Source organism: Echiichthys vipera (assembly GCF_963691815.1).
Source record: "Echiichthys vipera genome assembly, chromosome: 22".
In the NCBI taxonomy this organism is placed as follows: domain Eukaryota; kingdom Metazoa; phylum Chordata; class Actinopteri; order Perciformes; family Trachinidae; genus Echiichthys; species Echiichthys vipera.
In genome coordinates, this window is record NC_139847.1 from 13,000,392 (window position 1) to 13,144,570 (window position 144,179).

Below are 144,179 nucleotides of genomic sequence, written 5' to 3' on the forward strand. Positions count from 1 at the left end.
GCATGAAAAACTGTTCTTACCTCAGGATCAATTCCATATAATTTCCAGATCAGCTCAAACTAATGGGTTTTCTATTGGCTTCACTTTAGAGAGAGACTAATCTCTCCGCCAACATTTTGTGGTTCTGTGTATGTTCCCAAGCAAAAGGCCATCCACTTAAAAACTTGTCTCCCAACAGTCCAAAAATATTAAAGTGCACATGCTAATTTCCTGACTTAGCATATTACACAATCTGCAGGCTTAATTTAAAACTCCCTTAGCAGGTCTCATATCTCTGCCTGCCTACTTCCAGACACTACAGAGATTGTGAAAAATGCTTACTGGTTCATTTCTTCCTCTGTCCTCAGGTCAATGTTATGTATATTCCCTTACAATTGATGTAAAGTCAAGATACCGAGCAGAGGGAGGCGAGGTTATGCTATCATAAAGGCAGCGTGAACAAAAGGAAATCTGGATTAGGAGCAGTTAAAGAAATTGCCGTATAAAAGGTGATGCAAGAACTTTATGGAAACAAATTGGGGTCTGGATTTGCATTTGTCATGTACAAGGTAACGCTGAAACTTAGCTGATAAAAAACAACTATTACTTTTTTGTGCTTTCAACTATGCCGAACAGAATAGTCTATCCACCTGTCAAAAGTAACAATTCGTTGATTAATCAATACAAAATTAATCAACAACTATTTTGATAAAAGATTAATCCTTGCTTTTTTTTAAAGCACAGACAAACATTTGCCAAATGCAGCTTATCAAATTGTGAAGAAATGCTGTTTTTCTCTGCCGTACATTGTAAACCGATTACCTTTGGGTTCAAGACGTTTGAATGTGTCACTTCCTGCTCTGTGAAATTTGCATTTTTCCCTATTAAGTCACATCTCAATAAGAACGTTACACAAAATGCAATAGACAGCTGCAAACAACAGTTTGAGGCAAAACTGCCTTTAAAATAAAATGTCTTTAAAGTTTAAAAGCCTCGTAAGTGAAGTGACCAGTGAAGTTGCAGTTTACATTCAAACTGTCCGGACTCACATATTTATTAAAACAATACATTTTAGGGATGGACCCGAGTAGTTAATTCCAAGATCGAGGGATCACATTCCAAGATCGAGGGATCGCATCAATTCCCAGAGAGCCGGGGTACTCGTTCTTACAAATCTAATTTTAGAACGCAACACTTCTTCCTGCAGCAATACCAAATGCTTATTCTCAATCAAAACAGTCAGAGTTACCCTTTAAGGATTTATTTTTTCACAACCACAACTTCAAAACAATGTTTACTTACACAAACTATATCATTCCAGCTGTGGAGAACAGGTGCTCCACTGGCACAGAGGTGGAAGGTATCAGCGGGTGCTGCTTTGACAGAACGCTCAGCTTTGTACCGTCACCTGTTGGACTTCCGCCACTCCAGTGTGTTTTTCTGAGGACGAATGCATGGCTCAGTGAAACATGCTTCTAGCTTGTTGACACCCATATTTTCTAAGTAGTTCTCCCCAATGAGGGTGTCCAGTGCCTTGACGTTGCGGCCCCGAGCGTCACTGCTTTCCCCCTCCATATCGTCTGGGCCTTTCACAGTAACCGTCATGTAGGTCACACAACTTCTCTCAAAAGGTGAGTGGACGAGCCGGTTCCAAAAATTGAAGGGCTTAATGTTTCGGGTCAAGTGCCGAAGCAAGAGGGGCGCGCATAAAAAAAAAAATTGAGTGGAGGACTACTCCAGCAATCACTCACTCCCGCCCGTCCCCAATATATTTAATATTCACAGTGAAATTGACCTTTGAACTTTTGGATATAAACTGTCATCACTTTATCCTTTTATCTTATTAGACATTTGTGTGAAATATTCTCATAATTAGCGTTAAGTTATGGCCAAAAAATGCATCTGGTCCAATCCAAGTGGACATTTGTGCAAAATTTTAAGACATTCACTCAAGGGGTTCTGAGATATCACGTTCACAACAATGGGAAGGACGGAGAGACTGACGGACAAAAGTGCCGAGGCATAATAATGAATGCAGCTAAATCCATATTTTACCATTTTTTTAAAAAGTGAGATCCTCCCTGCTTCATAAACGTCCACGTTTATGAATCACCAAGCCCCCAAATTGGGAAAGAGGCTTTTTTCTTAAAATGTGTACCAAGTCTCCAAGTCTGAGCTAAAATAACTGGGTGACAAGTTCATCACATGACACTTATCCAGTGTCACAGACCAAAGTGGATTGGTTATAGAGGTTAAAAAAACACAGCAAAAGACTAAACATGCTATAAACAATCCCCAAAGAAATTTAAGTCAAAAGCAACTGGACTTGGTTGTTTGTCTTGGAAACAACCAAAATTTATTTGGGGATAAGGATGACCTGGACAAATGAGAACATTCACAGGCATGCTATTCACTAGTAGTAGCTAGAGCCAGTCCTTAGTCCCTGCGCTACATCTTCCCAGGCCTCTTGAGTCCGCTTAATCGACTCTTTGTGGAATTCATGCTCCACCACTCACAGGCAGCTTTTCTCATCTAAGTTGTTGTACCATAGAATGAGAGAGGAAAGTCTTCCAAGAAAGTTTCTCAGAGCCCATCCAACTTTCCCTGTTGCTAAGTAATTCTAAATTTACCCTGACAGCCATAGTTAGACTAAAGCAAACCTAAATAAACATTCAAGTTTTGTCACTGATCATTACTCTGGTTATTTTCTAGAAGAAGAACAACCCAACTGCTTTACCTTCCACATTAGAGAGGCGCTGACACAAAGCAGTACAGCCGGAACGGGCTCCAGAACAGCAGGGATTTCACACTGATCTTCTGAAACATTTGTAATTAACATCCCCCTCACTCCAACTGTTTCTCAAGCTATCAATACCCCACTAAGAAGATTTAACTTCCCTGAAGAGCCAGGAAACGAGCTGGATCCGACAGGTCAAGACGCAACTGCTTACTTCGTGCGTGTATGTGATGGTTAAGTGAAAAGTTTATGCACAGATTATCCTGGTATTTTAATGCTGACACTGGGAAATATGTTTTATTACAAAGTCATTTTTATTAAGTTGAATAGCGACAGGAAATTTGCCCCTCTCAGTATCTTCATGATGAGAACAAAACATTATGCCTGCATCAAAATACAGTATAAATTATATTTGATCAAAAGCTTCCATGGCCGTTTCACCAGTACAAGTGAGACAACAGCCAATGATCCCGAGCTGTGACTTATGACAGATGTCTTCAAGAGGAATGTTGAATTGTACAGGAAATGTTTTAAACAGAAATGGTTAATGACTACATCCCTGACCCTCAAAGCACGCAATCCATCAATCATCATGAAAACACAGACACAAAGTGAGACAAAAATAGAATTCAAAATTAGGTAGAAGGAAGACTGCTCAAATAAGTTCAGCTTTTACTTTGTACACACACTGAGGAGGCCAATGCAGCACAAGCAAACCTTCTCAGTACTGAGTGTATTCCTTGGATGAGACTTTTGCAATGATACGCTCCAACTGTCTCTTTGCTTCACACTGGGGGAAGTTACTCATCTCATAGTACTGCGGGGCAATTTTCACCAGCCTAGGAAAGAAAGAGAGTCAACATTAGTCACAAAAATTGTCTTCCGTGTTTACTTGTGGGAGAACGCCGTTCTTCCATATTCACATGGCGACTGTCAGCACAAGCTAAACAAATCTAATACTTAATTGTAAAAGGTCACAGAGAGGGAAGAGAAACACAGCCTTACTGCGGTACAAGTGTGTGCAAACAGCCTGCATTTGATTAAAACAATAAAATAAAATGATGAGCGTCTCTTTTTGTTTATGTCTGCGTCTACTGTGTTGTTACAACAAACACAAGGGCAAAATGCTAACTCTTAGCTTTAGCTTAAGCCATCAAGAGAAAAAGGAGTTAGGCTAGAAGGACCTTAGTTGTATGTTTCTTTCCCCAAGTTCCCTGCCTCTTTCTATACTGTAAAATAAAGGAAAAGCCAAACTTTTTTTTTTTAAGTAGTCAGGGTACAATAGCCAATTTGTGCAGATCCAGGGAGCAAATGTAATAAAACAGCTGCTTTTCTGAAGCAATGATGCATGTTGACACTAACGGCATGTTTAGATAGGAGACTATTTGGCCACGTTTTTCAGTCATCCCTCTCACGTGCATCTGACAGAACAGATATGCTTCTATTTTAACCAACTTGCATAATACGTACATGAAAATGTATAGTCTATTTTTGTGCCTTATGTCGGTTTTCTTCAGTTTCACATGCATAAGTACTAGGGGAGCAACGGTTCAACAAGCCTACTGTTCAGTTTGTATTGCCGTTTTTGGGTCACAGTTCTGCTTTGTTTTGTAGGTAGAGTGAAGAAAAAACTGAATTTCGAAAGTTCTCTCTGTATCTTCTACGCAAAGATTTGATTATTATAATGATAATTATAATAATAATAATAATATGAAATCAACAAAAAAAATGTTTTACTCAGTGTTACCTATTTAAATTAGGGCTGAGACGTTAACGCGTTCATTACGATTAAATAATTACAGAATAATTAGTGCAAATTAATCACAATTTATTTTTGCACTCAGTACAGAACATTGCTCCCATCCGGCCCCCAATACTGACGCAACACGAGAGAAATGAAACCGGTGAGAAGTGAGATGAGCTGTTGCTGGGTTCAGTGGGCGACATTTGAGTTCTAAGAAACGACCGAGTGGAAACATGGACAAGGGCACGGCTGCGAAAAAATTGTGCCTCAATGCTGAACATGTTGCGGCTAACGTTAGCACAGACAACGCTCCTAGGAGCTAACTGTGATTAGTTGATGGATCATTTTTGTTTCTGTGTTTTTGAAGAAAAAGCATTCTATGCTTAACTGCTTTTTTTATGCCAAGGATATTATTCTAAATATTTTTACAATGTTAGGTTTCCACTTTTCTTGAATATACCGTACTAAGAACTGTTTTCTAAACTCTTTTTTAATAATATATTAAGTCATATATCAAAATCCATTTAAACTGAAAAATGTTGCTACTTGTGTCAAATATTGATATGGGATTAATTGCGATTAATTAATTACAAAGCCTCTAATTCATTAGATTTTTTTTTTTTTTGATCGTGTCCCACCACTTATTTAAACCCGACATAAAAGATAACGGTGCATCTTCAAACGTTACATGTTGGCCTCCACATGACACTTCCACCCATCTCCACACTGTATTCTTGCCTTGAAGTGGCCAATCCACAGAGAATGTTTTTGACATCCGTCACTCGTGCATCTCACAGATATGCTTCCAAATTATTAAAGGTGTCAATCCAAACCAACCCCCCACCCCTGCGTTATTTAGCTAGCAGATTGGTCTGGTTCCCAGGCTACCTTTCACTCACATTTAAAGGGTAAAAGAATATGTTTGAGTATGTAAGTGAGTGCTTCTTGGAAAACTAAAGCAAATACTTCAATTATTTCATTTATTAAAAATGCAGCTCCATACAACTGAAACTTACCACTCTGGTTTGATGTCAGTACATGTGCGGATGTAATTCTTGGTGGTGAGCACAAACTCATTGTAGAGCACCCACTCCGGCTTGTGGTCCAGCACAGTGGAGGGGTGCAGCTGCACGACTTGGTTGTCCTTCGCTGTCAGGTAATGGCCGGTGCGCTCCAGGTGAGCGACCTGTTTGCACCACAGAAAAGGAAGAAGAGGGCCAGTGTCAGTAACCAACACCCTGCAAATCCAGTTTATAGAGAAAGACATACCCAGTATGCCCCTTATTGGTGCTTCATTAGATTTGTGTCAGTAATTTAACTATAGAGACCCATCAAAAAGGAGTGATACTTTGATATTCCTTATTTGGATCCCCATTAGCTTCCACAAAGTGGTCGCTTGGCTTCCTCGAGTCCACACAAAGTGACAGCAATTAAAACAAACAATAATAAAATCACACTATCAATAAACCAAAAACAAGGCAGTTATATCAATACAACAAAAACAAACGACAAAAAGGACAAGCTCAGCCTAACAGAATTACAGTGAATAAGAAACAGTAACCCAAAGTAATCAACAAGCACACTTTACTGTAGATCGAATGGGATTCATGAATTTGTGTTCAAGTAACTTTTGAATGGAAGTCTGCTTTTTGTGTGTCTGATGCTGATTGGGAGCTTATTCCAAACAGAAGAGACCCTATAAATACAGTTTTCATCATTTATTTGTGGACTTGGCATTTATTGGTGGACTTGGCACCACAAGATGAAAACAATAATAAAAGCAGCTTAACGCCGAAGACAAACTTGTTTGGAACTGGGCAGCGTGATTTTTCCAGACTTTGGAAGGGCTCGAAGTAAAAGTTGCCAGGTTGTTAACCAGTTCTTAGTCTTTGTATCATATAAAAATAGGGAAAAAACAAACAGCAAAATGTGCACCCCAAAATATAATAATTAAATATTGATATCTAAATTTTATTCTAGTTTTTTATGTTTACATTCTCCGTCGATGTTTTAGTTGATGTGTTTTTATAAATGTGTGCTTTTAGGTCTGCACCATAGAGTAACATTTTTAATTTGGCTGTATGTACTTACAATGACCAAGTCAATTCCGATTCTGAATCTGATAACTGCATAGTATCTCAATTACTCAAAATATAAGGCAACTATATTTTATGTTCGGCAGCCAAGAGCTGAGGCCTGGCGAGTTAGTGTTGACCCATGTTTGGTATAAGCTGCAGTGGCTGTTTTGATTAAACAAAGTAATCAGTCTCAATAAAGCCCTTTCCCCACAAAGACATGATCTTACAAATGCTGTGAAAGCTCCTACATGAGCTGCAAATTTGTCTCCAAGATAAAGGTTAATGTTGACAAATATTTAAATATTAACACCATAATTCAACTTGTCAGGTTGCTTGTTACAGGTAGCCCTGAAAATGGCTTCTTGCTAAATGCCATTTGTTTCCTTGAGCGAGGAGCAAATTGACTTGATTTCTTTTTATGTGGTTAAAACAAAGCAGCTCTGTGTGTGGGTGTGTGTGTGTCTACTTTAAAGCGGGTTATCCATTACAATTAACATCTCAGCTGCATTTTCAGCCAGGGTTTTGCTCAAAAACACTCAAATTCAACAAGGGTAAACTTCAATGAGCGTCAGATGAGCAGTGGAGCTGGATATAAAGACTGCATTTGCACAAAGGAAAACAGAACAGAAATGGACGTTTAATGATGTATTGATAAAAATGTTGGTGGCCGTGTGTGTGTGTGTATGTGTGTGTGTGCGCGTCAGTATGCTGTCAGTACATTTTTTTTTTGTCATCCAAAAAAATATGTTGAGTGGTCAACGGTCACAGAAAAATAACTTTTTCATCTCGCATGATGATTGATTGATTGATTGCTTGGTTGGTTGGTTGATTGATCACATGATGTTTTGTACTACCATTTAGTTTTGGGCAAAACCCCTCAGTAAACTACATCTCACATTGCTGGCCAACCAGCTAGCTTAGCTGTGTTCCACGCACAAATGTTACACCACCTTACCTGATCCGGCATCTTTTATCATCTGGGAATTGAAAGAAGGAGCAAGATCTACTGCTTGTGTAAATAACATTACATCCCGGAAAGAAACATCAGTCATGGGTGTGTGGTCTTTCTAATTACATATTTCCGCAGTCATTCAATTTTGAGTTGACATCATATGTGTAATTCATGGCACAATTCAAACGGGACATTTTGTCTCTCGTTGTTCACTCCCGTACTTTTATTACCAAAATAGGGTCCAAAGGAAAGAGGAGAACTTTACCGCTCTTCTATGAGCAAAGAACTTCACCAAGGGACCCTGATGTGACTGACCTGCATGAAGAAGCCAGTGACCAGTGCTCGGCGGATGTTGGTGTAGTAGTCTCTGCTGCTGAACTCAGTGCTCCGCCGCGGCAGGCTGAAGCGGTCCATTATCCTGGACAACTGCTGGCGTACGTTGTCAGCTGACATCAGCGAGCGGTAGTTGACAAAATTTTCATAACACCACTGATTGGAGTCGTGGTCTGTGTGAAACAATGGCACATTTATAGTTAAGGATAAATAAAGACAACTACTGAGTGAAGCCTGTGTGTATGAAAGGGCCACTCACTTTGTTTAAAGGCGTGGTAGACGTTGAGCAGCGTCATGTGGTCTCCGTCGATGTGGGCAAAGCGCATCTTGGACTCATCGGACAACTTTTTGGCCTCCGTGGGTCGGACGAAGCACTGTGGGACTAAACAAGGTTGGTATAGGCCCCAACACAGCCGCCCATAGGGATAAGTTAAGCAAATCCCACAGAGAGGAACAAGTCCTGAGCTCAAGAGAGGCACAGAGCACTTCACAGGGTACACTGGATCGTGAAGTGTTTATGGTGGAAAAGGAGAGGAGGGTCAAAGAGAAGGGGAGAAGGATGTGTTTTTCCGTCCTGATGCACTACAGTATGGCTTTATACAAGACAGAAAATCTGAGGCCCATTTTAGATATGCGATACTGAAGCAAGTTAAATCAGTGGCAAAGAGTTCATCCAGAGGGCTCTGGTGCTGCCGTTTCCGCTCTGTGAACTTGCTCTGGATTGTTTAATGTCAAACCTGCTTAATTGTGGCTCTAATGGGTAAAAGCTATGTTTATTGAGCCTCATGGTTGGTTGCTGTGGCGGCACCATTCTAAGGTGTGCTTTCGCTGCTTACTCTAATGAACTCAGCAAAAACCTCCTGTCCTGAAACACCTGCTTTAAGTGCACACCACATCCAAACAGCTAGTTAAATCCATTTCCCCACTCTCAAAGACCCTCACGCTCCCTTCAAAAGGCGTCAAGATTCATCTCAATGAGCAGCATTCTGCTTTGGCGAGCCTAAAGTGCAATTACTGCTGTAGCATGCTGGTGCTGTTCCAGCTACACCTATACATTTTGTACAGACATGTACAGTATTTTCCCCCTTTCTCACAAATAATAGCTGACACCACTGACTGTATCCCCTACTTTCCTTGTAGTTAAGTTCTGTAGCAGGACTTATTCTCAGGAGTTTTCAAATTCTGGGGTTGTTAACATTAAGGCAGTAAAATGTTATAATGAGTGCAAAACTAAAATAAAAAGAAGGGACAAAGAATGCAGATACATACAAAGAAGCTGCTCTATACATTTCCTTTAAGCTCATTGATCATTTTTCTAAAGCACGGTCCATGAGTGCAGGAAATGGAAAGAGTAGCAGCTCAGACCCACACAGTAGGCCAGCCCATGAGCATTACCTGACAACATGGCAGTGATGGAGAGGATCTCGTTCGAACAGTTGAATTCACAGCTGGCGATGACCATCTTGGCCAGCTGGGGGTCCAGGGGGAACTCTGCCATCATGGAGCCCAGCTCCGTCAGGTCACCGTCGTCATTGAGCGCCGCCAGGTAGTTCAGCAACTCCAGAGCTCGCATCAGGGTCTCTGGGGCTGGTGAAGACAGAACAGGAGAGATGGGCCATTAACAATGTTCCAGGCCCACGGGCAAATAACACACACAGATGATAGCGACAGAACAATTTCCAGAATGTCACTTTTTAGATCAAAGCAAAACTTGAGAGGAACAATTTGGAACATACACACGCACACAAGCATGCACGCAAGCATGCACGCACACACACACACAGGTTGATTAATACTCATGATTGTTAACTGAATATCCTTGAGTATAAGATTGTTGTCTCATGAAACATTTGAAGAAGTCACCTTGGGCTTGGGGTTATTATAATGGAAATTTGTCTGGTATTAAATATTAAATCAAACTAAACTATTTCTGTCTGATATGTGAACAAAAACTATCAAATATGAGTACTCCATAAAGACAGCATATAAGAATATTACTTAAAATCTTTACATTAAAACATAGTTTTTTGACATTCACAGCAAAAACAAACATGTAATAATTACAATTGATTTCTATTTAGCAAAGGAATATAATTCCGATTCTATCCCAGGTTGTTCAGCTGTTATTGAACTTTCTTGTTGGCTCAGTAAAGGGGGAGAGGTAAAATCTGAGCAACCACATTTGAAAGAAAGATGAAGCAGAGAAAAAAAGCTGATAAAACAATAGAGTTTCAGCACCTGCTGTACGCAGACCTTTAATAGAAGACAGATGCGAGTTAAGAAAAGACACAGATGCCCAAACAACGTGAGAAGGCTCTTTGTGTGTGTGTGATGACCAGAGTTATGCTAGACAGCAACTTAGCGGAGAAGTAATCATGGCAGAGCTCATTTTTCATCCTCCGCTCAGGCAATCCTGAGCAACTAATGCAATTAAAGGGGAACTTTCTACTTAATGCTTCAACACAAAAGGCTTCCACCGTTTGGTTAAAAGATTTTTCCTCCAGATGCAATTATTGACCTTTGGCTCCCGAGAGCTGAAGCCTAATGACCAGTTGCATGTTAACTGAAAATTAGCTTCAAGCGGTGCTCGTTCACTTTCATTTCTCTCAAGTGCTCCCCCAAAAAAAATTCAATTTCAAACAGCAGGGAGGCATTTTTTTTATGATTAACAAATATTGATTTGGGGCATCAAAGCTACTTTTTTTACACAAAGTGAGTGCCGGCCACATTACTTACCACCCCAAATGGCTCGTCTAGGGCTAAACAAAAGGTGAAAATCTGATTTCCAAGTACTGCTAGCATGATGAACCAGTGTGGAAATTCAATATACACACACAACGCAGCTCATCAGAAAGTAAGTATTGACCGCCTCAACACACAAGAATCCGATATATTAACCAAGGGCCAAATCAATGAGACGAAAGGCTAAAGGTACATTAAACCACATTGGCTTCAAAGGGTACCTCTTTGGAAATGTCACAAGGCAAATGAATCCCACCCAACCAAGTCCTTCTGTAAATCTCTAATGATTTCTTTTGGATTTTCCATTTGGTTGGCTGGCTCGTTCTGTTGTCCTGTGTTTAGTGAGCGAGGTGGGCATTCCACAGTAAAAGGAAAAATTAAGGTTCCCATTGAGCTCGTGGACAAGCTGAACTGGATAAAGACACTAGCTTTTGGGGCTGATCATCAGGGAGACAGTAGCTAAACTCAAATTCAATTGAACTTTAAACATCATCGAACAACAATATAAAGTGTATTTACAGCCTGACATTAGCATAAAAGTTGCAGCCTCATCCAATTTTTGTATTTGTGTTGGCCTATCCACCCGTTTAGGATTTGAAACATGACAAAACCTGATTAAAAGCAGATCAACCAGTGAAAGAAATATCTCAAAACTGAAGTAATACTTTTTAGAGTTTCATCCTGTACTTCTTGACTCTAAAAAGACACTCCTCTGATCTATCCATTTACTCTGAGGTGGGCCTTTGACATAGCGTATCAAAATTGATCCACTGTAACTAGATGCGGTAAAGCTCCTGTCCAAGAACTCTTACAGACTTGTACAGAAACTCGCTCCAGCTTCCAGCGTGCTCAGGAGCTAGTTAGGGGAAACCTTCTGCCATGAGTGGATCAAATAAATAAAAGATAATCCTCCCCTTTCCCTTCACCCCACTGTTCCCAGTTAGACTCGCAGACAAGGCCAATCCCATATGTTGACGCTTACCCTTGCGTTTTGTGAGAAATGTGGGGGTGGTGGTGGAGGTCAGTCACGTTTCACTGGAGGAATATAAAGGGAAGGCAATAGCCAAGGTGATAGCGCTGCTATTGATGTAACCAATTTCATTCTCAAAATGGCGTTTGCCACGGTAGACGGGGAGAGATGGGTTTAATCTCAGAGGTGAGATGAAAACTATATTATGGTGAGAAAAGGGGGGGAGGGAGAGGGAGGTTAAGGATGGGGAAAGGAGGGGTGGTCTCCGCAGGAACACACACTCTCCTGGAGAATGCCATAACTTGGTGCCTCATTGTGACTAGGTCTGTTTTTTGGCCTAGATCCAGCATGATTCAGATGTACAAGAAACTCAAACACAGACAGAAACCGAAATGACTGATCAGCCAGAATACTAAATCCACACATCACTTTTTTTCTCTCGCTCTGAACAGCAGTAATCTAAACTTAAAGCAGACTGCTCATAAAAACTGCATAACACTACTGTGTAATCCATGTCTGTCAGAGCGCTTTCACTCAAATCTCCAAACATTCACTATGCAGTATTTGTTATCTGCCTAGATCATTTTATCTTTGCTTTGTCCTTCTCCCCAGCTCCCAAGTGACACAGCCAACCCAGATTTGATATTGTACATGAAAGTTTAACAGTGAAACAGTTTAACTAAATGTAGACTTTATAGCAGAGATTCATATGTATTTATGAGACTGAACACACCGCAAAATAACATGAAGAACACTGAACACACAGTGTTGACATTGGTCTTTATAAGCGACAAGTGTTTGTTTTTTTCATACTAACCTGGTGGATCCATGAAGTCAAAATGCACCAGGTCATCGATACCCAGTTTCTTCAGCTGCAGCACCACAGAGCCCAGGTTAGACCTCAGAATCTCTGGATATGTGTTGTCCTGCGCCAGTTAAGTGGTACCAGACAAACCCAAGAAACAATTCAAAATTAATTATTCAGGGAGCTTATTATCTCCTCATGCGTTGCTCATACGTCAACTTGAACAGAAAGCAGGAGTCTAGGGCATTTGAAGGGCTATTTAACTTTTTAAAAAAATTCCCTTTGTCACTCAGCGTGACATGAAAGAATTAGCCTGTTAAAGTGGAGAACTGGGCCTCCGCAGGTTCATTTGTCAAAAGGTAGCTGTTCCGTTAGCACAGGTTATGAGGAAGGGTGGGGGCGGGGTGTTTTAAGAATTATAATTCACCTAAACTGGGAATCATGGATTCTAAGAGCAAATATTGCATAATAGAGAGCTTTTCCAGCTCGAGGGCTGCTTTGGGGGAATACAAAGTGCTTGTGCTATCGAAGAATGTGAGAATCAAAAATCTCATAGAATGTATAACCATTTTCACACCGCCTTGTTTCTTACCTGCATTTCTGTCTTGTAAGCTTTCTCCGTGTAAAGGCGGAAACACTTTCCTGGACGTGTCCGTCCAGCACGACCTGCCCTCTGCTGGGCTGAAGCCTTGCTGATGGCGGTAACTAAAAGGGATTCCACTCTGATACGTGGGTTATATACCTGATAGAAAAATTGAATTTCAGGTAAATAAAAAAGTTTTGACTTTAGTTTTAGAGAAAAACAAGTAGGTAAGCACATACCACCATGACAAATATACTATTTATACAAACGGCTTCCAAAAATGTACAATAACACCAACACACAATCCATCATAATGTCTATATAATCTCTTTTTGCGCCATGTGCTGTATGACTTGGCTCCAGGCTGGTGAAATGTCAGAGGAATAAATAACTAGCGTTTCCATATTTGCAACTGTCAGGTGTGCACTGCTGTGTTTATCTGGAGATTCTCAGGCAACAGATTCAGATGATCGCAGCAGATAAAGAGTGGTGGGAGAAGATGCGGGGGCTGGTGGGTAGAAGGGGGAATCTAACCTTTTGCTTAGCAAATCCGGGATCAATTACAAACACCACACCGTCGATGGTCAGGGACGTCTCGGCAATGTTTGTTGACACGACAACCTGTGGAAATGGGAACGGATGGATTAAAAAATGATCCAGCCAGGATGGAGGGACTGACAAGATCTCAAACTCAAATAGGTTATATATGGCCATCAGTTATTGAGGAAAAACATTCAAACACGCAAGCATTCAAATACAGACAAATCAACAACTTGGAGATTTCAGGGTTTAAAAGTCCTAAATTATGATAAGTGACATTTCAACATCTGTTTTGAACATAAAGCAGGTTGAGGTGCTATATAAACACTGGCAATGTATCAAAGCACTTAATCCACAGAAGAATGCACACAGCCTGCATTAAAAAGCAGTGCTGTTAAACGGGGCGTCAGGACTTCTGTACACGTTACTGGACTGCAATGATGTACAGAGACGCCGAGAACGCACATGCAAATACAGGTATATTCAGACGGACAAGAAAATATGTTTCTAGAACATTCAAGCATGTAAAAATGTTCTAATAGAAGCCCAGTATGGAGCTGAAAATTAGCAGAAAATTAGCCCTTTAAGAAGTTTATCTTATAAAAATATGAGAAAACAAACTGCAGAACTGAATTTGACATTCAAGTATTCAAAAGTGCCTCATCATAGTCCCTCTTAAGCACAAGTAAAAAGATCAAGACAAGTGCAGAGATCAGCTTTACTTTAACTTGAAAACTATTCCCTGATGTGAGCCAGTTGACTGAAGAAGCTTGAAGAGATGCCACTACAGTGCACTGCAGACACGCTGCCTAATGCAACCCAACAGGGGAGAACCACAATAGTTCTGCAGTCAAGTTCAACGTATTTGTGAAGAAAGCTGGCTTGGTGTCCCATCCAAATGAATCACTTCTGGCCGTGTGTGTGTGTGTGTGTGTATGTGTGTATGTGTGTATGTGTGTGTGTGTGTGTGTGTGTGTGTGTGTGTGTGTGTGTGTGTGTGTGTGTGTGTGTGTGTGTATGTGTGTATGTGTGTATGTGTGTATGTGTGTGTGTGTGTGTGTGTGTGTGTGTGTGGGGGGGGGGGGGTTATGTCCGACTGTCCTCAGCATGATGCTGGGTTTGTTGAGATGTCAGCTTCCCTCTCTTGGAGAGTTCACCACACAATTTTTCAAAATCACAGAAAATCGTTGATGTAATGGTCCCTCAGTGGTGGCCTGTTTTTTTGCTCTACAATGGATACTGCTCCTCCTATAAGTGGGCTGCTGTATATCTTTCATGTGAACCCAGCATGTCTGCAGACAACTATGCACACTGATTGGCTGTTGCTGTGTGCTACGCAGTAATGGCTCCTCCAAAGCTGTGCTTCAACACGACCAGGCACAAACGGCACTGCAAATGTTTGGATTTATACTGATGCAAAGGGTAATGGGAGTCCCTCCATCACCTACGGTGGAAGTTTTGATTAATAATTTATCATTGATGTCCGCTGTTGATTCCCCTACATGTTGGATGTGCTGCGTGTGATCAGGCCCAAGTGTGCTCTGCTGCACAGTTAGTGTGAGGAATATTACATTATTTTATTCACTTTATGATAGAGCAACTGTGAACTACGCATTTAGTTGTAAAGCTGGAGTTACATCCATGTAACTTTTATTGCAGTTCGTCCAATTACTAAATAAAAGAATATTACACTAGATAGAGAGCAGCAATTGTGGTGAGCAGAAAGTTTGCAGTGGCGACAGCGTTGCTAAACGTGTTGTTACTAAAAAAAAAAAAAAGGAATGCAGTCCTTCACACCAACATGTGCTCAAAAGCAACCCTGAAAGTGGTATTATATCATTAGGGGGTAAGTCCTAATAATAGGGGTGTGACGAGAACCTCAGCTAACGAGTCGATACACGCTCTTGTGTACACAAGAATGAGACGATATTTTAACATGATTTTTTAAATTTGCGCTCTTGATTTTAGCAGAGAGCTGTGGTGGTGCTGCAGGTGCCTTTGAACAGTGCTCACGTTAGCCACGGTGTAGCCTACGGTACTCACAGCGGTAAAGCCTATAACTTGTAGCCTGATGTTAAAGGAGCTGCGGGGCTCATGTGTTACGTGTTGTTACAGTGCACTACTTCTCAAAGTGCTCACTGCTTACTTATTATTTCTGTCTTATCTGTTACTCTGTTGCTGTTTATTCCCTTACATACTGATATAGCGAGACAACTTTTACGTTGCTGAGAAATATCGTCACATTTTAATACCGTGAGATCTAGTGGGAGGATATCTCGTCGGCCCCTACCTAATAACGTTGGTCCATCCAAGTTTCAAAAGGGATCCAACATTTCTATTGTATGTTGACTGTTCTGGGTATAAGGAAGGGTTTAAAATGTTAAAAAAAAAAATGACTTCATATATTTTAAAGCCAGCTACTGCTGCAACTGCAGTTATGATCATCTGATAATTTATAAGGAGGAGGTTTATGGGACCACTTTTATACCACGGTGGTATGGGAGTTCATTTAAGAATCAGGGAATATGTCACTGCTAACTGTCTTTGCACAGAGAAATAGTGCAAGAAAAGGAGACAAGAAGAGGAAGAACAAGTAGAATAAAAAGCTGCTTGGCAAGAGGGGACACTGATCCTCCACCATCTCCCAGTCTCAGATCTTTTTCTATTACAATTATCCCCTATAGCAAGGTTGTCAATGCGAAATGACAGCTGAATCGGAGCAAAAGCAAAATCAAAAATCAAATGAGTCACATCACCCTATGGGTCTCTTGCTGTCAGCATATACACAAACAGCGGGAGGAGGGAAGAGGGGCGGGGAGGAGAGGAGAGGAGAGGGAGACAGATTTGCAGCTGCTCTCACGCGAACCTTGACCGCCGCTAGGGTGAGTTCCATTTATATAACAGAAACAGACAGGACAGAGAAACCTTTTAGATTCATCATAGCACTTGAGACTGAGGTGGCCAGATCATAGCCCACACTACTGGCAACTGCTACTCCACTGTCATAGCTTAATATGAAGGTGGGCGTTTGGAAAAATGCCTCTCCACACTTCAATATCTTTCCCTTGCTCACCATCTACCAAGGCAGGAACAAGCTGTAGGCTGACCTAAGCAAGTCATTTGGTGGTAGCTGTCTGCTTTCTTGGTAGTCCTCATGGGGAAATGCCAAGCACAAAACCAAACAGTTCTCTGTAGTCTTTGCTGATACAGGTCCACAGAACCAATTCTGCACCCACTTGACACCCTTCCTTTGTAGCTCTGCCTCTTCAGCTGTCTTCAAGCTGCGAGCCTTACAGACATTTTAAATCCCACCTTTTAAGCGAGGATTTCTCTCGAGCCTGAGAATGCCTGACTGTTTAGTTATTAATGCGAGGGAAGTCCCCCCCTCCCTCGTTCAGCCCTTGACCTCGGGTAATTCACCCGGAAGACACATTCCCCTTAGTATTCAAGCTGAGGAATGAAGAGATGGCAATAAACGCCTGTAGGAAACTGATCAGACAGCAGTATCTGCCAAATGGTTGGGTTGCTGCTTGTGTATTTCTTGGATGAATGGCTGTCTGGATCAAATTGACATGCGCCCTCCATGGCAAATGTGAGTTGCTTAATTTTGATAGGCAACAAAAAATAATATTGAAAATAATATAACAACCATCTTAGTGGAAAAGCACCAAGACCAAGTGCTTGGTTCAAAGGTATAAGTCCACATATAACCTATTTCCACAGTAGGAACATAACGAAATGTCACATGCGTGCAGCCATTATCTGTGTTTATTTCCTTTTAAAGTGGCATATATATGAAATAGGAAAAGTCAGGGATAAACCTAGTACCAATGACTCACAAAATTCCTCAAAATGTAGATAATGTGAAGCCCCCAGGTAACAGGTTAAGTCCCTGCAGTGGAAAAAAGCCATCAGTGGCCTAAAGATACAGAGGAATTACATCTTTATGAAACCTATTAGCCAAACTGAAATTGGCACTGACACTGGCAGTCGGAAATTAAATTGGCTGCCCCCAAAAAATAAAAAAAATGACCCGGCTATCAGACCGTGTCTCATGACAGACACGATATGCCAGCGACCAAGTCCCAGCGAGGAACGAACGGCGTGCAATTCTTCAAAGTCCGGTTAACAAATAGACTAGGTGAGGTTGCCGCTGTCCCGTGTGTTGGGACACAGTGAGTGCCCTAGCAGATGCCACACATGACACCCTCTCACATTTCATGATCATATGGGTGGCCTCATTGACTGCATTGATTCTGAAGGATTATCCGGGATAGGTCCATTACACTGAACGCAGGCTGGCTCCTTTCAGTCTGTTGCTGCACTGGATAATCCTGGCTTCTTCATCAGTAATATCATTAGAGCATCATCTCTGCATGTTATTTCTGGGTTATTACCTGCAGGAGAGCAAGTACTATGGCTAACAGGGGCCATCTTTCACATTCCCTGCAGGGAAACGCAGCCGTGTTGACAAATAAAGCCTTCCCCTGACTGGGGAAAAGGAGAACGTGCCTTGAGCAGCATCAACACACCCGCATTCAAAGCTCATTGAAATAGATACGTGGCAGAATTACGAGTGACATTTGAGGGAATATTCCAAACGTGACAAAGCTAAAAACAAACTTAACACTCATCACAGCACATTTGCTAGAGACAATCTTTGAGACGCTGCAAAGCAAAGTGAGATTATAGTCTTTGTTTGTAATTAGTCAATTGTCGCCTTGGTTCTAAATGATTAAACTGTTCAAAAATAGAAGATCAGTGGCTTTTCTGCAGAAATAGAGCAATGACGAGCAACTGCTTTATGATAATTGAGGGGTGCCTAATGCAGTCGTTAGCATGCGTAGCGGCATACGTTGCAAAGCTTAATTCTTTTTCACTACTTCCTCATGGGCTGGCTTGGATGACATCTCTGCATTTTTCAATTGATGAGCAACTCAGTCAGTCTTGGAGAAGCACATTTACTTCAAGCACGGCAACTTTAGATGCCACCTCCAGCAATTCAACAAGCACCTGACATACTGGTCTCAAGGGGGGAAAAAAAGAGTCATAAACGGTGCTGTTCTGAAGCTAAAAAAGGAGTTTCTGGGTTGACAGTTCAGAGGTCACACTGTCATTACATTCACTCTATATTTTTTGTATTAACTAACTCCTGCTGCTGCAGGATGTTCACCAAGAGGAGGAACCGCTGTTGCTCCAGACTAACATTTTACATTGGTTGCACTGACGCACCTTTAAGCGCTGAGTTATTAGATCATACAATATTTCTGGTTGCCATACATGTACATAATGCTACCAGGTTAGATGCTTATTTTATAACTATCACTTTAACTTCAACTGAAAGTGTGTGTCAATTGTGTGCAGTGATAGATAAATAGTTCAGATCTTCAGTGGCATCTTCTTTTGTTTAAGCGGACACGTTACAATAGTATAACCACCTTTAAGAGATAGTGGTGATCTCCTTAAGCCACTATAGCAGTTTTAATGTAAACTTCCACAGAAAAATAAAGAAAAAGATCATGAGAAAAATAAAATGGAAAACAATAAATAACAATGCATATACCATAGTTAAGGCAGTATGCTTATTGAATCATATAATATTATTCAGGACTGAATAATAACTTAACTACTTAAACTAGTTATTGGATTCCACTGGACACTGCTGATCGTGGCCACTCCAGACAAAGCTTGTGATTCCACCAGCATATCAGATGATGGTGTGGATGAAAATGTTTAGCAGCACTTGACAGATTTTTGGAGCCTATTATGTCACACACACACACAGACAGAGAGAGAGAGAGAGAGAAAGAGAGAGAGAGAAGAGATGAAACTATAAAACAGTGGTGTGCTGGTGTCTTGTTGGGGCAACTCTCAGCCCTGTAAAAGTTGTGTCCATTTTAAATCAATTTGCCTGTAATCCTCAGATCCCCAAATCCAGGTTGAATTAAGCGTTTTTAAAGTATCGCGATGTGTTTAACTTTGACAGCCCATAAATATTTTCACTGCTCATATGTCAGCCTGATCTGCCTCAATTAGAGGGGTTGTAGCAATGAGTCATTCATCAACACCGTCCCCTATCAGATGCTGGGGGCGAATGTTTGCTCATTCACTGGCAGTGATGATATTCTGTCAGATCCCTAGCCAACAGTGTGGCAGCGCAGGTGGTGCTGTTACTCTGGTGATGAGCCCATCTGAATGGAAACTGTCACACAAAAGAGAGGAATTGTCTCGTGTCTGTATCAATAAGAAGATCATCCACTCCTCTGAGATTAAGTGACTGAGGAAGTAGAAGATGGCGCGCGGCAAGAAAAAACTTTTTTTATCAGCTCATATAACGTGCACCTTTCACATGGCTTCAGACGGCAGAGGTCTTTGGCCTCCTCTCTGAGCAGCAGCGGGGTATGTGCAAATGTAGTGGAAAGATAAAAAATGACTGAGAATGCAGTGCTTTCCTCAGGCTCAGAGGGCGTGAGTAATACCCCAGTTATAATTTAGAGCAGAGAATCGCATGCTGACAAAAGCAGCATATGTTGTGTGAGTCAGTTCTGCGCTAAAGCTGAGAAAGGGAAAAGAAAAAGTTTCAGACCCTACCTTCCAGCACTCTTCCTTTACACACCTTATTCCCCATCTGGCCTTTCTACATTAGCCCCACTCATTTTCTCTTTCCCTCGCCCTCAAACTCCTCATTTAAACCTCCCCCTCTGAGTGTTTTTATAGCAACAAAGCAGTTATACCTTTCTTCCGATGGCACCATTTGGCTTATTGGGTGGGGGTGGCTCAAAGATCCTCTGCTGCTGCTGCGGAGGCAGTGTGGAGTACAGTGGGATGATCTTGATATCACCTACTTCAGGCCCCAGGTCGTCGACCTCCCTCTTGATTCGCTTGCAGGCTTCATCAATTTCCTGAAAGATGGAAGTGTAACAATTAATCCTAGGTGTCACCTGTCTATGTAAACAGCAATATCAAACAGGTTCTGAACGACACCTGGGTGAACAATTGTGGTGAAGCTGGATGATACGGGAAGGTGCGGGGAGGCGGCCAGGGGAAACCGTGCTTCCCTGCTACAGTACATTTGTTCTAACTATCGCTCCATCTGACGGAGGAAATTAAACCTGGACTGCAGTATGCTTTGCTGAGCTCCCTGTGGCTCTGTTGTCAAATGCAGCAATCATGGAAAACATGGACGCGCACGCTCCAAAGGCGCGCACACACACACACACACAGAGCCAGACAGACTCAAACAGGGTTCATTATTCCACAGTGCAGTATTGTAGAGGGGAATGTGAGATGAGACTGCAGCACTGATGCATAACCAGCGGCAAATCATGGCAGATCAGTTTAGTGAAGCTGAACGTTCTAGAGCCGGTGGGCTGGCAGACAGACAGAGGACCTGAGTAGCGCCAGGAATAAGAAAGCATGATAGTAAGCGCAGGGCTAAGGCGCTTTCTCTGAAGGCCTACTGGAATACACTAGTAAATGTACCAAATATGCTTACATATTCCACAGACACGCCCTGCTTATAATTCATTAACATAGAAAAACTTGTTTTATTTAACCTACCCCTAATACACACATTAATCATCGTACTTCACAACAGTTTCTGGTATGCCTAAAACAACATGTAACAGATTTCAGTTTCTAAAAAACTCCCGCTGTTAAGAACCATTTTCTTTGTTTTGCTAACAACAATCATTTAATCCTCATGTAGCAGCAGTTACTATATGTGTCACGTTACAGCCTATACTGTTGCACCACCTGCAGGCCCATGGGAGCAATGCAGCAACTTCTCAAAGAGCAGTCATAAAGCAATGATGAACAGGAACCACAATTATTTTCCTGATGCTTAAAGACAGACAATGGGCTATAACAGAGCTGTCCATGCATGCTTATTATCTGTAGACTAACAAATTAATGAAGAAAACTTCTTAGATATTGTTGTTTCCTTTTCTGAAAGCATACTGTGTTGAAATTAGTTGAAGCATGACTGAAGCGGACTTAATTTGTATCAGTGTGTGAAGTCTGAACACTTGCCTTGACATGAGAAAGCACCAACGTGATGTTTCCTGTTTTCCTTCTGGACTGCAAGTGTGTTATTAGCCCTGTTGTCCCCTTGTTCATCGCATTAAGCCAAACCCTGCTGATAGCCATGTGCCTCTTAATCAACACACTGTCAAGTGGAAAATGGTAAATCTGAATGGATTGGTAAAATTAGCCTGGGTATTAATAGCCTATCAGGCCTCTGGATGCAGCAGCTGCCATCCAGAAAAAAAATGGACCTCTTTGCCAAAGCGCTGTAAGCAAGCTGGCTGTCTGTCCCTTAGGGACATCAAGACAGAGTGTGTGTGTGTGTGTGTGTGTGTGTGTGTGTGTGTGTGTGTGTGTGTGTGTGTGTGTGTGTGTGTGTGTGTGTGTGTGTGTGTGTGTGTGTGTGTGTGTGTGTGTGTGTGTGTGTGTGTGCGCGCGCGCGCGCACACACATATAGGGGCAGTTGGCCAGTGTTGGGAACCTGTCCACCAGCTCTCGCTGCGACCCCAGAAGCAACAATCTACAGCCAAGCTAATAACCGACACATTTAGGCACTCCTCTTGAATAGCAAACACCCCCCCTCCCGCCAATCCCCATGTTTTGATGTTAGCTGCTGAGGGGGAAGCTTAAATATTAGGACTTATCTTTGCTCAACAGCTGTGATAAGTTTCTACTTTCTTGCTTGGAGTTGATGCTTCAGTTCTATTTGTTTGTGGAAGCGAGTATCTCACACACAAACTGTGAAGGAGAGCGGAAGAGAGTCCTGTGCATTTTGCTCTCGTCTGTTCTAAATTTAACCGTCAGATAAAAAGAGTCTATGGCTTTGCAACGGGTCTGCCTCCCAATCATTAGTCTACATCAAAGTTGCTGGGAGACTGAAGAGGTTAAGAAGCGCTCGAGGGGCGTGCTGTAGCACCCTTTGAACACCCATCTCTGCCAGACCTACCACACATTAACTTCTTTAACTCAATTAGGAGGGGGTGATAATGAACTCACCGTGGGAGTGCTCTCAGTAATGCCTTAGCTTGACACAGTGCGGGCCGGGGAGGGGGGGTTGGGGTGGAATATAAATCAACAAATTACATCTAACTGCATGAGAAATGTTCAACACATTGCCTGCATATATCCCAGACTTTTCTACACATCCACAGGAGTGACGATCAGGGTTTCTAGCCAGCCGAGCAGCTGGGATACCACTAAATCTAAAATCAATTACAAACCCTCAAAGGGGAGCACTTCAAACACCATGCCCTCCAATGACTTCATCGGAACAAGCCACATATTGATCCTACTTTGGCAAATGAAAACTGACGTAGGTGTGCTGCCACAGTCAGGCCGATGTTGAGTGACAAATAATTACTGCTAATAATCAACCCGTCCAAAATGTTAAATCTCAAGCGCAATGTGTGATATATGCACACCAGTTACATTCTCTTTTATGACCACAAGTAACCACATGGTCTCCAGCACCATTTTGTGAGTGCTGAGTGAAAAATCATACCAGCACAGGCAGTGTGAGTGTTGACTCTGACAGCTCCTCCTGTCCAATGATCAGGACATTGAAACATTTGTTGGTGCTTCCCTGTGTGTGTGTGTGTGTGTGTGTGTGTGTGTGTGTGTGTGTGTGTGTGTGTGTGTGTGTGTGTGTGTGTGTGTGTGTGTGTGTGTGTGTGTGTGTGTGTGTGTTCACCCTACTGTGACCAAATTCATCATTTTGGGCATGAACCCTGCCCTCCATTACACATCAGTGGACAACATTTGCAGGGAGGGAAAAACATAATAAATGACTTAATTTCAGAGATTTGTGGGAAGGGCAGAATCTGGGTCACTCCGAGGTTTTTTTTTTGTTTTTTTTTCTCCCTTCGCTGTGAAATTCATGGTGGTTCCCAAACAGGCACACTCACGTGCATTAACATCTACCAAACTGAGGATTAATAATTTCCTGTGAAGAGGGCGCACGAGTGTGTGCTCATGACACCGTATATGTGAGTAACTCATCTATGTAATTAGATTAATAGGCACACTCTTAACTTGGAGATGTAGAAAGTCTTTGCAGAAGTTTATGACCTTGGCTGTTTGGACAAATATAATATATATTTTTTTATACTTGTATCTAGTGCTGAAATAATTCGTCAATTAATTTATCGATTAGTTGAATGAAATACTTTATCGGCAGGCAGGATGATAAGGGCAGCAGCGAAATGTATTTTAGCATCCTAAAATAGGCCCATTTAAAAGAAAGAAAATCTATATCAATATTGAGGCAGTGGCAGACCAACGACCCCTGTGTTCTGCAAGGTAAAATTATGTTTTTTTTGTCAATTGGAGTCTGGTGGCTTTGCAGAAAGCATAGAATGGCTTTATTCCCCCCTCAAAAACTTAAAAAGGGCTGTCTGATGGCAAGGTAAAGTGGTGATAATATTCTAAATATACTGTCGACTTAAATTGATTTTGTTTTAGGCTGACCTTGTTTAGGTGGCTATTATACGTTTAGCGGCTGCCCCCATCCCCAGCAGTACATTTCTTAGCTTCCTTGAGTGTGCCGACTGCCATCTACTGTAGGTAATAGACTGACTATGGAGAAGTACCTCATACAACCCCCCTTCAAAATAGCCGAGCCATCCCTTTGAAGTCTCAGTGATTGACAGAAAAATACAACCAACTGATTAATCAATAATGAACATAATCAGAAGCTCCAATCCTACATGTACTGGATCAAAGTGTCTCTAAAGATAATAACCGGCTTTTGTAAAACACAGGGAATCCGTCTAAAAAAAACCATATGAAATTGTACCTCTTGTCCAGTGAGAAAGAGCAGGAGGTCCCCTTCGTCCACCTCACACATGTGGATCTGGATCACAGTGCGGATGGCCGCCTCCAGGTAGTCGCGCTCAGGTTCCGGCGTGTAGAAAATCTCTACAGGGTGCGTGCGTCCAGGGATGGTCAGCAGTGGGCAGTTGTCAAAGTACACCTGGAACTTGCCGGCATCGAGCGTGGCACTCATGACGATGACCTGGGCGGAGAAGGGCACAGGAACAGAGGGAGAGAAGTTTGTGAGGGACACTGTATTCGTAAAAGAGGTGAAAGGAAAGATAAAAAGGAAAGACAGCAGAGAGTAAATGACTTCAGTGATGATGGGAGTGAGCACTCAAGTGTAGAATGAGTTAACATTTTATATGGCTCGATGTTAATTGAGGATAAGGACACATGCTAAGTGGATAAGGGCGCAACCGAATACAGAATTGATGAAGAGTGCAAAAAGCTATACAGGATGGATAATGCTTTGAATCAGAATTTAGGATGAGGGCGCTGGCACGAACCCAAGATGGTGTCCGTAGTGTAGAACTTGGCATTACACTCCAAGTCACTGACCTAAACAGGGCTTTGACAGTCCTTGTTCCTGATGTTGGGTACACAATGTTCTCTCCAGAGCCATTAGATAGAGCGCATTAGGATTCTGATGGGAAACGCGTCTCCCATTTTCAATCTCAAACATTTTCAGGGGCCAGTGTCTCTGCATTTCGCTCTACGCTCTGCGAGACATCATAATTGCTCTTAATCAAGGCAAATTAAACTTTCAAATTCGGTAGGGGATAGGGGGTGAAGAAGATAGAGGGGGTGCGGGTGTATGATCATTCCCAATAACCTAGACCTCATTTAACAGTCCACGAACAACAATCTAACCTTTGATTCCACACTGACAAACAACTAGTCATTATCCATCTGCTTTATGAGAATGATGTCTGGCACAGTCTGCCTATAAAATTTCTGCCTGCCTGTGCGCTCCCAGCCACACCGACACATTGCTGTGCCCCCCCTGGTTGATTGGCTTAAAATGGGGCTGACTCTAGGAGCAATCTCCACATGTGCTGCGGTGCAGAATAGATGTGCATTTCTGAGCCCAACAGCAACATTTCTCTTTCCTCAACAGATACACAGCTGTCATACATGGGAACACTGTCAGGAGGAATGTGACAAAAGGGAGGAGTGACAGAAGAGGGACATAAAGACTGGCTGTCACTGAATTTATCCCGCAGGAAGTCATTTTTAGGACTTTAACGGTGTTTTGAAGTCGTTAAGTGGGACATGTTTGTGGAAAGAAATCAGACCACCGTCAAGAGTACTTTTAACACCAAGTCCAGGGACAAGCGAGACTTAACAATGAATGCATGTGCTGAATAAAAGGTCACATTGCATTTATGGAACTTAGACTACCTTTAAAAATGAATCCACCTACTGTCAAAGAGTTACAGTACTTCATCCTGAAACTAAAGTCATAAAAGAAAGATGCTTGTTATTAGAAATATAAACTATATTATTAAGCATATTCAAGTTACCCCAAACTTCAATTAAGTTCAATTTAAGACTTATTAAGAACTTTTTAAATTCCCCTCAGGGTCAGCTGGGATCGGCTCCAGCCCCCCGCGACCCCGAACCCGGGATAAGCGGTTGAAGATGAATGAATGAATGAATGTATTGAATGTCAACTTATTACCATATTGGCAGAAGTATGAAGGCTATAATGAAAAAACAGTATGGGTTTTAATTTCTGGAAAACAATAATTTACCATGTGCTTTAATTTTATCTTTTTCTTTTATCTCCGGCTTCCTCCCACAGTCCAAAGACATGCAAGGGTTAATTGATGACTCTAAATTGCCCGTAGGTGTGAATGTGAGTGTGGATGGTTGTCTGTCTCTATTTGTCTCTATGTGCCCTGTGATCCAGGGTGTACCCCGCCTCACGCCCAATGTCAGCTGGGATCGCCTCCAGCCCCCCGTGACCCCATTAGGGACAAGAGGTTGAAGATGAGGGATGGATGTTTTTATTATAATATCCATTTTCATATTAAATAAACAATAGCTTTGTGAGTAGTGTGTGTACCTGTAATGTCAAGAAGAGTGGCGAACTCAGTATCTTCCTTTAAATTTCTTTTTGAGACTCACTTTTATCTTGTGACTTTTTCTTAACAGTTGGTGTTTGTTGTAACTATTTAAATTATTTTAAAAAGATAAGGAGATTGGCTCTGGTTTGCGTGCCCTCCGCCCCGTCCACATTTCGCCTTTCTTAACTGACGGAATCACTCAGGCCGGACCCTGCGTACACTCCACTGTCAAGAGCATAAAGCACTGACGTAAACAGAACCTGTACTTTTGTATAAAATCCAAGTTACACCAAACAGTCAATTATACATATATTATATTATATTGCATTACTCACAAAAAATGAATGACTTTACAGTATATTAATCCTACCAAAGCACAAGCAAACAATTTAAGACCTTTGTGAACAAAATTCTATACTTTTAAGGCCTTATTTTTGAAAATATTAAATTCAATACTTTTTAGCCTTGACAGGTACCCTGTATATTGTTTTTACCTTGAGGTCAGCCCTCTGGCGGACCACCTCCTTGAGGACCCCCATGAGGATATCCGTGGCCAATGTGCGTTCGTGCGCCTCATCCAAGATGATGACCCCGTAGCGCTCCAGCAGAGGATCATTCATAGCCTCCCGCAGCAACATTCCATCTGTCATGTACCTGGTCGAATGGAAGACATGCAGGCTTTATCAGCATATACGAATACAATCCTGCTTACAATGAGTGTAATGAGCAGAGAATCCCCCCTCAGAGAAATCCTTTCATAGTGCTGTGGGGAGAACATAAACAAAGGGGGAGGAAGTAAAAAATCCTAAAAGCATTAGACAATTCAGATCATCTACATCTATGATATCCCTGATCACTTGTACACCTGTTAAAATAATGTGACCTTACTCTACAGCTGTAGGTTTGACATTGGTTGTTTTTTAAAACGTAAAAAGAGAGCCCACAGGAACATTTTTAACGAGCCTTCTTACTTGAGTAGCGTCTTGGCAGAGCTGCAGTCCTCAAACCTGATGGAGTAGCCCACCTCTTGGCCCAACATGACATCCATCTCATCAGCGACCCTCTGAGCAACGCTCATGGCCGCTACCCTCCTAGGCTGGGTGCAGGCCACTGCTCTCTTTGGCCCCTGCACTGACCGCACCATGTCCACACACCACTGAGGGATCTGGAAGACGGCAGACAGGTCAGGTTGTGTTTGAGCAGAAGAGTATTAAACACATCTAAAACATTATGAAATGAAAGTGAGATAAATGCTAGGCGGATAATACAGGAGGATGAACCTAATTAGTGGGTGCACTACTATTTGGAAGTGCATTACTACAGTTTGCTATGTCCTGCAGAGAAAGGTATACCGGTCAGCATTTTCACTGATGGCATGCTCTGAGCTTTAAAACAGCCGCAGATTGCTCGGAGAGGCTTGAACTAAGAAAGTCTTATTTCCACTCTCTTAAGCTTGAGGTTAAGATGACTGCCCTTTAGAGATGATTCAAATCCTATTAGTCTTTGAAATGTCACCAAATCAGAAGAAGAAAAATGCAGATGACAGGTTTGGAAGAGATAAATATTTCATTGACAGTATTACAATATGTTATTAGTACTTTGGGAAACACTGACCGTCATTTTTCACCATTTTTGACATTTTATAGACCAAACAACGAATTGATTGGGAAAATAATCTTTATTTACAGCGCTAGTCACTGTGAAAGAGAAGTTAGAGCGACTTTCGCTTCTTTACTGTGATGTATTGTCTTTGTTGCATGTCATATCCCCACTTCTCCCATTTCTGTGCCATCCATTGTCAAATAGGGGTGAAAATGACCCCTGAAAGTATTTTTTAGAAAGTGGGTGGGCTTTGATGTTAATATGATACGGAGCTATAGATTGTTGCCTCCACACACACACAACGTCCCCACCTGTGGGTAGTACGCAAATGAGCAGCGCCCGGACATATATTTGACATATATCAAGAGATAAAAAAGCAATTAATACAGAGGCACAGGATAAAAAACTTAGAGTATGTATTTTTCATTTCACTGGGACTTGCATTTGCATTGAGACAATGTAAATGAGTGTATTGTTTGTTTTAGAAAAACATGTAATTGTGAGAAAGAGGTTTTGCCCAAATACAATAAAATCTATTATTAAATGAATTATTGATTATTTTTCCTTTCATTTTAAGAGCAATAACTACAGATGACTTTTCATACAGGTCCATTAATATAGCCCCTACCTTGGTGAGTATGCATTATGTTTAGGTGGCTGCAAACTACGCATTATTTGAAATTGTGTTAGAAAAATCATGATGAATGCGTAGAATACAAATGTTTAATAGCATCGTCAAGGCAGAGTGCACTGACAAGATTACACCACTTCACTTAAGAAGTGTTTAGAAGATAGTTTGTATTCCCCTCAGGAGGGGGCTAAGGCTCAACCAGTGATTTACTCTAATCTGGTCTCTTTCAAATTTTAAAAACAGACCACCCAGCTCTTTAAAGAACTTTAAACAAACTTAACAACCACACACACTGTGAATCCGCTCCACAGAGAAGCTGCTTAAAATGCATCATCTGTTCATTGCACATGGATTTATGTTATTATTATATCAATTATATTACTGAATATCAATTTTTACACATTTAACAAAAGGGCATATTGATGTGCTGGTCTTGCAAAAAACACTCTGCCTTTTACCTGTGTGGTTTTTCCAGAGCCCGTCTCTCCCACCAGCACGAAAGACTGGTTACACATCAGGATCTCAGTGAAGCTCTCTCTGTAGTCCCAGACAGGCAGTTGCAGCCGCTTCTTCATGATCTCATGGTAGCGTGGTGTGTGGGGCAGGTTTGTGAAGGGGTTGATCTGCTGCTGAATGAGGGTTTGCTTAAGGAAGCCCCCACTGACTGCAGCGAGGCTGTTGGGCGGCCCGGATGACTTCACATCTCTGTCCCTGTCACGGTCTCGATCCCGGTCACGGTCCCTCGACCGTTCATCGCGTTCCCTGTCCCTGTCCCTGTCGCGGTCACGCCTGTGAGAGGAAGATGCATGAAGTTAAGATTTGATTGCTACACAAACTAACCAGTTTGACTTACCACAGAAACACGACATAGCCTCCAAAATGCATACACAAACACCCACATACACATGAAATGACCAGATCTCACAAATTTGCCCTAGAAATGGCAAAGATTAAAGCAAACATTAAAGGCACAGCATAAAACAGAGTGCACAATTGTTAGCCCATGTCACATTCGGTTATCAAAAACTGAATGAAAAGGTTACTGCACATTCTCATTCACTGTGACAAAAAGCACTGCCAAATCAAGTGTAGCGTGCAAAGGACAATCTACAAGTTTGTTCTCCTAGAGCAGAAAGATGGTTTTCATGGGTTCAGAACAGAATTTGAATCATTGATATTCTCACATTATTTGGACAAAAGACGGTGTGCGTTTCATGTTATTAGTACCAATAATATGATAAATTTAGGATCAATGAGGGTAAAAAATTGTGACGTTATTACCTTGATCTTACACTGCAAATTCATCAGTAATTTCCCTTGAAAAACCACAAACTCTTGACTTTGAAAATGATCCCTTACATCTAGCAGACAACTCCCAAGACCCATTTATCGATCTGTTGATATAATCCATAGTCAGTTTGTTTTCCAATATGCCCCAATATTTAGACTTTTTTTTTTTACAGAACATGTAATGCAGAAATGATGGCTGATTTAGAAATGGTGTCATAGTTTTTATTGTATTTAAATAGTCAGCAATTCCCTGATACTGAACATGTTTATTTAGCCATTTATTTTATTATAATTATTATTGAATTTCTCAGTGTTCATTTCTTGAATTGGTTGGCAATGTAATGTATAACAATGTTAAATATTCTATAATTAGTTATGTGTTTAAGAAAGAGCAGCCTCCTATATAATTTGATATTACTGTTTTCCAAATATATAGAATATTGTATGCATATATATTTGTTGTTAATATGTTGTTTTTATAACTGGGATTATTAAAGTATTTCTTAAATTCTGAATAAGTTTGGGATCATTTCACACTTAAAAAAGAAGTCAAAAAGGTGCAATGTGACCACTGCAAACTACTGTTCTACCACAACAGCACGCCATCGATGATTCAGCGTCGGAGCTGAAAGCAGCCCGTTGTTAACGCCACTTCACCGAGCTCCGCTGTTCCGGTTTAGGGAGTGCGGTTGCCATAGTGACTTTAGATGTTAAAAACAGGAAGAGAATGGGTAACGTTAGCTGTCCTTGCCTCTCTGTTTTCATGAATGTTAAACATGACGTTACCTACCTGATCCGTCTTTATAGTTTTGCCTGAGTAAATGTGTTAGTGGTGTTTTGTACGTTGCTCATTACGGTAAACAGAAGGAGAGTCAGTCGCTCTTCCGGATAATATAATAATATATATATTAATATAATATATAATCTATTTGTCTTCTAAACATGTGCATCACCTAGAATTGTATGCACTACTTTGAATTGTCTAAGTAGTACGCTTATTCATGGTAAGTGTCTTGCCTTTAACACACATCTCGTCTCTCTCTCTCTTCCCCTAACGCACAAGTGCATCCACCAACACAGACAAAGACACACACACACACACACACACACCCATCCGTTAGGTTACCACACCAAAAAGGCCTACCCCAGACATAATATATTTTTTAGCAAAACAACGGAAATTATAATACATTTTCCTGCAAAATGATAATGTTTTTTTTATCAGACTACTTGATTAGTAGATGGAATAATTGGTAGAATACTGGATTATAAAAATATTTGATATCTGCGGGCCTGTAATAGTTGTTCTGTTTTGATGCAGTGGCGATGAACGCTGGTTCGAGGGGCCCCCCTGTGAATGTTTTGACTGGGGCCCCTACAGACTCTAGAATCGCCGCTGTCTGCACTTATCGTTCACATAATACATGCAGTATTAATGTATGACTAAGTTTATTCGTAATTTTTTTTTTGTCGACCCCGAAAGGTTTAAGCTATGTCAAACCCAGGACAGTGACCCTTCACAGAAAAGGTCCACTGACACTACACTGACCTGGGACTGTTACACGAGACATGACAGTGGATGACAGGGCATCTCATTTCCGCTATCATTAGCTTGGCTAACAGGGTCCAGTATGCAGCTTTTCTTCTTCATTTTGTAAAAGCCACATGCCATAAAGAGCAAAAATCCACCATAACATTTGGACTTTGTCTCATAAAATGTGTCCTTTCTATGACAGACACGCGCTAACCTACTGTAGCGGTGGCTAGCATGTTACGTTAGCCACGTGCAGACAAGAACGGACTGGCTGCTCGCTAAGGTAGCTAACGCCACGCTAGTCACTTTGCCGGACAATTTGCACGACTTTAACAGCAGCCCCGTGCAGCTGGCTATTTAACATAGCATTAGAACATGTACGTATATGCACCCCCACCCCCCGCCGTTGCCGACGTACTAGCTAAGCTTAGGAAGAGTTAACGTTAGCACTGCTAGTTAGCAACACAACAACAAAACAGCCTGCAGCAGTCTCTCACACACACACTGAAGCAGCTTTTAGATATCGCTAAAGTTACATACCCATCAGAGGGTCTCTTTTTACCCGACTGATAATCATCACCCAAACTTAAACGATGTCGCTTAGACATCCTGTCACCGGTATCCGTCCACACATCGGCTTTAGCAGCCTATTATAATTCCATGCAGATTTTCATCCAAACACCAGCAAAATGGCGACCGGAAGCTCTTACCTCATCACTGTTATCCTTGACAAGATGATTCGAAAGCAGCGGTTTTTACTGTGAGACCCGTAGAGCACGTTGCACAGAGAAGGTCTCGGCTTTACTGAACCATGCACATGGTGCAAAGCCTACCGCTGTGCCTGCAGATACGATGCAGTGGTTTGGGGGGATGCGGGGGAAGATGCGGGAAGTCAGCTGCCTTGTCGGGTCGGGATGACGATGTGCCCGCCAAACAAAACACACGCACGCGCACGCACACGCAAACACACGCAAACACAAACACACACACACACACACACACACACACACACACACACACACACACACACACACACACTCTTTTGAATGCGTGCTGTCTTATTTGGTCTTGTTTTTATTGTGTTGCATGCATTCTGTATTTGTGCTTCTGCTTTGCATGCTGTGGTGTGATGTGTCTTGCGTCTTGAATGAAGTTGATGATGATTTTCTAAATTGATGTTATATATGCTATTTTGTCATGTTTGTTAACTGCTGTGCATGTTTTGGAGATTGCCCTGGCTAGTCATTCTGTAATTTGAATCTAATTTTTTCTATATTCTATATTCTGTTCTGTTTTTAGGGTGACTTTAACATCTGTCTAGGGCCTACAGATGAAAAATAGTCTCTTGGCTAATTCTGGCGCATTTACAGTAATGTTATTAATGTGCACTGTCCCTGTTTTCAAATAAACTAAATTTCACACACACACACACACACAAACACACACACACACACACACAGGCACTACTGTTGCCTCGCCCCCCTCAGTCCAAAGCTCTAGTCTCACTGCAGTACAGGTCTGTGTTTGACTCAGCCAACAAGTAACCTCTCTGAAAATATCACACATATTGCATGAATGATCAGAATAATGCGCTCAGATATAAAGTCCCAGCTGCTTTGTCCTTTGATGTTCCAAAAAGTAAAAATCGCAGGGGAACCTCAAGGACCCCACAAGGAAGCTGACACCATAATGTAGGCTTTTCTGCAGCATGATGATGAAACGGCAGATGTTCAACTTACTTTTTTTCTTTCCTGACTGATGTCCCGGTTTTTGGCAATAGCTTAGATAGATAGATAGATAGATAGATAGATAGATAGATAGATAGATAGATAGATAGATAGATAGATAGATAGATAGATAGATAGATAGATAGATAGATAGATAGATAGATAGATAGATAGATAGATAGATAGATAGATAGATAGATAGATAGATAGATAGATAGATAGATAGATAGATAACTTTATTTATCCCCAAGGGGAAATTATAGCAGCGGCACAAAAACAATCAGAAATACAAAAAACACTATTTTATAATAAACTATGTGGATTTTAAGGTGCAAGAGAGAGAAAGGTGCATTTTTAATTACAGCAAAAGAACACTGCAATGTCTGTGGCTATCAGCTTTCTGGGATATCCAGGAAATGAAAAAGCTTTACCTGCACTACATGCATTTCCTGGTGCTGACAGTAGGGAAGGCAGCAATTCAGTGGTGATGAAGCTGATGAAGGAGATCGTACGTTTACAGACAATCCCTAAAAAATGTCATAAAATGAACATATAATGTCCTACCATAAAGTGTTTCATTTTGCACATACACGTATACCAGACCATAACGAATAACTCTGGTAAACAGTGAGAAGTGCCTTCTTTCCTATCAAAAGTTACAGGGACACATATTCTTACAGGCAGTATTTGGTCTGCGTCAAAATGTATCCCCTCTCTAAATCAAACAGATGATGTCCTACCATCAAGTATTTCATTTTGCACATATTTCAGATCATATGTAGTAAAGTTTGTAAATATTGAGAAGTGTCTTCTTTCCTAGCAAAAGTTTTGCATAAGATTTTCTCAGACTGCACGGCAGGTGCGAGGGCCTGTTGAACGTTGCTTGCAGCTTTAATTACATTTTTTATTGATGGTTGAATTTGTATGTATAACTGGTGTGGTTGTAATAGATATCTATTTATATTGTTCAAGTGATTTTTAGTTTGTGACTTTCTGAAAAAAAAAATTTTTTATTGTTACTGAAGAGCCTTATCAATATCATCACTCATCATATACAGTATATCCATATAGCTTATATGGGCAAATAGTCCTAAACTACTTATAACTAAACCACCTACTACGTTCAAGAGGTGTTGGAATTGCAATCTCGTCCCTGTCTGTATCATTCATGTCTCATCAATGCATGTCACTAATTCAACTTCTTCCCCTGAGTTGTTTGTGCTTTGTCGTCTCGCAGGTCTCTGCTGATCGTGGTGGTGCCTGCTGCCGTGGTCCTGCATGACGCTTCCTGCTGCTATTATAATCTATTATAACCTGTTTCTACTATTCTGCTGTATTAACCGACATAACATATAAGTCATATTCACATTACTACAGATATTATTATAGTAAATTGAAATGTGTCTGTCTCTGTCTTTGTGTCTGTCTTTGTCTTTCTCTGTCCATCTGTCCCTCTTTTCTCTCTTTCTCTCTTCTTTTCTTCCTCCCCAACCAGTGCAGACAGATGGCCGTCCTCCATAGTTCTGGGTCTGTCTGACGTTCCTGCCTGTAATAGGGAAGGTTTCCGTTGCCACCGTACTCTACGGGGGAATTGTTGGGTCTATGTAAATCATCAATAAGTCATAGAGTGTGGTCTTTACCTAGTTTGTAAAGTGTCCTGAGATAACTTTTGTTTTGGCACTATAAATAAAATTGAATTGAATTGAATTGAATTGGGCAGAAAATGACAGAAATACTTCTAAGAACTGAAACTTCTTCTACTTGCCCTCAACAAACAGTCAGCTTTGTATCAATTTTTAGTCAAAATGCCAAAGAGTGATGAGCATGAACCTTTTTACTTCTCAGCTCTGTTCGAAGAGCTTAAAATCCTTCTTTCAACCTCTATAATTATAAAATGATGAATAATCTGTCACTGAAGACCATCATTTCGGTTGACACAGGTAATTACACAGCCTGGACATTGCTAACAAGCTGCATAATGGCAAATGGCTCATTGCATAGCTGGAGGATTGATGGTGATGGTTAAGGAGTCAACGTTACAACAGTCATAATTCTCTAATATGCAAGGATCATTTAAAAATACAGTTTTTTCCCCACCTGTCTGTCTGTCTCGCTTTCACAGGCTATTAAATAGCAGTCCAACTGTGTATGAAATAGCTCTGGCAAATAGCTGCAGGGCTGGTGGAGAGAGCATGGACAATAATGGGGACTAATCATTTAGAGTATTGCCACATGAACTCAAATTGCAGTCCCCAGCTTTAAAGAACTGGACACAAAATAGGTTAAGCCTATTCAGTTTCATATAAAACGGGAGCATGAATTACAGTATGAACTACGCAGGCCCCTTGGCCCACACCTCTGTCTGAAGTAACTGTTGACATGTATTGTCGGAAAGTCAAAGAGCTTAGTTAAAAGTTTTTTTCTTTTTTAATTATCAATTTTGAGGAGTGGCCAAAAAATGGTAATCAAGTATTTGTTTTTGTTGTTTTTTTCGTTAATATATAACATCTGCACATCACACAGAATGGCCACATAGATGCATAACAGACTTGAAACAAGTACAAAGAGGAGCAAACCAACCAGAATGAGACTCAAAATGACAACGAGATGCAATCAGCCATAAAGACAAACAAAACCAGCTGAACAACAGAGTCTCCAAACAAACACAAAGAGACACAAAACTATTACAAAGAATTGCAAATGACAAGAACAGAGATGCAAATGGATGAAAGAGATGTCAAACTAAAAGAAAGAGACACACAACAACCCCAAAAAGATGCAAAATGACTACAAAGTGATGCAAAAAGCCATTTGCAGTTTTTTACGCTATGTTTTACCTGTCCAGAGGAATATTTTTATATAGAACCTTCAAAAGTCAAAATATTGCCATATTAATTGCTTTACGTTTCTTAATCATGTGACATTTGAAACAAGATAATTGAAGACGACCTCATTATACCAATGCCAAGAATAAGTTTGGCCCAACTCTTATTGTCCTGCCGGATGGAAAAAAGCATCTGGAGCTATTGCTCCATCACTGATATCACACCACCAGGTCCTGTCAGCTCTTATCACACTGGCCCACCATCTCCTATCTTAATAGAGATCTGACTGTATGCCGTGGCTACGTGCTGACCCCCGGCGTGGCCTTTCTGCTTATCGGCCATCCACAAGCTAACGCTTCTCCAGCATCCTTTGCTGGCCTTGCTTGCCAGCAGGGCCTTACGAGCCCTGTTGTTGTTGTTGTTGTTGGAGTCAGTTTCAGTTCTCCCTACAGGAAGTCTGGAAACTACTGATGTAGGTCACAGGCAGGGCAGCCAGTATTCTGTGATCAAGGGAACTTAATATGAGGGCTGATGTGTGTTTCCTGTGTGTTTACAATATTTCTGTGATTTGAATAAAGACATGCCAATTTGATGTTGTTTTAGAGAAATACTACAGACCGTCCACACTAAAAAAAAAAAATCAGCCGTATGGATCGATTGTGCTTGCCTCATTTGTGTTGCCTGACGCATTGCATCTGTTCACGTCTTTGCATTGACTTCATACTGTATGTTATCATGCCACTGCTACGCATTTGTGAAGGTGAGTATGTAAAAAAGACTGCTGTGATAAATATTTGGTTTGACATGGCTTTCCAACAAAAAAAACTAAAAGGAAACTGAAAAGGGCTGGAAGCACATCTACTCTTCTACCTCACTTTAAAATTCTGGCTGTGGCCTTAAGCTCCACCCACCATCACTGCCACAGTTAGGGATTGGTTCCTCAGGTGTGAGAAGTATAAGACCCTGGCTGTTTGAATCCAGAAGTTAGAGACTGCCATTGTGACACTGCAGTTTCAAGGCAAAAAGACTCAGTTGACTGCTCATTTCGCTCTTGATATGTCTAGTAGCATAAAAAAGGCACCATTTGTTGATTTGTTGTGGACTCACTGCAACAAAACTTCCCTTCCACAATAATGTCTGTTAGCTTCAGCCACACTCAGGCTAGCTGCTTCCTCCTGAGTCCAGGGTTTATGCTAAGATAACCGGCTGTAGTTTCATATTTAGCATATATATATATATATATATATATATATATATATGAGTAATAGGGGTGGCACCGTGGTGTGGTGGTTACCACTGTCACCTCACAGCAAGAGGGTTCGAATCCGGGCTGGGGCCCTTCTGTGTGGAGTTTGCATGTTCTCCCTGGGTCTGTGTGGGTTTTCTCCGGCTTCTCCAGTTTCCTCCCACGATCCAAAGACATGCAGGTGTTAGGTTCATTGATGACTCTAAATTAACCGTTGGTGTCTCTGTCTGTCTCTATGTGCCCTGCGATAGACTAGCGTCCTGTCCAGGGTGTACCCCGCCTTATGCCCGATGTGAGCTGGGATTGGCTCCAGCCCCCCGTGGGTAATATATCAATGTTCTTATCTGAAGAAGCAGGAAAAATTAATATTTAAAAATGTGTCAATGAGACATAAAAATCAATAAACAACCTACATGTTACAAGGGATGCTCAGCTTGCATGGGAGGATATCACTATTTGTACCTCAGAACTACAAAGCCTTTATGAAGTGGAGTAGAGATTTAGACTGGCACAATCTACCAATCTCCAATTATGTTTATATTTGACAACTGAAGTGATGAGAAAATACACAGTGATTGCAGAGAGGCTGGATCCATATGAAAGTGCAAACCGAGCAAATGATGCAGTAATGCGTATCGTATCTCTGATACATTAGAATTATTAACTCCACATGAAACAAGCAGGAAAAATATGACTGACATATTTTGCCGTTTTTTCCCCCCTTTCCTCTATTATCTCAGATAATAACAGCCTTGTCAGCAACAGAGCAGAAAGTAACACTCCTCACATCGCAGCACCCGGGGAGCAAACCTGCAGGGCTCTGCGAACTCCACTGTCTCAGAGGCACCACATGATAAAACTCAGGTAAGCGTAAAAAAGCAAGGTGAGCGAATGAAGCACGGATCATGAGGGCACTGACCATCACTGGAAGGTGCATCAGGTTGGTATAGTAATTAACCCTGCTGAGTGGTTGGCCTGGAAACTGCTGGCTCCACATGCCCCTGTCCACCCCCATCCCTCAAACCTTTGGAGGACCCAGAGATGATGGGGTGTCAAACCCTCCCTGGTCACACTTATTAGAGCATAGTGAGCATTGCTCTGACCCGGCTCGTCTCTCCCACTATCCAGGCTCCGGGGTAAGATAACAGGGGGGCTAGGGATCAGAACAAATCAAGTTGATGCTGTGATACAATTAGGGGTATATATGATATGTACTCAACATCTAAAACATAAAAGGGTAGCAGCATAGTACAGAGCTACAGAAATCAGAGGACATGTGTGCACATATACAAATGATTCCTCCCTTGATCTTTCTTTGAAGCAGACACCTGAGTGATCTAAGCAGTGCAGGGCACTTCACAATGCACAATTCTTTACTTGCCCTCAAACGGGGGATGTCGCTGACACAGATAAGGGGCTGAGATTAGTTTTTGGCATGGGCTGGTTGGTACTGTAGCCTAATTTCATCCGTAGTGGTGATGATTGCTTTCAATAGCTCTCAACAATCCTCTTTTGCTCTCTGGGGTCTGGGGAGGCAGCCTGAATCTTTCAGCTGTGTGACAAGACTAAATAATGGCCAATGAAATCCTGATGGGTGATGGTCAAAGGGGTAACGTCCCTGATGAATCTTTAGCAGGTAAAAGCTTATGTAGTATGGTCATGGTGGTTGTTTGTGGTTAATTCAAGTCATTACATCATAAAGAAATCCACTAATACACTTCCAGAACCTTTTCTGCAGTCTTCCTGTTATTCTAATGCTAATCTACCTGGCGATGCGCTAATTGGAGCTGTGTAGCAAAAATGTCCAATATCATTTAACAACAAATTGTTTTATTTTTTTGTACAACCTACCTGATATTGGTTGTGATGTCACAAATATATTTTATAAATAGGTGACCAATCAGAGCAGACTGGGCTTTTTCAGGAGGAGGGCTTAAAGAGACAGATGCTAAAATGGAGCGTTTCAGACAGAGGGTGAATATAGGTATATTTAGACAGACAGTACAGGAAAAATAATGTGGTTTTTTTCTCTCTACATGTTCCAGTAGAGGGCACAAAATAAGCAAGCCTGAAGCTGAAAATGAGAATGAGAATATGGCCCCTTGGTGTTTTTTAAATTCTGGGGTGCATCCCGCCCCGACAAAATGAAAAAATACTGTATGTTTGTTTAAACTGAAACAGTTCTGCATACATATCTGCTGATTGAGTTACACATCTGACACACCCACCAAATGTTAGAAAACATTCCCCAAAGCCAAAGTCAAAGTCAACATGAGGTTCAACCTGGAAACTAGTGTTGTCACGATACCAAAATTATGACTTCGGTACGATACCTGCCTAAAATATCTCGATACCGATACTGAAACGATACCACGGCAGAAAACTAAAACATCAGCAAAAGTAATGGAATAAAATATTAGATGACAAAATGTGGAACTTAAAATTATTTATTTTTATTCATTACAACACTTAAACTTAAAAAGTCAAAATAAATATAGAGATTTTTGTCAAAGCTGCAGAACTTTATGCTTCAATACTACTAATATTATCATCATTATTTCAGGCTGATAGTTAACTTAGCTGCCAATGTGGTTACAAGCATCTCTGTGTCCAAAAAGACAAGTGTCTTGTGTTGTTTATTTGTCTTGTTTGCTCTCACAGATTATTTAATGACCTGATTTTCCATTTAAAGCTCAGTGTTTGTAGTAGAAAAAAATTAACAGCACATTAACTACAATTCTATTCAGCATAAAAATAATTGTAAATCTGGCAATTCATAAAATAAAATACTTTATTCGTCCCACAAAAGGGAAATTTGCAATTTGTATTTTAAGTTGATAAAATTCAAACCTTGTATTATCGCCTGCAAACTACATTAGTGCAGTAAAGTATAACACAAATGACCCAGACCCGGTGGAGGTCTGTGCTCTTACCATACCATTTTCTAATAATGTAAATTACAATATATCTTGTAAATTTTTGACAATAATGTACATGCTATGATTATATTACTAGCACCGGTTGACTTAAAATGAGTGTTGTTGATTATCATACTTGTGAACACCAGCGCATGTTATGGTAAAGTTCATGTCACCAGAGTGAACGTTGCGTTAGCAGACAGTTAAACAGCTTCTCCCCTGACTGCCTCCTGCAATTCTGATGGGAAAACAGTTCGCTTGACTTCATCCGGGGGATATTTAACGTTATCTGTTGCTAACCTGCAGCTCTTTGAACTCTCGGTGCAAATCGGGGTGTCTGTCCGCGAGATGCTTCGCCAGGTTGGACGTGTTGCCTTCCTTGGTCATCACCGACTTATAGCATCTCTTACATACGGGCCTTGTGGTGTCCGCAAGGCCCGTATGTAAGAGATGTGTTTCACACATGCACTACATTGCAGACAGCCCTCGCTGTCTGCAATGTAAGCGAAATATTTCCATATTTCGCTCCGTGCGTCTGCTTTTACAACAAGCCTCGGACGGTCGGCAGGAGCACTCGTGAGACTTTCGGCCATGTCTGTCTCGCTCTGCTCTGTGACTGTCTGTCACCGTAAAGCCACGCCCACTCCGTCTGCAGGCAGCGAGGAAGCAGAGAGAAGCTGCACAGACACGCTGTCGCAGAAAATTCAGAAAGTACCGATACTAATAAAACGTGAAAAAGTATCGTTCTTAACGGCTGGGTACCGCGGTACCTTTCTAGTATCGGTATACCGTGCAACACTACTGGAAACCGTAGCAAGACGGTCCACACCCTTTTCAGATCGAACGTGCCTCTGCTGATATGTTTCAACAGCGTTCTTTCATGCCACAGTGAGAAAGCCTGGCAGGGAACAGCTAATGCCTAATGGTTAAAGATTGTAGGACAGATTTTAAAAAAAAATTGTCAACTTTAATCCATGTCGCATGTCTAACCGGCCCATCACCATGGCTCCTTCTTCCGCTGTCACATCTTCCCTGCATAATGCATTACTGTGTTCTTTCTCTTCTTACATAAGTAAGTTCAGTAACTTCTTTCAAGCTTACATAGGCATACAAAAAAAAAAAGCAACGACTTGATGAGGAACCCAACCCAAGCTGGTATCATCTTGCAATTTCATTAGTTCAGACTCCATCTGGTTTATAAACTTAAACTCCTTGGGAAGAAAGGCTTGCTGCATGTGCCAAATCAGCTGCCTGGCACAGGGCCAACACTGGGTACACACCATGGCTCCCGAGCTCAAATTCTTTCTCTCTCCTCGCCTCTATTTTGTGTCAGAGATTAAAAATAGCAAGTGGCCTTCTGCAGAATAAGCAGTTCATGGATTCTGGCTTTGACACTGTGTTTGCCTGGAGAGGCCAGCTGTCACCTGCATGCAGGAAGAGTAGGCCAGACCACTGATTCTCAATACGCAGAGGGCTCTGGACTTTTGGCTGTGAGACAAAATGGGTGTGTCTGTGCATCCGTTTTACAGTGTCGGAAAACTTTTGGTGACTATAACTTTGTTTTTTTAAGTTATACCGTCACACTGAGATGCCTTGTGCACGCATTTAAAAAAAGGATAAGTTAATTCAATTAAAATCAGATTTTGAACATTTCTCTGGTTTTAGACAACTCTGTGTAGATTTGTAGTGCCGGAACAATTCTCTCCCAAGGCGGGAAGGAAGAGAATCAAGTTAAGCTGCTCTAATCTGTAAAACAATCAAAAGACTGAGACTGCTGCATTTAGAATTAATGAAAGGCCAACCTTGTGAACACTTCGAAATTAGTCGAAGCGATTTTCTGCGGATATGGGCTCATTTTCTGGTTCAGGACATTACTATCAAACAAACCTCATCTGTGTGTGAAAGCTCAAACAAATATTACACAGAGTTCACAAAGCCAACCTATGTGTCAGAGTGGAAGTTTTGATCAGATGAAATTCCACCTTGTGTGGTTTCTAGCTTAAGCAGGGGGCTGATACAAATAGCAGTCAAAAACTTTCAATGTCACTGGATCAGCTGTTCCCATTATACCCCGAGCCCCCTCAGGTGAACTCAAGTTCCTCTTCATTGACAAGAATTATAGTTAAGTGAATTTCGTCACAATCACGTTCTCATACTATTCAATGCAGCAACATTTTTTCTCATCTTGGTAAGAGAACTCTCAACCACTCATACCTTTAAAGCCATTATTTTTTTAACCATTTTATCCTGTTATTTATATTGTATTCATATTCATTAATTATGTTAAGCTAACCATCTTTGTCAGTAATCCATTACTTTTACGGTTTAGAGTTTTTGTTGGCTATCACTGAACTAGACAAATCAGATTTCTTTTAATGTATGTGCGTGGGTTGAAAAGAAACTAAATTCAAGTCAGGTCATATTGCAGGTTTATACATTTATATTAATAAATATTTCCACATATAAGGCACGTGTAGTCTCATCCAAACATCGACTTTGAAAAATAAAAACTGACCGATTAGTACGATCCACCCATACAGATGAATAGAATAGCATTAATATTATTCATTTTCACATATGTACAGCACATTCATTAAAAGTATTGGTAAGCCAATTTGGACCCCCTATGAGAGTAACAACAAAACGCAGAACTCCATTTATTGGCATCCCTTAGGAGGAAGAGAAAAGCAAACAACTGGGATTATTTTATCGCAGGGGAAAGGAAGAAGGAAATTTGGGGTACAGGAGTTAAAGCTGCCATATTTGTTATTTTTAGAGCTGCATATTTCCTCTAGGGCATGAAGTTTGCAACTCCACTGATTTCCAGATTGTTTTTTCCTGTGCAGCAACAAGCCTGTCTAGATACAGAATGCACCTCTGGCTGCGTCGACGGCAGCTAAAAAGTGTTTTCTCTGTTTTATTGACTAAAACTGAGCTGCTAGGTGGAACTACCATCAGTAGTTGCATTCATGCAATTACAAATAAAAAAATAACCATTGAAATAAGTCTTACAGTGACGTCAGATCATGCCGAGCTGTTACTATAACAGGTGTCACTGCGCAGATCCACAATGTCCCACTCCCCTGTGCTCGACACCTCTGTGGGCTGGTTCTCTGAGGCTTCTACATGCTCAGGTACATGAGCTGACCCATCGTCCTGGGATTCACAGGGCTGATTACCCACCTCTGAATGATCGACAGAGGCTTGTTTAATTGGAAGCCATGGAAGGTCTGATTCAGTGGACGTGACACCCAGTGCCAGAGCTGCCTCTTCTCCTTCCTCCACCGTGGAACCCAGTTCTTCATCCTCAACTCCCTCTACCTCATGCCCCGCCTCTTCCACTGGACTCCGCCCCTCCTCCAGCTCTAAGGCAGCTCCATCTTCCGTCAGGGTCACGATTTCTCCCCCTCTCCTGTCAATCCCATTCGTCTCCACCCCCACTAGAGGATCCAGGCTGTTGAGCAGGGCAGGTGCGTCTTCCCTGCCGATGCCATCTGTGCCAAGGTCGCTGCCAGCGGTGTGGCATTCCCACGAGGATTCATGTCTGTCGTCTGGCACAAGTGGGAGAAGGAAGATGAGACAATTGGTCATTTTAATTATTCACTTAAACTGAGGCCATAGTTACAACAGAAAACAAGTACTTTTGCCCTATTCTGTTTCTCCGTCAGGTGGCTGTAAAAATGTGTTTGTTGGCAACATCAGCATGATTAACTGCCACAAAACACAGCTGCTAATAAAAACAACAGCAACAACAATAATACCTACTACTACAAATACTTCAACTTCTCCTTTGGGGTGAAACAATTAAATCCATTCTTTATGAATCAGCCACTAATTATTTTTCAATTAATTGATTAACCATTTAGCTAATGAAGACCCAACTTTTTTTTTTACTTTCTAAAATTCAAGATTATGGAAAAAGCAAATATCTGGTATTTCTGCTTAAATAATAGCTTGACAAATATGAATCGATTATCATTTCGAGTCAATCCTCTCAGCTCTATTATGTGATTCAAAAACCACTAACTAGAAGGACACAAGGAGAGCACAGGCCTCAGTGAAGGCCATCCCTTATCTTGCAATGTTAACAAAAGTGAAAAATAATTTTTATTGATGATCAGGAAAAATGAAAAATGGAATGTGTTCATCCTTGGCCCATGCCACACCCATCTACCAAGTTTCATGAAAATCAGGCCAGTAGATTTTCCGTGATTCTGCTGATAAACAGACAAACAAACAATCTGAAAAAGATGAGTTCAAGGTTTTAGTCAGAGTTTACAATGCCTTTTAAGGAGGAAAATAAACATTAATAGTCAGTAACAAATTAGTTATTTTTTAGTGCGAAGTATTAATTGAACAATATAGACTAAGGATAGACCATGGCTTACTGAAAAATCTCATGCTGGTCTATTCCTTTATTATTTCTATTATATCTCTTTAATGATGATGAAAAAAAAGAGATGAAAAAACACTTTCAAAAGAAAATATCAGGGAAACTTTCCGCTTTTGACCCAATGTATCAATGTAGAAAGTTATTTGAATTACTTATGCGACTGAAGTGTTTCCATGGCAACAGGCTAAATATAGCAGCAGTGCCCAGACAAGGGGACGCAAGACAAGTGTGACGCCCCGCATCTTGGCAATAGCAACAGCTTAGTTCTGCTTCTTAACCGAAATATGCTCTCACTTTGGGGATTACTGACCCATATTTGTGGATATGCAGGCTAAAAGGTTAAAGACTGCACATAGAGTCCCTGCCACCTTTCCTACACACACATACACATGCAAAAACATGCAGGAAGAAAGCAACATTACTTGAACTGGCATCCATATTTATGGCCCCCCCTCCCTCATCCCCTTTCAAAGAGAACACGGCAGAAGTTTCTGAATGTCAGCGGGCGAGAATTTGCTTCACATTTCTAAAATGCCATGGCATTTGGGCAGCTTGCACCAATGAGAAGCAGAGAGGAGTGGGGACGGGAAGGAAAAGGACTTGGGTTAAACATGGAAGATAGCGAGGAGTGTTTAGCACGGGGTTGCTAATTACAGTGTTTTTACACACTCACCTTTAGGTGGCTGCGTCGTGGCACGTGTTGGATGAAGCTCCGGTTGAAGGTTTTCATTCAGTGCGATATTGTCTCGTGTCCCTGTAAGACCACACCCTGTTACTTTCGCCACCAAATCAACAAAATGACAAAGTAAGTGGTATGAAGAGCTTATCAAAGCACATACTGCTGTTGTGTGTTGTGTGTACAAACATACACGCATGCAAGCATTGCAGTGTTCACAGGAAGTGGCTTCAGTTCCATGTCATCTGTCTTCATTAGTGATAGCTGCACGCTTTTTAGGCTGACACCATATGCTACTCATACGAGACTGTGCACTATAAACCAGACATCACAAATACACACACAAAAATGTATTCACATAGACACATGTATACACAAGCCTTAATGTGTGCACATCAGCCTTTGCCTTCGCAGAAACCCAGTGAATAGGCTTGTTTCTCTGACCATTCAAGTGTGAGGCACAAAAACAATCAGAAGAATGAGAAAATGGATGACTGGGTGGCACAAAGCGTGAGAATCGTGAATGGTGAACGGAGACCATATTGTTATGAATGCGGCCCATATTGTTATAGATGCTCAGAGTTGACACTGACGTGGGAACAGTGAGTGATCACGGCGGGTGGGAGCTGTCTGGGTCCTTAGGCTTCCACACACCAACTGTGGGCGTCAAGATAAGCAACAAAATTGCTAGTTGTCTAAAGAGTTCCTTCTTTTACAGAGACAGTGGTTTTAATCACTATGCTAGGTTGTTTTGATTGAAATGTCTCAACGATTATTGGATATACTGCCACGAAATCTGGTACAAACATCTACCCCGTCAGGACAAACGCATGATTCAAAGTCAACATTTCAAAGTGTCTATGACTTTGGTTTACAACTTGTAATACTTGCAAAGCTAATTACTTACTGTCTGTAGATTGAATGACAGAAATGGTTGCTTTTGGCTAATCCAAAGATTTAAATATCCGAAAAAATCAAGGCGTGACATGACATTAATGACCTGATCTTGTGAATCACATATTGCCGTGAAGAAATCATGCTCACTGACTTGCAACAATGCCCACGACCCATAACACAATAAAGTTTTGAGAGAGAAAGAAGAGTTTTTAAAACCAAGCCTTAAAACCAATAATACGGTGGTGTTGGTTTCTTGTATGAAGAGCAGGGCCTTTCTTTAACACCTTCCTGGCAGCTGCATGTCCAGCCATCTAACCATCCTTTCTCCACCTTGACCCACACACTGTATAAGCACCCATCCTGCAAAGATTACCAGCTCTTCTGCATTATGCGATACTCCAACATACCAGATCATATACTCTATTATCACGAATAGGGAGGCAAAAAAAAGAGATGCCACACACTTGGATGCAGTGCTATCAAGTTCTAGAGTGACAAGAAAATGCCCTCCTCTTAACTGGAAACAACTGTCACTGGACCAAAACACAGCTACACTGTATGGGTGCATTTTGTATCCACCTCTGTCTTAACAATAGCTGATGCGCACTGACAGGCTTTCACTTGCTGTGTTACATTTCAGCTTGCACCAATTCGATGTGGGGGGTAGGGAGGACTGGAGTACTGTTGGGGATCCATCAATCACAACTTTATCTGACTCACTGCATCGATGTCATTGTTATTGTTTTTGGCTCTCTCTCATCCGGAGACAACGTAGTCACCTCTAGTGTTCTCTGGGCCTCGGATAGGCAGCCAAGGCCCTCCATCCTATTCTGTTTGCCTTTAATATCCATCAGCCCAACTTCATATCACATCAAGGCCACAGACGCTCACATCTCTATATTTCTGTCTCCCTAACTGTGGTGGACAGCGTGGTCGTCAGGCACTCTGGGCCCTCGCCTACAAATTCCCTAATAACGGCACATTCCCCTAAATGTGTTTGTAATGTGGGCAATCATTTTCAGTAATGGATGCTTGTCAGTTTTATGGCGGTGAGAATGACGGTCTCATGACAGGGCACCTCCATCCAGCCGCAGCCCCTCCACCTCTCAGAATGGTTCATATACGGCACAACATCTCCCTCCAGTGGGAAAAGCGGGGAACTATTTTCTAGGTGGGCCATCTTGTCTCCTGGTTGACTATGGAAATTATTTTCAGGCTGCAAATTTCTCTTGGGATACTATTTTACTTAAACGTTTAACAGCAGTTTACATTTGGTAGATTGTTCAATTTTTACATTTCTGCTGAGGATGACACATTCTGAATCATATATCACTTTATGATATGACAGTCGTCAGTCCTGGTCTCACATGATTTTTGATTCAAATTATTTCGAGGGAGAATATCAACGCATTTGAAAATGAACCAAGAAAACAGTAGCTCTCTTTAAAAAGGTCTCTCCTGCTCTTAAAACATGCCCAACCCCAACACTAAAAAATTTATTCAGGCAGTTAATGGTATCACAAACAGACACATGAGCGGGTGGTCAATGGAGTCACCACATTGTAAACGGTGGGCATGAGGTGACATGCTTTCTGGGCTTCTGCCCAGATTTGTCCTGGCATGACATAGTGGAGGGCATGGATGGCTAAGTGGGGCAGAAGGAATACATACTCCCAATTCCCACAGATACGCGGTAGGTCAAGCCTGAGACGCAGCCACAGAAGAGAGAAAGACACACTGTTATCAACAGAAACCTTATTATTAAGTCAAATCTAGCAAGTTTTGCTAGCTACAACAATGTTGCAACGTATGAGAAGATTAATGGTAGGGAAAAACATTTTCTTCTCACTTTTAGCTAGCAAATGATTAATTATAAAGTGACAAAAATGCCACGGTTTATGATGTCAACTGGTTGTTACTAGTTAACCTAATCGTTTTACTTTATGTAAACACACACACATGTACGCGCATGTGGTCTACGGACACATTGACACAACATCATGTTTGCTGATGGTGTGGTGTAGTGTAGTTACAGGTTCTTTTTTGCGTTCAATACCAACCTAGTCAAAGCATATGCAGAAATCCCACATTGTCTTTGCAACTGTGTATACATGCACAGGTGATCATATACAACTGCTTTATAGTCTTCTAACTACACATGGCGCAGCAGCTATCATTTTTTACCCACCTTTTTCATAGAAATAATGCTGGATTACTCAGAAACATGTATATACACCTTATATCCATGACAAATGACTGTCATTGAAATACTTTACAATGATAGAGAATATATTGGAATGTATTTTTATATTCTATAAATTACTGTTATTGCTATGTATCCGATAACTGGATTGTGTTTGGTGTTAGATTAAAATATGGAGGAGTCGTTTCAGGACTTCAGCTAGGAGACTTCAAGTACCACAATGTTTTTTGTGTGTGGTAGCTTTAAAGGAGACATATTCTAATTTTACAGTTCATACATGTATTTTGGGTTTCTACTAGAACCTATTGGAAATATATTTTCTCAATATGTCTGTCTGAATATACCTGCATTCAATCTGTCTGAAATGTTTTGTTTTAGCACCTGTCTCTCTGTCTCAAGCCCCCTCCCTAAAAGTGCTCTGAATGGCTTGGGAGAAAAATATGGTGCACCTTTGCAAAGGTAATTATCAAGTCGTGGGTGGAGATACTCAGATGGGGGAACGTATATTCTAAAGAGCCTGCATGTGACATAGGAAGAGAATCCAAATCTGAATGCCTTGTTGAATCCCATTTTCTGTTTGGGCAGCACACAAAAAAACTGACTGGGTTGTCTTATTTCAGTTTGTGAGTTTAACACTTGGTCCTGAGACCCACCTGGAAGACTCCACAGTCCTGAAACCTCCAATGTCTTCAGCTTCCTTTCCAAATCTGCTACTCTGTTTCCAAGGATCCTGCAGACCAAGTATTGTGGGTCAGGTTATTTGGGACTGATGAACAGTATTGGTGTGTGTGTGTGTGTGTGTGTGTGTGTGTGTGTGTGTGTGTGTGTGTGTGTGTGTGTGTGTGTGTGTGTGTGTGTGTGTGTGTGTGTGTGTGTATTCATGTGTCACAGTCCAGTGTTTGCCTTAGAGGTGGAGGAGGATTCTGAGAACAGGTATGCAAACATAAGTGTGCCAGGAGGATGAAGCTTAAAGGTGAGCCACATGAAAGAGTCCTAGCAGAGGAGCAGGTGAGGGTTCCTCTGACATCATTACCTGTTGGTGTGCCTCTGGTGCTGGATGACCAGGTTCTTCTCATGAATGGTCTCCAGCAGAGCCGTAGCCAGGGACTTAAGGTCAGCGATGGACTGAGGCGTTGCTGGCAGGCTGCAGCCCTGCTCTTCCAAGAGCATCTCCTGGACTAAAAAGGAGAGGGGGGTGGGGGGTGTGGGTTGAGGGGTTATGGGTGAAGCAGATGAAAAACAGGCAGAAAGAAAAGGAATAGAAGGAGAGAATAAAAAGGAGGGAGAAAACAATTTTATTCAAAGCCATATGTGCCAAGGACGGCATCAACGAAAACATGGGGTATTAAACTACAACCTGCCAATAACACACCAATACAACTTTCACTAAGCTTAAAAATATACAAGAGAGAGTGCGCTTTTACATGAGACATGGGAAAACACCATGACAAGAGAAAGACAGAGATGGAGAGTTGGAAACAGCTGTCTACTAGAGACACTCTCCTAACTTTAACTCTGGGAGCCCACTGTGCTGCTTCTGCCAGCGACTGTCAGTCATCTTGGCAGGCTCATTTCCCTGCCAGTGGTGCTCTCCACCACTCAGAATACAATTAGTAGCCCAGCTGGTGTCCACGCAGTGGCTTGAAGGATGATCAAAAAAGGAGTTAAATAATGGAATGGGATACGGCAAGAAAAAAAGGTTTTTGAAGAAAGAATCAGTTGCAGGGTTTATCTGACTAAAATCTACTTCACATGCCATACAAGAGGGGACGGACAACACATTACTGGCCTTCAACACTTTCCAGATCAGCTGCTATGGTGTCAATTTATGCGTTCAAAGAGAATTCAAACCGAGCTGAACAGTTTTTTTTCTCACCTTGTTTTGCTGAGAGGACTCCAGTGAGGGGACTACTGTTTGATTTCCCACATGTGCTGGAGTTTTTCCTCCTCTCAAGAGCTGTCTGTGCGGGGGGGAAAAAAACAAAATAAAGCTTGCCCTGCATGTTTGATGAATACTGAAAACAAATGATTACTTTTACTGCACATGCGTAACAATACAAATGACTCCTTCAGGATTCATAAGCCTCAAAATCAGACACATTCCATCTTTACCTTGTACTTCATGATGTTGGATTTCAGCAGGTTCACCTCTTCTTGTAGTTGGCTGAAACGCTCATGCAAATACCTGTCGTAACAATGATCAAAAGCACATCGCAAGAGACAAAGCACATGCAACAAGATTGATGAGGTGCAGATTGCATGCATATCATAACTGACATAAAAAATTTGGAGCTAAATTCAATTCAATTCAATTTTATTTATAGTGCCAAATCATAACAAAAGTTATCTCAGGACACTTTACAGACTAGGTATAGACCACACTCTATGACTTATTTGTGATTTACATAGACCCAACAATTCCCCCGTAGAGTACGGTGGCAACGAAAACCTTCCCTATAACAGGCAGGAACGTCAGACAGACCCAGCTCTGTGGAGGACGGACATCTGTCTTGTCTTGTCTGCTAAAGCTCAGACAATCATGAATATTCTGATAACAAAGCTTTTAAAATATGTTCAGATGTGCGTTATGCACACGTTTTAATATTATTGTTGCAGCATGTAAGGAAAAAATGCAATAGAAGATAACTTTACTGAATATCCCAATAATGATAACACTTGTGATAACTGAACAAATATTAAATTGTACTTATTTCTGCCTTCATGCTGATTACAGTATACTGCTCAAAAAACAACAACAACTATTATTTTTTTTAACATATTGAACTTTTCTACTGATACTCTCTTTCAACTAACTAAAAAAAATATTGCAGTCTGTCACAATGTGTTTAGCTCACATCACGATGGTGATTACAAAAAAGTTTTTTGTCCAGCCCTTCCCATGATAATTTTAACTGATAGTCAATCTATGTTTACTGGATTAATCCGAGTAAAGCTAAACAAATTTACTTAACTTCATCAAAAAGTTGTATATGTATTTACAGTAGGTGATGTTGCTTTGTCCAACTCATATAACTTAACAAGTAGTAAAGTATCCAGAAAGTGTTTTCATGTTTACTGATTACTAGGTGCATCTACTCCACAAAAGTGCCAAATATACTGTACTAAACAGGTCTTTAGTCTACTCTGTTCACATATTTTTTTTTTTATCATAAAGCATGTGCATTTAAAAAAAATGCATTTGTTGTTCATTTATTATAAAACTCACTTATGGGTGTAAAATAGCCACCAGGAAAAAGACATTTTTGTATTAATCACAGCTCAGTGACATTATGGGAATGAAAACAACACATAACTTGAAGGTGATCTAAGCTTACCCACTTTTTTACAAACCTGAAGGAGCTTAATTATCCACAAAAACAAAAATATAGATCCAGAAAACCCAACACTACGATCAATCAAAGAATCACAACAACGTGGCTGTTAAATGTCTTTGCTGTTTTGTAATATGCTTATTTCCTATACTTTGTTTTTCTGCTTTCACCAGATGTTAAGGTTGTTTTGCTTATATTTGCCCAACAGTATGCATTTTCAAGATTTGTTTACATCCTGTTAATCAAGAAAGAGAAAGAGGGAAAGAGAGGGAGAGATATCTACACAGGCAGCTGCTACTAAGATTTAAAGCAAGTTTCCTCGGAAAACTGCAGCTTATAGCAAACACTTCTCTAGAAGCACAATTAGAGATTTACAAAACTAGAAGTGGTAGAGAAGATCAGGGTTAAAACAATGTGAGAGATGTTCTTCCAGGCATGTTCAGCTTACCTGTTCTCCATGCAGAGGGCATCCACATCAATGATGCGTGCGTCGCGGTTGCCCAAGACGTGGTTGAGCTCCACATTGAGTCGGTAGGCCTTGTCCCTGAACACACTGCGCTCTGCCTTCACGTCGTGCAGCTCGTCTGTCAGAGCCTTCATGTTGTGCTCCATCTCCTCAATCTAGCAAAAGGCAACCATGCAAAAAAAGGTAAGAAAAGTCACCGAAAGATCGCTTAAAGCTTTGTTTACTAAAGTAGAGTTTGCTGAGAGTGCATACACTGTTTTCAGCAATCAGGAACTAACTGAGTGAGTGGCTCCACTACAGCAGATAGAAGTGCCTTATTCAAAAGCACCTCGACAGCAGCTTTAAAGAAGGGGGGAGTATTATGTCATCAAAATAATAAAATCCAATACAACACTACCACATAGTTAGCCTTATAATGGCAGTATTTACTCCACTGTGTGCATGTAGCTGCGCGGAGTGACAGTAGTCGTAGGGCGAGAATATTTTCAGGCAACAAAAAGAGAGGCATGCCACTGATGCACAATGCAAAATATGAATTAATTGTTCCAGGAACTTTTGGAGCAATAAGAACTAAACTTAGGAACCAATATAACAAATAAAAGTTTTGTTGCACACACATGTTTGAGTTTTCACAGTATCTGAAGAACTGTAAAGATAAGGCAAGATAAAAAAACATTTTTCATCGCATCAGGCTGTTACTGCTTTTAAGATCAACATTACAAGAAATGTTTGCATCTTGTCCATACTGCTGAGGAACTAAAGTCAGTCCCCAGTCCTCCTGGGAAGTTAAGGATCCATAGTAACTAAAATGGTTTTTCGACACCTGAAAAACAGGCTAATTGTTGGATCTAGAACAAAGTAGCAGTTCAGAAAAAGCATTGATTTTTTGTTTTTGACAGGCTGAAACCAAAATATTAACTGTCTCTATCTTTTGTTGTTTAATGTGACATGAAATCAGATTTTTTTGGGTGAAAAAAAAAGGAAATGTATCAACCTGTAGCCCTGCTCTCTCAAGCTGGTGAACTAGATCCTCACGTTCATGGGCAGGGAAATGGCGTGCCCCTACCTCCTCATCCCCCAGCCTCTGTCGAGTAATAGTCATCCTCAGGAGCTGCAGAAGAAACATGTTAAATTCACTGCTTCTCTCACTGAACTGTGAGTGAGGGGGTCACGTTATATGCGCACCATTTAAACTTCATTTCACTTTGTATGTGCGCTTCTCCTGGTTACCTCACCTTGTTATCCCCCTGGGCCTCCGTAAGTCTCTGAGTCAGCTCCTTCACCTCCTCAGTGAGCTGTTTCGCTCGTTCTCTCGAGTCTCTCAACAGCTGAGCCAGGTTCACCTGGAGAGAAGGTGGAGAAGAGTGAACAGTCTGAAAAGCTGGTGACAGGCCACTTGATCCATCATGGAGAGGGTCCAAATCCACCAACAAAACCAATTCAATAAGGGTACCACATCTTTCATAAACAGCTGAAGGAAATATTGACACAGGAATAAAACCAACACAGAGACTTTTTAATTAACAGCTTTTGAATGGCTCATGCTTCATTAAACTCATTAGACTAAATAGATTCTCAGGATCAAAAGAAGGAAAAAAATGGTCAAAACTCTGATTACAGTTAGTTATTAGTTATTAACCATTATTATTACTTGTCTTGTTATCACCAAAAGGTATGCTAAAATAAAGCAGAATTCTAAATAATCACTTTCAGAACAAAACACTGATTTTTACTTGTTCAGTTTACTTGTTGATTGTCGCCTAAATAGCAAGACACCTTTCTATAATGCAATTTAACAGCCAAATCTTAAATTCTGGTTGTCTCAATGTTCTTGAACTCACCACCAAACAGAATCCTACAGGACTCCTATAAAACCATCTACCTTATCCTAGCCAGAATTCTCTGGTATATGGAGCATTAGATATATAAAGCTCTAGAAAATGAATGAATTTTCTTTCCTGAAAGCAGCATCTCTACATGTATGACAGCCAGTGTCATTCCAGTCATAAGTGTTCAATTCCAACATAAGTACACCTCATTCTACTTAATGAGGTACTGATTAGGTGATCACCTGAACCGAATACAAGAATTATACCAAAATGAATGAGGAGAAGTAGTGATAAGTCCAATTTTTAGCTTGGCCCAACACCTGGTCGTCTAATGGTTAGACGGACACCTGTGAAATTTGGTGAAGGATCGTATATAATCTGGGGTGCTTCAGCAAGGCTGAAATCGGGCGGATTTGTCTTTGCGAAGGATGCACGAATCACGCCACGTACATGGGTATCCTGGAAGAAAACTTGCTTCCTACTGAGTTGTTCCCCAACTCTAAGGATTGTTTTTTTTCGGCAGGACAACGCTCTATTCTACACAGCTAAGGAAGGAGGACCACTAAATCAAGACCCTATCATGGCCAGACTAATCTCCAGACCTGAACCCCATTGAATACCTATGGAATGTTATCAAGAGGAAGATGGGTGGTCATATGCCATTAAACAAGCTGAGCTGCTTGAATTTTTGCACCAGGAGTGGCATAAAGTCACTCAACAGCAATGTGAAAGACTGGTGGAGAGCAGGCCAAGACACATGAAAGCTGTGATCCACAATCAGGGTTTTCAACCAAATAGTCATTTCTGAACTCTTCCTCAGTTAAAACTTTAGTATTGTGTTGTTTTTAAATTAAAATGAACTTGTTTACAACAACAATATTATACAGATAACATATATTTGTAAAAAAAAGAAATAGAAAAACAGTATATACAGTATATATATTTGGAATTTGGGAGAAATGTCATCAGTAGCTGAAATGTCGTCAGTAGCTGAATAAAACAAACCTGATCATTTCACTCAAACACATACCTATAAATAGTAACAACAGAGAATCTGCTAATTTTGCAGTGGTCTCTTAATTTATTCCAGAGCTGTATATAAGAAACTGTATGAGCATGTGATCTGTATTTGTTTGATATTATGAGGTTGTTTGTCCATCAAGATTCTGTATTTGATGTTAACTCATGTCCCAGAGGTTATTCTCACCCAACTAAATCAACATAACAAAGGGAGAAAGCACCTTGATTTTACCATGCCATCCAATTTGCACTGCAACATAATGAAGGCAAATACATTTAGCGTTAGTGTGGCATTAATGAAGTCAACCACAACAACTTACTTGATTGCGTTTTTCTGGTGGCAAGGAGGGGTCACCATCCTAAAATACAAAAAGAGTTAGATAATCATTATATGCTTTGTCATGAAATGCAATTAGCAAATAATACGTTATGCAATACAGTTAAATATTCCTAGTGAACCGACTGACTTCATCAAAGACAGTACTAATAAACAAAAAACTTGCATAGACAATACTGTGCACACGGAAATTGAACATCACCTTGAAGGTTTGAACCACTCACAATGAGCTCCCGGTACTTTTTCTTGAGTCCCTGATGGCGCTCCCTCAGCTGGTTGGCCATGAGCTTGTACTGGTCTCTTTCCTGCTGACAGGTATCCAGCTCCTTGGACAGTATGAGAAGGGCATCTTTCTTACTTTCCAGCTTCCGTTTACACACTAGGAACTACAAGAAAAACAGCAAACAAGGAAAGAACAAAGAGCAGTGGGATTATAAGATGCAATACAGTTATTGTAGGTCACCTAGCTCTATGAGTTAATTCCACAAATACAAGAGTATGCTTATAACATCCATTGAGTAACACCTATTATATCATCCAGCTTATTTCCCTACCCTGGGATGGCAATGGTCAAATGACTTGACTGTGTGATATCAACCTCGGCCAGTACTCAACAGGTGGAAAAACACACACTGGCGTGAGGTGTTTAAAGTGTAGATAAGACACAGCAGAAGGAACAGAGTAAACCGTGATAGCTGTCAGACCAGCTCGTAACCAACTTAAAGAGCAGCTGCTACCATGGAGCTGAATGTTAAGTAGTAGTGTGTAGTAAAGGTTGTAGTATGGATTGTAGCTCATCTCAACTATGCTAACCCCTAATGTAAAACTGCAACTAATGAAGCTGACAATTATTTATTTCTTTTATAAATGGGTTGCTCAATTGTCAACTCAGGGTGGGGATTTAACAATGCTCGCTTTGTCTACTAGCACTCCAAAACCTGAATATATAACATTTTATATCACATAAGACAAAGAACATGTTTGGGGTGTATGGGCCACTGCATTAAAGAGATATTGATAGGACTCATTCCATGACTTCTGGGTATAACTGTTGAGTAATACATGAAAAATCTGCTTTTTAAGCTGTGTAGGGCGAATTACAGTCTGTTATACACTTCCATTTACGTTTGCAAATATATTCACATCGACTGACTACCATACAGGTATAATCTTCGTTGTGTTTTAATGAATGCATCTTTAATGCAGTCCCACAGGTGGCTTGCACCTGGTTTACCCATCCATACGATGGAGGTGGGCTGGGCAGGAGTAATGCTGCATTTCCAAACAAGAAGCTCGAGCGTGTTGCTGTCGGCCAGACAGAATAGCATGCTAGCTTATTCCTTCTATCAGTATTTAGCTTGCCCAGCAAAAGACGAAAACGTAGCATTTTCTATGTAGTGTCACACAGCTTCTTTCTCTATTAGCACACCGAAGCTCGTCCCATATGGACAAGGGAGCTCTGTGAAAATCAGCCCGTGTCTGCAACAGCTGTTGACGGTCTTCGCCACTCACTTACCTCGCTGACTAGCCCCTGCCAGTCACTCTCGCTCCTCTTGGAAGACTGCATTATGAGGAATATAATATGAATGTAATATTTTACAAAATGTCAGCATACACGCTGCTTCTTCTCCGCCTCCGCCCGGACTCTCCGCTCTCCTCTCCTCCGTTTGTTTATCCTGCAACGTCACTTTTTTTTTGGGCTCTTCCATCAAGTCGCCCGGCATTAGAATGGGAAAAATGACTTCCGGTACAACGTCGAAAATAAAAGACTCGTTGAAGAAATTGAGTTTTGAGCAAGGACTGTATAAAAGGCTCTGAGCTATAATTCTCATTTTCAGCGGCTTGAGATTATGTAGATCATGTTATTATAATATTTCACCAGGTATGTTACTTAATTTGTCTGTTTTGTGAAAAAGAAACTTAGAGCAAAGGTTACTCCTGTCGTTTAACTGCCGAAAAGAAAACGGAAAGTGAAAGAATCCCTTCTCAATAAAAGCACAAAGCGAAGCCTGCCATTTAAATGTCAGAATCAGCTTTATTTAATGTCATATATTATATACTGGTATTCAGTTGCGTTTCAATTCCAATTTAGAAACAGGCCTACAGCTGAAAACAAGGACAACAAAGTATGTAGGCTACATACAAATGGTGGAATAAAAGCTGTGTAGGCACTATAGAAAAATATAAAATACATGTTCAAAAAAATTACATTGAAAAAAAAACCCTTCTTGCTTATGGCTTTAAAATTGAATAAGTGTATTTGATACAACCCAGCAACAAAACAGTAAAATGAGCAAGAAAAAACAAACAAAACTAAACCATAGAACTAAAAATGAAAAAGTTGTGAAAACACAAAATGACAAACTTAAGACAAAAGCCAGTTTAAACATGTGAGTCTACAGTATTTTCTTAAAAGCATCAACAGAGACCACATAACACAATAGGAAGGGCGTTCCTCCACACGGTTGGAGCCACCGCTTCAAAGGCACTGTCCCCTTTAATCCCCGATCAGAAGACCTGAGTGACCGATCCGTAGGCTAATGCAAGGATGGAGCAGGTCCCAGTTTTGCGAAGATGGGACGTTTTGTTAAATCTAGATCATCCACCATATCATTCTCATCAACAAGTCTAAAGTGAAATGGTATATATATTTTTAAAAGTTATTCTGTAAGTAAGTGAAGTAAGTTAAAGTGGAACACTCTGAAACTGTTTTAGTTAGGGTTGAAACTGTGGTAGAATTTTCTTCTTTCTTTATTTATTAATTTCTGGGGCATTATACCATATTTGGAAAGATAGCAGGAATATGTCCGTAATATCCAGAGGTTTGCAAATGTGTCTTTTTGCTATACAATGTACTTTATGTTCGCACATCAATGACCAAATAAGCAAGTGTACAATTTGCGGTACTGATTTACAATCAGCCAGCATCAGGCCTTATCATCAGGCCTTGTAATTAGCTACAGTTCATTCGAATCAAAGTATTTCCTAAATAAATTAAAGTTGTCAAAGATATCAATACTTTGATACTTTTTCAATACCATGTATCAAAATTATACAATGTCCACATCCAATAGTATCAAAAGTACCAAAGCCATTAAAAAAGCAGATCTACAATATTTTCTTTTCAATCCAAGGCTGCACAGACAAAAGGGAGGAATTAATGCTGTGTTGGTACGTATGTGCCTTTACTTTTTCACCAGCACTGTCTGGAGGTTGTTTATAAAAACAAGTAAAAGATTACCCTATTTTTTGTGCCTTTCTGTCATTGTGATGTTTTTCTTCTTTTTCCCATGGTATCAAAAGAGGTATCAAAATCTTTGGTAAAAATCTTTTTCTACACTAGCACTGTAACTCAAGTATAGCAAAAAGTTTAGATATTTGGTATTGTGACAACCTTAAATCCCTTGCTTAAGTGAAATGCTCTGATGAGCCTAGTTGCAATTTGCAAATGGCTGAGTCGAAACTTGTCCAGAATCTTGAACTGGGAAGCTGAGAGGTTCATCCATTGTAGGTACTCCGGGAGGCACTGTTTCAAACATTTCCTCCAGGGGTGATGTTGAATTCCATCCTTTGCTTTTGGCAAATATATAAACGGATCCAAAGAGATCAGGAAACATTAACATCTCGTCACATCTGGCTGCATCCTCAGCACTGCAAACAGAACATGAAATTGCGTTACAAAGACAAAAAAAGTGAAGGAGCTGACTTTGACAATAATTGTTGGGCCTAAGTGTGATAGGCCAGTGTTAAGGAAGGGGAGAGTGGGGTTAAACTCAGATCAAGAAATCAATTAAACAGCGTGGGAAAGCATAAATAAATTACATGTCAAGGCCCTTCTTTGTTTTTAATTCAGTTTAACTTACTGGTGCTCATGGAGGTTTCGTATGAAGCGCAGTAATGCAAATACGTTGTCAGGGTAAGCTTTGTTCTTGGGATCCATCTTCTGAACCACATCTGTTGGATACTATAATACCAAATGCTAGTTATAATTGTACTTAGTGACGAACTAGAGAGGTCCCAATACAAACAATACAATTACTATATTGCATTCACCTTATTTTTCCATTGTTTGAAAGATCCATCCGGAGCACATTTTTCCAGTGAAGAAATGAATTCCTTATCAGCAATGTTATATTTTTTCACATCCACCCTGTTTCCAATATTTCTCAAGTATTCCCTCCTGAGAAATAACACATCATACAATGATAGAGAGATGCTATGGAAAAATATATACAGGGAAATAACAGTAATTTAAGAAAGATATCTACAAAACACAAGACACTCCAGGTGCAGCCATTCAAGCTGATGGCAAAGGCTGTCTACCTCTTTGATTCAGACTGAATAACCATTTGAAAGATTGCCATGGCATTTTATACAAGGATTCATGGTACCCAAATTATGAATCTAATGACCCTAAAGACCCTATTTCATCTTACACCATCATCAGGTCAAATATTAATTTGCCTAAAACTTTGGGTGATGACCAAAAACCTGCAAAGCTAAGGACATTCCCCTGATCCTAACTATATTGTGTTAAACAAATATTAGCATGCTATAACATGCTTAACTGAAATGGTAAACGTGGGAAACATGGCTGCTTCAGCATCAGGTTAGCATGTTGATGTTAGCATTAAGCTGAATGTTCCCAGTATAACGGCCTCACTTACCAGTGTTTTGTTAATGTTTGCTACTAAACATATAAATAATAGCACATCAGTTGAATTAATTGGCCATAATAAAATTGATTCTACCTTTTACCAGTGGTCCAAAAGTAGGGATGACTCAAGCATTTTTCCGCTGTAGGTCTGCTCTGTGGTTCTTCACTGATCATAGATTCAATCAGATCCTTTGCCACCACATCTTGAACACGGTCCAAAGTGTACATCCCTTTATGAATGTTGTTCTCACATTCATAGGATTTGTCGCCAAATGGATGGTGTCCTCCAGATAGAATGTAATAAATCAGCATCCCTGCCACCTAAAAGGTTAGCATAGCAGTTAAATTACTGAATGATGTTTCAACCACCCTTCAAGAGAATTTGTGTAGCAAAAAAAAACTTAGCCTGTATGTCAGTGCTCCACTTGTATGGTGTGTCAGCTCCTCCTTCTAAAGTCTCCTTGGCCATCCAGCATTTTGTTCCTGCACTGCCAGTGCGATGAGTTGTTTGGTTGTCGAGCAACCGTCTACTGATGCCAAAATCTGCCAATCTTGCCCTCCTGTTAATATCTGCAAGATAAATGGTGTAGAATGAAAAATTAAACAATATATGAAGAGCTCTTTTCCAAAACGAGATAAAAGCCAAATTTAAAAAAAATGAGTTTGTCATGACACTTTGCTGTATACAGAACCTTTTCACTGCTTCATCAATGTTTCATGCCAAATCTCTATATTTCCTTGTTTAAAATGGTCCTCAAGATGCAGTTCCTTTCCAAACCGCGACCAGCGTCAAACCTATTTTTAGCCTAAATGCGATACGTCCTCTCGACCAATCAGAATTCAGAGAGCGTTCTATGCGATCCAACATGGCGGCGCTCTGAAGCGGGAGAGTTTTTTGTTTTGTCCGTGCGTTCAACATGTTCAGACTGAGCCATCTTAATCATTTCGACAAGATAATTGAATATTAACCAATTGTGTGGGTCTAGGTAAAAAATGTAATTTTCCTGAAAACTATTAAAATGGATTTATAGCGTTTTGGAGAAGAGCTCCTCATATTGAATTGAATTAAATTTCGGATATTGGATTTATTTGTCTTACCAATCAACACATTCTGTGGTTTGAGATCCCGGTGGAGAATTGGAGGTTTTAGACAGTGAAGAATATTTAAACTTTGGAGGACCTCATAGACAAGTTTCTTTGCAACCAGGGGGTCCAACGGGAGTAATCTTTCCATGTATTCTTTCAAGGTGTATTCACAGAGTTGAAGACCAAGATATCCAAAGTTCTCATCCTCTTCACAGTCAACATATCGTACAATAAATGCGTCATGAAGCTCTGAAAGTCGTAGAATTTTTTCCTCATTCTGCAGCACTCGATAGTTGCGTTTCAACATTTTCTTTATAGCAACTTCAGTGCCATCTTTCCTCAGGCCCAAGAAGACTTCAGTACCTTCACTTCCCTGCGCTATGCGGAATTCTTCTTTATTCACATACATCAGGCTTCCAATCCGGGTTACTTCACTTTCAGCAGTCTTAGAAAGCTTCTCTAACTTTACGCTCCACTTTTTGCTGTTTGGAAGCCATTTCTGACCTTGTTTTAATGTATTTGGTGGGCTTTGTATGACATTTGAAGTTTCAGTTGATTCTACAACAGGAGTTGCTGCTGAGTCATTTGGACTTTCTTGCTCATCAGTCTTGTTCTCACATCTGGTTGAGACTTCGACATTTTCACATACCAAGGTCAGTTTGCTGTAATAAATTATCAACTGTCTGAGCATTCCCTTCGTCATATCTAAGTTGTTAACAGCATGCTCATCTGAAACGGTTTTGCATAACTCCTCAATAAAGTTGTGATCCCAGCCATTTGTGCCTTTGGTTTTCTGTATTATCACATGCAGTGTTTGCAGAACACTTTGACAAATATCCGATCTCTCTTCTAAGCAAAGCTTGCTCAGTAGTTGGGGGATTATAGCCAAATCTTGCTCATTTGGTATCTCTTCCATTTTCCAGAAAACCTCACGTAAAGTAATAATTGCCGAGTGAACATGCTCCCTGGGAATCATTGGAAAGCGACTGACTGCACCTGTCATGTAGGACTTCCGATTTCCAGTGTCCTTCAGCCATTTGATACTTTCCTGGCGGTATTTGTCTGCATCTTGCCCAGTAACAGTACAAAACCTTTCAATCATGGTCAGATGGGTCTGAGGATTCTCCAACAGCATGTGATTCTTAAAGACTCTGAACACTTTTTCAGGTGGCCCCCCCTCTCCTTTCAATGCAAGGCTATGAATCATCTGAAATATTTTTTTATTGTGTGTAATATGTTCAGGATCAGTCACAGGTAAAATTGTTACCAGTGCACCAGCAGATATAAGCTCCTTTAAGACATCCTCCCTGTCTCGGATGGCAGCAGTTTGCAGAGGTGTTAAGGCCTTTTGTTGGTTGAAATCACATCCATTTGCATTGGCCTTTTTTTCCAGCAGTTTTGTCACAAAAAAAAGTGGTGCTTTGGACAGTGAAATATAATGCAAAGGTGTCAAGCCTTTTTGTGATGTCTTGTTTGGGTCCGCACCCTCTTCTAGTAAGAGAGTACAAATATCCTCCTTGTGATATACAACAGCAGCGATCAGTGGGGTTATATAGTCATTCCACTCTTCGCTTGGGTAGACATCGTTAATGTGGTTGTCCTTTAGTAAATTCCTGAGCTCTTGCAAGTTGTTGTTATTTATGCATTTTACCATAGAGCATTTTGTTTCTTCTGCGGTGACTTCCATTTGTAACTGTGGGATGGTATTAATTTTTTTTTGCTTCAGAGTATCTGCGGAAAGGCAAACATATGAGGTTACAGTTGTACTTGTACTATGATCATTAGAAAACATATTTCAAGTAATTCAATTAGCAGGAAATGGAAAAGTCTGAAGAGGACAAAACTGCACCAACTCTTGCTATAAATACCATCTTTATTGTCAGACCAATGTGTTTTGGCTTGTGGCCTTCATCAGGGCCCTCATAAAACACATTACAAAGCATATTTAAATAAGACAGGCATGAAGCAAAGAAATATAGGGTATAAGAATATATAAAAGGCACAAGTCATTTACACATGCATACCTTTCACCCAATGGGGCAAAGACACGTGGGCTGGGTGTATCCTTGTGACTTCAGGCCAATCACAAACTGGCAGAGAGACAAAGGGCTTGCCAAGTCACAGAGATGATGTAACCAGTCCTGTTGCAAGACACATCACATCTCTCTCTTTATAATCTTTTATAAACATGGAAGTGATAAGGTCAAGCCAAAGAGGTGGTTAATTCAAGTTTACCAGAAAAAAAATTGAAAATTGACATTTTGATTATTCATTTTAAAAGTTCATCATGGTGAGAAACAATGTTTCGGTGTAACTTCCTGCTTGGATCAGTGCCAGGGTGGCCGTTCTTTAACAGCATGCTGATTCAAACATTTAACATATCCAAAATACTTAGCAGAGGTATAATATTATTCTTGAATACAAAGAAACATACTAAGATGATGACGTTGACCAATCAAATCTTAACCTGATAAAGTAAAAAAATGTCCACATCCTCCACAGACACCTGGCGCCATCTTGTCTTTCCCGCCCTCTTCAGGTTATGGCCACATACACACACAAGCATATAAATCCTTTTACACAATAAAAACTACTGGAATAAGTCCAAAAAAGTGTGAATTATGGACTTATTTGGGCGAATGTTTGAGTACATCCTGTCATGGTTCCTACTTCCTTATTGAGAAACTATTACAAACTATTGCTTAACTTTTTTTAGTTTAGAGCTCGACTTAGAGTTGGAGGAAAAGAAAAACAAATAACAACTTACAGGTTTGAAGTAAAACTGCTAAAGCTGCTGGCCCCGCGACCCGACCCCGGATAAGCAGTTGAAGATGAGATGAGATGAGTTTTGAAGTATGATGAATTCTTTGAATGATCTTTCCAAACTCAACTCTTCATTCAATCCCTATCGCTGACACACGATCAAGCACTGAGCACAGTGATCTCTCTGGCTGTGTTCTTCCTCATTCTTGCTCCTCCCATTTAAAGTGAATTAAAATGCTGTGCTGGGCATGTTTTATCTGGTTGTTGTTGCTATACCTGCCATCCATCATCAAAGTTCATATAACACCAGGCAGTTACATTAGAACGCTCCAGTAACATTTTATTGTACAAACATCCGTTCAGACTTTTGTGTGACAGACACTGCAATCAATGTTTTGTGTACATCTTGGAGCTAGTAAGCCAACATTCAGAATTTTAAAGCACAGAAAAATGTCAGATGTCTTTATTTCTCTCAAAATCTTTCTGAAATGGTACGATTGGGAGGCTATAACAACAGGGAATTGGACAAGTTGAACAGTCAAGAACAGCTCAACTAAAGTTTCTCTAAACACACCAGTTATTTGTGAAAACAACAACACAGGATTCAATATTATACTTAAATTCATCATATCTCACACTTATAATATAGCGATGTCATGGGGAAAAAGCAAGGATAAAAAATAATTAAAAATTGTACTATAATGAAAATATCACTATCAGTAAAAATACATCATCAATGTGTGTATAAACCTTAACTTAACGACTGCCATCAGATAAAGGTATAACAGTTCCTTATAAGCATAAAATTGGCCAAGAAAAAGTATAAAATTTTGCAAATAAAAAAAATACTAAAGTGAAGTCCCTTAAAATGACAGTGCAGTTTCTTATAATCTACTTGCTGTTACTGTCAACCTTTGAAAAAGAGTTACTATTCATAATACACAGAAACCTGCACACTTACATTTGACATGTCACATTAGGAAAAGCACAGGTGTTAATAATAACATGAATAATGGTTGAATTCCATGTTGCAGCTTCAGTTTTAGGATCCTGGTATTGTGCATGCTGGCTCTCTGTCATGTTATGTGACTTGGACACTTGAATAGAAGATAGCCTTATATCAGTAGAATCACATGTGCATCCCCTCCTCTAATAAGTCTAACTCGGACTTCATTTGTTTGCACTCTTGTTGCCTCATGTTTTAATGGGGCATGGATAAAACACTATAACTATTAAAATGACTTAGAATTATTATCATTACTGTATTACATCATAATTGTTTGTGATTTTCTGAAGTCTTGAAGTCTTTTATCTTTTTTGAATTCCACCTCACTTCAGGTCACTGGGTTGAGACTCTTGAACTGGGACACCCAGATCCTCTTCAGGGATTATGGACAGCCCTGTAAAGCTGGTGGAGGGGTCTTCTATTTGGAACATTTGCTTCAAGAGGGTCACTGAATTCCACCCTTGGGTCTTGGCAAACTTGAAAGCACATCCAAAGAGATCAGGAAATGTCTTCATCACATCAGTTTGGGCTGCCTCCTCCTCACTGCAAATGAAAAGAAACAATTTATTACAAAATATTGAACACCCAGTCTATAAATCTTTGACATTAAGTTCATTGTCATCTACGTAGTCTATGACACTTATGACCAAATGATTCCATTGTTTGCTGCCTTAGAGTAGACTTAATGACTGATGCTGATCAATACATTGAAGGTGTAATTAATTTTGTTTAGGGGAAGAAAAGTTACAATTGAACAATTCAATATCGATGTCTCTTTTCAGGAGGGGTTTTGTCTTTTTGTCTATCACACTTTTCACTCCTTCTACCAAAAGAATAGTGAGAGGAATAAGTGAGTTTATTCTTGACATATCAAGGGCCTTTATCATTTTAAATTCTATTCAACTTACTAGTGCTCGCGGAGGATTCGTATGAAGCGCAGTAATCCCAACACATTTTCAGGGTACGGTTTCTTGCCGTCCATCTTCTTGACCAGCTCTGTTGGAAACTACAATAACAAATATAGTTAAAATTACTATACCTCATGATAAAGTGGACTACTAACTAGTGGGGTTCCAAATAAAGAATATATTTTTTATGTTGCAGTCACCTTATCTTTCCACTCTTTGTAGGATCCATACATATCATCATTTTCCAGGGAAGAAATGAATTCCTCATCAGCACTGCGACATTTTACCACCAGCTCCTTGTTTCCAATCTTTCTCAAGTATTCTACTTTCCTGAAACATAAAATGTACAAAAAACTACCAAAACAACTCAAACCTTGTTGTCATATCATATTGATAAGAAATGATGATTTAGAGACGCGATGCAAATATGCTGAGAAGAAAAAAACAGCAATTGAAGAAACAGAACACAAGACAGGCATGACTTTAGATATATCATTTAATTGACATGTGTTGATTTATCACTTGATTTTCACTAGCCGCTAGCCACATGAGTCTATAGATTGGCCGGTCCACCACATTGGTTCTGACTGAAATATCTCAACAACTATTTGATGGATTGCCATGAAAATTTTCCCAGGCCTTACTCAAGGATGAGGCTAATTACTGTAATGCTATCTAGTGCCATCAACACACCAAATATCTGCAAAACTAATGACATTCCCATCATCTGAGCTGTAGGAACCTATCTATTTCCCCAGGGTCCCACAGAATGTTTCCCAGCTCAATATCATTTTGACACATTAAGGGGACCTTTCAAATGTTTTTTATGTTGTCAGCAATGTTATTTCCTGGGTAAATATGTTGAAATCCCCGACCTACAGCTTAAAGCCTATTGATTTGACTGATGAAACCTATGCCCTGAAATTTGCAGGCCATACAGTTTTCTTGACTTAGACATTGGTATCTCCACAGTGGCTGAATTAGTTTTACTGTTCAAACTATATTTAAATCATCTTTTTATCTTTGTTAAATTATCTCTTTATGCAATACCAGAGGTCAATATTAGTCCAATATATACATATATATATATATACTGGAGATCAATATTAGAGAACAATCCATCCTTCTTGTGCACTTGTTTTACATGGATGACCGGCCTATTGAGGGACTTAAATGAATCTGTATCCTTGTAAAGTTTCAACATTCTTGAAATCACAGACTGTGAACTCCCACCCTCTCTCTGATGGGTTTCAGTCCCCTCAGAGCAGCTTGCCAACTAAAGTAACCAGGAGAGCTGCCAGATAATTAAGGTGTCCTACAATTAAGTAAATTGTCACCAGGTGAAACACCTGAAAGTTTTTTTTTTAATTTTGCTCACTGCTTTTTTCACAAAATAAAGGTTTTTGTTGAAGTGCCTTGGTTAGTTAAACTATCATGCTAGTACAGCAGCGGTGTACTCACAGCTGATATTCCACCAAATTCTGAACTGTAAAAAAATAACAGTATTTCAGAAAAAAAACAAGAATTAATATTTTGTTGTCTAATTTTGATCTCCACTGTATATATACTATATAGTGCATCTGGAAAGTATTCACAGCGTTTCACTTTTTCCACATTTATTACGTTACAGCCTTATTCCAAATTGTATTAAATTAATCTGTCCTCAAAATTCTACATATAATGCCCCATTATGACCATGTGAAAAAAGTTTTCTTGAGAGTTTTGAAAATTTCTATTTTCTATTATTTACAGCCTTTACCATGAAGCTCAAAATTGAGCTCAAGTGCATCCTGTTTCCACTGATCATCCTTGAGATGTTTCTACAGCTTAAATGGAGTCCACCTGTGGTAAATCACGTTGATTGGACATGATTTGGAAAGGCACACACCTGTCTATATAAGGTCCCACAGTTGACTGCATGTCAGAGCGCAAACAAGCATGAAGTCAAAGGAATTGTCTGTAGACCTCAGAGACAAAATTGTCTCAAGGTACAAATCTGGGGAAGGATACAGTAAATTATCTGCTGCTTTGAATGTCCCAATGAGCACAGTGGCCTCCATCATTTGTAAATGGAAGAAGTTTGGAACCACCAGGACTCTTCCTAGAGCTGGCCGGCCTTCTAAATTGAGCAATCAGGGGAGAAGGGCGTTGGTCAGGGAAGTGACCAAGAACCCGATGGTCACTCTTTCAGAGCTCCAGCGTTCCTCCGTGGAGAGAGAAGAACCTTGCAGAAGGACAACCATCTCTGCAGCAATCCACCAACCAGGCCTGTATGGCAGAGAGGCCTTTTAGTAAAAGGCACAAGGCAGCCCGTCTGGAATTTGCCAAAAGGCACCTGAAAGACTCTCAGACCATGAGAAACGAGGAGTTGCTTCAGGACCACTCTGTGAATGTCCTGGAGTGGCCCAGCCAGAGCCCAGACTTGAATCCGATTGAACATCTCTGGAGAGATCTGAAAATGGCTGTGCACAGACGTCTCCCATCCAACCTGATAGAGCTTGAGAGGTACTGCAAAGAAGAATGGGCAAAACTGCCTAAAGAGAGGTGTGCCAAGCTTGTGGCATCATATTCAAAAAGACTTGAGGCTGTAGAGGCTGCCAAAGGTGGTTCTACAAAGTATTAAGCAAAGGCTGTGAATACTTATGTAAATGTGATTTCTGTTTTTTAATTTTAATACATTTTCAAAACTCTCAAACTTTTTTCACGTGGTCATAATGGAGCATTATGTGTAGAATTTTTAGGACAGATTAATTTAATACAATTTGGAATAAGGCTGTAATGTAATAAAATGTGGAAAAAGTGAATCACTGAATACTTTTCAGATGCACTGTATATAGTTGTGAAATCCCAACCGTACATACGTCCTGACAGCTTGTTTAAAGGCAACTTTATCATCATGGAAATCTCACTTTTTATTTTTAAGGACCTTCTAACATGACTGTAGACTTTGAGCTCTGCCATTGCTACGCTAGATACAAAACATTCAGTATAAATAATAGGAAATCAATTGAATGCACCTCAATGAATTGACCATGATAAAGATGATTCTACCTTTCATTGGTCCAGAAGAAGGGATGACTCAAGCATTCTTCCACTTTAGGTCTTTTCTTTGGTTCTTCACTGATCATAGATTCAATCAGATCCTTTGTCACCACATCTTGAACATGGTCCAAAGTGTACTTCCCTTTATGAATGTTGTACTCACATTCATAGGATTTGTCGCCAAAAGGATGGTGTCCTCCAGATAGAATGTAATAAATCAGCATCCCTGCCACCTAAAAGGTTAGCATAGCCGTTTTATTAATGAATGATATTTCACCTAACCGCCACAAAAATGTATACAGCAGAAAAAAAAACTAGCCTGTATGTCAGTGCTTTTCTTGCATTGTATGTTGGTATCAGCGTCTTCTGTTAAAGTCTCCTTGGCCATCCAGCATTTTGTTCCTGCACTGCTTGTGCGATAAGTTGTTTGGCCTTTGGGCAATCGTCTACTGATGCCAAAATCTGCTAATCTTGCCCTCCCGTTAACATCTGTAGGAAAATGAAGATTGATACAGAAGAAAAAAAGAATCAATCATTAATTTAACAAAATTCATTTAAAAAAATGTGTATACCTGCCATGAATTTGAACTAGTAAATTCCATCATTTCAGTATATTTTAACTTGTCTTACCGATCAAAACATTCTGTGGTTTGAGATCCCGATGGAGAATTGGAGGATTTTGACAATGAAGCACTGTTAAACTCTCAAGAACCTGTTTGACAAGATTATTTTTCAGCAGACTCCCATCTTTATCTCTAATGCATTCTTCCAGGGTGTATTCACACAGTTGGAGACCAAGATAACCAAAGTGCTCATCCTCTGCAAAGTCAATGTATCGGACAATAGATTGATGATCAAGCTCTGGAAGCCGAAGAATTCCTTCCTCATTCTTCAGCACTTGATAGTTGCATTTCAACATTTTCTTAATAGCAACTTCAGTTCCATCATCTCTCAGCCCCAAGAAGACTTCAGTACCATTACTTCCCTGTGCTATGAGGAATTCATCTTTATCCACATAAATCATGCTCCTAATTCTGGTTACTTCACTTTCACCAGTGCTCACAAGCCTCTCTAATTGGTCTCTCCATCTCCTGCTGATTTGTAGCCATTTGTGTGTCATTGGTGACTTGGTGGTGCTGAGGTGGAATGGCTGCACATTTGAAGTTGACTCCATAACAGGAGCTGCTTTTAGATCAGTTGCATCAGAGCAAACTTCATCACCAGGGTATTCTTGCTCTACTGACTTTTCCTTCTTTTTTTTCCTCTTCTTCTTCTTCTTTTTCCTGGATCCAAGTGAGACTGTACAGTCCTCACATTCCCCGTTTGGTTTGCTGAAATGGTTCTTGAGTCGTCTGAGCGCTTCTTTCAGCTTGTCATCCCTTTGCATGTCTGCAGATGTCAGTATGTCCTCAGGCACTGAAGTTATCCCCACTGATGGAAAGATTGTAGCTGCATGTTCAAATGAATGCAAGTTTCCAAATACACCATATGTGAAGACTCTTATGTTAGTTAAGAACTCTTCTTTCACAAAGGGAACAATTGTCTCGCATAACTTCTCCACAAAGTTAGGATCCCAGCCACCTTTGCCTTTTGTTTTCTGTGTTATTGAATACAATGCTTGCAGAATAACTGCATACATATCTGGTCTCTTCCTTAAACGAAGCTGATTCAGAAGTTGGGGGATCAGGGCACATGCCTGCTTATTTGGTATATCTTCCACAGTGCACAAAACTAGACATAAACTTAGAACTATTTTATGTACATGTTCTTGGGCAATGTTTGGAAAGCGATTAACTGTGCCTGCAATATAGCTATGTAGACTTCCAGTGTCCTTCAGCCATTTGATACAACCCTGGCGGTATTTTTCTTCATCTGCCCCTTTTACATTAAAAAGTACTTCAACCATGGTCAGATGGGTCCGAGGATCCTCCAACAGCATGTAACTATCAAAGGTTTTGAACACTGTTTCAGATGGCAGCCTTGTCACAGCAATTTCCATATCCAGGAAATATTTGATTTTGGAGCAGTATCCATCCCCCGTCGATGCAAGTTTATGAATCATTTGAGATATTTTCTCATTGGGAATATAATGTGTAGGGTCAGTGAAAGGTAACAATGTCACCTGTGCACCAGCAGAAATGAGCACTTTAAAGACATCATCCCTGTCATTGATGGCAGCAGTTTGCAGCGATGTCAATTGCTGTATGGGAGTCCATACATTTGGTTCAGCTTTTGCTTTAAGCAGTTTCTCCACAAAAACAAGTGGAGCTTTGTATAGTGAGACATAATGCAGAGGTGTCCAGAAATTTTGGGAAACCTTGTTTGGATCTGCACCCTCATGCAGAAGGTAATCACATATATCCCTATTGTGATTTACAACAGCAGCAATCAGTGGGGTTATACAGTCATTACACATGCTGCATGGGTACACGTTATTAATGTCGTTGTCCTTTAGTAATTTCTTGAGCTTCTTAAGGTTGTTGACAATGATACACTGTATCATAGGATGTGTTTCTTGGATTGTCCATAGTGACAGTCCTTGTGTAAAGCAATTCATTTCTTTACTACAGTGTACCTGTGAAAAAAGACAAAATGATAATGTTACCGTGACAGTAAAATGTTTGGGAGTCAAGCTCATGCAGGTGTTTGTCAACTGTACATTCTACTATAGTGCAATTTGTTTCTTTTGCGGATGACTTCCATTTGTAACTGCAGGATGGTATTTATTTTTATGCTTCAAAGTAAATGGAAAAGCAAGAGCATGATGTTACATGTGTCCTTTCTTTCAAAAATATAAAACATTTCCTTTGCTTTTTAAGCCTTTATCTGACAGGAAAACTGATAAACATATTTCATGTTATTCAATTTGCAGGAAATGGAAGAGTCTAAAAAACTGCAGAAAACAACGTGTTTTGGCTTGAGGCCTTCATCAGGATCACCATAAGACACATTACAAAAAATATTTAAAAAGACAGGCACGGAGCAAAGAAATATAAGGTATAAGAATACATAAAAGGCACCAGTCATTTACACGTGCATACCTTTCACCCAATGGGGCACAGACACATGGGCTGGGTGTATCCTCGTGACTTCAGCCCAATCACAAACTGGCAGAGAGACAAAGGGCTTGCCCAGTCATGGAGATGATGTAACCAGTCCTGTTGCAAGACACATCACATCTCTCTCTTTATAATCTTTTATAAACATGGAAGTGATAAGGTCAAGCCAAAGAAGTGGTAAATTCAGGTTTACCAGAAACAAATTGAAAATTGACATTTTGATTATTCATTTTAAAAGTTCATCCTGGTGAGAAACAATGTCTCGGTGTAACTTCCTGCTTGGATCAGTGCCAGGGTGGCCGTTCTTTAACAGCATGCTGAGGCAAACATTTAACATATCCAAAATACTTAGCAGAGGTATAATATTATTCTTGAATACAAAGAAACATACTAAGATGATGACGCTGACCAATCAAATCTTAACCTGATAAAGTAAAAAAATGTCACACACACAAGCATACAATTCCTTTTACACAATAAAAACTACTGGAGTAAGTCCAAAAAAGTGTGAATTATGGACTTATTTTGGCGAATGTTTGAGTACATCCTGTCCTGGTTCCTACTTCCTTATTGAGAAACTATTACAAACTATTGCTTAACTTTTTTTTAGTTTAGAGCTCGACTTAGTGTTTGAGAAAAAGAAAAAGAAATAACAACTTACAGGTTTGAAGTAAAACTGCTAAAGCTGCTGGCCCCGCGACCCGACCCCGGATAAGCGGTTGAAGATGAGATGAGATGAGTTTTGAAGTATGATGAATTCTTTGAATGATCTTTCCAAACTCAACTCTTCATTCAATCCCTGTCGCTGACACACGATCAAGCACTGAGCACAGTGATCTCTCTGGCTGTGTTCTTCCTTATTCTTGCTCCTCCCATTTAAAGTGAATTAAAATTCCATGCTGGGCATGTTTTATCTGGTTGTTGTTGTTGCAATACCTGTTATCCATCATCAAAGTTCATATAACACCAGGCAGTTACATTAGAACGCTCCAGTAACATTTTATTGTACAAACATCCGTTCAGACTTTTGTGTGACAGACACTGCAATCAATGTTTTGTGTACATCTTGGAGCTAGTAAGCCAACATTCAGAATTTTAAAGAACAGAAAAATGTCAGATGTCTTTATTCCTCTCACAATCTTTCTGAAATGGTACGATTGGGAGGCCATAACAACAGGGAATTGGACAAGTTGAACAGTCAAGAACAGCTCAACTAAAGTTTCTCTAAACACACCAGTTATTTGTGAAAAACAACAACACAGGATTCAATATTTTACTTAAATTCATCATATTTCACACTTATATTATAGCGATGTCATGGGGAAAAAACAAGGATAAAAAATAATTAAAAATTGTACTATAATGAAAATATTACTATCAGTAAAAATACATCATCAATGTGTGTATAAACCTTAACTTAACGACTGCCATCAGATAAAGGTATAACAGTTCCTTATAAGTTTTTCTTGGCCAAGAAAAAGTATAAAATTTTGCAAATAAAAAAAATACTAAAGTGAAGTCCCTTAAAATGACAGTGCAGTGTCTTATAATCTACTTGCTGTTACTGTCAACCTTTGAAAAACAGTTACTATTCATAATACACAGAAACCTGCGGACTTACGTTTGACATGTCACAGAAGGAAAAGCACAGGTGTTAAATAATAACATGAATAATGGTTGAATTCCATGTTGCAGCTTCAGTTTTAGGATCCTGGTATTGTGCATGCTGGCTCTCTGTCATGTAATGTACCTGAGACACTTGAATAGAAGATAGCCTTATATCAGTAGAATCACATGTGCATCCCCTCCTCTAATAAGTCTAACTCGGACTTCATTTGTTTGCACTCTTGTTGCCTCATGTTTTAATGGGGCATGGATAAAACACTATAACTATTAAAATGACTTAGAATTATTATCATTACTGTATTACATCATAATTGTTTGTGATTTTCTGAAGTCTTGAAGTCTTTTATCTTTTTTGAATTCCACCTCACTTCAGGTCACTTGGTTGAGACTCTTGAACTGGGACTGCCAGATCCTCTTCAGGGATTATGGACAGCCCTGTAAAGCTGGTGGAGGGGTCTTCTATTTGGAACATTTGCTTCAAGAGGGTCACTGAATTCCACCCTTGGGTCTTGGCAAACTTGAAAGCACATCCAAAGAGATCAGGAAATGTCTTCATCACATCAGTTTGGGCTGCCTCCTCCTCACTGCAAATGAAAAGAAACAATTTATTACAAAATATTGAACACCCAGTCTATAAATCTTTGACATTAAGTTCATTGTCATCTACGTAGTCTATGACATTTATGACCAAATGATTCCATTGTTTGCTGCCTTAGAGTAGACTTAATGACTGATGCTGATCAATACATTGAAGGTGTAATTAATTTTGTTTAGGGGAAGAAAAGTTACAATTGAACAATTCAATATCGATGTCTCTTTTCAGGAGGGGTTTTGTCTTTTTGTCTATCACACTTTTCACTCCTTCTACCAAAAGAATAGTGAGAGGAATAAGTGAGTTTATTCTTGACATATCAAGGGCCTTTATCATTTTAAATTCTATTCAACTTACTAGTGCTCGCGGAGGATTCGTATGAAGCGCAGTAATCCCAACACATTATCAGGGTACGGTTTCTTGCCGTCCATCTTCTTGACCAGCTCTGTTGGAAACTACAATAACAAATATAGTTAAAATTACTATACCTCATGATAAAGTGGACTACTAACTAGTGGGGTTCCAAATAAAGAATACATTTGTTATGTTGCAGTCACCTTATTTTTCCACTCTTTGTAGGATCCATACATATCATCATTTTCCAGGGAAGAAATGAATTCCTCATCAGCACTGCGACATTTTACCACCAGCTCCTTGTTTCCAATCTTTCTCAAGTATTCTACTTTCCTGAAACATAAAATGTACAAAAAACTACCAAAACAACTCAAACCTTGTTGTCATATCATATTGATAAGAAATGATGATTTAGAGACGCGATGCAAATATGCTGAGAAGAAAAAAACAGCAATTGAAGAAACCGAACACAAGACAGGCATGACTTTAGATATATCATTTAATTGACATGTGTTGATTTATCACTTGATTTTCATAAGCCGCTAGCCACATGAGTCTATAGATTGGCCGGTCCACCACATTGGTTCTGACTGAAATATCTCAACAATTATTTGATGGATTGCCATGAAAATTTTCCCAGGCCTTACTCAAGGATGAGGCTAATTACTGTAATGCTATCTAGTGCCATCATCACACACATTTTTTCAGTTTGTCCAACATATGACCAAATATCTGCAAAACTAATGACATTCCCATCATCTGAGCTGTAGGAACCTATCTATTTCCCCAGGGTCCCACAGAATGTTTCCCAGCTCAATATCATTTTGACACATTAAGGGGACCTTTCAAATGTTTTTTATGTTGTCAGCAATGTTATTTCCTGGGTCAATATGTTGAAATCCCGACCTACAGCTTAAAGCCTATTGATTTGACTGATGAAACCTATGCCCTGAAATTTGCAGGCCATACAGTTTTCTTGACTCAGACATTGGTATCTCCACAGTGGCTGAATTAGTTTTACTGTTCAAACTATATTTAAATCATCTTTTTATCTTTGTTAAATTATCTCTTTATGCAATACCAGAGGTCAATATTAGTCCAATATATACATATATATATATATACTGGAGATCAATATTAGAGAACAATCCATCCTTCTTGTGCACTTGTTTTACATGGATGACCGGCCTATTGAGGGACTTAAATGAATCTGTATCCTTGTAAAGTTTCAACATTCTTGAAATCACAGACTGTGAACTCCCACCCTCTCTCTGATGGGTTTCAGTCCCCTCAGAGCAGCTTGCCAACTAAAGTAACCAGGAGAGCTGCCAGATAATTAAGGTGTCCTACAATTAAGTAAATTGTCACCAGGTGAAACACCTGAAAGTTTTTTCTTTAATTTTGCTCACTGCTTTTTTCACAAAATAAAGGTTTTTGTTGAAGTGCCTTGGTTATTTAAACTATCATGCTAGTACAGCAGCGGTGTACTCACAGCTGATATTCCACCAAATTCTGAACTGTAAAAAAATAACAGTATTTCAGAAAAAAAACAAGAATTAATATTTTGTTGTCTAATTTTGAACTCCACTGTATATATACTATATAGTGCATCTGGAAAGTATTCACAGCGTTTCACTTTTTCCACATTTATTACGTTACAGCCTTATTCCAAATTGTATTAAATTAATCTGTCCTCAAAATTCTACACATAATGCCCCATTATGACCATGTGAAAAAAGTTTTCTTGAGAGTTTTGAAAATTTCTATTTTCTATTATTTACAGCCTTTACCATGAAGCTCAAAATTGAGCTCAGGTGCATCCTGTTTCCACTGATCATCCTTGAGATGTTTCTACAGCTTAAATGGAGTCCACCTGTGGTAAATCACGTTGATTGGACATGATTTGGAAAGGCACACACCTGTCTATATAAGGTCCCACAGTTGACTGCATGTCAGAGCGCAAACAAGCATGAAGTCAAAGGAATTGTCTGTAGACCTCAGAGACAAAATTGTCTCAAGGTACAAATCTGGGGAAGGATACAGTAAATTATCTGCTGCTTTGAATGTCCCAATGAGCACAGTGGCCTCCATCATTTGTAAATGGAAGAAGTTTGGAACCACCAGGACTCTTCCTAGAGCTGGCCGGCCTTCTAAATTGAGCAATCAGGGGAGAAGGGCATTGGTCAGGGAAGTGACCAAGAACCCGATGGTCACTCTGTCAGAGCTCCAGCGTTCCTCCGTGGAGAGAGAAGAAGCTTGCAGAAGGACAACCATCTCTGCAGCAATCCACCAACCAGGCCTGTATGGCAGAGAGGCCTTTTAGTAAAAGGCACAAGGCAGCCCGTCTGGAATTTGCCAAAAGGCACCTCAAAGACTCTCAGACCAAGAGAAACAAGGAGTTGCTTCAGGACCACTCTGTGAATGTCCTGGAGTGTCCCAGCCAGAGCCCAGACTTGAATCCGATTGAACATCTCTGGAGAGATCTGAAAATGGCTGTGCACAGACGTCTCCCATCCAACCTGATAGAGCTTGAGAGATACTGCAAAGAAGAATGGGCAAAACTGCCTAAAGAGAGATGTGCCAAGCTTGTGGCATCATATTCAAAAAGACTTGAGGCTGTAGAGGCTGCCAAAGGTGGTTCTACAAAGTATTAAGCAAAGGCTGTGAATACTTATGTAAATGTGATTTCTGTTTTTTAATTTTAATACATTTTCAAAACTCTCAAACTTTTTTCACGTGGTCATAATGGAGCATTATGTGTAGAATTTTTAGGACAGATTAATTTAATACAATTTGGAATAAGGCTGTAATGTAATAAAATGTGGAAAAAGTGAATCACTGTGAATACTTTTCAGATGCACTGTATATAGTTGTGAAATCCCAACCGTACATAAGTCCTGACAGCTTGTTTAAAGGCAACTTTATCATCATGGAAATCTCACTTTTTATTTTTAAGGACCTTCTAACATGACTGTAGACTTTGAGCTCTGCCATTGCTACGCTAGATACAAAACATTCAGTATAAATAATAAGATCAATTGAATGCACCTCAATGAATTGACCATGATAAAGATGATTCTACCTTTCATTGGTCCAGAAGAAGGGATGACTCAAGCATTCTTCCACTTTAGGTCTTTTCTTTGGTTCTTCACTGATCATAGATTCAATCAGATCCTTTGTCACCACATCTTGAACATGGTCCAAAGTGTACTTCCCTTTATGAATGTTGTACTCACATTCATAGGATTTGTCACCAAAAGGATGGTGTCCTCCAGATAGAATGTAATAAATCAGCATCCCTGCCACCTAAAAGGTTAGCATAGCCGTTTTATTAATGAATGATATTTCACCTAACTGCCACAAAAATGTATACAGCAGAAAAAAAAACTAGCCTGTATGTCAGTGCTTTTCTTGCATTGTATGTTGGTATCAGCGTCTTCTGTTAAAGTCTCCTTGGCCATCCAGCATTTTGTTCCTGCACTGCTTGTGCGATAAGTTGTTTGGCCTTTGGGCAATCGTCTACTGATGCCAAAATCTGCTAATCTTGCCCTCCCGTTAACATCTGTAGGAAAATGAAGATTGATAAAGAAGAAAAAAATAATCAATCATTAATTTAACAAAATTCATTTTAAAAAATGTGTATACCTGCCATGAATTTGAACTAGTAAATTCCATAATTTCAGTATATTTTAACTTGTCTTACCGATCAAAACATTCTGTGGTTTGAGATCCCGATGGAGAATTGGAGGATTTTGACAATGAAGCACTGTTAAACTCTCAAGAACCTGTTTGACAAGATTATTTTTCAGCAGACTCCCATCTTTATCTCTAATGCATTCTTCCAGGGTGTATTCACACAGTTGGAGACCAAGATAACCAAAGTGCTCATCCTCTGCAAAGTCAATGTATCGGACAATAGATTGATGATCAAGCTCTGGAAGCCGAAGAATTCCTTCCTCATTCTTCAGCACTTGATAGTTGCATTTCAACATTTTCTTGATAGCAACTTCAGTTCCATCATCTCTCAGCCCCAAGAAGACTTCAGTACCGTTACTTCCCTGTGCTATGCGGAATTCGTCTTTATTCGCATAAATCATGCTCCTAATTCTGGTTACTTCACTTTCACCAGTGCTCACAAGCCTCTCTAATTTGTCTCTCCATCTCCTGCTGATTTGTAGCCATTTGTGTGTCATTGGTGACTTGGTGGTGCTGAGGTGGAATGGCTGCACATTTGAAGTTGACTCCATAACAGGAGCTGCTTTTAGATCAGTTGCATCAGAGCAAACTTCATCACCAGGGTATTCTTGCTCTACTGACTGTTCCTTCTTTTTTTTCCTCTTCTTCTTCTTCTTTTTCCTGGATCCAAGTGAGACTGTACAGTCCTCACATTCCCCGTTTGGTTTGCTGAAATGGTTCTTGAGTCGTCTGAGCGCTTCTTTCAACTTGTCATCCCTTTGCATGTCTGCAGATGTCAGTATGTCCTCAGGCACTGAAGTTATCCCCACTGATGGAAAGATTGTAGCTGCATGTTCAAATGAATGCAAGTTTCCAAATACACCATATGTGAAGACTCTTATGTTAGTTAAGAACTCTTCTTTCACAAAGGGAACAATTGTCTCGCATAACTTCTCCACAAAGTTAGGATCCCAGCCACCTTTGCCTTTTGTTTTCTGTGTTATTGAATACAATGCTTGCAGAATAACTGCATCTGGTCTCTTCCTTAAACGAAGCTGATTCAGAAGTTGGGGGATCAGGGCACATGCTTGCTTATTTGGTATATCTTCCACAGTGCACAAAACTAGACATAAACTTAGAACTATGTCATGAACATGTTCTTGGGCAATGTTTGGAAAGCGATTAACTGTGCCTGCAATATAGCTATGTAGACTTCCAGTGTCCTTCAGCCATTTGATACAACCCTGGCGGTATTTTTCTTCATCTGCCCCTTTTACATTAAAAAGTACTTCAACCATGGTCAGATGGGTCCGAGGATCCTCCAACAGCATGTAACTATCAAAGGTTTTGAACACTGTTTCAGGTGGCCCCCTTGCCACAGCAATTTCCATATCCAGGAAATATTTGATTTTGGAGCAGAATCCATCCCCCGTCGATGCAAGTTTATGAATCATTTGAGATATTTTCTCATTGGGAATATTTTTTTCACGGTCAGTGAAAGGTAACAATGTCACCTGTGCACCAGCAGAAATGAGCACTTTAAAGACATCATCCCTGTCACTGATGGCAGCAGTTTGCAGCGATGTCAATTGCTCTATGGGATTCCATACATTTGGTTCAGCTTTTGCTTTAAGCAGTTCCTCCACAAAAACAAGTGGAGCTTTGTATAGTGAGACATAATCCAGAGGTGTCCAGAAATTTTGGGAAACCATGTTTGGATCTGCACCCTCATGCAGAAGGTAATCACATATATTCCTATTGTGATTTACAACAGCAGCAATCAGTGGGGTAATACAGTCATTACACATGCTGCATGGGTACAAGTCATTGATGTTGTTGTCCTTTAGTAATTTCTTGAGCTTCTTAAGGTTGTTGTCAATGATACACTGTATCATAGGATGTGTTTCTTGGATTGTCCATAGTGACAGTCCTTGTGTAAAGCAATTCATTTCTTTACTACAGTGTACCTGTGAAAAAAGACAAAATGATAATGTTACCGTGACAGTAAAATGTTTGGGAGTCAAGCTCATGCAGGTGTTTGTCAACTGTGCATTCTACTATAGTGCAATTTGTTTCTTTTGCGGATGACTACCATTTGTAACTGCGGGATGGTATTTATTTTTATGCTTCAAAGTAAATGGAAAAGCAAGAGCATGATGTTACATGTGTCCTTTCTTTCAAAAATATAAAATATTTCCTTTGCTTTTTAAGCCTTTATCTGACAGGAAAACTGATAAACATATTTCATGTTATTCAATTTGCAGGAAATGGAAGAGTCTAAAAAACTGCAGCAAACAACGTGTTTTGGCTTGAGGCCTTCATCAGGATCACCATAAAACACATTACAAAAAATATTTTAAAAGACAGGCACGGAGCAAAGAAATATAAGGTATAAGAATACATAAAAGGCACAAGTCATTTACACATGCATACCTTTCACCCAATGGGGTACAGACAAATGGGCTGGATGTATTCTCGTGACTTCAGGCCAATCACAAACTGGCAGAGAGACAAAGGGCTTGCCCAGTCATGGAGATGATGTAACCAGTCCTGTTGCAAGACACATCACATCTCTCTCTTTATAATCTTTTATAAACATGGAAGTGATATGGTCAAGCCAAAGAGGTGGTTAATTCAAGTTTACCAGAAAAAAATTGAAAATTGACATTTTGATTATTCATTTTAAAAGTTAATCATGGTGAGAAACAATGTTTCGGTGTAACTTCCTGCTTGGATCAGTGCCAGGGTGGCCGTTCTTTAACAGCATGCTGAGGCAAACGTTTAACATATTCAAAATACTTACTACTTACTACAGAGGTATAATATTATTCTTGAATACAAAGAAACATACTAAGATGATGAAGCTGACCAATCAAATCTTAACCTGATAAAGTAAAAAAATGTCCACATCAGCCAACACATAGACTTATAAAGAGTAGACGCCTCATCGAACGTTGGGCCTATTGGCGCTGACGAGCGGTGGGGCCGCCATCTTGGACCGGTCGCCCGCTCCACTCAGTGTAAGGACAGGACACGGTTCGGCGTATTTTAATATTCATAGTGGGATTAACAGTAATAGAATATTCTGATATATGATATATGTGATGTATGATAGGTGTTTTACAAACACTATAAATATAAACACAACAATAGAAATCATTTATAGAGTATTAATAGGCTGTATTTCATACATGAATACATAAATCTCTCTCTCACTCACTCTCTCTCACACACACACACACACACACACACACACACACACACACACACACACACACACACACACACACACACACACACACACACACACACACACACACACACACACACACACACACACACACACACACACACACACACACACACACACACACACACACACACACACACACACACACACACACACACACACTTAAAATACATATAAATCAAGAGTATCAATACAATTAGGTCAGAGAGAGAGATGACATTTTGGACACATCTAAAGACAAGTCAAACAGACACACTTCCTATAGAGCCGAACCCTATATGTTAATGGATATTCAGAAATGATCCATGCTCTGCCAGTCGCATAGTCGTGGTAGTGGAGAGGAGAGGGAGGGTCCACATTTGAGCGAGTGTGTGTGGTATAAAAATATATATAACATTTTGTTAAATCGATCATTTTCACACTGTTTTGTTCTTGCACAGTTACCAATGAGAGTGTAGCTCTAATTGGTAAAGACAGTGATGTTGTAGGAGTACTTTGTATAGTATCTAAAATGACTGTGTCCTTGTTTTTAGGCAAGGTCTAATTATGTGAATGTCTTCTTTATTACATATTTTAATTATGTAGTAATTGTATTTTATGTGCAAACCAAAACACGGGGCATAGCTCAGTAATATCCATTTTAAATTATACAAACGATTTAAGATTAAATAAATGTATGATTTTTTCTTTTCAGACTGTTTCAGCTCCTGTGGTGAACTGAACTAAAAAAGCCTGGACTCAATAGTTCTGGTTTACAAACATGTGACGTTCGTCCTGCTTTAAGTGGAGATGTGGAGAACCAAGTAAAAATGTATGGGACATTTAGTTCAGCTGTGAGAATATCGGGCACAGAGTGGAAACACATGTTAAATCTCTAATTCATTCTTTATAATAAACCCCACATCATGTTGCTCCTGTTTGATGAAACAGTTTAACAGCAAAGGATAGTGATCAGATTCTGCCACTTCTCCTTTGATAGTCTAAACTTTAAAAAAAAAAGTGACATGACATGAAAAATGATCTCATAATTCATGTCAATGTCATGTTCAATATTTAAAAAAACAAAACTGAGAATATCTGAGGTGACCTGAGATTAACTGTCTCTGAAGTGTCTTCCTCTCATGAAACCACAGCACATCCTCCGCTGACCTACTGCTGGAAATGTGCAATCCATTTACACTAGGCCACATGTACGACAACCCCTCTCCTCCCTGCTTCTCCTTTCATATCTACGCACGCACGCACACACACACACACACACACACACACACACACACACACACACACACACACACACACACACACACACACACACACACACACACACACACACACACACACACACACACACACACACACACACACACACACACACACACACACACACACACACACACACACACACACACACACACACACACACACACACACACACACCTGGCCCGGGGTAAATTAACTAACATTCCCACAGAGGCTAATCTCCACGCCTCTACTGTGACAAGATAATAATAATACAATAAGGGACAGCCTGAGGGACTCACTATTACATTCAAAAATGCATGGATTTATGTCTAATTGTTTAAAATTGTACTGTACCGTACTGATTATGAATTGTAATATTGTAATATTAGATTAGAGCAGGAATACGCTGCACGGTGCTCTGGCATCTTGTTCCTTCTGCTGCTCAACTCAGAGGCTCAACTAGTCACTCATAGAACTGATCTGGGAGAATGACCGGTTCAAGATGGCGGCCGCATTTCTCGCGGCCCAACGTTTGATGCGGCGTCTACTCTTTATATGTCTATGAGCCAACATACATCCTCCACAGACACCTGGCGCCATCTTGTCTTTCCGGCCATCTTCAAGTTATGGCGACATACACACACACGCATACAAATCCTTTTACACAATAAAAACTACTGGAATAAGTCCAAAAAAGTGTGAATTATGGACTTATTTTGGCGAATGTTTGAGTACATCCTGTCCTGGTTCCTACTTCCTTATTGAGAAACTATTACAAACTATTGCTTAACTTTTTTTTAGTTTAGAGCTCGACTTAGTGTTTGAGGAAAAGAAAAACAAATAACAACTTACAGGTTTGAAGTAAAACTGCTAAAGCTGCTGCCCCCGCGACCCGACCCCGGATAAGCGGTTGAAGATGAGATGAGTTTTGAAGTATGATGAATTCTTTGAATGATCTTTCCAAACTCAACTCTTCATTCAATCCCTATCGCTGACACACGAGCAAGCACTGAGCACAGTGATCTCTCTGGCTGTGTTCTTCCTCATTCTTGCTCCTCCCATTTAAAGTGAATTAAAATGCTGTGCTGGGCATAGGTTTTATGTGGTTGTTGTTGCAATACCTGCTATCCATCATCAAAGTTCATATAACACCAGGCAGTTACATTAGAACGCTCCAGTAACATTTTATTGTACAAACATCCCTGCAGACTTTTGTGTGACAATGTTTTGTGTACATCTTGGAGCTAGTAAGCCAACATTCAGAATTTTAAAGAACAGAAAAATGTAAGACCTCTTTATTCCTCTCACAATCATCAAGAACAACGTCAAGAAAGGCTCAACTAAAATTTCTCTTAACACACCAGTTATTTGTGAAAAACAACAACACAGGATTCAATGTTATACTTAAATTCATCATATTTCACACACATAATATAGCAATGTCATGGGGAAAAAAAGTTTTAAAAAAAACTGCACTTCAATAAAAAAAAAAACTATAGTGGTACAAATATATCATCAATGTGTGTGTATAATCCTTAACTACAGCCATCAGATAAATGTAACAAAATAAATGTAGAAATGTTCCTAATAAGGACAAATTGGTAAAGAAATAGTATAAAATCTAATTTAAAAAGTACAAAAGTGAAGAGAAAGTCCCTTAAAATGACAGTACAGTGTCTTATAATCTACTTGCTGTTACTGTCAACCTTTGTAAAACCGTTACTATTCATAATACACAGAAACCTGCACACTTACATTTGACATGTCACATTAGGAAAAGCACAGGGGTTAAATAATAACATGAATAATGGTTGAATTCCATGTTGCAGCTTCAGTTTTAGGATCCTGGTATTGTGCATGCTGGCTCTCTGTCATGTTATGTGACTTGGACACTTGAATAGAAGGTAGCCTTATATCAGTAGAATCACATGTGCATGTCCTGTGCATTACATCAGAATTGCTTGTGTTCTTTTCTTTTTTTTGACTTCTTGTAAGACTATGAGGTCACTTTTGAAGTCTTTGATGCTTTTTTAATTCAACTTCACTTCAGGTCACTGGGTTGAGACTCTTGAAGTGGGACACCCAGATCCTCTTCAGGGATTATGGACAGCCTCATCAAGCTGGTAGAGGGGTCTTTTGTTTGAAACATTTGCTTGAAGGGGGTCTCTGAATTCCACCCTTGGGTCTTGGCAAACTTGTAAACATATCCAAAGAGATCAGGAAATGTCTTCATCACATCAACTTGGGCTGCCTCCTCCTCACTGCAAATGAAAAAACTTTTTGAGAAACCTTGTTTGGATCTGCACCCTAATGCAGAAGGTAATCACATATATTCCTATTGAAGTTATTGATGTTGTTGTCCTTTAGTCATTTCTTGAGCTTCTTAAGGTTGTTGTCAATGATACACTGTATCAAAGGATGTGTTTCTTGTGTTAAAATATTCATTTCTTTGCTTCAGAGTACCTGTGAAAAAAGACATTTGTAATGTTACACTTACAGTACAAAAGTTCAGAGCCATTTTAAACTTTAGTCAAGCAGCCTACAGCTATAATTTCAATTCAAGATTCATAATGTTTACTTCATTTTCAAGTATAATTTTTCCATGCTTTGAGAAGCTGATGAAGCTTTCCATTCATCATTGTATTTAGGTAGGTAGCCCACAGATGGTGACTAACAATCAAAAATATACTGCAAGCATACTGCTCTATAAGCTAGCAAGACAATCAGCAAAAAACAAAGGGATTAGTGAATGACAAAAAAAATGGTAGAAATAGACTGTTGTCTTGAAATCAACCACAATAATAACTCAACTGAAACTTAAACTTCCTTTTCTGCAGGTGTTTTGCCACATATTGCATCCCCGTCAAGAATTGCATGGGCGCTGGATTTCAAAGGCGAAGTAGAATATTGTTTTAAAAAATGTAAGCTTCTTTGTCAGGATCATCGATGATGATAAATTATATGAAGTCTATAGTTTGTTTTTGTTAAGTTCAGAGTCACAAAAGTTTTCTATCAGACTCAGTAGTAACCTAGTAGTGTTTCCTTGCTGCCAACCAGGTGGAAGCAGTTTCCGGCAGGGATACAAACTCGACATCTGTGCTGCTAGCTCAGATCACGCCACGCAGAAAGTTGCTTATAACCAGACTGGACACTCTATAACAATCATGCCTAAAGAGGTTATCACTAAATTTGAATGTAATGAGTCCTTGAAATATGACAAATCGTATAGCCTACTTGACACACAACTTAAAAAAAAAATAATTTCGAAGCGGAAGTGAGCACCCGGATTCGCAAGTCTCTGATTTACCAGAGTATGGTAAAATGATTACTGGATGTGATGCTTGTTGCAAGGTAAAATAACCAATAACCATGTTTGCTTATGATTATGTCTGTGCAACATCCTGTAGAACAAATGTGCTTATAGCATGACCCTCTTTTTGTACTTATGAAACTTGTTTTTGCACTTCTCCAGTACCAGGCGCACCTGCTAAGAAAGCATATGCAGAGATGAAAACCACATCCTGTTCAGTTATACCTCTGCTAGCAAAGTTCCTCTTTAAGGTGTTATGTTGACAACACATGAACATCTGAAGTGTACTCCACATAGACAGCAATGTAACAGAATCCTATAAAAATGCCCTGTTCTTGTATTCTGTGCGCCATAACCTAACATTGCTTGTGCACGTTAGCGGATGACGCCCTGCGGTATACCCAGTATATAAAATCTTGTGCTTGCATCAAGGTCTCAAGAAGTTCTGTTCCAAAGAAGAAGATTTCTCGTTGTGTAGCAAAAGGACCAGTGGAAACAGTAATCTTGACCAGTCTAGAAAAGTTTCCACCACACCAGTTCAGGGGAAAGTTAAGGGGAATTTAACTTACATAGTTGAGCGACTGCTCCTCGTTTTTTTGCACCTCTTACTGTTGTTAAAGCTTTTAGGTAAAGCTTTAAAACTTTCTGAAACCCATTTTGACATGTGTTAAATCTCACAGTATTTATGAAATTAAATAAGAGAGATTTCACTGCTTTTTTCAAAATCAAAACCACTATACCTATACTTGACAAATCTGGACTGGATTATACTAAAGAAGCTAGAGTTTCTATCAAACACAGTTTTATTTAATTTGGGAAAATGCAAAAAAGGGAGATTTCACTGCTTTTTTCAGATGAAGACCACTTTGGACCAGGTCCAGAATCACAACCACTATATCTATAATCTGGATTGGACTGGATTTTACTAGAAAAACTAGAGTTTATAAAACACAGTTTTAGATTTGTGAAAGTTTTCACTCAAGGTCAGGTACAGAAGACTAGTTGTTTACCGTAGAACAGGCGATGAAGGAGGATCAGTCAGGCAGAGTTGGCAGCAGGAAAACAGTCAGCAAAGATGAGTGCTGGCTGGCTGAGCGTGTGGAAAGCTGGAGTCTCATCCGTGTCAGGGGTTATAAGTGAACAGCTGAGTGTGATAGACCTGACCCACAGTCCTGACTGGTCCTGACTGCAGCAGAATGGAGCACGCCCGGGGGCGGCAGAGTCTGAAGAGCAGGAACCCGCCATCCCCCTCTCGGGGAAACCAGGGTAAACGGAAGTTAACCATTGAACTGAGAGTTCCACCCACTTCCTGTGGGTTCGTCACTATGAGTGACCCCTTTCACATTTGATAAAATCAACATACAAATATTGAATGGTAAAGCTTTAAGATCCCAATGGCCTTTTTAAACTTCCCAATATATCTAAACGACCAATGAATGATGAAAACACTTCTTACAATCATACTTTTACACATTTATTTTTGATACTCAATTGATTAAATTTACATTTTATTTTGAGAGTAACATTCAATATGCTTAAAACAAAGTCATACAAAAGAGTCTGCATGTTGTAAAGCTTGCATATTCCATTTTGTTTTGTTTTTCAATTGCAATACCATTCACGTAATGAGTAGAAGCACTCTTCGACTTCGGAGTTTCTTAGCTTCATCTAAAAAGAATTTGGCAAACACCCTTTTTTGAATGTCATGCTCTTGCAAGCTGCAGTAACGTTTTAAGTTTTAAAAGTAAGTGCAAAGATCTGTTTAGGTTTTTGTGTGAAAGGTAGTGGCATTGCAGTCCATGTTTTATGTACATTTGTAGCTTGTAAGTCAACATTCAGCATTAGTAAGAAAAGAATGACAGACAGAAAAAGCCTCTCAACTTGGGTGAATATATTTACATAAACATTATGTTTCCTTCATTTTAGGACAAACAAATTTTGCCTTTATCAAATTGAAATATCGGGGTCCACTGACTTCTGCAATGAGGAGCCTTTTTTAAATTAAAGCCTAAAGAAAAAGTTTAATTTTGTCAGTAATCCAACAATGGGGTTTATTTTTTTCAAACGTGTAAGTAGTGTTACTTTCCCTGACATCACCTAAACACTAAATGGATAAAAAGAGCTTCTATCTTTGCCACCTATAGTTCTCTGGACTAAATGGTTATTCCATTCACATGTTTGTCTAAAAAGGCATTAGCTACATCCAGTCCTTGATATTTCATCTTCTATAACAGGGGTGTCAAACTCAGGCCCATGGGCCAAATCTGGCTTGAGGTGTAATTATATTTGGCCCGCAAGATTATATCAAGGTTCTATGAGAGCTGGCCTTTGATTATAAAGCACATACACGTCTACTTTTCTGTTGACAAACATGAGCATCCATGCTACCAGTCTCTTCAGACAAACTTAATCCACCCCTCCCCAAAAACGGCCAAAAGAAAGATGGAGAACAGGAGCTTTCAGCACCGATGGGAGGCAGATTATCTGTTTATGAAGGTAGAGACCTGTTTGTCTCGTCTGCAGAGCCACCGTGGCTGTAACCAAAGAATAAAACATAAGAAACACCACGACAAGTACAAGGACCTGCACTGAAAAGGTTCAACATTACATATCTAGAGAGAAGGGAAAACATTCACATTTGCATTTTTTTTTTGTAGATATTGAGTTTGGCCCGCAACTTTGTCCCAGTTTTTAAATTTGGCCCACTGTGAATTGAAGTTTGACACCCCTGTTCTATAACAACAGACCACATTTTTCAATTTTTTTACTGTACGCAATATAATCTATAGCACCTACAGTAAGATTTTCCACTTAACAATTGCACTCTTAAGGCAGGGCTGCCCAACCCTGATCCTGGATAGCTACCGCCCTGCATGTTTTAGGTTTCTCCCTGCTCTGACACACCTGATTCTAACTTTATAAAACTGTGACGAGCTTCAGCTGTCTGATAATGGGCACATCATGAGAATCAGGTGTGTTGCAGCAGGGAGAAACCTAAAACATAGAGGGCACTAGCTCTCCAGGAGCAGGGTTGGGCACCCCTGCTCTAAGGGCTGGGTCTTGGCTATGATAATTAAAGGTTTGTGCTTTCAAGACATTCCCTGTATGGAAAAAGCAAAGGGGTGTGATACTTAATCACAGCCAGATGGAGGCACTGTGGGCCCATCAGAACACAGAGCCCCACTGCTGATAAGGCAACAAACTGTACATTACCACACGGAATTAGAACATGAGGTCAGTGGCTCAAAGATGAGCAACCACACCTGTTACATGCCCAAAATGAGAATTAAACATAACTACTAATATGATTTTCTCTCAGGTCCTAGTGTATATATTTTGGGTATAAAACCATTAGTGCAGGGGATTTTAAACCGAAATCTTTACATCCAAATAAACCAAATTATATTTCAAATCTTTCTGCCCTCAGGAATGTCAGCTGGGTTTTTAGAAGAATGCCAGCCTCTTTGTACAAGTGTCCACCCTCTTGACTCCCCCTCTAAGTATTTGTGAAATGACAGGGTCTCTGAAAGTCTGGGAGACCATGAGAACAGTTAATAAGACAAGGGCTTTGAGAAATAGTCAAGAAACCTTAAAACCTTAAAGGATTCCAAACGCCACTTGACCCAGCTCTTGTTTTTGACAGAAACAAATGGAGGAATTGATACTTAACAGTACATTAGGTCTGTTCTGGTCCTTTCTTTTTCCTTCACAAATGTATCTTTTAAGTGGAAGACGTTCGATTGCAGGAGAGGCAATAAAGCACAGCCCCTCACAAGCTCAAGTCAATGATGAGGTGTTCAAAGATCTGTGTATTTCCCTTGAAGCTAGAGGTGAAGATGAAGTCCCTGCGGTCAGTGGACACCACAGTGAAGGAGCGTGGTGCCTGGATATACACCTCTTTGAAGCGGTCAAAGAGTTTGTTCTCATCATCCCACAAGTAGATCTGCGAGAAGGTGTAATCGCTTCCCAGAGCCAGGTAGTAACGTTCTTTGAAAGAGAAAGGCTGGAGAATCATTGAGCCACGTGAGGGCAAGGCCTGGATCTCCGCAAACTGTTTGGCACCCCAACGCAGAATTTTGGAGTCACCAATGTAACGCGTCATAGCCAGGTAGAGTTCCTCCTTGATCCTGAAGTGCTTTACAGCTACAACATCCTCCATGTTGGGGATCTCACCCTGCAGGACAAACTTCTGGTTGCTCCGACTCCACTGATAGATCACGGGCACCTGTGAGCGGCTTGCCAAGATAAGGTGAGCTTTCCCATCCAAGTCCAAGAACTCTGCATCTGTGTCGCGGTACCACTCATGCAGCGACTGGTAAGAATAAAAGCCCTTATCGTTCCATTTGTAGAGTGTGGACAGGCCTGCTTTTGAGCTGTCAGCAATCACAAAGAACCAGTCAGAGCCAATCTTGAATGCTTCAATGTCATTGGGCTTGGAGATCTTGGACACCTCAATGTCCTGGAACTTGCTGAATCGGCTTTGGTCCTCATCAAACTTGTAGATGTGGGAACCACCGAAGAGCTGAGCAACGATGACAAAAACCTGATCCTGGATGACAACTGACTTGCACCCTACAATGGACTGACCTGGAATGCAGGGAAAGGGATATAAACAGGACAATAATAAAAGTCAACCAGAATATTCTGAGGAAGTTTGTTAAGGCATCCTCATACCCGTGATGTTGTCGTACGTCCTGAAGTTCATTTCTATGTGGTCCCATTGGAGAACCATACAGCTCTCAGCACTGGGAGCAGCAATAGTCACATAGACATCATTCTTATAGCTGAAAGTGTCAACTGACAGAGACTCAGATGCCACTGACTGATGGAGGACGAAATCTGTGGAAAGGCACATTCTGAATTGAAACTTTCCACAATGTCAACAATTCTAAAAGCAAGCAGCACATAAAAGGGATGACAGTTAGACTAGAGACAAGGCCAGCTGGCTCAGGTGTTTTTCACCTGTTGAGGTGCATTCATCGTGCAAGCTGGTCATATCATTGAGGCGCTTGTCCTTCATGTCCTCCGGTCCAACACACACGACATCTGACACTGTGGCATTGGTGTTCTTCAGCCACGTCATCAGCCACTTGGAACGGCAGTCACATTCAAAGGCATTGCCTCGCAGGTCCCTGCAGGAGAGAGGTACTGTATGTCATTGCAGAGAAGCAAAGTAAACAAGTAATAAGGCACCTTAGAAGAAATGCGTGCGGACAGATCATGAAGAAGAAAACAGGGGACATTGCACTAAGTGACAAACTTACAGCTCTATCAGTGAGTCCAGGTCATTAAAGAGGTCCCTCGGCAAAGCTTTTATGTTGTTGTTTGCCAAAGACCTAGAAATGAATCCATACAAATCATTGCCTTAATTAGGAATATCATAATTTAAATGCAAGAAAATGGAAAAACTTGATTAATATATTGTGCGTAAGTTAAAGTAATATTTAAATGTCTTGACAACTCTGATATAAAAACACAATATTATTCTCATGTACTAGTATATATCTCTATTAATGTTTGACAGTGGTACTGTTAACTTTCAGCAAATAAATATTACAAATGAGACATTTTAACAATGTTTGGGAATGATTTTGAAGGTTGGAACATACAAGTGAGTCAAGTCCCTGAGTCCTCTGAAGGCATATTTGGCTGCAGTCTCTATCTTATTACTTTCAATGAACCTGTGGAAGATAACAATAAAGCAAGAAAATGTTGTCATACACATACTTTGAACACATATGCAGCTGTTTGTGTCAGCGGGGAGGGAAAGTGGCAAGTCACACTTTCCATTTCAGTGACATTCCAGTCTCAAAAAAATAATACTCTTTTAGTTTTATGGATATGATACGGTTTCTGGTGAACTTTGTGCAGTTTAAGACAAAAAATAACTTTGTACAATTAATTCTATAAAGGTTTTGCAAAATACAAATGGTGTATTTTGTGTGCAAATACTACATAGCTTTAAATTCATCTTTAATATATATTTATTTTAAAATGTCTTGTTATTTGCAATGGTTTGGTCAGGATTTGTGCGTGCAGTGATACATATTGCAAATTGTCAGTTCACTCAGGCTTGAGAATTGTTATAAACTCTAATAAAAACAGCATTTGAATGCCAGTAATGCAAGAATAAATACTGCTACATAGTTGGAATAGATATCTTTCTTTTTAGAAATTGGTCGTGGTCAAATGAGTGGAGATTTTTTGAACCACTAGGTGGCGTATGGTCAATACTTTCCTGTCTCATTTACTTTCTAAAAGACCAACATCCAACCACATATCCTTATGCCTATAATAACACTCCTAGAAGACTATTTTTTAGTGTTATTAAATAAGATTTAAGTGCACAATTTGATCCAGTCAGAACTTACAGATACTCCAGATGTGGAAGGCCTGAGAATGCATCATCCCTTACAGTTGTGAGAGAATTGGAATTCAAAAGCCTGTAATGAATAATACAATACACATTAGCAGATGCTGGCTGTTGTATGTCTCTGTCTGAAAAGATGAAATTTCTCAGACAGTGATTTTGCATTTAAAATCGAGCCAAATTCCTAATGCCAACACGTAAAATCACAAGTGGGACGGGTTACGATAACACAATAGTTTATGGCCTCTTCAGTAGGACCATTTCAGTACACTGTGGTACTGGAAAGTGTCAAGAAAAAACACACCTTACCTAACAAACTATTCAAAACAGAGTCCCCTGTCACCTAGACGACTCATCCACAGATGCTTATATTGTACTGTCTGAAATATAACCCATCCTATATCATGATGTAACACACATAAAGCTATCATCTTGTAAAACTCTCACCACAACCCATATCTAGGTTGTAAATCATCATTCAGGTTATGACTTTGGTTAAATGCTCTATATCTTCCATGCCTTTGTTCCTGCTGGCATCACAGCTATCACTATTGGAGTAACAAAGTAGATTGATGGCCTCTGTTAAGTACAATATGGCACTGAAAGCTTTCCAGGTGCCCAACCCTTTTAAAACCTTCCCTGCTAATTGCTTTAACATGCACCGAACAGTCTTACATCATTATTTATTGTCTCTGTATTTAAAGCAATACAAAAGAGAAAGTTAGCGTCTGGACATATGCATGCTTCAAAAGCACAAAACCCTGATACATTAATGCTATTATACATGTCTCTACCAGTATTATACTGCACAGTCTGATGTATTTGTCATGTTTAACACCCACATTTGAGATAAATCTAAGTTTTTAAAGTCACAATAGTGTTTTGAAATCAATCTGTCTGCATAGTTTGGTCCTAAAAGGAGCCTTTGCTACAAGGTAAGGGCAGTACAGTAAATTCTCAACAGAGGAATGATATGCAGTTGAAGTACTCTTACAGTAGCTGGAGGGATGGCATGTGAGAAAACATTGCCTCTTTGACCTCAGAGAAAGTCCCATTGACAATGCTCCTGCAAGAAAGAAGCAAAAAGATTGAACATGAAGCCTCTACAGCGAATCAGATGGTGAAAAAGTGATCAATCAGAGAAAGGACTGCGTTGCCTTTTAACACCAGCTCTTATTAAGATGGTGTACACTATTTAAAAAAATACCGCAGGGGACAACTGGAATGGAACTTAGAAGCCTATGTTGCTGCATATTATACATGCATGTGTCGTGAAAACATCATTTATAGAGCTACTCACAAAGAATTGACGTCGTTGGGGCTAATCCTTGGGACATAGGAGGACCCGACGCAAATGATGGACTCCTTGGAGCAGCTGCATGTTGAAGGACATCGGAAAACCTTCTTCAAATGAGCCGGTTGAGACAGGAAGCAGAGCGACAGAGAAAACAATGCCCAAATCTTGAGAGTTGGCGGCATCTTTCTTGCCGGGCTTGCATGTGTGAGGTTTGCTGAGAGCACCGAGCGAGGCAGATGGCACCGCGCGTTTCCACCCTGCACCATGAAATGCTGCACTGGCTCCCTGACATCAGCAAATCAGCTGCAGCTCCCCTCCGTCCACTTTAATTATTTATTAAGAGTCAGAGCTTCAGCAGGGTAACTGTTGGTTAGAACAACCATGCGCCATATATCGGGGAAAAAAAAGACATTATTAGGATGCGTATGGCAGATGATCTGTCACCGGAATGTCTCACATACAGTTAATGCTTTTAAGGAAACATTTCTGAACACTGGTGGCATTTATTGAAATACAGTTCACTTATATTCGCAGGTATACCGCGTGTTGTCAGCCGTGTAATTATAGACCTTCAAAATAAATGTCGTGACGTCTGTTATTTACGCGTGCACAACTCGATTGGGTTTGTCACATATGTGGGTTATTTATGCAGGTGTTTTACAAAAGTGGTTACTGCAAAACCTTTAGAGTCTAATGCATCACATGCGGTTCTCTTCATGAAAGCCCCTGAGACAGTGATAGCCAGGAAGTGATATATTGTTACTGAGATACATGTTACATCCAATTAGCTACAGTATGGAGTCCCCCTCCTCCTTACATACAGAGGCTCTCAGAGGCGCATCACTGCAGCACCATGGACAGCGCTTCTGCCCAGCTGGAAGGGCTCTTAAACTGAATACAGTGGCTATACTCAATGCATATGTAGTCATCATGTGTGTATGCAGTATATGTAGGGACACCTGCATCGACATAAGGTAGGACACCGTATTTAACAAACAGCTAGAAGTGGAATGTTGGACTTAAGTGAATGATAGAAGTAAAAATCCTTCAGATTTACTCCTTCACTTTAATCCTAAACAGGACAGTAAATATAATAACATTACCTTAATCCGTGTGGTTGTTTCAGAGTTTTAGAATGATTGCATGTACAAATGGAAGTTTTTTTTAGGGTCAATATAAATGATCAGCTCATAAGACACATCACATTCATAAGCCAGATCAAGAATGCAGCATATACCTGTATTTTAAAACAATACTACAAAAAAATAAATGTTTGAATGCAATTCTAAATTCATAGAACACCGACAAAACGTACTATATAATACTGAAGACAAAGAAGAAAAAAACTTTATTCAAAATCAATTATTTTTGGGACAATGTTATTCAACTCACACACATCAGGAATTAAACCATTGTTTTTCATATGCCAAAATATGTTAGGGCCAAGTCGAGCAATTTCATGATAAACTGACATGTGAATGATACAAAAGAAAGAAACTTTCCACTTTACCAAATCATAGTTGTTTTGTTCTTGAATTTCTATGAATTTGCCAATTCATTTTTTACATTTAATTTTATCCATTTGCATTTAGCAAGCATGCGAACAACAAGAATTTTATTTATCCCCCCCCCCCCCCTTTTTTTTCCAATTCTACTGGCTTGTTGGTAACCTGATCCTATCGAATAAACAATTTTGTATCAAAAGTTAAATCCTTGATCTTGAACATGAATGACAACTCCTGCTTTGAGCACACATGAGTTTAATAAGGTGATCAACTGAGAGCTACTCTAACAGGCACACTCTGATGTAAGATAAACTACCCAGGTCAATATTATTATATAAGTCAGAAGCTGAGAAGGCCAATGTTGTTGTCAACAGTGGTGGCAGCAGGTTGGCCCCATATACCAGCCAGCTGCAATGCCCCTACTGGTACCAGTCTGGTAATAGAGAACCCAATTGGTACCAGTCTGGTAATAGAGAACCCAATTGGTACCAGTCTGATAATATAGAAACCTATTGGTGGTTGGTGAACTGTGGCCCCTTTGGTAATGAGGCTGTTAATCTGTGGCCCTGACTGTGCAACTATGGCACTCAATCATCACTGAACTCTATTTGGCAGCTGCCCGGAGCACAGAGTCATTTGTCATCCAGCAACTTATGATTGAGTGTGAGGAGTAAAGATTTAGGAGGCACATTTTTAAAGGCAGTTTGTTTGGGTGCGGAGGGATTAAGGTAAACAACGATTTGGATTTAAGGAGACATGAGGCTGCAAGTGTCTGTTGTTGCTATTTTAAGAAAACACTGATGATAAGCTAATGTACCTGGGTTGTAGAGTGGCCCGTTTACCCCAATATATTTATTTTGAACTGTTTCCTTATGACAATGCCTGACACGGATGAACTCTGATTGCAAGCAAACAAATGTGGATGCCTTTTCTGATTTACACACTGCAGCAGACTAGATCAATAGAGAGGAGGGTCCTTTAAAGCTGTCCAGCATAAAAACTGGGGCCTGATTCTCTTGATCCCCACAGCATCTCTGCAACCTCAGCAAAAGACGGCGGAAACCAAGCAAACTGGTAACACAGAATGGAAAGCGAAGAGAAAGACAAAAATAAATCCTATCTGGACAAGGAAAACACCAGCTCTACAACTCTGCATCTCCTGTGAGGAGGCAGACAGCTTCATTCCAAATGTATTGTTGAACATTCAGAATCAGGTGAAGTTGTCTTTATTTGGACTAAAGCTGAAGCAACATTTGCTGCTGCAAAAGAAGCAGACAAGAAAATAGATGTTCTGTGAAAACCACTTCTCCTTCTCAGGGTGCTGCACTGTACCAGAGCTGCCTTTGTTGATGGTTCCATACATCCTTGGAAAAGTGAAATTGTGCTGATACAGCACCCTTATCTATCTGCCTCCGGTCCACTCTCAAAGGCTGCTGGGTGGATCGGTTCTGTTGTTGCTATTGCGACACATGCATTCAGACCTGCGTTACAAATTGCAACATGTGCTGACCTTGCTATCCCCAAGCACACCTGGACCCAGCACAGACACAGCAACTATGGCAGCTGGTACTTCCACTTCTCACACACACACACACACACACACACACACACACACACACACACACACACACACACACACACACACACACACACACACACACACACACACACACACACACACACACACACACACACACACACACACACACACACACACACACACACACACACACACACACACACACACACACACACACACACACACACACACACACACACACACACACACACACACACACACACACACACACACACACACACACACACACACACACACACACACACACACACACACACACACACGAGTGTTAGAACTATCATAAAATGCAGTGGCTTCAATTACACATGCACTATGCTTTCAAACAGCAATCATCTGCATTATGAAGGAGAGGGCACAGGGAGAACCTGGACAGTGCAGTATCAAAATATAGATTAATCATCAGTCAGTGAGGCTTTGGTAGGAGTCTATTTTTATGCCTCAGGCCACTACATGCACTGCTTCCTAATGACTGTCATTGGACAGTAGAAGGAAAAACACAAGACTTAAGAAAACCTGATTAAAGATCAATCCCCCTGGTGACGTTGTGGCTAAAATCCAAATCTATCCTACGCTGTGTAACAGCATATAAGTTAACTACATATTCTATAAATTGTTAAATCTTACATACAGTACACGTTCAGTGAACATTTCCTTTAGTGAACACAGGAGTGATCTATGTTTGGTGTACCTAATTGATTATCTGTTCTTCTGCGATCGCTTCCACTACCACAGCCTGAAAGTAAATGAGCTAATCTAATACACTGGCTTCAGCTGGAGATAATGGTTTGGTATCACATTACAACACACTGCAGAAGATGGCACAACATACTGCATTATAAAAGGTATATTGTTTCATATATCAATGAGTGGGAAAGCCAACTGTAATCCCCAAACAGAATGCAGATAAGTATGCAAAATCACGTGTCTGTGTAACATAAGCAAAGAAAAGGGGTTCACAATTATTTTACAGCATGGTCTTCAATCTGTAGTTAAGGTCGAGAAGAGCGTTCATTTATGCTAAGCTGGTCTGGTCAGCTCAGGTGTTATGTGCAGGGCTGTTAACCCCGCTTTCTCTCCCTTTCTCGCAAATCTTTATGTGAAAATTTGTGCATGTTCTCTGGCTGAGGTATCGTCTGACTGCTGCGATCCCCTCTGTGAATTCAGGATGTACTTTTGTAAGTATGGTTCTCGAGCTGAGAGAGGTTTGTTATAGAACATTTCATCCCATAACTTCACTTTGGAGGCTTTAGATAGGTTTAATTCAGATAAATGACACACAGGAGGTACACATACAGAAGTATTCAACATATACAGACAACAATGCAGGAGAACAACCATACGCTCCTGAGCATTTGCACGTTTGTGTAATTACAATATCTACTAATTAGCACACCTTCACAGAGGAGAGAATTAATCAGTAACATCAGCTTGTGTCAATTTTGTTTGTAATGAACACGTGCAAGGAGTTTCATCACCAGCTGTTGCTGCTGAGCTCAAGTCTTTGACCTTATTACAAAGTCTGGATTAATAATCTGTCAGCCATTCAAAACACACCAAATTCAAATCAGGGTGAGATGGAAGTGCAGGCAGTAGAGCTTAAAGCTCAAACTGAGTCTCTGTATCGACTTTACCTCTTGAAAGTTCTCTTATTTTAGCTCAATCACTCATTCTCCAGATGTGGAGTCATGTCCTCCAGGCTTGATGGAAGTTCTGGTGAACTACATTTTGCATCATTCCCCTCTTTCTTCAGGGTCTTCAGGCACTTGTCAAGCCTTTTGATGCACACTTTCACATCTTCCCGAGTGATACCCACAGCTGAGGCAGCATTAAGATAAGGACAGGGGTATGCCTCAGAGTGCGACATAAAGCCCCGGAACGTGTGTCCGCTTATGGTCTGCTCCTTGCCCAGCGGTATTACCCTACGAACATGGGTGAAAAGCAAGGATAAGGCGGCACAATGATGATTATTTAGCATGCTGGGAAACAACTATAATTTTAAAAAGTTTTTTACAGCTTTAACCTGGCTTAAGCCTAAGCTATTCACATAACAGACAACTGCTATTATTTAAACAAAATAAATAAGGAAGTTCCCTAGACATTAAAGTATTTACTATCCTAAACTACGCATTATCAAACAAACTCTGGTCCAATTAGCAATGCTGTATTCTTCTGTTTTAGGTGACAGCTCAATAGCTCACAACTCTGTGTCTCTTGAACTGTCTACCCAGTTAGGATGATCTTTATTGAATTACACAGAGAACGCTACTGTTAATGTCAAAAACATTGTACAGTATATTTGGTAGCATTCATTTGGAGTCGGGCTTCTGGTCACCTGATGAATGTGTGTCCAATATTCCCTCTGCTTTTAGCTGTTGTTGTCTCCAACACCTGAGGGAAATATCTGACCATTTAACTGATAAATGCTCCACTCTGTTCATAAGCTAGTTGCTATCTTTGTCTGCTGTTTGGTGCTAGGCAGGTAGTGCGCAGTGGGTTTTGAAAGGTTTTTTGCAAACAGCTGCCTGATTCACTGTGAGTGAACTGGAATCTGTTGGAGAACTGGAGAGCGCAAAACTGCATGGTTAATATTAATAATAGAAGTTTTAAATAGCATTCTTTAATTGAGATCATACTTGGCTCGGCTTCATGGCATCCTATCTGGCCAGGTAACTATTGGAAGTGATTTATACCCTTTCCCCACCAAAACTAGCACTTATTCAAACGCAGGATAACTTGCTAAAATAGGCGACTTCTTTCCCATCGACAGTAGATGATTATAGCTTTCTGCCAGTAGCCAGTTAAAACATGCGGCAGAAGTTACAGACGGTGGTTACGTGCGTCATAGCATGCCACCGGAAAAGGGGGCAAAAATTAATGTGCTATGGATGCTGACTGTGACCTTTACCACTGAAAGTGTTGGTGTTTTTTTTGTCCAGTGGGAAAGGGGCTTTATTGTGTCCTTGCAAGAAAGACTTATCTTGTGAGTCAGCTGATGCCAATTGTCATCTATGGAAAGCTTCATTCAGAAAAGTAAATTGCTTTACAAACTATTTTTTGTGTTTTAAAGCAGAAATCAGAGACATGAGGCAGCATGGTGTTATCATTGTACTGCAACTTTAAAGTGTTTCAAAGGAGGATATTTGAAGTGAGAAAATGAGTCTGCAATACTGTAAACAATAGGCATGAAATTTGGCCGGGTTTCCCCACTGTCAGCACCGTTTAGATTCACTTTAATGTAAAATCAATTACCGGCTAGGTATTAGGACTATGGGTATGACAGAGACCATTATGGGAGAGAAATGCATTGTAATACAGTGTTGATTTCTGTTAATATGTCTAATAGCTCAATGTTGATGTGAAAAAAGCCAGCTGCCTATTTTACAGTATTCATGGTTAGCACACAAAATACTATATATTATATGAAGTGTCTGTATTTTGTAGCATTTCCGATATTTTAATATCTGCCTCATATCCTGCAATAAATTAGAAAGGTTTATGGGTGTCATTAAAGCATAAATCTTAAAAGTCATCGCTTAAGAGATACATGGAGATACATGGATAAAAGATTCGACTGAGCTCTACACTTTGACCACAGGAAATGCTCACTTGAAAGAGAGAAAGGAAGGAAGTGTTTCTTTGATGCTTTTTTTCTTTTAAACACAGCCATGAGTGCATTAAAATCTGAACAACACAAAACAATCATGACATAATGGCCCAAATAAATCATTCATTCAGGATATTTTAATTATTTAGATGGGCTCCCATGCTTAGTAAAAACCCACTGAAGAGAAAAATGGAAAAAACAGATGACAAAAAGGATTTGGAGATTTTTGCAGCCATGTGGCAACAATGAAGGGTTGATAAATCCTCCTCCCTCCTGCTAAGAAAAAAACACTCCCAGTAGGGAGGGAGAATATGGCTGTCACTGTTTGTGCCTGCTGTCCCAGTGGAGACACAACGGCTCTGCGGATTGTAATGGAAACATCCTGTTAAATTAAGAGGTGGCCTTGAAAGGTTTGGCAGTCTAATCATCTAAAGTAGTTTCTGGTCCACAAGATTGAGAAGATCCATCTGGCTGATTGCCGACTCCCACTGGCCATTTGGTTTGGCAACACAAAGCTAATCCCCCTACATTTCGGACTTTTGTGACATGTGAAATCACTCCCTAACACACCCAAATTCACACACATGCATCTCCACAAACTTGTTTTCAATCCCCCCATTTCCTGGCCAGAGTGTGTCCATGCCCTTGCAAAGTTTTCATACCTGGCTCCTGACACTTGCCGGGTGAACAACATGGAGCCCAGCTGAGTCACCGCCTTATTGCTCTCAGCCTGGAGACCATCCAGAGACATGGCTGGAGGAGAGAGGTGTCACACCCAACACACATATACACAATGGTTACATGAAAAATTCAGACAATGTTCCAATGTAGGGTCAGAAATGTAGCTTTCAACACAAAAAATACGTGGACAAAATATACAGTGTGTAGATCTAGTGGACTGTAGCGGGGACACAGAGCTTACCCAGTGAAATGGGGTTATGTGGGGTGTGAAGCAATCTCTCCCCGTGTGCAGAGGCTAGACTCTTCAGCTCCTCAGCCAGGAACAAATAGATCTCCTGCAGGACATGCAGACACAGAGAAGAGGCATAGAGAGACAGCGCTAGAGGGGGCAGGGGCGATACGAAAGAACTATAAATAGTAGCACAACGGTCTTTTCAAGCTCTGCCACAGTCTTATTTTAGCAGCAGCAGCCTTGCTTTTATTGCTAATCAAGCAAATCTACATGCAAGCAGGCTTGTCCATGTCCAACCCCTCCCTTCCCCCCTTTTACTCATTCCCCTGCCTGCTTGACTGGCTGTCTGTATTTCCCTCCAAACTTCAGCACAAGCAATTTGCCCACTTCCTCTCCTTCTCTGGCCAGGACCTCCTCCACATCACACATCCACCTCTGGGATCAATTAGAGAGGCAGGAGAGGAGGAACACATGTTGTTATCTGGAGATTTTAACATGTTTAAAAGTGCTGACAAAGTGTGTTTGGTTCAGAGTCTCAAAGCAGTGCGTGGAACACTGAATAAGGGCCCGAAGATGTTACGAGCCGAAGTCAGGTGGGGAAGCTGCACAACAACACATCGCAGTGTTTTCGTTGCTGGCTCCCAGCACCAGATTCCCCAGTGAAGCACTGCAGATTAAAGGACCTGCTCTCTGTAACAGTGTGTGTGTGTGTGTGTGTGTGTGTGTGTGTGTGTGTGTGTGTGTGTGTACACTGCATACTCTGCTGACTCATACATTTCTTATTTGAAAGCATCAAGAAGGAAAATATTTTCTGTCATGAGTCAAACACAAACAGCCTTTCAATGATGTCAAGTGTCTCCAAGTGTCCCTTATTTTCTAATAACAATGGGTTACTTTATCATCCCTGGAGAGGAGGGGTGCAAGTGGTGGAGTGAATGCACGGCTACGACTCTGCAGACAATAAGTGCGTGTGTGATGACTGAATCTCATCCTTACCAAAAAACACACATCATCTGCTGTTTCTTTGCAATATATAGACTTTTTTAATGGATACATGAGGCTGTAAATTAATCTCAAAAGGTGAAATGTCTGAATTATTTAAAGCTTTTGACCCCGTGGGGGGATGTGAGGAAATCACTCAGTTCTGCAGACACTATGGAAAACTGGTCCTGGACATTAATTATGCATAATGTGGACCAAGAGAAATCCATAAGCCTTGATGGTGTCGGGTCATGCGAGAAGCCGGAGGTATTTCCTTGATGTATATTTCTGCCGTGGAGTCGAATTTTACGCATATGCCATTATTAGGTATCATTTTTAGGTTTAGGTCCAGTTTGTAAGAAGACAAAATATTATTGAAGGCTTTTGCTAATAGAGCATGTCAGAAAACTACATCCTCCTATAGCTTTAGAAGATTAAACAATAGTCATTTATTTCTGTATCCTGCCTGATGTCTGAGCATCAACAGAAACAGATATAGTCCAGTACATTTATGGTACAGCAGTTCAGAAGTGGGCGAGTGCTGCAGTGCCTACCACTTGACGAGGGAGATGCTGCATTGAGTAAGTCTGCTTTAAACCAGAGAGCCACCAGGGGATGTTTTCTGAAACTTCTGGATCAATTTTATCTTCCTATAGCACACTCCTCCCTCTATAAAGCTCATTGCTTGCTCAAGTTGAAAGTCTCATTTTTTTAGTCAGACTGCAGGTAAAGAGCTATACACTACACACACACCCACCCACACACACACAGTCATAGCATGATCCACTGCAATTCAATACAACTTATGTAAGCTGTTCTTTTCACTCTCAGGGGAAAGATGTTGACACAGCACGCACAGAAACATATTGAGACTGACATTGCTGCAGTGTTTTTATACCAGTCCTTATTGTTCTTATCATACAAGCTGGAAGCAAACATTATCACTATAAAGGGTGATGTGTGCATGCCCTCACCTTTCTTTCAGACAGGAGTTTCTTGTAGCCGCTGGCTCCCAGAGTGAGAAGGGTGATGAGGACGTCAAGGGAAGGTGAGGCCGATGCTCGACCTGGAAAAAGAAGGACAACGAGTGACTTTGTTAAGCAGCAGTGTGCAAAGTTAAATTTAGGTATAATATCCACTCTCCACATTAACCTTTTAACAACAATAATCAATTGAATACTGAACAAAATGACTACATAAAATAAACCCTCAAGTATCAAAAGCAGGCATAGAATAACTGGTCAGCATCTTAGTTTGGTTTACTTATTCTTTGATCCCAGAGTTCCTGTTTTGAAGGGGAAGACTGAATTTTCATTGGATTTGTAACATAATAACAATATATTTGATATTACTAAAGTAACCCATTGTATTGATGGTAATTTATATTATTAATAATTATAAATATTATTCATATTAATGATGGCCTATTCTCACAGAACATTATCAAAAAGCAGATTTTCTACTATGAAGCACTGAAAACAAATCTGCTGTGTTTATTAAAAACACAAAGCAATGACAATCTAATTAAAAAATAGAACAACAAGATTAAATAATATGGATTATGGCAGGACTACATTGTCCATGATGTCACTTTGTGTAGCTCATCCATAGTTTTAAAACTTACCTGGGTACATCTGGCTTATCTCCTGGATGAAAGACTCATCAAAACCTGCAATTATGGCACCACCTACTGGTACCATAAAATTCTTGTCCAAGCTCTGCACAAAGGCATCAATTCTTCCAACACGAGCCCCCTGATGAAAGACAGCAAAGAAAAATACCAACCATTATATCTGTTACCAATGTGTAAAGTACTAAGAAATCATGACAGTGAAAATGCTTACAAATCATACATGTCTATTCAGAGATGCAGATTACAAGTGAAGACAAGCACAACTATTGCTTAAAAAAGAAAATGAGAGATGGGTTGGGGATAAGAGGTACCGACCTGTTGTAAAAGGTGCATGCATTTAGAAGACTGTACTCCGTATGCGTTGTTTACTATGTGGGGAATATTATGTTTGGCACACACAGTGGCCAGCTCCTCAAGCCTATAAGACAGGATCATAAATATTCATAAATGATTAACTCTATGCATTCCTTACAAATCAACCACACTGATGTCTAGAAAATCCTAAGGGGATAACTGAAAACTAGTTTGACCTGTCAGGGACCCGTGGGGCAAAGCAGGATGTGGTTGAATGAACACAGAGGATGTTCTCGGCTCCAAGCTCCTCGATCTTGTGCTCAACTGCTTCCAAGTCTGTCCGCAGCTCATCGCCCTCAAGAACATTCTCCACCACGACCGGTTCAAAGCCTGTTGGAACAGTCAGATATGAGCGAAAGACCTCAGATGTATTTGCATGTGTTTCTATGAAGAGGCAGCACACTTTGAACTAGCATAGGGGTCAAATTCAAACAGAAAGTGAAAAAGAATTGCCTATAACACAAGTAATTCAACTTTACATGGCACTGTTTCAGAAATACTCCACTTAAAAATCACTTTCTGCTGCCTTATTTCTCACACCAATGTCGCCTGTGAGCAGGATGTTAATCTGATACTCACCTGCTGTGATCATGGCTTTGAAACAGGACTTCTGGTCGATGCGAGGCCATATGATGTAGCGAGCCTTGGGTCTTCGATGACGAAGGGTCAAAAAGCACAGAGTCAGGCTCATTCCTGTTGCCATGGGAACTACAAAGCAGCTCGCCACACTCCGGACACCTGTTATACAGAAGAAACAAAGCATCCATTTGTATTTTTTCCGTTTACACCTACAAGAATTAAGAACACTTCTCACCAGGACTAATTCTCAGCCTATTGTATCCCTGATGATGTCATCGGCGTTATCCCAGCTTGGATTTAAGACTTAAAAACTGTGCTTACATTATTAACTTGAAGAGTGGGGTTTGAAAGAAGTGGGTGGTCGGGGGTCTAATGAAAGATGACACTGGGTTGCATTATAGGAAATATACAGTAGGAGCTTATGCTTCTGGAGTCTGACCCACACCAGGGACAAAAAAAATCACTGCACTTGTATGTTGTTGTATGTGCAATACTCAATCTCTGGAGTGGCTCTTTAAGATTTCTTTTTGTTTCTTTCTTTAGTCATAGAATGCATAAAAGAGATGGATGTAGCTACAGTGATGTCATCCATTGGTGGACAATTATCAGCGGGTTGGCAGGGATCTGGGCGCTGGCGCTGTTCATCTGCACTGTACTATCTACTGTGCAGGAACAAAAAGCTGATAGGTTGAGGAATGGCAGTTTTCCACAAGTTATCAGCTAACACTAGCACTAGCTAGCTAGCTTAGTTAGCAAGGTGCAACCGAACACTGAATTTTTAGGCAACCAAAATGTTACAATTATTTTGAATACAATTAATTTAATAAAACTAAAACACACTGGTAGAGGGTCAAAGTAATAAGACTTTAACACTTACAACAACCCAAACGAGTGAAGTATATTTTAATGTACACAGTGCCATGAATAGGCATGCTAAGGGTCTAACCTGACGCTAGCATGGCGACCAGACCTGTCAATCACAACGTAGCCATGTCCTAAAGCATGCCCTGCTTTATCGTTTATTTTACTTAAAATGGGGCTGTAATTTACAAAATGAGCATCATGCTGTATTGAAGAAGACTTGAAACTAGTGTTTGAGACCACTAAAGAGACCTCTATACAATCTGACTCCTGTTTGCAGTCAGTCGAGTCACCCCGTTGGACACAAAGAATGCAAGTTTAAGGCACTTCTGCCTTGGCTTTACTTTTTTGACCCAGAAACTACGATCATCTCCTTTACACACTGTATGGTCAAAGCAAGTATTTACAAAGTATTTTATGTCCTTAGTTTGAATTAAGAGATTCACACCTGAGAGCTTTAAGATGTCCAACACAACCGAGTTGGTCAGCTTGTTAAGCAGACTGGATCCTGCAGCTTTGGGCTGAATAGCAGCAATGTCACCTGACCGACCTATGCCATGGATCAACCTGCATAAAACAGCTGAATGTCACAACAGGAACCGTTAAACAACTTCCTATAATTGAAGCATCCAAATCTGGTATTTCACTATTCACTAATGGACATTTGTATGGCTGATACTTCTGAATATACTAGAGCCTGACCATTACATCGGTATGGGCAATTTATTTTACAAATCATAGATAAATCCGTTTCAGTGTTTATGTTGGCTAGTTAGAGGATCTTGATTTATGATGTTTCTTCTATGCTTTCAAACTTATATACATAATTTGGGTCTTTAATAACCAAATGAATGGGGCCCTTATCAAAAATGCTTATATTAAAAACAGCTGATGTATACCATTATGGATTTTATCCAATGTTGTGTGACTGGTAAAGTATAAAAGCTGAAAGACAAAAACATAAATCTACCATAAATGAAGTATAATAATAATTCATGTAAAAACTTGAACCTGTAATGTCGTCTAGCCACAAGGCTGGATGCCACCCGGCCTTCCCTCTCTCCTACACCACAGTTGCCGAGGAAGTTATTGCTGTCCATCACAGCCAGCTCATTCAGGAAGAGCTCTACGGTGCTCTCACTCCACCCCTCCTCTGGACACTTACCCTGCCACATACACAACATGAAAAGTGGGTGATCCTACAGTGACTGCAGTGACCCTGAGGAAACATGGAGGCAGCCGTAGACCTTACCTGCTCCAGTAAGTGTCTGATGAGCTGCTCATGACTACGACGCGCCTGGCTCCCCTGTCGGACGTAAGAGGATGAAACGATCTTCTCACTCAGGCTGAAGTTTTCACTGTTCATCTCTGTCAAACAAACACCTTTATGTTAACATTAGCTGACAACTCTCGGGAACATATGGGAATAATATTTCAAACAAAAATACTTAATTGTACTTGATGTTCATCTTCAAGGATGAAATAAAACAATTATAACAAATCATGTCCATTATTTGTCTCTCCACTTTTCATAGCCAGCATTTGTTTGTCCAACTTACTTAGCCTAGTTCATAATTCTGTAATACATTTAATGGACCCTTATAAGTATGTTTACATAATTTGTTCATGAAATAAATAATTCTATAAATCAACCAAACTCCTAAATATAATTTTTGATCATATTGTTCTCATAAATGCTTTGGTATCTTTTCTGTCCTAAAGAACAAAACCAGTCGACATGATTAACCCTAGAACACCATTGCGGGCTGGTTTTCACCCGAGCAAATACATTTATGTGATTTTCATTATGCTGTGTTTATCCGAGTGTCACGGGCCTCTGGGTAGCTTCAGCATTATCTTTGACATCTTTGATGGCATGGGTGTGTTCCTAATCCAAAACACACTTTTTCCTACCGCCACATGTTTAGCAATAGTGATAGAAGCTAAAGTAGGTTTATCCAATCTCCATCACTGCTTCAATCCCTGAACCCTGAGCAGACACTACCCAAATTACCCAATTAAAAATGTCTGTAGAGTTTATGAACATGGAAATTGTGGAAATTTCAAGGTGTCTTGTGAAAACAATAGTATGCGTTACTGAAACAGAGTAGCAGAAAAAGAAAATCTACATGGATGTCTTATAGTTAAGGTTATAACGTTATTTATTTCCAGTGTCACAGAAGTACTTTTACTTAAATAAAAGCAGTAATACCAACCTGTAGAAATACTCTCTTACAATTCAAAGACCTGCATTTAAAATGTTGATAAAAGTACAAAAGTAGTATAATCAAAATGATCATCTAATTATTGATATCTTTATGTCAATACCACTTTAATGTTGCAGCTGATACAGTTGGAGCTAATTTAAATTACTGTATACACTGTCTGTTATGTTGTATGTATATATGTCAATCTGTTACAATATATGTAATCTGTAAAGTAACTAAAGTTACCGAATAAATGTAAAAAAAAATGCAATATTTCCTCTGCGAAGTAGTAAAGCAGAAATATAAAGTGGATTAAAATGCAATTACTGTTACTCAAGTACAATTTTGAGCTACTTGTACTTTAGTTAAGTATAGTTTGGGAGTAAATGTACTTAGTTACTTTGCACTACTGTGTATTTCTCTCTCACGATGACTGCTTTCTGCCTGCTGCCCTCATTTCACCTTAGCCGAGGTTTAAGAGCCAAACATCAGAGAAAAGCACCCGACTCTGAGTTATATCGATGTTAAACAACCCCCTGCCCACCAAACAAGTTGTAAATAGACATTGGTTAATTAATAACTGCTAAAGTTAGCTGTTAGCATGGTAACAATTTGATAAGCTGCAGCTTCGAGTTATTGCTGCTACCACTTAGACAAGCGAAGCTAATGTTTCGCCGCGAACAACAAGCCCGCACAGCTTCAACAGGGCTGCTGCGGGAGACGATGACATTTACCTCACAGCTTCTCACGGAGACTACCCGGGTTCAAACATAGGTTTCACACCGTCAACCCGCCTCCCAACTGCAGACTATCCACAGACCGGGGGAGAAAGCAGCGAGGAAGCGCAGGAGCTTCTTCTTCTTCTTCTTCTACTTCTTCTTTTTGGCAGCTTGTATATAGTGTTGCTCTACTGCCACCTTCTGGAGTTAGTTCAATCCTACAGTGGAGGCTGCAGTCTGACTTCCAGGTTTATCACATTTCCCCCTTCAGTTCTCTCTGGGAAACCAAACATTGTTTTTATTATAACCTCCTCTTTTCTATTTCCACTTTATTTTCAATGCAAATGTCAGGTATCGGTATCAGATTGGATTGCAGTAGCTCAGTCCATAGGTGACTCGGCGGTGAACAGGGGGGTCGCCGGTTCGAGTCCCTGTGTGGGACATGAAATGAGTGTGAACTGGTAGCTGGAGAGGCGCCAGTTCGTGCACTGTTGTGCAAGGCACCGAACCTCCAACTGCTCGGGGCGCCGATCCATTGGCAGCCCCCTCGCTCTGACATCTCTCCATTAATTGCATGTGTATAGTTCCTGTTTGTGCATGTGTGTGTATTCCGCGCCCGTGTGTGTAACACTCATTCATTCATTCATCTTCAACCGCTTGTGTGTGTAACATGTATAATAAAAATGTAATTTCCCCTTGCGGGATTAATAAAGTAATTCTTCTTCTTCTTATCCAATAGTTGACTATAGGAGCAGTTCCCTGCCTCAAAGGGCACACACATGCTGGGAATGAGGAGTTCCTTTCATGGGTTTAGCCTTCCTCTTTATTTTGAAGATGGATCTTAGTGCAGCTGTTCTGTCTCTTACGGGGAACGACCGATATGGATTTTTTAGGGACTGATACGGACTGATGATTTTCTTGAGCCGATATTTTGAGTCAATGCTACTTTTGCTCCATCAATTTACACCATAAAAAGTACACAATAATGAAAACAAAACAAATGTTACGAGTCTCAATTTTAAAAAAAGGGAACATTTATTAAACTTAAAAGAGGCGTCTCAAGCAACACGGAGCCTGTCTGTAAATAACGCTGTGAAAAAACTATCGGAAAACGCAACAGCCCACATCTGCCGATGCCGATACACCTAAAAAAACGCAAATATCGATAGTATCAGTCTATCACTAGTCTCTTATGTTATTATCAAGAGTTTCTATGGTCATATTACCCTGAGTCTGATTTAGGTAGGATACTCATCACTCATCCTTAGTCTTCTCCCAGTTGAGTCATGCATGAATGTTTATTATTTTTAAGACTGGATAATGGTCACTACAAGGTTCGTAATCATTTACTTTCACTAATTCCTTCCTTCCAACCATGATTCAGCCATGATTCCTGAAACATTACATCACAAAGTTCGTTGACAAATCACCATTCACTTTACAGCCTTTTGGAAAGAAAATATTCCATTTCCATACACTCATTTTCATTTTAATGTAAATTATAGCACTGCAACGGTTGTATACACCTTAATCAAACTTTTGTATATAAATGGATACTTTTAAAAACGTTTTTATAACAAAAATATTAAAAAAGAAATAGTGTGTAAATAAGTTTCAAAGTGGCTAGTGTGAGTTTGCACTGAAAGAAAAAAAACAGAACTGTACACACATTAATAAGCTTATATTTTTAAACTGGTATGTTTTATTAAAGAGTTGATAGAATAAAAAAATACTCAATGGCATTTAATTGCATTAGTACATGATTACACGTGGTTGAAACTGAAGCCTTTAGAAACGCTTTCACACAACAGATCTTTAATTTCAGCTCTTCAATCTAATTTGTTAGAATGATTTGCAATATTAGGAGAAGAACAAAAAGGCAACATTACATGCAGGGTTGATAGTATTAGGAACAACAATAATGCCCTTCTTTGGTGATTTTACAGGGGTAGTGGTACAGGTAATGGTGGAAGTTATGATTTTGACTGAAGTAAAAGTAGCACAAAACTATTGGGCCAGGGGCGTAAATTGTTGGGTCAATGGCCCCTGCCATACCTTCTACCCTCTACTCGCCTTGCTCAGATCAAACCCATTTTCAAATTCAACCTTCTTTTTGATCTCAAATACACACCTGTAATGTTTTGTAAGTGTATCTTCAGGGTGACAAAATCTGGCTTAAGATAAATAAACAGACAAACGTCACCTGAAAAAACTGTCAAAACCTCCATTGTGTTAGTTGCCGCTACAGTAGGAATCTCCAGGACATACACACACACACACACACACACACACACACACACACACACACACACACACACTTTGTCAGAGATACAATGTCTTGAGAATAAAATATTTTGGACAACATAATTAATATATATATATATATATATATATATATATATATATATATATATATATATTCCACTGAAATTCAATAAATAGTTCTGTAAATGAAATAAATGCCAAAACATACGAGAACACGAGAGAAAACAATTAATTTGAGGGGCTGCATTTAAAAATTGTACATATATTATATTTGTCATGTCAAAGGATCAAAATAGGCATTATTTAGGCAAAAGTGAAACCAGTAGCAGGATACATCCAAGGAAAGGAGGACTTTTTTTGGAGTCCATGGAGTGTTTTTTGCTGCAAAGGGGAGAGAAAGATGGCAATTTGATGGCATAGCAGGGCTTTGAACTCAACAGCTATGCCAACATCTTGCCTTCCTTCCTGAACCCATGTGTTGTTCGGATGGCACAGTCCATTCAGGATACCCAACATATTGCAGATGAAGCCATGTTAGACTGAAACAGACCCGCGTTGATCCAGCAGTTTTGTGCGTAATTTAGTATTCCACCTCAAAATCACTTCAAAAACATACTGTGATATATTTCAAAAACTCTTAAATGAAGTTGGGTCCCACAGTCACCATGTTACTAAAATATGGCGCCAAAATAAATGTCACCAAAACTGAAATTACGCAAAAAAGAAACGGAAAAAAAAGCGCACGGCTAAAAGTACCAAGACACCAAAAACACGATCAGTGGATGTTAATAGGAGAAGTGAAGGCCTGCCCCTCCCCGGCTGCCTTTGCCTATTCATCATTCCGCCTACCTGTTGAGGTGTGTTACACTGGAATTCCTCTGTCCACTTCTCCCTCGGCCGTTGTCCCAGATCCATGTGTGTTGGCATCGGGCGTCAGCAGAGTAAAAGTCGGCTGAGGGAAGAGATAAGTCTGCCCTCCGCCGCCCACTTCTGTTGCAGACAGCGTTCAGTGGATGACTGGATCACAGTTTACAGGAGGTGTGTTTGGCGTGGCTTCCTGCACCTTAGGGCGCTGACGAGGAATCCAATTGGCCTCGTTTGTACGTGGACACCCTTCCCAAGAGTAAGACTGATACGTGGAGGAAACCCATTTTGATTTATGATTCTCCCGAAATCCCAAAGTAATGTGTAAAATAAAAAAAAAGCCTATTAATAGTTCTTAATAGTCTAAACCCTACTTCAACTTTTGGATCAGGGGGTATTATAGCCTACCATAGGACATACTGTAAGTACACAGTCTATCAAATGAACTATGTACAGGAACAAATGGTTAGGGTCCATGAAGCCTGGATAGTAAAGTCACAGTCTTGCTGATTTACACACAAAATAAACCATGAGTGCAGGATCTGGTCCGTTAATGAATCACACAGAATGATTCAAAAACTGTCTAGACCAGAACGCTGTGGCCATCCAGGACAGGAAGCCTCATTCTGTGATTGGGCCCTTCATCAGCAACATTGTGTGTAGATGTTGCTGCTGTGAGTGCCACTCATTGATATACAGTGAATTACGCCTTTTAGAGAAGGTTCACACGCATAGCTGTTGCACCAACGACTCATGGTGGTGAACAGACACCGGCCAGAGGAAAGAGCATCCGTTTCCCTCCAGCAGAGGTGGAAGGGAATAAAATACATTGACTTACTGCACTTAGGTTCAGTTTTGTGGTACTCTACTTGAGTACTATACATTTAATACTAATAGTATTATAAAACTGTGGCGTAGTCGGGGACCCTCATGCATCAGATGTATATGAGTCGGTTCCACCAAAAGAAAAAAACGTTTCACCTGTAAACTTCTTCATCAAATGTAAGGTTCAAATGAGTCAGATTGTCTATTATTTCCCAAGAGAAACAACGAATGGAGAAATGCATATAAACCTGTGTATCGGAATTTATTTTTGTCTCATTTCCTGCCTCATTAATCATCTTTTGAGATGATTTTGTGACCCATTGGAGGGGACCGACCCTTAGGTAAGAAACATGTGGATTAAAATAGTTTAGAAGGTAAAGCTTAAACTAACTCCCCATGACCAGCAAAAACAATAAAATTCCACACATGACATAATTAGATTGTTAATCAATGTCTAATTAAAGCAATAAGCCCCCTGTGATTACAACGGGTAAGATTTTGAACATGGGATTTCTTGTAAAGGAGTGTTTTACATTGTTGTATTGTAACTTTTACATATGTAAATGATCTGAATACGTCTTCTACCACTGCCCACCGCAAGATTAACTTATCCTTCTAACTTAAAACGCAATTGATATAAAACTGTACTACATCAGTGATGACGATTTAATTACAGTAGTTTACATTTTTGGTTCACAGTCCAAGTTGAGTTGTTCACGTCACTGATCCCTGACTGTGTTATGTAGATTTTAAATCTACATAACAAATAGCAAACATGTAATTATGATATTAAGTGCGGGATCATAAGCTGATGAACAAGACATCTTTCTTTCTTTTCAAACAATTTGACAATCCTTAGGTTGACTTTAGCTCCTTTGACACTGATGACTCACTTCCAAAAGGTGTTGACGCCGGCCACACCTGTTAACTCCCACAGAGCAAATACGTTAAAGTAAAAAGACAATTACAGGACCTGACAGGGTTAACAATTCCATTACGTACAGTAAGCACTTGTTTATCATGGTTACCGTGTTGTAAATAGAAAGTGCAGGTCATAATCCGCATGGAATTTATTCAAACAGGTAGGCCCATTAAAGCTAAGACTCATAAGAAAGCAGTCAGTCTGTGATCACAGGGAAACTGCAGTGAAATGACATGCAGGCCCACTAATAGGGTGAGAATAACAACTGTGTGCCAGAAACCATTACCTTAACAATAAGTGCTACATATCTCAAGGTGATCTAAAGACAAACCAGATATTTAGGAATTAAGATGAAATTGATAATAAAATGCTGAAACAACGAAGCAATAAAGTGATGGATTCTTCAAAATGCAAGCAACAAATAAAACACACACTGTAAGCACACTAATGATTAGAAAGGAAGCCTCGGCTGCTTGTGACTTTGCTGCAGGGTAAGTGTAAAGGTGCGCCTGGATTTAATAACTGTATACAAGAATCAAAGGAAATTTACTTTGATTTACGGTAACATTATACATTATTTGATTGCGACTATCTACTAGTTACTTCTAGCCACCTCAACTCATGATTTTGTTTTTGCTCATTTAAATTATGAAATTAACACCTTCTACATTTAAACATTATCACATATATGCCCTTATGGGCCTTGATACAAATACACGTAACTCAACAAGATCCCATCATACACATACGTATATATTTATTATTACTGTTTTTAACGCATAAATTGAGAAGAACTGACAGGATTACATTTCCATGTCATTTTATGTTTATATGTTTTTATCTGACAAATTGATTGATTAATGGTCGATTTTTTTACTAATGTTTTTTGGATTGCCGCCACAGGGGTGTCCGAGCAGGGAGAAACCTAAAAATATGCAGGACAGCTGCCTTAGACCATATAACATTTATGAATTCTGAAATGTGTGTTCACCTTTAAAATAAATGAACTTGCATTTATATAGCCTTCCTAGTCTTCCGACCACTCAAAGAGCTTTACAGTACACGCCACAGTTACTTATTCCCAGAGGCTGCCATGCACGGTGCCATCTGCTCCTCTAATCTGATTCTCATTCACACAGCCTTTCTGGAACAATTTGGGTTGTACACCTTGTAACGCAGACTGAGGGATTGAACCACAGATCTTCTGATTAGCTCTACCTCCTGAGCCACAGTCACACAGTCACACTGACCTTTAAGGGCCATTTGACTGAATGCAAGACTTTGTAAGTTAATTTCAGAAAGGCTTACAAACACTTTACTTTCTCCATTTTTGGTGTTATCGACTGAGTTTAAATTGCGATGATGACTGATCAATGCATGTCAGCATGTATGGCTGTTACTGTCCATCATTTTCTCTGTGTTGTAAACCAAAACCCTCTCTCAGACGATTCTCAAGCTGAATCACAGGGCCACATGTGCAACAGTTACAATTCAGATCGACACAGACCGACCCTTTTGTGAGTCACGGTATGGTCTCAAATCCACTGAGGCCCTTTTCTTAAAGAGTCATGAAATAACTCCCCACATGAATCCCCACAAAACAGCCAAACAGAGCACTTTTGGTGATGACTCGCCTGGGTCTAAGATATTTTGAAACTATTCTCTCAGTCGGCCTCGGACAAGCTTGTGACAGGATTTGGCCTGTAGCCTCGTCTGAGACTTTTTTCTTTTTGCTGAGTCAAATGCAAGCACACCCTGTAACGACGAGCAGATGAAGCCACTGAGCAAAGTCTGGCTGATAGTAGGCCGTCCTCGGTGCTGCTAACCTTGCCCTCAGAAGCATGTGGAGTTTATTAACTGCTGGCATATGACTTAGAAAGTGAGTGGGTCTGTCGTAAAATGTTGACTGGAAGAGGGAAAATCCCCAAAGACTATGTCAGCACTGCCATTGAGTCACATTAAAAAAGAATCCTGATTTTATGATTAATCAGCCCGCGCTCCTGACAAGTCAAACATTGTAATGAATTCACCTGATTTGACCTCTTTCGTGCAAACAAGAAAGTGTCTCTTAATACATTCTTTGTACAGATTAATGCTGTTTTGGTGGCAAACTATGAAAAAGTATAAAAAGTGTAAGAGATTATCATCTGATTGTTTAAATGCTAGTTTACCAGGTAAATCCCTTGTTTTCAGGTAGATCTGGCTTAAAAAAGGTGATAGAGTTAAAATATAAAAACTTAAATTGATAACACCTTTTTCTGATTAATTCTCAGTGTGTCAGTTTTGTTGCTTATTGTATGTATTACAGATTCTTAAAGGGAGGTTATTCGCTTGCTTAGGTCATTACATAGTATAAAACAGAAATACATTTTAAAAAAGGGTGTAAAAAAATCTTACACATATTTTAAATAGCAAAGTTGCCATCCCTGTCATTTGCAAATATCAGGTAAAATATATTTAAAATAAATGCCCAAGTCCATGTAGTCAATGTACTTTTCTTAATTGTTATTTTAGCTGAAGCAACAGAATTCAGATTTTTTAATCCAAGAGACAGGATGCTCCACTGTAACCTTTATTCTCCCATTTATTCCTCTGTTTTATTCCATTTCAGCAATTTTTTTAAACGCTATTTATCTTAGTGTTTTTTATCTTGTGTTTATTTTATATCTTGTCTTAATGCATTTTTATAGCCGATGTAAATTCACCTCGTAGTTCAAAGATGCTACACAAATATTGCCTTGCCTTGCCTTACTATCGTGACAACTGCTATTACTAATGATTACCACCACACCTATGATTACTACTATCATTTCATACCAGCTTAAGGTTTCTAATACTAAACTTACATCAAAGGACACACTCATTTTTACTTTTACTGTTTCTGAAGATGTCATCTTTATATCTTCTTTGAACTTTTTCTCATAAATTTAACATAATGTTTATCCGGCCATTGATTTAATGTGCAATATATCTAACTGCATACTGTCATATTTCTGAAGTGTAAAGGGCCATTTGGCCACAAAGAAGCTACTTTGTGGAGAGTATATCCATGTACTGCACTCAACACTCATTAAACACAATAAATGGTGACTACTCGCTAAGCTTAACACTTAGAAAAATCTCTTCTTTCTGCTTAAATTCATTAGACTTACAGTATTACCATGTCTTCCAAAAGAAAGTGTCATGTTAAGCCAGAAAAAAGAGAGAATTCTATCCAGGATTTTAAAACAAATGCCATTAGAAGTAATCACAGTGGTCAAAAGAGTGCAGTCAGTATCAGTGAATAAAACTGTATATTTTTAAACTGGAAGTTAGTCTAGTGGACCTTAACACAGCATGAATCGCCTCATGATTAAGTCTGAATCCTCTGCAAGATTAGTTTCAGGTGAAAGGAAGCAGCCGGTTTACAAAAAATACGGGAATACCTTGGAGAATGAAACACACTTCTGAGGAAAGATCAGAGATGATGCTATGGAAAGTCCCTGAAGAGAGACAACACCCCCCCCCCCCCAACACACACACACACACACACACCCATACTCCCCCCCGCCACCCCCTACCCACACACAAATACACACACCCCAATACCTTCTTTATGTTCATTTATTTTACAGTGTATGTCAAATGTATATTCATATTTTGGAGTACTTCAGACCTCACCACTGTCAATGTTTTATTTACTTTGAGAAATGTCATGCATGTCTTATCAAGTTCAGAAATTCAAACCCAAGGTAGTCTCACCCACTACTTACCTCTTTGGCATTTGAATGTCTAATACAATTGGCCTTTTTTTTCTCAATAGAATATGTATATGTCCTGAAGGCAACGTCACATAGGGGCCCTTTAGTGGCTTTAGTGCCTTGGCTTGTACCCTTTTTCAATTGCGTCCCCATTGTTCCTTGGGAGTCAGTTGAACCATGGACTTGGTAATGAAAAAGTGTCTGTTGTAGGTCAACAGAGAGCCTGACATCCACAGACCCATGATGCATTCACACAGGCTCAGTAGTTTTTCATACTCCATTTCCAGTGAATCAGGGGAAAATGAGAGTATTAGAGTATTTGGGAAACTTTGACACACTTCTAAGGAAAAGCAATGCCATTCAGTAGAAAACTTTAGAAACGCTGGAGGACAATTCATGTGGGTGGACTATCAGAACCACATCAGAAGGATGATTGCATCATTGTTCTTAGTCACATTGAAGTGTCAGGGTTTGATCACAGGAGGGCGTCCTATTCCACAAAAAGTCCTCATGCAGGAAGGTTCTACATGAGAAGTCAAGACAAGCAAATCACCGCCCTTGCATAAAGCTGAAACACAGAATTTCCTCCTATTTTACAGTGCTGATTGCTATTTGAGATCGTAATTGAGGCTATCTCTGTTCAAAAAATGATGCTGAAAATCCTGTTTTTTTCCCATGACAGCTGAGTTTTGGAAGAGCTTCTCAGTAAAAGTGGGCTCCTTCTTTCCAAATCCATAGCAGACGACAGAGACGTAAAGAAAAGTGTAGGTGAACAATGGAGTGTATCACTTGCTTGAAGTGTTTCTTTTTCCTGGAAAATTCAGAGGACAAATGCTTACATAAGGATCCTCAAAGCTGTTTCAGTCAAAAGCAGCTGGACTTGGTTATTTGTGTGTTTTTAAATTTTTTTTTTTTTTTTTACAAATTTTACAAATAAGTTGCTTTTGACTGAAATTGCTTTGAGGATAACGATGACCTGGAAAAATGAAAACATTCACAGGCTTACATAAGGATAATGTACTGCAGGCCAGGTGTGCACTGATTTGCATGTGTTTTAAAAGCTGATCCAAAATCCAACATATTCTGAGTCATTACTGGCAGTCACAACAATGTGCTTTACCATTAAATACTGCAGGACATGAAAAGGGGTACTTCAGATATTTAGTCCATGAAGTGAAAAAAAAAGAAATCTAATTAAAATTGATGCAGCAAAGGCTATTATTGTCTCAAGCCCAAGCAAGAAGAAGTCATGATACAACTGTTACCATAATGGATAAACTGAACTGGATGTGGAAAATTAGTGTAGTGCCCCTTTAGTTCAATAAACAAAGAAAAGCCTTACAGGAGGCCTCTTAACTGAAAAGGTACAACCACAACTTGTTTACCACAACTATGCACTATAGGCTACTATGTATAATTATTGACAGTAATGGAAAACCAGCACAACACATTTTTGCATATTTGAATTATCATCTTTATTTGTTTTATTATATACTTTGTGTTTTTACATAGACATATTTCTTTTACACATATAGATTATATGGTTAATTTGTATCTGTATATATGTACACCTTAAATAAATCTTACATTAACACCAAGAAAATAGAACATTTACAGTGCAAGAATGTTTATTAGTGGTCAACTTTCGTGGGTGCTTACCCTGGTAAACCTCACATGCTAAACCGGTTTGCCTTTTGGTTTTTTTTCTTTTCGATTTTTTTCTCTCACCAGTCACGCTCTCACAACAAAACACCGTGGGAGCTTTGGAGAAAGAAAAAATATATTGTTTTGACAGGAGTGGTTTTCGCAGCGGAAGTGAACAGGTAGCCTATGCATGTGAGCGTGGGGGTAGCAAGTTATCTGTTGACCAGTCTAAGGTATAAAAACTCTTGGAAATACCAGTATTGGCTTTCTTGCCGAGAAGATTGATACCACACTCTCGCCGTGCGGTAAATGTGAAGCTACCAGCTAGCTTAAGTTAGCACAAAGACTGGAAATGGGGATACTTCTCTTAATACATCAGGGGTCATCACTATGTCCCCCGGAAGCGGGTTCCCCAGTTAGGGTCAATGTTAGGGTCTACATAGGCCTATTTGCTGGGGAATTCGGCACTGATTGTAGAAAAAATAACCAGGGAACACAGGACCGGTTCTGTGAAAAGCGGAGAACATCGGACCCTTTTCTTGAAAAAAGGGTCCGATGTTCCCCGGTCACATACAAAGCAGGGAACATAGTACCCAGGGAGCATAGGTACACTCTCATACATCAGTGGGGGAAACAGCTAGCTTAGCACAAAGCCTGGAAACAGGGAAAGAGCTAGCGTGGCCTGCATGTAAAACCCCATTTTATAATTTCTTTACACTTAAAAGAAAGGGGATATAATGTGTTAATTAGTGAGCTCTAGAGGTGCTTGTAGGCGGATATAGTTACCTTTGTACAGAGCTATGCTACCTAGTTTTGAGTATTTTTTACAAGGATAAGCAGACCGACATGGAAGCGGTTTCCATCTTCTCATCTTACTAAACAAAATGCATTTCACAAGAAAGTGGCAAGTAGAAACTAGAGGTGAGGTGTGATCATGTTAACAACAATGCGTGGGAATAACAAATGTGCTCAAGAGGATTTCGCAAAATACATGAGTCATCATAGAGGCTTGTTATTTATTCCGTACGTTGCTGGACCTGGGTAACGAATTCCGTTCCTTCATGTTTGAATGACAATAATAAAGTGAAACTGAAATTGTATTTAAATTGACTCTTTGAATCTGGCTTGTGGAAATGTTCAAGGAGATATACTAGCCTGTAGGAGAGCACACCACACAGAAGAGTTTAACGTTTGACGGTTGATGCAGGGATCAGAGTTTTCTTTTGGCAATCTTTGCCAAATGCCAGAAAACACACCAGCAGCATCACTAAGTCCTACTGAACAGGCATGTTTGCAGTGAAAATAATGAGATGTTGAGCAGTCTAAAAAATAAACGCTTTTGAGTTCTCTTTTTTTGCTCAATAATACTAGGATTTTTTAGGGTAACCAGCCTATCATTGTCCCTTTCCATCCACTATTACAAAAAACGAGGAGAAATAAAATACATGTGTGAACCATTTGGTTCTTGCAAAAAACAGGAGTGTATATTTACAAAGTAAGACCAATAAGTTCTTGGTGTTTCATAATGGATGCATAAAAGTGAACATATATAGTTGGTCTAAGCTCTGTACAGTCAGTGGGTAACCAGCCCAAATGTCTTGCATGCATTTTTCCTCACACATTCAGAGAATCTATTTACTATTATGTTACAGTTACTACGCTGCTGTACAGAGGCTTTGTTGAGGTAAAGCGGGTGTTTCTGGCCAGCTTTAACAGGGAGGGGTCAGTTTTAGGAGAAATGGTCATCCCCTTTTTTTCTTGTGGGACCATATTGGACAGGAAGGACAGCGAGGGACAGACAATTGAGGGGTGGGGTGATGCGATTCTCAACGACACACACACACACACACACACACACACACACACACACACACACACACACACACACACACACACACACACACACACACACACACACACACACACACACACACACACACACACACACACACACACACGGTATATTGCTGTTAAATTTGTGATATCCACATTCTATGTAGCTTAAGGAGAGATTATGATTATGATTTCTATTTCCAGTATAAAACACAGTTTGGTGTATATTTTGTTTTGCAATTAGTTGCAAATACTGGTAGTATAACCTCTAGTCATAGATAAATATAGGAATGGTCATTGTGTGATGACTTCAAATGCAGATTGCACACATGCACACAAAAGCACCTTTGATTAGAAAAGAAATTGCACAAGTTTGATAGATATCATTGACCATACATGTTGACACTTTCTACATAGACTGAGCACTGGTTTGCATTAAGAAGTTATGAAACATGTTTGGAAAAAGTATACATTTTGGTATACAACTTCTTAAATGTTGATTTGTATTATTCACCTCTGAGTGTCTATTTTTACATGCAGTTGACTCCTTGAAACTACTACCTCAGGAGCTTGACTAGCCGGTGAGTTGAGCCCAGTTCTACTGTGAACAAAGCACTACACATTGACTAATCTAAATCAACCATGACGCTTAAACACTGTTTTTTTCAAGTGTATTTTTTTGACATTGACTTCATTACGGAACTTTACTGAGCCTGAAGTACTCATGCCTTTTTTCCCAACCAGTGAAAGATATTGGAGGCTAGCATATATTTTGAGAGGCTACACTTCAGTTAGGCCTTTTTTTTTTTGCCTTTGTCAGTCAGCGTGTGTGAGGCATGACAAAATCCTGTACAATCAGAATCTGTGTTTAGTGGCAAAATAACAAAAGAAGAGCAGATTGTCTAGATGGCTCTACATTAACTAATACTATTACAGTACATCTAATGCTACTTCTATATAATTCAATGAAAAAAGAAACCAAAAATTTAAAAAAGAGGAATCCTCTGAAGAGACATTCAGTGGTGAAAATGACATTCGGCAGGGAAGTGGGGAAGCTTTGACTCATCATCCAGACTGAGTGCATGATGAATTTGCAAATAAGAAATAACAAAGAAGAAGCTTGTCTGCCCGGTGAGAGTGTTTCATCCCATGTTGTTCAGGTGCAAAGCCCACAGGAGATTCTTTCGCTCAATACCATCAAACAGGAAACACGTTTCACCCACACAGTCTGACATTTCCTCATAAACAAAGTCCTATTCACTCTTGGCGATGGCGTCTTAGTCTTAGTGTGGGTTCAAATGTGTTCACAATTTCAGCTCAGCCACTGCATTAATTATTAAAAGTTTGTTTTTTCCCCCCAAAGTTCACAGGAGGTCATTCTCCTCAACCTTTCAGGCATGGTCTTGATTCCGGCTTGTCTAGTGACACTAATGGCATGCATAATGCTTCTATATTTGGCTGGTACACCCATCCCCCTCATCCCCCCACCCCCACATGCCAATTAAATAATAATAATAATAACATTAAATAAAAATCCACTCAGGTTAGGCCTACGCTAAACTAGCCAAGCCAAAGTCTTGTGCCTGTGTTGGTTCAACCCCTCCTCTCTACCACCTGTTTATTGAAAATATCGGTAGAATCCTTTTTTTTCATATTTTTTATAATCTCTCATCCAGTCGTCCTTAATCTTCTTTCGTTCCTGGGGTAAAGGATCACAAGGGCCAGGTGAGAGCGATGGCAGACAAGAAGAATGGTTGTGTTGGTGGTGGTTGTGGTGGTGACGAGGGAGAGGAAGCGAGTCCTTCGAAGGTCCTCAGACAGACACCGGACAGGTAATGACCTTGTCCTCAAGCATGACGCTGACCACCAGGAAGACGAAATACAGCATGAACATGATGAAGCCGAGCAGCTTGCTCATGCGCCACTTGCAGGCGGCGATGGAGATGATGACGAAGAGGAGCATAATGAAGAGTAGCACGATGGCACAGAAGAGGCCGTTGGAGCTGACTTGCACCGGTTTCATGCCATTTATAAAGGACCACATGAGCCAGGGGAATGGCAGTCTGCGAATACACAAACACGTTAGTTATTTAGTAATTATGCTTCATGTAATAAGATTCAACAATACATGTTTTTCATAGATTTTTCACAAATTGTATTTGATCAAACCCAAGTTTAAAATGAAATCCTGGCTAACAAGGACGTCTTAGATAAGAAGCAGGAATATGACGCTGGTTTGTAAAGCAGCATATTTTCTGGCCAAGACTTGTTTTCTTGTTGATATCACGTTGCTCACACTCAGCAGAGCAACAACAATAAATACTAAACAAATAATACATTTGTAATTCAGTCGAAACCAAATTGAAGAGCAACTTGGCAGCAGCTGAAAATCTTGTGTTTGCTGACATACAGTTTTATCTTTCACCTTGCAGCAGTGATGTAAGCAGCCTGTTCTCAAGCCCACAGTGTCAAATACCCATACACCCGCTCGTATTTTACACTTGAGATTTATCCCAACAAACACTGTATCATGTTAATGTAAGAGATCTCAGGACTCATGGTCAAAACGTTATGGCATATAATATGGTATTAAAAAGAGTGCACAGAGTCAAATCATGCTGAGATGGCATACCCAACAGTGATGTCAAAGATGTTGGAGCCTACAGAGCTGGATACAGCCATATCACCCAGCCCCTTGCGTGCCACAATAACACTGGTGATGAGGTCAGGGATGGAGGTTCCAGCTGCTAATATAGTCAGGCCCATAATCTCCTCTGTAATCCCAATGGTCTCTCCAACCTGCAAAAAAGAAAAAAACGAAACTAAGCTTTTGGGTAAATAAGACCTAATCTTTTGTTCAAGTTATTTTTAATTTACTCGTGATGCTTTAGAGGTGCCAAAAGTGTAGCTCTGACTATCTCTTTATATTGAATAAGACAGCTGTAATTATGTATGAGTGGGTGGATTATAGAATATGGTTTAACTATAAATGTCAAGGATGGGAAATGGAGAGAAAAGACAACTGCATATTGCCTTTGTTTTTTTGACAAGGATTATGCTTATTTTAGGATTTTACAATGTTCTGGGACTGCTGTCATGATCACATAACATCCAATTGTCATGTCCTAGGGAGTGAGCAAGTCTTTGGGAATCGTGTACCTGGTGAGCCCACCACACCATTAGATAGGAGAAGGCTGCAATCCAGGTGATGGCACCCAGGAAGGTGAGGGGAAAGAACTTCTTTGATGTCTGAAGGACACAGAAGGAAAAAGAGTGCATAGTGAAATTAGCAGCAATCACACAGATAGTGACTCCACACTTATCCATCCAAAGAGAATGGTATTCTTGTTTCAAATTTTTTGAGAACTCGGCCTCACACACCGGCTTCCTGACGTCAGGCAGCGTTATCCACAGGGGGAGGACGATAGGAATGATTAAGAGGTAGGTGAGGCGCTTGCGGGCGGACTCGGGCCAGGACAGGCTCAGAGGCTGGTCGTCCTCCTCCTCATCCTCAGCCTGAGAGGACCACCAAAGAACAGAAAGAGGGAAATAAGTTATAAGTTATATTTGGTAGCATACCGGAGAAGTTACCCTTCAGGGCTTTCTTTCAAGGGTTTATTTTAACCCAAGGAACTATATTTTCCTAAACTTAACGAATAGTGATGTTGCCTAAATTAAAATTTCTTGCGGAACTTTTAACTTCTTCAATTTGTAACTGGGATTGCCACATAAAGCTTACATGTTTGCATTATAGACTGTATATAAAGCTGGATGGCTTGGCAGCTCCCCAAAAGTGAGGACAAATATCATAATCACCATAAACCCAACCCCCCTTCATGTTAGTGGATGGGACGTTGGCCAAACTGAAAAGTCAATGTCATTTGAATCAGAATCGAATCAGTCATTTGATGATATGGGGCTATTAAGTCTGACGTAACACCCTTTCAAAATACAATTTCCTGGTCCAAACGAGAACCATTACGATGGCTTCTTTCTTCAGTGAGACACCTATCAGCAATAGGAAAGTGGTAAAATGACAATCACATTGTGGTTTTTACTTAGAACTGTTCAAACAAAGCCATTGAAAACAGCATTGTGGAATGTGTACTATAGATATACCAGGCTTGGACCGGCTAGGGCCCGAAAATTGTATTTTGAAAGGGCGTTACGTCACAACTTAACAGACGGATAAAAAAGGGGTGAAACATCTTGATTGAGTTACGATTGTTCGGGCTAGTGTTCGGATGGGACTCTGATTCCACCCAATCCCTACTGCACAGACTCTGGAATCGAACTGGAATATTTTGGCTTCACTTTTGTACACTGAGAGGAAGTGGAGAAGTGTTGTTCATCTTCATATACAGTCTTTGGTCTCCACATATCATACAATCTTGGAAGTAAATGTCAGGGGAATATGAGGAAAATAGCACACTAAGTTGAGTCAAGCTTTTTAAATTTTCTTAAAGGGATCTTGGAAAAATTCGGAACAATCGAAGCTTTTTCATGACCTTGATAACTAGTCTCATTGGTATACACCTCTCCATAGCAACTATCCAGGGAGGTAGGCAGCACTCTTGCAACATATGTACTTGAAGAGGGAAGAGACAGCACAGAGGTGAACAAAAATTGATAGCAGGACCTGGAAGTGCATATGCCCTTGCTCTGCAATGCCCTTAAGACAGAGGACTTTGATGACTGATTTGGGAGATTGCACTGAGCCTGAAGGGCTCTGCCTCTTCAGTCATCAGGGGATCAGCACTTCTGACTGCTGATGCCGGCTGCACAGGCAGACACCCCACAGCCTGATTGGGCCTGCCACTGGAATTCTAAGTGAGCCAAAGACTGTCACCTCTGTGCAGATCAGCATCAAATAAAGCTGTCACTGTCTAAAGATGACACATACTGAGGCAAGGAATACAATGAAATCATCTCTAGCATAAACCATAGACTGTATAATAGAGATGGATGTAACTGCTGTGACGTCACCCATTGTTTTGTGGACTACCGCTTTGAAGCAAGGAGAATGCCTTTTGACCGTCGCCATCTTGGGGTTTTTAAACCAGATGTGAGCATATTTGGACAAGGAGGCGATGCTGGTGAGGAGTGCTAAGTAGTGCCAGGCTGCGCTCAGCTGTTGTTTCAATGATGCTGCACTGCACTAAATGCTAAAGAGGAAAACTGACTTTTCAACTGGTTGGCACAAGTCATCCTGTGGATGCTGGTGGCCGAGTCCGAAAACTCCAGTTGCTGGCGCTGTTCGCTGTAGTGACACAGAGCTGGTTCAAATTGGCCAGTTTTTCAAATGTTCACAGCTAACGCTTGCCCTAGCTCAGTTAATAAGCTTTGTTAGCAAGATGCAACTGAACGCTGATCAAGACATTTTCAGGTTACTATAATGTTACCATCAACTCTTAAGGGAAAACACACTGTGAGAGGTTCAGAGTCCTGAGACATTAACACAGACAACACCCATAAACAAGTTAACGGCTATTTTAATGTACACAGTGGCGTGTGTATGTATTGCTAAAATTGTACCCTCACGCTAGCGCAGCGACCTGGGAAATCACAAGGTAGCCACAGCCTAAAACATCCCCTGCCTTATTTTCAATTTTTTCTCTAAATGGGACCATAATTTACAGAATGAACATCGTGCTGGTTTGAAGAAGTGAGAGGTAGGCTCATTTTCCTATTGAATTCTACACGGTTTCTTTTTGCGACCACTTGAGTTGCACACTGCAGGAAATGAGAAAGAATGCAGGTTTAAGCCACTTCCACATTAGCTTCCCTTTTCAGACCAAGAAGCTACGTCCATCTTTGATGAAGATGAGATGAATATCACAAAAACACAGGAACTTGTTTTTAATGAAAAGGACCATGTGCAGCCCCTTACAATTAGGGGACAAGTTGTAGAGGTAGTAGACAGTTTCAAATACTTAGGTACATGTATTGATTGCAATTTAAATTTTAGTGTAAACACAGACTATATTTTTAAAACCTGTAACCAACGTCTACATCTACTGCGCAAACTCAACTCATTCAGAGTGAGCAAGCGCATTATGGAAACAGTTTATAAGAACCTTATTGAGGGCATTTTAACTTTTAATATGGCTACGTGGTATGCTAAACGTAAAAGGAAGAAGCAAGCTGCAGAGAATAATAAACCTTGCCTCAAAAATCATAGGGACAAAGCAGAAACAATTAAGTTGTATGTACGAGGAAGTGCTAAGGAAAAAAGCTGTCAAAATAGCAAACGATCCGTCCCATCCACTGCATAGGGAGTTTGAACTTCCTCCCTCGGGTAGACGTTACAAAGTGCCAAGGGCAAATCGTAACATTTTTAAAAATTCCTTCATTCCGAAAGCGATTGGGGTACTGAACACCATATCCCGCTGATGTGTATAAAATGTGTCACTGCTGCCCTGCTTCTTGCCCTGAAGATGTCTGTGTGTAAATGTTGTTGTTGTTGTTGTTGTTGTTGTTGCTGTTGTTGTTGTTGTCCTGCTGGTTGAGACCAAAGACGAATCTCCACACCGTGGACAATAAAAAATTAACTAACTAACTAACTAACTAACTAACTAACTTTATTATGCAGTCCATGGCATGAACCTTTGCTTTTGTGCCTACTGCTGCAAAATCAGACTCACAAATAAACATTCTGGTACTTTAATGGTACAACAACAAAGCCCTCTGAGAGTGGAAACATGTCTTGGGTCCCTTTGTATCCAATTATACAGGATGTAAGGAGCAATAGGGACCTGCAGAGAACAGGTCCACACATGCAGATCTTAGCAGAACACACTGATGACCTAGATGTTGTCTCCTGCCCTTTTGAGAGTCTTTTTTTTGCTGCCTGCAAAAGGGTGCAAAAGACAGACTGGGCAGAAAAGCATAAAGCAGGGCAGCTGTTGACAACAGATGTTGCTCGCTAAATGGTCATTTTCCTCTTAGGATAAATACTTAATAGCTTCAATCACATGGGCTGAGCATACCCATGTTAAAGATGACTACTGCACGAATCTTGAATCATATGGAGCTTATTCTGCTGTGACAGATACTGCTGTTAAGTATTGCCTGGTAACCTTGGTAATCAGAGCTGCCAAACAAAAGGCATTGCTTGCATCACTTATGCTTAGCATTATGATTTCTCCTCCTCTCCATATCCAGATGGCTGCATTGTTCTGTTTAAAGGCCTAAAACCAAAAGCCTGAGGCTTCAGAAAGATAAATTCTGAAACAAATCTACTGCTTTTCATGGGAGTAAAGATATGAGAGGTGTAATCACTTTTACTGTGTGTTGGCTGCAGTGTTTGTAGTTTAACTTGTAACTACAGCTTCTTCTTATGTCCGACCAGGAAGCATGGCATTAGATTGCAGTTTGCCCTGCAGGTCTTTCATGGATATGTTGACTGCATGCAGGTTTCTAGCTGACACTGCACACTGTGAGTCTGTCATTCATCTATTTATGCTTTACTTGCTTTCTCTGTTCAAGTACCACATAGAGATGGTGCTCCCTACTCTGGGTTGGTTCCCAAATGCCAGCCCCTTGGGGGCTTTTCCTGCCCTGTGGTGCCTCAGTTGGCAACACTGCCAACTCCGAGCTTAAAGGCACTGACTTTTACCAGGCACCATAGAGCTGTGAGGGGAGGAGTGACATTTGCTTCTTTTTTTTCTTCCCAGAGGGAAGCGTGTGCACCGGCAACAAAGCTCCAAGAGTTAAAATGGTCACAAAAAGTGTTAGCAGAAAAGCACAGCTGCAAAAAGGCTGCACCATGCATTACTTTGTTAATCCAACTTTTAGTATCATAATATGGACACAATGCATCCATCTATCTAAAACAACATTGATCTTTTCATTTTTTTTCTGAATATGATCATGGTTAGCACAGAACAGCACAGGTGTAATCTGACACTCAAAAGCTACACTAATTTATTTTAGTAGTTTGGCTATTAGAAGTGTTTCATCAAAAGTGTTCTTTTTCACACACGTGATTCATCTTTTTGAAACATAACTATTTATCTATGTACTACCGTATCAGCTGTCATGGTGTGAATATCGACATCTGCTATCTGGATTTATCTTTGACACAGAGACTCCATCTGGATATGAATTCTCATAGTATTTAGCAAAAAGGAAAAGGGAAAAGATCTGATGTTACTTCCTTCTTGAAGCCTATGATAGATACAAAGTCTTTTTCAAATCATTTTAGTTACGATAGACGTAGAGATGAGTCACAAATTCTTATTGGTTATGTTTTTCTCTATTTTTCCAGTGTGTTATTTAAAGAACTGATTACAGGAGCTTTACAATCTCATACATATTCAAAATGTGTGCTGAAAGTAGAAAAAACATTGTTTTTACAGAAAGACAATTTGGTGTGAGTCATACCCTGAATGTGCTCATCATTCATCTTTACAAGAAAAAAAGCACTCTACAATCAGGACCAGATAAATGTATACCATGTAATATGCTGCTTTTATGAAAAATAAATCATTGCAGTTCATGATCATTTCTGTCAGCACAGCTCTCAAAGGTTTTATCAATGAAAAAGGAAGTTGGGAAATTGTTCTAGAAGTCTGCTGAAGATCTTAATTTGACCTTAACCTTCCTCGTATTCACCAATCTTGGTTGTCAAGGCATCCAGGAGGAATTGAACAATTAGTATGTCGGGGCCTCTGGTGGCATACGAAGGTGTGAGCTGTTTCCAGCTACTTCCTGGCTGACACAGACAGGTGCACTGTGTGACATACCTCTCAAAAATAGCAGTGTGTGGGAATTAGATTATTAGTTAATGAGCGTCCAGATCTCCCAAACTGTGTGAATCACCACACTGAAAAATATATATTCATATATCCGATGTTCTGCGTTCATCTCAAGAAGATACGTTTTGAGGTGTCTAAAAGTTTTCTTACATGGGCTCCATTTTTATGGCCACAAATATTTTCAGCTTCAAGGGATTGATGACAGTTTTATCTGTAAAGACTATTATTAACCCAAGAACGACAGATCAATCTGAGAACAACTTGGTGCAGTGGAATAGGTCAATACACACGGCCATGTTGTGAATCAGGGCTCATCTTAAGCAGTTTCTTGTGCAGTATAGTCTGCCTCCTATATATATCATTCAGTTTCTCTAACTCTGTGTTTTAAAGCAGGGTTTTTCAGAGATTAGTCTTTGATTCAGAGTGGGATGTGAAGTCTTCGGGAGACCTTTGAATGGAAAGCTACTGCTACAGTTTATTTGCAAAGCATTTTATAAAACCTTGCAGTACAGGTCAATTGAAAGAGTAAAAAAAGGGAAAAATGTAGTAGTGTTGTATCTTAAAATGAGGTAAAGTGAATCAGATAAATACACAGGCAAGAGAGGCAACATAAACAGTCGAGGCAAAGATACGAATAAATGTTGCAATATTTCAAGCGATCCATTAATCGATGTTCCAGTATCATATTTCTTTGGCAGGTGAAAAAAAAAGTAGAAAAATATACTGCAAAAACTTTTTTACTCCTGTTCTTAAGTCCTTAACATTGAGATAAAACCATTTAGATCAGACTTAGAAAATGGATCAGCAGAAAAAAATAATATCTCACTAGTCTCTAAGGGCTTCTGTAGATTAGATGAAATTAGATGAAGGCCTTGAGAAAAAATACTAGGAAATGTGGGTGTGTAGAGCTGATATTTGAAAGAAATTCTCCTAGAGAGTCTGTCTTGGGGTTACTCTTGGTCAATTAAATGAGTGAGCATCCAGCAGGAGGACCGACACAGCCGTCTCCTCTGACTGCTTCCCTCTCAGCGTGCCACTTTGAATTGCTGCCCTTTTGCCCCAGGACCGTCTGCTGGCCTGGCGGGTCTCTTCGTCCTACCATCATCGCTCATGCCAGCGCAACTGCTGCAGGTGTCACTCTGAGAAGTTCCTGGCCGTACGTCAAAGACTCTGTTTGTGTGTTGAGGCATGAGTGTGTTCATTTCCAGCACCCAGTGGCGGGGAGCAGCAGGTGAGTGAGGAGTGTGATTACAGAACTCAGTGGGAGGAGGAGGGTCTTTGGCAGTTCTGGCTAAAGATGGAAGAACTCGCCATAGTGCATGCTGGGAAATTATCAGCAGTAGTGACCTGTGCCATAGTCAAGTCAACCTCTGCATCAATCACACTCAAGGTGGAACACAGACACGGATGAGATGATAAAATATCCACAAATGTCTCTCAAACTTTGATATATGTCAATTCTATTCCCTTTTCATAACATGGCCCACTTAGTTAGATAGAGGACATTTTGAGCAGAAAAAAAAACAAGTTTGGTAAAGACACACTGCAGTTTCTTGCTGCTGTCTTGTGTGTGTACACAATCTGTATGTAATGTGATTTCTTACCGTCTCCCCCTCTTGACCTGCTGTTCCATTCATGGGTGGTGTCACTTCCACTTCCACGCTGGAGCTGTTTGGAAGGTTCTTATCTGTGGGAAGTTTGAAAATAATCAATGTGAGAAGCATTTAGAGGAACTAAAGCTAAAGCTGTGTTCACTGTTGTGATGTAGAGAGAGGTTGGAGACAGCACATGGTCAGTAGTTGAGCCCTTCAACCCCACAGACACAAATTGTATCAAAGTACTTTTTTTTTATACATCCCCTCCAATGCAGTTCAGAGGTAAATACTGTACTCCTCTACAAGTATTTGAAAGCTATAGCTATGTCAATAAACAGGAAGCAGTGCATGTTTATATTTGTAATTACATATATTTTGATCAACTAATTGATTAACTGACTAATTGTTTCAGCATTAATTCACTGTCTCAGTCTGTGTCATTCAGATTTGGATCCTCTCAATGTCTTTTAATGACACTATTAAAATTTCAGGTGAACATGAGAAAATTCGATATGTACTGTAAGAGTGCATTAAGACTGTTCCATTAAAGGTCCCATATTTTGCTAATTTTCATGTTCATACTTGTAATTTGGGTTTCTCCTAATACATTTTTACATGCTTTAATGTTCAAAAAACAGATTGTTTTTTCTAATACTGTCAGTCTGGATATACCTGTATTCACCTTCTGACTGAAATTTTTAATTGCTGTCTCTTTGAGCCTACCTCCTGAAAAAGACCAGTCTGCTCTAGTGGGTCAGCATTTTCATGTCTTCCACATTTGCGCATCTCTGCATTTTACTGCAGCCAGGGAATGGCACAGTAGCAGCACCTATATATAGTATAGTTGTTACATCCCAACCGTACAGAAGTCCTGATGGCTTGTTTAAAGGTACATTATGAATTCAGGCTCTGTGCGTTTCTCTGTAGATTGAGCATTTTGATACTTCCACAGGGTTTATATAGCACCTTGACCTGCTCAGACACTCACTTTAATATTGAATGAAATAAAGCTGTTTATTTAATCTTTCTGTGTATGAACAAGTATATGCATGTCTGAGTTACTGTCTATTTGTTTCCCCTCATCGTTATATCCTGGTAGTGGCTGATACGACTGAGGCGAGACTTACTTAACAGCCCTTATTAAAATATAGAAAGCCGAAAGCCATGTAATCAGATGATAAAACTATAATTGCCATGGAAATTGCTCTAATCCAAGTGTGGTTCTGACACAATTAGAAAGATTCTCAGGTGGATAATGTGACTTGATACCACTGTCGTCCACCACATGACATCACTCCCTGGCTTGAATGCAGTGATATTACAGATAAAGAAGGACTATGAATCTTATCACATGCATCATACACTAGACTACCCTGACAGTAAATGTTCTCCTATTTTTACTACAGACGCCAATTTAAGATATGTGAGGCCTGAAAAGTAAAGTATGCTGTGATGACTATCAGTCATGCAATTGGATTAAAATGGTAATATGTTAATGTGGCACTGTTAGCATAATTTTGCCTTGTTGATAAGCATCTATGCCTCGCTTTGATTCTGCTGCACTGACTACATTGTGGCCATGAAAGTGCTTCCTCTGGCCTCCTGTTTATCCTTTGGTCCGATGCTCTTTGAAGTGAAAACACATAAATTACACTTGGCAGAGACTGTGATTGATTTAAATGCTGCTTGAAGACAACACTTGCAATCAATTTGGCAGTTCTTGATAATGTCATGCTTGTTTAACATCGGCTGTGACGTTCATTAAAGCTGCAGTCGGCAAGTCACGCAAATCGAGTTGAGTCAGTCAAATTTCGAATGTTAATAACTCTCACGCCCCTCCCCCACTACAGACAAGTGCTCGTCAGTGCGTGTGCACCAGATTCCTGTGAACGTGCTCATCTCTTCTCTCATCGATAAACAGCATAGAGTACACGCTACGCAGAGGTAGGCTGGCTAACTTACTCATAGATAGCAATTGCTAACATCATTAAGTGTATGCCTAGCTAGGGGGGGGAGCGTGGATCCGTGGTGTGTGCACTAAATGTGCCTCTCACACAGCCCTGACAGGATGATATGGGTGTGGTCGATTTTTGAAAAGCAAACAATAGGCTCTAGGTGCACGTAGAGGCGCATTTTGTGTCGAATTCAGTGAATATGATCAAAAAAGTGTTGTTGACTGCAGCTTTAACTATTTCAGTGGGCCAACCTGATGACTAATACAAGCAATATTAAGCCAGGTAATGTCTATTCATAAACAGAAAAATGATCTTTGTGTAAAATAGCTAATATTTAATTAAAGGAATAGTTTAACATTATGGGGAATACGCTTGTTCCCTTTCTTTTCGAGAGCTAGATGTGAAGATTGATCTCATATTTGTGCAGTAAATTTGTAGCTAGAGCCAGCAGCTGGTTAGCTGGTGTTTCACTCTGCATTTTATATCAAAGAGCTATCCTTAGCCTTGGGCTAACTTAGCCCCATTACACAAACACATTGTTAACCTGAGGTTAACCTAAACCCAGGGCTATACCAATCACAATGCACTTATACTAGCCCAGGATTAAGTGTCCATTGGAATATGTAACTAATGTTAACATTATAGAATTCCATTGTTTACTTAGCACAAGCAAATTCTAGCCACGGGTCAAGTTGATTTTCAGGGGATAATCCTGCAAACAAGCCCTAAGCTGTAGTCGGCTCTGCTACACACATACAACAAGAAGCCCTGCAGTGCACAAGACACACACATTCACTCCATGGTTTTACCTCACCTGGCCCTGTTTAGCTCCTTTAGGTTTTTTGTCCTGGGATGAGGAGTAATCGTTTAGACAACTCATGCAATCAAACTGATTTTGTCACTGACGATCACTCGCGTCACATTCAATTAGGACATGGTGTTAGGCTGAGGCTCAGTGTCGTGTGGAAAGCCCTTAGAGACTGTCATATGTTGAACCACAACATGTTGTCTTTGCACTTTAGTGTTTTTTATGGATTAAACAAAATTATATAATGTGTTAATTAATGAACGTTAAAGGTGCTTGTGATTAATTTGGTTACCTTTCGACAGAGCTAGGAAAGCTGTTTCATGTGTTCATGCTAAGCTAAGCTAACCAGATAGTGGTGGTAGCTTCATATTTAGCCTTCCCATCTATCTACCAGCAATAAAGTGAATAAACATATTCACCCATAATGTCAAAACTATTCCCATAACAGCAAAGGAACATGAAAGAGCTTTTTACCTGAACGGCTTGCTACTCCATTGGCCTTCTCACTGTCCTCAACTTGGCATTTCTTTTTAGCAATCTTGTGAAGGATGGATGCCTTCTCTCGAAATTTACCTGCAACAGAATTGCCACAATGGTTAAACGTAGGACAGAGAGCTGCGTACCACAGAATCTTCAAAGCCTTTCGTCCTCATCCCAGTCAGAGCTCCTTCGTTGTCACCTTTGACCCCAGATGGGTCACATTTCAAAAACACAGTGCATACAGGGGTGGCTTTACGCAAAATTGCATCCAGAGTCAATATGACATAGCATATCATATACTGATGATCCTGCAATGTCCCGATCCATGGTGGAGGCAAAGCCAGCTGGTAGAGGATCTCTTGTGAAGATATTTGCCTTCTGGATATCAGTTTCACTCCTGTTCTCTTCAGTTGTCATATCAGAAAAACTCACAAGAGACATAAGAGGATAGCAGGGAACTGAAAGCAAAACAGTGTTAGCTGGGGGACAGAATCCCAGCATATCAGAAGTAATAAATGCCATATTTTAAAGAAGACAATGTATTCATATATTTAAACACAAAACACCTGATTTTATCATTAGTGCTTCTATTTCAAGGACAGTAGATCTGTGCAAAGCATAAGACAAAGACTGTACCAAGAGACTTTTGCTAGTGAGAGAATTTAATACATATTTAAAAATCACTGGTGGTGATAAATACATTGTTCCTGATAACATTTATCGATTTAGTAACACTGGAAAGATAATTATGTGACGCAGTAAACTGAATTAAAACCAGTCATCAGTTGAACAATATGACCTTGTGGCTTGCATAACCTGCATGCCCTCTTGACATTACAAATAATGGCTCACGCAAGGCAATTCTGCCCATGTTGTAATGACCAGCGATGACTGATCCTCCCCAAGGACACACGTACAAACAACTAGAACGAAATACGACACTTAATGCACAAAAATCATGTAGTGCAGGTTTTTGTTTCCATGTAATACGAATTAGATGTTAATATTTGATGTCTGTGTAAGGAATTACGTCTCATGTATCATCGTCATTCACCTCTGCGAGATCCTGTATCCATTTCTAATTTCACTGACTTCCTGTGTGTGTCAGTTTTTGCATGCATGTCCTACCCACTCCCAATCAGTAATTGTAATCAATGTGAAAGATTTTTTTTTTTGTCATTTTATGAGGCCATGGCTGATTTGTCAGTGCATGACAAAGTGACGTGTCGATACATACTCCACCCAACCTTGTCAACACTGTCTGTGACCTTCTGGCAAAATCATTAACCACCCTAAGTCACCGCCAGCGTTCTTCCCATCTCCTCTAACTCACTCTACATTTCTCCACCGCTCCTGGTTTTCTCGCTCATCCGTCTTTCAAACACCATCTTTCTTTCACCTTGTCTTTGCAACACACAGCCCATCCCTGCCTCTCTCTCTTTCAGACACACACACACATGCGCACACATATACCGTTGTTTTTTTTTTTACAAGACGGCATGGCACATTCCACTGCCCTGACATCACTCACCTTAGGCGGTCATCGTCATAGCTTTGTGTGTGGCAGTGAGAGTGCATTGCGTGTGTTGGTCTCTACAAATGTGGGTGTGAGATCATTGTCTCTGCTTGGGAATGCAAGTAGCAGGGTTGGGCTTTTGATGAATTTCAAAGTAAATTCTTGAATGTTGAAGAAATCCACACTGGCATGAGGTTTGTGAAAATATTTCTACAAAGACCTATAAAAGACAGAGAGCAGTTACTGCAAAAGGAGGGAGGTTGGGAAGGTTTAAAATTTTCAGGCTGGCTGGCAAACTGCATTATAGATGAAAAAGTTGTAATGCCCTTTTTATGCATTTTGGGCTCATAAAACCTGTGCATAATATCCAAATAGAGACATCGCACTCTTTGTTTGGATAATCCTCACAGAATGCAAGTATTTGGGAAGTATCGATCAATAAAATGTGTTTTCTCAAAGTTCTTGTCTATTTTAACCTTTTTAACAAAATAAAAACTTTTTGTTAGTTCATTTTTGATTATTTACAGTCCACAGCTTACAGGAATTAAATGCACCTCTGTTTGATTATTTATATTATTATTATCATTATACCCATATTCACCCCCTGTCTGAAACGCTCCGTTTTAGCATGTGTCTTTTTAAGCCCCCACCCGAAAAAGCTCTGTTCTGGTTGAAGAGTGTTTCTGGGTCTTCTGCATCTGCGCTCTCAGCATCTCTGCACCATCAGTGCAGCCGGTGAATGACTGTAACAGCAATGCAGCTGTACTTTCTACCGATATACAGTATATAGTATAGTGGTGACATCACAATCATACAGGAAGTGCTGACGGCTCATTTAAGGACACAGTTTCTGAATACAGGCTGTGTTTCTCTGTGGATTGAGCGTGTTGATACTTTTACAGTATTTATATACACCTGCTTTATAATCAAAAAATAGATGGTATGGTTTGAAATTCCATCATGTTTTAGTTCTAATGGTGAACAGAAACAAAACATGACAGTTCCAATTTGCATAATGATGAAGCAGTTGCCGAGTCTTTGAGAATAACCAAGTCCAGCCCTTCTCATAGCCGTCACTACAGTCGCCCATTTCCCCTGTCAGCTCTGCCTGTTATGCAACCGCTGGGTGGATGAGTCACTCCAGTTTGCCAAATTCAGCAACGTACGCCTTATATGTGTGCACCTGCTGCTGGTGCAGGTGGAACCTCCAAGTGAGTGCTGAGGCATGGATGATGTATTTCTCAGCAATGCAGATGGGCAACGGGGCCAAAGAAACAAAAAAGAAAAGGAAAAAAAAGTAGAAAACCTTGTGCCTAGTGTTTTTGGATGATGTTATGCTTTGTGTGTGGTTTTACCTGCCTGCAGAATAATAATAAATGTCTTTAGATTTGACCATAAATCCAAAGAAGAAGCAGTGACTTGTTTCTTACAGAATCAAACATAATCAACATATGATTCATGTTTCTTTAAAATATGTTGTTACTGAAAGAATACAAATCCATAGACAGAGTAACACACAATATGTATGCATATAGTATCTGGGAAGAAATCAAAAATAAGCCAAAAATAAAAAATGAAAATAAAATGAGAAATTTCAAAAGAAAAATGGCATGGCTACCATAAATTCCCCGTATGTCAGGGAAATCTCAGAGGTTGTCAAACTTAAAAGAAAAAAAAATGTAAAAGCTGTATTTTGCAAGCAAACAAAAACAAATGGGGTTGAAGGTGTTGTTACATGATTAAGACGGAGAAAAACAAGAGGGATGAAAGAAGCTGACTCAAAGAATCAAGTGAAAACTTTCAGGCTTACCTTCCTCAGTCATTGAGTGATAATATTTTAGTTTCCCATAAGTCCCAAGCTCTACAACATCACAGCAAAAGACAAGGGTAAGGCAACGAACACACAGAGAAAAGGAAAAGAGTGAACATGACAGAACAAGACAGGTCCACTGGTTCTACATCACATACTGTACAAACACTCACACGGGCACAAGGCAAAACAAAGTCTCTCAGAATCATCACTGCATAAGTGCAAAACAAAGCAGCAAGAGTTGAATTACAAATAAAATGCATTGTATTATTACAGTAACTTAGTCTGATCAAGAGCCTGCCGATGGCACAGGTTAGACGGCTATTAGAGAAGATTTGCGAGAAAAGGGAAGGTGGAAAAGGTTGTCAACAGACTAGAAAAAATAGTAAGAGGTTCATACAATGATAGTTAAAAAAAACAAACAGAACAGGAAAGTCAGAAGAGAATTTACTGGGTCAACATGCAACAAAAAGATGAGTCCTCCTCTCCTCTGCACGCAAGCTTATTCAAAGACTCGATGATGCAGCATTTTATTTCCACAATGAAACCCGGACAATTAATTTGATTCCCTTACTGTCGCAGTTCTTCGTGCTACAGTAAATAGACAGTCAGCACATCTGCATGATGAATTAGCTGGGAATTCAAACCTGCAGCAACAGCTGAACGTGAAGCAGCAGAACAGAAGACACAGGATCACAAGTCTCTACCTCCCACACACACAACACCTTGAATGTTGACTCATGAACTGTATTAGTACTGGATGGACCTCACTGAAAGAAATGCGGCAAGATTCAAATGTAACTTATCTTTAAATCCATTCCTGGTAACTTCCTGTCTACCTATTTTCTCCTATTTAAACCGTTTATTAGATCAGGTCACCAAGATGACTAAAAATAATAATCAAGTACCAAGAGGTTGGTCCCAAGTCCTATGTTTTTGAGCTATATGTGAATGTTCCCAACTTGTCAAATCCAGCAGCTCAGTCAGAGCAACTGCTCAACCATGGCAGGATATCGTTGACTTGTAACGAAGAGCGACAGTCTTCATAGGGAGGAAGGTTGAGGCCGATGTCGAAGTCCCGTGTGAAAATCAAGTTACAAAGGCTAGCTTCCAGATATAACTTCTTAAAGCAACGTTCATATTTTAGGTAACAAATCGAGTTATTTTTCACCCAAACCACAATCTTTCCTTAACCTAACCAAGTAGTTTTGTTACCCAGAGTGTTAAAAAGTGATGCTCAGGAGTTCTGCGCATCACGAGTTGGGAGTGAAAATGTGTTGGGATGCTGTAAACGCTTTTTTATGTGAGTTCATATTAACTACTTTGCATTTTGACCAGGCCTCTCTTGTAAAAACAGATAATTAATGTCAAGAGACTTCCTGGTTATATAAAGGTTAAGTAAATTGAATTTGTAATTTGGGTAAACTATCGACTCTCGTCACTCACAGATTTGTGCTTATGATAATGGTAATAGAGAAGGTATTATGGCATAGGGGCACAGAACAATATGCCCACACCCACAAACCCACATGCACTCACACTAATATCCAACTTTGCCCAACAGTGGGCGACCACTCCACTCACATGTGAGAGGATTATGGTCTGAATCTCATGCCAAATGCGAGACTTGGCAGCCCTGAAAAAACAATCTAATGAGATAAAAACACATCCTATTGCAGAGTCTTGCTCAGCTGCTGCACTCCCACACAAGTACCTCAATCCCATATGATTAGGCGATTTGGGTTTGAAGTGCACCATCACTGTAATGCCGGTCTCTAACTGAGGCTGCTCTGAGGGCTATTAACCCATGACACAATCACCGTCCCCACTTGTCTGTTTGCTCTTTGCAACGAGAGAGAGAGAGAGAGAGAGAGAGAGAGAGAGAGAGAGAGAGAGAGAGAGAGAGAGAGAGAGAGAGAGAAAGAGAGAGAGCGAGAGAGGGAGAGAGGGAGAGAGAGAGAGAGAGGAGAGAGAGAGGAGAGAGAGAGAGAGAGGCTTGTTGTTGTTTACCAGGGGTCCTCTTGTCCTTGCGGTGTGACCTCTAAACCTCTGGTGAGCTGTATGCTAGAAGTGTGTGTGTGTGTGTGTGTGTGTTTGTGTGTGTGTGTGTGCATGCCCGTTCCGTCTGCTGGGGGTTGGGGTGTCAGGGAAATTCACAGTCTGTGCTGAAGCAAAAGGGCTTTTAACATTGATTCTTTCACCCACCCGACGCAGGGTGAGCTCAGAGTGCCAGGAGGGGGTGTGGCATGTGTTTTTGTGTGTGCGTGGATTGAGGGTTAATAGGTGCTGGTAGGCTCATTACAGTCACATAATATACTGGAGGTACGATTATCTATCCAAGGAAATCGAAGGGGGGCGAGGTTTAAAGACCATATTTGCTTGATAATGCAAATCAAAATACTGGCCTACCAAAAAAAAAAAAAATGTTTCAAGAATTACACGTTTGCTTTTGAGTCAGGAGTTATCAATACCCCTTCCTTTCCCATATACAAAATATTTTGAAAGACGTTCTGCCTTAAATGTCCTTTCACTGTAACTGTAAAATTCAAAACCTAGTTATGCCATTATTTTATATCTACATAAATGGAAAATATATTTCCATTGCACAAGAGGTGGAAGGTCAGTGACAGTGAGTGTGTTATTGAACTATGTGATCAATGTGGCCCTGGGTCAGGCAAGGGGAGGGGGGACAAATGGATTAATCTCTCACGATTAATGACTGCTTAAATAATGTAAAGTTATAACGTCAAAAAAACTGCCAAGGAAACAGTGGGCCACATCCTCTTTTGTCTCCCTAGTTAACTCTATAAGCGTACAGTCTGCGTGGATGTATCAAGGGTTACCCCGAGGATCTTTATAGCACTGTACTTCACTGCATCATCACATAGCAGTATTATTATGTAAAAGATTGTCAGGTATTTGAAATAAATAAGAAAGCCAATTATTCATCCTTAGATCTCAGTTCAGGTGGATAAATATTAAAAATATGTGCATTTCATGAATTTGCCACTACTATATGATTTGTGGTCATAATCAAGCACCCATTTTCTTCAAAACTGCGGCCAACCTCGGTTAAAAATATGCACAAACTCACCGCCAGAGTTCACATCTCAGGGTGACACATCTTATCGAGGGGCTTGAGCCGAAGGTATGCACGCAGCCTGAATTCTAAGTGCTGTTTTGGGAGGCTTGTTTCATCCATCCACTGAGGGCTCAGACAGTAGAGTGAGAGCCACTCTGCCCTTCTCCCTCCCCATCTCTCTTTGTAGTTCAATATTTGATGCCACTCCTAAGTGATATTGTTTGTAGCACTGCACTGATGGAAAAATAGATGTCGGCACTTGTGCCGGGAACTAACTGTACCAGACTATTACAATGTTCTCGCCAATGAAAAACATGAAGGATTAAAGGTCTGTTATTAAACTTAAGGACATTTGCAATAACGAGAAGGAAAGATTTTGTTTTTGGACAAAATTTAGATGCTGACTAAACTACTGTATCTCTCGAGAAGCGTGTGAATACTTAAATTGATAACAGTTTGGTTAGGAACAGCTAATTGTAAAAGAGGGAAACAAATTTCACACTGAAATGAATTGCTCTGTCCAGCTCTTACTGACTCTGAATCCTGATGAAGGGCATGTGAGGACAGCTGACAACGTTTCTCCATCTGCCCAATACACAAAGCCATGAACAAGGCACAATGCTGTCAAGCTGAGAGACCTTGCACGTGAATCTCCATCTTCGTCCTACACCTCTGGCATGTTTATCTAAATGTCTGCAGGGGAAAAGACTCCACAAACCAGGAGTTGGAGGACAACATGGACAGGAAATCACTTGTTTCGGTCTCAAAGAGAACAATTATACAACGCTAGAACTAAAAGGAGGAGAGAGAGGATTAGGGACAATGGGGAAAACAATGCAGAAATGGTCACAGAGGGTTTCCAAGGAGAATACATCCACAAAGAGAATGAGATTTTTGAACGAGAGTCTGCAGGTATGGACGGTACAGAATTGACAGACAGCACAGCGGCGCTGGGGAAATGTATACATAAGGGACACGTTAGGCAAGAGAGTTGCCTCCAGGCTGTTGGAATGAGAACAAACATATTTTTGGGGGGGCGAGGGAGATACAGAAATTAGAGTAGTAACTCACCAGAGTCAGCAAATTCTGAGGGGATATTAGAAGAAAGAGAGATTGGAAGACAGAAACAGAGAAAAGATAAATCCAGGTGATATTTAGTGTGATAGTGTACATAAAATCATTGATATTGTAAGTATAATACCAAGACGAAAGTCAGTAGTTCATTCTAATAGCCTATGCTTATAAAAAAATATTTGAGCTTAAAAGTATATGATATATTAGGAGATCATTTTTAGATATTTTTGACTGTATTGCTGAAACTTAGTTGAGAAGATTGATACCACTGTCATGTCTGTACTGGTAATATGGGGTTGGGGCCAGGGAATGCTTAGTTTAGCTTAATTTAGCTTAATTTAGCTTGGCACAAAACTGGAAACCAGGGGGAAAGCTAGCCTGGTTCTAACCAAAGGTAAGAAAATCCACTACCACCTCTGAAGCCCACACATTTTCATGTTATCTACAGTCTTTATTCTATGCTAACTGTCCATAGTTTAGCTTAGCTATAGCTTGGCACAAAGACTGGAAAAGACAGCTAGCCTGGTTCTGCCCAAAGGTAAGAAAATCCACTGCAACCTCTAAAGCTCACCAATTCGTTTGTTAAAATGTGTCTTAATGCTAAGCTAAATTAACTGCAACCTGACTCTAACTTCATGTTAAATGGACAGAAATGAGAGTAGTATCAATCTTCTTAACTGACTCTCCGGAAGAAAGAGAATAAGCATATTACCCAAAATGTATATTTAAGAGAGAGAGAGAGACCCACAAACAATAACCAAGGTTTTGCCTGCATTAAGTATTTTGTTGACTTAACTAAAATCTGTCTGTGTTTGTTTGCAGAAATAAAATCTCCTCAAATGCATCACTGCTAGCTGTCAGTGAAAAGATTATGTAGTAGGGTAATACTACGCACGCACGCACGCACGCACGCACGCACGCACACACGCACGCACGCACGCACGCACGCACGCACGCACACACGCACACACACACACACACACACACACACACACACACACACACACACACCTCTAAGTACCCCCACCAAAAATCTTAACAAGTGAAGCGTTACCATTTCCCATCAGTAGCTAAACAACCTCAGACTTTCCTTCAGCTCGGAAGCACACATGACTTTATTTTGAGAAATGTTTATAAAATATGTATGTATGGATTCCAGCCAGCTCCCTGCCGACTCCCCAAGCCCCACTGAGCTACACTTTAAGCCTAAGAGCGTGCAAGGACAAACGGCGCAGCTTGGATGCCCTGCTCGTCTCTCTCCGTGCTGCTAGCTCACCAACGAAATGTTCCTGTCCATTTATGATATCAGAAATAATGCATAGAACATGGTCACTCATCTATGAATGGGGCGAACCTTTATTGTGCCCTTATGGTAATAGTAATAATTTAGCACGCTGAATGAAGGAAGACAAATATCACCATTATATGTTCGGTGGATGTGTGAAAACATCCAACACGCTATATGGATATGCCCAAAGTGTTGCTTTTGTTCTATCTGGTAATTTATTCAATCCTAGTGTCATGTCACACTGTAGTCGTTGCCTCAGTGCATTCATTTCCTGTCAGTAATTTGCCAAGAGACTCATCAGTCAAATCTGGTATAACATCTTGGCATTTCTGCTACATTCATACTGAGGCAGGATTTGACCATTTTGAAATCCTCTTCTAAGAAAACCATATTCATTAATGGATTTTGACATTATTTTTTAGATGCTTGGTCGAGATTTAGACCCAAACACAAGCAGAAAAATAGGTGTCTTTAGACTTTTGCACATAAAATCCACTGTTAATCTTCATGCTGTCGAACAAGCAGTAAATATTTCAGTCTATGTTAGATGCCACTTAAAAGACCAAATGACAAATGGCTCTACAAGGAGTGGTAGGGCAGAGTACAAATATAACAATCTCTTATTTTTCTCTTTTATATATATACGACTGGCCATAAAGACTTCCATTCCCTGAGCAGACTGTGATTTACATTTTAATCACAGACATGGAGAGATGAATACACCCAGAAACTGGACGCCTTGGATTCAGTGTACGACAACAAGTTGATGCATGTTAATGGGCACTTTAAGGCCCATCTCGGCACAGCTTATTAATCTTTCCTGAGCTGACTCATTCTAGGCTTGGCTTTCAAGGAATGTAAAGTCAATTTCGGAGAAAGCTGAAATGCCTCCTCACTAAAGAGCAGACATCTGCTAATGCGATCACATCCATAGAGGGGAAATATTTTGTTTTATTGTTTTATGCTTATAAATGGCTCTTTTGCCTTTCTGTAATAATACAGGCACTGTCCCTTTAAATCACACAACATACAATGTAAATACATTTCTAACTAAAAGGGAGAGGGGGAATAAAAAAATAATCATACAGAAAACAGGAATTAGCATTCAACGTTAATATTCAAGGATCATGATTCACATTATGAGATACTGCTTCCAATTCAAAGACCTTTCACTAAAGCTATAAAAAGAAGACACTCTGATGACAAATTCTTTAAACCCCTGTCGAATT

General features: G+C 40.1%; 7 protein-coding genes across 12 annotated transcripts in view; all 7 read right to left on the bottom strand.

Moving 5' to 3' along the window:
* Positions 1–3,028: 3,028 nt before the first annotated feature.
* Positions 3,029–32,280, bottom strand: dhx15 (DEAH (Asp-Glu-Ala-His) box helicase 15). 2 transcript variants are annotated; one of them, XM_083936665.1, is made up of 14 exons: positions 32,139–32,280; positions 29,063–29,393; positions 27,343–27,536; positions 26,866–27,025; positions 24,283–24,501; positions 20,198–20,365; positions 13,458–13,544; positions 12,933–13,082; positions 12,353–12,461; positions 9,219–9,410; positions 8,083–8,205; positions 7,806–7,996; positions 5,477–5,646; positions 3,029–3,555 (listed from the first exon to the last, which is right to left on the bottom strand). In XM_083936665.1, exons 1-14 carry the CDS (start codon positions 32,141–32,143, stop codon positions 3,438–3,440), a joined length of 2,217 nt encoding a protein of 738 aa, XP_083792791.1. In that variant the 5' UTR covers positions 32,144–32,280; the 3' UTR covers positions 3,029–3,437. The 2 variants fall into 2 exon arrangements, with proteins under 2 accessions (XP_083792791.1, XP_083792790.1); XM_083936664.1 differs by lacking the exon at positions 32,139–32,280 and adding an exon at positions 31,969–32,109.
* A 10,330-nt stretch (positions 32,281–42,610) lies between these two features.
* On the bottom strand, positions 42,611–56,951 carry ccdc149a (coiled-coil domain containing 149a). The gene is made up of 12 exons (XM_083937285.1): positions 56,814–56,951; positions 55,522–55,683; positions 55,281–55,319; positions 53,347–53,454; positions 53,106–53,222; positions 52,094–52,266; positions 50,426–50,498; positions 50,190–50,274; positions 49,347–49,491; positions 48,967–49,043; positions 45,211–45,291; positions 42,611–43,695 (listed from the first exon to the last, which is right to left on the bottom strand). The coding sequence occupies exons 1-12, from the start codon at positions 56,862–56,864 to the stop codon at positions 43,169–43,171; spliced, it is 1,638 nt and encodes a 545-aa protein (XP_083793411.1). The 5' UTR covers positions 56,865–56,951; the 3' UTR covers positions 42,611–43,168.
* Positions 56,952–57,318: 367 nt separating this feature from the next.
* LOC310964135 (2-5A-dependent ribonuclease-like) lies at positions 57,319–83,544 on the bottom strand. 5 transcript variants are annotated; one of them, XM_083937167.1, is made up of 8 exons: positions 63,808–63,979; positions 63,065–63,181; positions 61,053–62,771; positions 60,361–60,524; positions 60,049–60,275; positions 59,351–59,477; positions 59,161–59,261; positions 57,319–58,948 (listed from the first exon to the last, which is right to left on the bottom strand). In XM_083937167.1, exons 3-8 carry the CDS (start codon positions 62,725–62,727, stop codon positions 58,729–58,731), a joined length of 2,514 nt encoding a protein of 837 aa, XP_083793293.1. In that variant the 5' UTR covers positions 62,728–62,771; positions 63,065–63,181; positions 63,808–63,979; the 3' UTR covers positions 57,319–58,728. The 5 variants fall into 5 exon arrangements, with proteins under 5 accessions (XP_083793293.1, XP_083793294.1, XP_083793292.1 ...); XM_083937168.1 differs by lacking the exons at positions 63,065–63,181; positions 63,808–63,979 and adding an exon at positions 83,410–83,544; XM_083937166.1 differs by lacking the exon at positions 63,065–63,181.
* LOC310964133 (uncharacterized protein) lies at positions 64,137–72,645 on the bottom strand. Its single transcript, XM_083937163.1, has 8 exons — positions 72,480–72,645; positions 71,801–71,917; positions 69,390–71,334; positions 69,079–69,248; positions 68,769–68,992; positions 65,918–66,047; positions 65,718–65,815; positions 64,137–65,352 (listed from the first exon to the last, which is right to left on the bottom strand). The coding sequence occupies exons 3-8, from the start codon at positions 71,314–71,316 to the stop codon at positions 65,133–65,135; spliced, it is 2,769 nt and encodes a 922-aa protein (XP_083793289.1). The 5' UTR covers positions 71,317–71,334; positions 71,801–71,917; positions 72,480–72,645; the 3' UTR covers positions 64,137–65,132.
* Positions 83,545–89,024: 5,480 nt separating the features above from the next.
* On the bottom strand, positions 89,025–93,800 carry lgi2a (leucine-rich repeat LGI family, member 2a; the record flags this gene model as incomplete). Its single annotated transcript, XM_083937180.1, has 8 exons — positions 89,025–90,454; positions 90,542–90,706; positions 90,830–90,999; positions 91,132–91,203; positions 91,477–91,548; positions 92,239–92,310; positions 93,232–93,303; positions 93,538–93,800. 8 exons carry the CDS (start codon positions 93,798–93,800, stop codon positions 89,637–89,639), a joined length of 1,704 nt encoding a protein of 567 aa, XP_083793306.1. The 3' UTR covers positions 89,025–89,636.
* A 3,767-nt stretch (positions 93,801–97,567) lies between these two features.
* sepsecs (Sep (O-phosphoserine) tRNA:Sec (selenocysteine) tRNA synthase) lies at positions 97,568–108,580 on the bottom strand. The gene is made up of 12 exons (XM_083937072.1): positions 108,506–108,580; positions 106,817–106,932; positions 106,576–106,730; positions 106,013–106,131; positions 104,704–104,862; positions 104,301–104,454; positions 104,086–104,188; positions 103,762–103,891; positions 103,112–103,203; positions 101,166–101,259; positions 100,906–100,996; positions 97,568–98,558 (listed from the first exon to the last, which is right to left on the bottom strand). The coding sequence occupies exons 2-12, from the start codon at positions 106,928–106,930 to the stop codon at positions 98,300–98,302; spliced, it is 1,470 nt and encodes a 489-aa protein (XP_083793198.1). The 5' UTR covers positions 106,931–106,932; positions 108,506–108,580; the 3' UTR covers positions 97,568–98,299.
* A 13,588-nt stretch (positions 108,581–122,168) lies between these two features.
* The window catches only part of LOC310964431 (solute carrier family 24 member 2), a 43,521-nt gene continuing 21,510 nt past the window's right edge, over positions 122,169–144,179 (bottom strand). Inside the window, exons 4-11 of the mRNA XM_083937560.1 lie at positions 141,660–141,674; positions 137,507–137,557; positions 134,175–134,273; positions 130,947–131,029; positions 123,965–124,099; positions 123,743–123,832; positions 123,216–123,382; positions 122,169–122,646 (exon numbers count right to left, since the gene is read on the bottom strand). Of these exons, the coding sequence (XP_083793686.1) occupies positions 122,397–122,646; positions 123,216–123,382; positions 123,743–123,832; positions 123,965–124,099; positions 130,947–131,029; positions 134,175–134,273; positions 137,507–137,557; positions 141,660–141,674 (890 nt within the window). The 3' untranslated portion in view covers positions 122,169–122,396. The remainder of the gene's footprint in view (positions 122,647–123,215; positions 123,383–123,742; positions 123,833–123,964; positions 124,100–130,946; positions 131,030–134,174; positions 134,274–137,506; positions 137,558–141,659; positions 141,675–144,179) is intronic.

Excerpts from the sequence above, each read along its gene's own strand:
- dhx15 (XM_083936664.1), bottom strand. The coding sequence starts at position 32,036 with ATGTCTAAGCGACATCGTTTAAGTTTGGGTGATGATTATCAGTCGGGT. Across the intron at positions 29,394-31,968 it reads AAAAAGAGACCCTCTGATGG|GCGTGACCGCGACAGGGACA; the intron begins GTATGTAACTTT and ends TTCCTCTCACAG. Across the intron at positions 24,502-26,865 it reads GCCAGAGGGCTGACCTCAAG|GTCATCGTCATGAGTGCCAC; the intron begins GTAAAAACAATA and ends TTCTCCGCCCAG.
- ccdc149a (XM_083937285.1), bottom strand. The coding sequence starts at position 56,864 with ATGCAGTCTTCCAAGAGGAGCGAGAGTGACTGGCAGGGGCTAGTCAGC. Across the intron at positions 49,044-49,346 it reads CACCAGAGGCACACCAACAG|GATCCTTGGAAACAGAGTAG; the intron begins GTAATGATGTCA and ends CTTGGTCTGCAG. Across the intron at positions 43,696-45,210 it reads CACGACGCAGCCACCTAAAG|ACGACAGACATGAATCCTCG; the intron begins GTGAGTGTGTAA and ends CACTTGTGCCAG.
- LOC310964135 (XM_083937168.1), bottom strand. The coding sequence starts at position 62,727 with ATGGAAGTCACCGCAGAAGAAACAAAATGCTCTATGGTAAAATGCATA. Across the intron at positions 59,262-59,350 it reads TCAAACAATGGAAAAATAAG|TATCCAACAGATGTGGTTCA; the intron begins GTGAATGCAATA and ends TTGGTATTATAG. Across the intron at positions 58,949-59,160 it reads CGAAACCTCCATGAGCACCA|TGCTGAGGATGCAGCCAGAT; the intron begins GTAAGTTAAACT and ends TTCTGTTTGCAG.
- LOC310964133 (XM_083937163.1), bottom strand. The coding sequence starts at position 71,316 with ATGAATTGCTTTACACAAGGACTGTCACTATGGACAATCCAAGAAACA. Across the intron at positions 69,249-69,389 it reads ACCACAGAATGTTTTGATCG|ATGTTAACGGGAGGGCAAGA; the intron begins GTAAGACAAGTT and ends ATTTTCCTACAG. Across the intron at positions 68,993-69,078 it reads AGAAAAGCACTGACATACAG|GTGGCAGGGATGCTGATTTA; the intron begins GCTAGTTTTTTT and ends CTAACCTTTTAG.
- sepsecs (XM_083937072.1), bottom strand. The coding sequence starts at position 106,930 with ATGAACAGTGAAAACTTCAGCCTGAGTGAGAAGATCGTTTCATCCTCT. Across the intron at positions 104,863-106,012 it reads GGACATCTTAAAGCTCTCAG|GTGTCCGGAGTGTGGCGAGC; the intron begins GTGTGAATCTCT and ends TCTGTATAACAG. Across the intron at positions 104,189-104,300 it reads GCCCCACGGGTCCCTGACAG|GCTTGAGGAGCTGGCCACTG; the intron begins GTCAAACTAGTT and ends CCTGTCTTATAG.